Source organism: Archocentrus centrarchus, chromosome 7 (assembly GCF_007364275.1).
Source record: "Archocentrus centrarchus isolate MPI-CPG fArcCen1 chromosome 7, fArcCen1, whole genome shotgun sequence".
NCBI classification, from domain to species: Eukaryota; Metazoa; Chordata; class Actinopteri; order Cichliformes; family Cichlidae; genus Archocentrus; species Archocentrus centrarchus.
Genome location: NC_044352.1, coordinates 12,077,637 through 12,189,989, shown reverse-complemented (window position 1 = coordinate 12,189,989; position 112,353 = coordinate 12,077,637). Strand labels below are relative to the sequence as shown.

Below are 112,353 nucleotides of genomic sequence, written 5' to 3'. Positions count from 1 at the left end.
CCAAGGGAACAGTTTACCCTGCCTGGGATAGGGTTACCGGGGCCCCACCCTGGAGCCAGGCCTGGGGAGGGAGCTTGAGGGAGAGCATTTGGTGGCTGGCATTAGCCCATGTTGCCCGACCGGGTGCAGCCCGAAGAGATGACATGGGCCCGCCCTCCTGTGGGCCCACCACCCACAGGTGGTGTCGTAGGGGTCAGGTGCCTTGTGTGTCAGGAGGTGGCCAAGGGCGGAGGCCCTGGCGGACCAATCCCCGGCTATCGAGACTGATTACTGGGACATGGAATGTCACCTCTCTAGTGGGTAAGGAGCCTGAGCTAGTGCACGAGGTTGAAAGATAATGGCCAGATATAGTAGGGCTCACCTCAACACATGGCCTGGGCTCTGGAACCAGTCTCCTGGAGAGGGGCTGGACTCTGTTACAGTCTGGAGTTGCCGTCAGTGAGAGGCGGCAAGCTGGGGTGGGTATTCTTGTACTCCCTTGGCTTGCTGCCTGTACGTTGGAGTTTTCACTGGTAGACGAGAGGGTTACTTCCCTGCGCCTTTGGAATGGGGAACAGGTCCTGACTGTTGTTTGCATTTATGCGCCAAATGACAGTTCAGAGTACCCACCATTCTTGGAGTCACTGGGCGTGGTGCTCGAGGGTGTGCCATCCGGTGACTCCATCATCCTGCTGGCAGACTTCAATGCTCACGTGGGCAATGACAGTGAGACCTGAACCCAAACGGTGTTTTGTTATTGGACTTCTGTCCAAACCACAGTTTGTCCATAACAAACACCATGTTCGAACAAAGATGTCCATAAGGGCACGTGGCACCAGGACACCCTAAGTCACAGGTCGATGATCGATTTTGTAATCGTATTATCAGATCTGCGGCTGTATGTTCTGAACACTAGGGTGAAGAGAGGAGCTGAGCTGTCAAGTGATCACCACCTGGTGGTGATTTGGATCAGGTGGTGGGGGAGGATGCTGGACAGACCTGGCATACCAAAATGTATTGTGAGGGTGTGCTGGGAACACCTGGCAGGGGCCCCAGTCCGCAAGATCTTCAATTCCCACCTCCGGCAGAACTTCGACAGCATTGACCATGGACATGGACTGTGTTCCGCACCTCCATTGTTGAGGCTGCTGCTCAGAGAATAGAATAGAATAGAATAGAATAGAATAGAATAGAATAGAATAGAATGCCTTTATTGTCATTATACAGGATGTACAATGAGATTGGAGGGCCACTCCTGTTCAGTGCCATGCAATAGAAAGTCAAACTTTCTAAAATATAAAATATAAAATAAAAAATGATAAAAATATACAGAAAATAAAACAGTATGTATAAAATATACAGAAAATAAAATGTATAAAAAAAAATACAGGAAATAAGAGAATATAAAAATATATACATTGTAAAAAATAAAATAAGTATATACATATAATAATGAAGATGGTGAGTATTGCACTTGGTGAATGAATATTGCACTAGTGAATGAAGAGCTGTGGCTGCAAGGTGGTTGGTGCTGTTGGTGTGGGAGGAGTTTGGTGAGGCCATGGAAAAAGACTTTTGGATGGCCTTGAAGCGATTCTGGCAAACCGTCAGGCCACTCATGAGAATACAAACTTTATTCCAATCTAAATTCTAATTCTAATGAATGCACTCAGCTTGAACACTTATGTAGAACATGAGCAGAAAAAATAAAGAGAGTGCTTAAAAAGCTCAATTTGCTGTTACCTACATTGTAGAGGGTGACTCTGCCTCACCTGAACAGGAAAATGAGTACAGTCAGGGGTTACAGTGGGATTCAGCAGGTTGTAGTGGCTCAGCATGGAGTAAAGAATCACAGCTCTCAATAATTTCTATTGTGAGTTCCAGTAGATTTTCTGTTTTAGGTTGTGATCAGCTGACCTGCGTTGCTGCTGCTCTGTGTGGATTTACACAACTGAATTCAACAAAATGTAACCCAATATTTCATGAGCTATCTTGGCTGATTTCCATCCCCTACACTGACAGTATACTGTTTATACTGTCTTTATACTGACAGTTTGCAGCTGGTATAAAGGTTAAATTCAGTGAATGAATCTAAGCATCATCGACTTAAATTCAAATCTCTGCTACACTTGATATAACCTGTAACCATGAACAACACAGTCATGTGCATCAGTCCAGCGCAGAGCTTTACTGTAATTTTGTCACAGTATAGCAAACTAACCTGTTTATCCTGCAGTATACTGCAGTGTTTTGAATAACACAAAGCTAGTCTAACTCAGTTTGTTTTGCAGGAAGTTTTACAATATGAAAAAACATCAACTTCATGTCATATACAGATCCAAGATCTGATTTTAAAATGCAAGCTTTAAATTTCAGGTTTAGCAGATGTCACAGAGCAGTCCTTACCTTTAAACCTCTCTTCTTCCTCTCCTGTCCTCTTTCTTACATCTTTCTCCATCTCTGAGTGAACTTCTCTCTCTTTCTTTTCTCTCCCTGGAAATACAGCAGCTGTTATTTTAAATAGCAGACACACTGTGTGACAAACTGCAGACACTTTGTGTATTTGCTCATATTTGGTGAGTATTTAGAAACCATTTGAAATTACCTGCAACATGTTACTCCTTTTATTTTCGTACCTCTTCTGAAGTGCTAGCTAGACACTGAAGTACAACTTACGGACATCTGCACTCGGTCCACTTTAACCACAGCCCTATAAATGATACATAAATCATATGTTTTAACTCTCATCTCTTTGAATGTGATAAACCCCGGGGATCTACAGCACATGCAGCAGAGTATCCCCCAAAATTCAGTATCGCATCTATGTGCACCTAGCATATACCACAAATAGCTGTAAGCAGGTAAGCACAGAAACAGTGCTTACCTTTAGTCCTTGACTGAATGTAAACACAATACTTAAATTGTCACTTCACAGGACACTTCAACATCTCGATCTCAGTGAGCTTACCTGTTTAAATAAAGTATTTAATAATAATAAATAAAACTATGCACATTATTGTTAATAATTAATTACCTTTAAGTAGTATCTAATGAACACTGCATTTTCTTGGTGTGAAACTGATTTACAAAACACAACTTTTTAACTTTTAACTTAGTATAAGTTAAAACCCATAACCACGTGGCTGTTTCACCCACTGTCATTAGTACAAGTCCTTTTAGAAAGACTTTGGTACTAACTACTGCATACTTGTGTCAACCCTCAAAATCCTCAAGGTTTTGAGGATTTTTTAGGAAATGCTCTGAACGAGTCATCCAGCAATCTTAAGTTGTCCTTTTTTAGCACGCCGCAGATTCTTGCATTTGCTCATTTTACCTTTTTCCAGGATATTAATTCCAAGAGTTGAGTGCCCACTTGATGCCTAATACATGCTGCTCCATGACAGGTGCCACTGTAGAGAGATAATCAGTGTTATTCGTAGCACCTGTCAGTGGTTTTAACATTTTGGCTGATTGGTGAATACAATATGTAATAAATAATTAGCTTCTTAAACAGTAAGCCCATCTGGAACAACTGAAAGGTGTGTAATAATAAAACTGACAAAATGAGTTTTCATTCTGTGTTTTGGATGAGAAAGAAATACAGAATTAACCCATCTTTCTATCCATCTATCTATATCAGCTTTTTAAGAGTTGTAATAGATGTAATATAGAATCTACATGTATTATATTATAAACTGATCAGCTGCTACCTAAAATGGACACACAAGGTCATCATAAATTGTCAGTCTACGCAGTACAACACAGCCTAACTTCTCCCACAGAATGGCAGTTAAAAGAAAAAGTTGGAAACTTCCCACTAATTACTCAGAATCAAATGTCAGATCAAAAGAGCTATCAGATTCTCCGATCTTAGCAAAGATAAGATTACTCATCTCCCAAAGGAGAAAATAATTTGGAGTTAAGAAATTGCTGCATGAAAAACAGACAATATCAAACATTACCACACACTGCATAAATGTATTGCTAACCAACTGCCAGCAGTAAACATAGATATCAAAAATAAATAACAGGTGGAAAGAGACTTTCTCCATGTCATCTGCTGGGCAGTCAGGTGCAACTGAAAAAGTGAAGGTAGAGGGCAAATGCAGAACTGAAATTAAGTAAACACTGGACCTACATTTGCAAAATCCAAATGAATGATAATACTGTAAATAAGCACAGAACATTACTTCCTTGTTAAACAGAGACTGTTTGGTTACTTTGACCTTTTGCTTGGATAGGAGGCAGCACTGAATGTTTCCCCCCATGTGCAGTGATTCCTCATGTGTACTGACGTTCCTTTGAACTCTAAAAGGAGAAAAAGTTTAGGAGAAAAAAGGGGAAGGAACTGCATAATCAGTGACTATGAATCTTTGAAGTTAAAGGAACAAAGTGATTTGAATCTGCAAAGATATTCATGATTTCCACTTTTATAATATCAACTTAGAAGGCGATGGTTAATGCCATCTAAGTTATTGCATTTTTAAACAGGGCAGACTCTTGCATCTCAGATGACTTTGCTCACCTTCAGCAATTTAAAGTCAAATTCAAAGAAAATAATTTCAGCAAGGGGCACCCAAAGGAGAAAACAGACATTTCCACGGGTTCATTCTTTACGCAGACAATCCCGGCACCTGGATTAAAGTCATATTACTCCTCATATGAATAAAAAAAAAGATGTCTGCAGTTCTTTTGTTTGACTGCAGACTGAGAGAGAAAAGAGCCTGTTATTCCTGTAGGGGCTAAGGCTATAGTGTGATACATTATAGAAATATAGACTTAAAGATTTAGAAAGATTTATGAGTGTAGAAATAAAACAAAGCAAGAAAGTTAGTCAGTGTCAGTGGTATTTGGATCTAAAAAAAAAGACCACACAAAACAATATAATAATGGGAAAAACATTATACAAATACTCCCACAATTTAATATCGTAATTCCATAAAGTTGGTGTTCTCCAAAGATGCAAAATAATAATAATAAAAAGAAATGGTGAAAATTGAGCATCACCTGTCAAAATATTCCTCCAAGTGCTCTAAATGCACTCGATCCTGCACATTCAGTAATGAAACTTGATTGCATCTGTTATTAGATCCTCTTTGGCAAATTTTAGAGGTGTTGAGGGGTACAGTGCATGTCCAAAGAGACTCTCCTCAAAACAGAATCATTATGAACTGAACAGAAAAGAAAAATAATGATATTTGCCACGTTTAGATTGGACCCATGAATAAGCAATGACATTTTGTCCTCAGCTGGATGCTGGCGTGAAAAATAGATCTGGCTGTGCAACAAGGCTGAATCAAGCTTTGTTAATATCACAAAATATTTATCACATGTCATGAAAGATGCATTACACTCCCTAAATACCTCAGCATGAAAAGAAAAAGTCCTCATCTCTGACATTAAAAGTCCTGCTACATTCACCACTGTGCCCTGGGGCAGTTCTTATCTCAAATGCCACATAAACAGTTATATGTGATGCAGAAATGTGAACTGGATGTGCAGCTCAAGCAAAGGCCGCATTTTTATAGACATGTGACTGCATGACGTCTCTCTTACGTACAGTCATATGTGGAAAGCAGCTGTATGATTTATTCACGGACTGTAGTTTTACTTAAGTACTGAATAAGAACTGTAAGTATTTCACTTTAAGTGCAATTTTTTTTAATCAAATATATTTAATTGTAAGCTTTACTTTAGTGACTTAAGTGACTTTTAACATGAAATTTTACTCAGTGGATAACAAAACATGCAACACATTGAAGGATGGAACAACTGAACCAGTGGTTTACAAACTTCTTGGATTTTGACGCATGAGTATAAAAACATCCCAAAAAATGAAAAGAGATTTGTCTGAACTTTGTCTCCTCTTCTGTAAATTATCTGACAGGCCCTCATCTGGATCTGACAGGGGTGTCAAACATACGGCACAGGGGCCAGGAAAGGCCCTTCAAAGGTTCCAATTTGGCCCACTGGACGGCTTTCAAAAATGTGGTAACTGGAAAAGAGAGAAGGATAAATTTTGGACTTCTAACTGTCTAACTAAACTAACTAAAGATGGTGGAGACATACCCTAAAAGACTCGCAGCTGTAATTACAGAAAAAGGTGGTTCCACAAAGTGCTGACTCAGGGGGGCTGAATACCTTTGCACACCACACTTTTCAGGTTTTTATTTGTAAAAATGTTTTGAATCATGTATAATTTTCATTCCACTTCACAATTGTATACCGCTTTGTGTTGGTCTTTCACATTAAATTCCAGTGAAATATATTTATGTTTGTGGTTGTAATGTGACAAAATATGGAAAAGTTCAAATGGTATGAATACTTTTGTTGTATGTCTGATTTTCTTTTTAGAAGGGAGGGGAACTAATAGTTCATTGTGACTCTTCTTGCTTTGTTGAGGCTATAAGATTTTATGTCTGACTTTTTTTTTTTGGAAAGAGCTGGTTCATTACTATCCAGTTTTTGCCACACTGGAACATCTAAATCCATCACATCATATCCACAGCATCCTCCTCTATTCAATTTCAATTCAATTCAATTTTATTTATATAGCGCCAAATCACAACAAACTGTCGCCTCAAGGCGCTTTGTATTGTGGGTAAAGACCCTACAATAATACAGAGAAAACCCAACAGTCAAAACGACCCCCTATGAGCAAGCACTTGGCGACAGTGGAAAGGAAAAACTCCCTTTTAACAGGAAGAAACCTCCAGCAGAACCAGGCTCAGGGAGGGGCAGTCATCTGCCATGACCTATCACACCAACCATTTGCATGTCCTCCTTCAATGCATCCATGAACCTTTTCTGTGATCTCCTGCTTGTCCTGCTGCTTGGCATCTCCATCTTCAACATCCTTTTGCCCAACATATCACTATCCCTTCTCTACACATGCCCAGACCATTTCAACCTTAGCTCTCTAACTTTGTCTCCAAACTACTCAACCTGAGCTGTGCCTCTGATGTACTCATTTCTAATCCTTTCTCTCCTGGTCCCCCTCAAATGAAAATCTTAGCATCTTCAACTCTGCCACCTGCAGCTCAGCCTCTTGTCTTTGTCATTGCTACTGTTTCCCAACCATACATCATAGCAGGTCTCATTACCATCTGGTAAACCTTCCCTTTCTCTCTTGCTGCTATCCTTCTGTCACAGATCATCACTCACTCCACCCTGCCTTTACATTTCTTGTGTATAGTCCCTATGTCCATCTGTGTACTATATTGTATGTACTGTTTGTATATATTTCACCTTGTACTAGCTTGACATTGAAGCCTTCCATCCATCCATCCATCCATCCATCCATCCATCCATCCATCCATCCATCCATCCATCCATCCATCCATCCATCTATTTTCTTCTGCTTAACTTGAAATTCTTACTCACAAAAATTAAGAGAATCCCATTTTCATTCAACTTTCATGCTGTATTCATCAAATATAACAAGTTATGCCACAAAAACAAACAAAAAAAAATAGTCTAATCTAATCAGTAAATAGTCAATATAATTCTGGAGTTTCCATATGTACTCTAATTATACTGTAACAGAAAATAATTTTGTTAGATCTGTCATTCCATCTCAAATCATCGAGTCTTTAGAATATTTTCTGCTGAATCATCTGCAGTTTGCATAAATATTTTTATGGTCCCAAATGTGGACATATATAATGACTGCTGTGAAATTTTAGTTTCATATATCAAATACTTTGAAAAATAGTCTGTTGACCCACTTCAGACTTTCTTTGCACATAGAAATCTGAGGCAATCTTTGAACATGAATATCTCAAGAACTATTAAAGATAAAAGCCACTGTGCTGTCCTTTCTTACTATCTAAGTGAATCAGATCTGTGATCTGTAATTTGGGACAGATACATCAAAAATGTCTGCGTACTGGCTATTAAAATATGAAGAAAAAAATTCAAGCTGTCCTGTAAAGTACAATGACAAAAACTGCACATGGCAAAAGACAATTACTGACAATTTTTGAATGGTATATAGTTATATTGCGAAATAAAACATGTAGAATACTTTGTAACAGAAAATGTATTGTCACAAAAAATGAAGCAAATGCAGTTTTTATTCAACTTTCATGCTGGATTGAACAAATATAACAAGTTGTACTCCAAAAATAGACAGTAGATCTGAATCTGAATAGAACAATATTCTGGAGTTTCCAGATGGTACTCTAATTATTGTATAACTGAGAAAACAATTTAGTTGGTCTCAAACTGGTTGGTAGAGTAGAATGACAAATACGCACATATTTAACAAAATTATGTTCTCAGTTATAATTATCTTACCATCTGGAAACTCCAAAATTTTGTTCAGATAAGACTATATACTGATATTTTTGTTTTTGTAGCATAACTTGTGATATTTGCTCATTCCAGTAAGAAAGCTGAATGAAAATAGAATTTTCATCATGCTTTATTTTACAGCATTACGGAATATAACTAAAAACCATTGAGACATTGCCATTAATTGTCTTGCAATGTAAAGTTTTGTTATTAGTGTGTGCTCAAATATGAAACTTTACAGTTTTTTTTCATATTTTAATGGCCCATATGCAGACTTTTTAAAAATTTGTATCTGTCCCAAATTACAGATCCTGATTCATTTTGATAGTAAGAAAGGCCAGTGACATTTTTGGGCTTTTATCTTGAATAGTTTTTGAGATATTCATGTTTAAACATTGCCTCAGATTTCAATGTGCCAAATAAATAAATAAAAAGGGCCTGAAAATGGGTGGATGGTCCACTTTTCAAAAATATATATCGAAAAATATTTGATATATGAAACTAAAATTTCACTGCAATCATTATATATGTCCAAGCTTTGGACCATAAAATTTACATGCAAATCGGAGACTGTGGAGCAGTTGATTTTAGATGGAATGACACGACTTGAATTATTCCAGGCCAAGACTGAATGTTTCTCAGAGCTGCTTCCTTCTGTCAGATTCTTGCGAATCACCACATTTTGTCTTATCACACTTATATTATTTATTATGTAGTATGAGTAAGGATAAATGACGAACAGTGATAACAGGCTGGCTGCTGTCCATGGTACTGATCAGTGTTTTGGCCCCCTGCAGGTGTGTGTCGGTGCTCCTCTCCACGCCTGCAGGGGGCGGCAGAGCGCGCCGCTGCTACATTTTATGAACAAAAGGAACGAAAACATGTGAGCAGCACCAGCAGCGAAAACATGGCGATTCCCGTTAGTGCGGCTCGTCTCTGTCGCCTGGCGGGACGGACCGCCTACTCCCTGACAGTCCGACCCAGGCGGGCTGTCAGCCTGCCAGCGAGGACCTGCTTCATCTCCACATCCACGGCTAGCAGTGAGTTAATATTTTGTAGCGGTTAAAGAAAGGTTAGCTTGTGAGTCCGCCCCTCAGAGGTCAGTGTCCCAACAGGCGTAACCTGACAGCTAACGACTTATGTTTATTATTGTAGTGTGTTTTCTCGTCACGGCATGCCCTTCCTGCCACAACAAGCGTTGTAAGTGGGCACAAGAAAACGAATAAACAGAACAAACCAAAGGAAAATAAGAAGAAAGCTGTGGGGATACGCTTGACTGATGTTTTCACACAGAGCCGCAGCTGGCTTTGTCTGAAATTCACGTCTATTTGGATTAAAACCGAAATAAAAGACAGGTCGTGGTATATATGCGCTATATTGGTTTAAAGAGAATTTAAACGTTGAAATGAAAGGTGCTGAAACAAGTACTGTCCGAAAATGGGTGCATCGCCTTCCTGCCTTCAAAAGTCTGTACAGAGGTCATGCGCTGCAGCTGTTGCTTTTCTGAATGAATGCCAACTTAAATAAGCAGCTTTAATGCTACTCTAACATGCAGACTTCATTCTGGAAGAAAAAGACATGAGCACTTATCACATGCTAAGGCTTACTGTTGTCATTTAGTAATCGTAATGTAATGTACTGACTAATAGAGCACAAACTTAAAGGCTTTGGCATTCACTTTGGAGAAATATCAGGTAACATTATTTGAATAGCTAAGTAATGCAGTGATAATTGTTAGTGCAACCCCAGTTCTCAAAAGTTGAGAAGCTGTGTGTAAAATATAAATTAAAAGAGAATGCAATGATTTACATAAATCCATATTTTATTCACTGTGTGTGTGTGTGTGTGTGTGTGTGTGTGTGTGTGTGTGTGTGTGTGTGTATGTGTGTGTGTGTGTGTGGGGGGGGGGGCTGTCTCAGCTACACATCTCAAAAAACTTGGGATGGTTGCAAGAAAAGGCTGGAAAAGTAAGTGGTAATAAAAGGAAACAAATGGAGGAACATTTTATGACAAATCAGGTTAACTGGCAACAGGTCAGTAACATGATTGGGTTTAAAAAGAGCATCTTAGAGAGGCAGAGTTTCTCAGAAGTGAAGAAGTGCAGAGGTTCAACAGTGTAAAAAATTACAAATTGTGGAAAAATTTCAAAATAATGTTCCTCAATGTAAAATTGCAAAGACTTTGAATATCTCATCATGTATATAGTGCATAATATCATCAAAAAAATTGAAAGAATCTGAAGAAATCTCTGTGTGTACGGGACAAGGCTGAAAATCAATACTGTATGCCTGTTGTTTTAAGGTCCTCATACAGCACTGCATTAAAAAACTATTAAAAACAGGCACAATTCTGTCATGGAAATCACTGCATGGGCTCAAGAACACTTCCAGAAATCACTACCTGTGAACACAGTTTGCTGTGCCGTCCACAAATGTAGGTTAAAACTATCATGCAAAAAAGAAGCCATACGTGAACATGAGCCAGAAACACTGCCATCTTCTCTGGGCCAAAGCTCATTTAAAATGAATTGAGGCAAAGTGGGAAACTATTTTGTGGTCAAACAAATCTACGTTTGAAATTCCCAAATGAATTTCAAACGTAGATTTGTTTGACCACAAACGTAGATTTGTGGTCAAACAAATCTACGTTTGAAATTCATTTGGGAAAACATGGACACCACCACCTCTGGACTGAAGAGGAGAGGGAACATCTGGCTTGTTATCAGCGCTCAGTTCAAAAGCCTGCATCTCTGATTATCATAGGGGCCTTAGTGCCTATGAAATTGGTAGCTTTCACACCTGGAAAGGAACCATCAATGCAGAAAGGTATATGCAGGTTTTAGTGCTACATATGCTCCCATCCAGACAATGTCTTTTTCAATGAAGGCCTTGTATATTCCAGCAAGATAATGCTAAACCTCATACTGCATCTGTTACAACAGCATGGCTTCGTAGTAGAAGAGTCCAGGTGCCAAACTGGCCTGCCTGCAGTCCAGACCTTCCACCAGCTGAAAACATTTGGCACATCATGAAAAGAATATGCAGGACTGCTGCGCAGTTAGAATCCTCTGTTATACAAAAATGGGACAATATTCCTCTCACAAAAGTCCAGCACCTGCTCTTTTCAGTTCCCAGAGGTTTACAGACTGTTGTTAAAAAAGAGCGGATACTACACAGTGGTAAACATGGCCCTGTCCCGGTTGATGAAATTTGCAAATCATTGCATTCCGTTTTTATTTACTACTATGAAGCCATGTCCCAAGTTTTTTGGAATTGGAGTTGTACAAAAGGAAAACTTTTAAAGTAAGTAAATACACCTAAAGGCTGGAAAGGCTAGAAAACAGGGTTGCAGCCACTTCCTGTGTCTTGTAAAATTCCAGAAAACTAGTGCTCTGTTATTCAAGCTCATTTTATTGCACAGGTGCCCTGTATAGGACAGGCTATGTAAATATATCACCATAATGCCTCTGATTTATCACAGTTTTTACCTAAACCACCCTAAACTGTTTTCTTATAATATTTCTTATTATAATAGTGGTAAGTCATGATTATTAGATAAGGTATCTATTTTTTTTTCTTCTGTGCAATTCTGTCCTAACAAGTTTATTACCAGCAAACTAAACTTCCCAGTGATACATGTGTATTTACAAAAGAGACTTAGAGTAACTAGTAATTGAGGCCATGTATTTTTATAGCATCAAGTTACTCCTCCATTACTCCTAATTACTCCACGTTGAAATGATAAATAATAGCCTAAATCACACTATCTTCTGAGAATTTAATCCAGCAGTTTTTGATAAACTGGTAAGCAAAGGGGTCAGGTTTATTTTTTATTGATATAAAATGATGGAGAATGTCTGGTAAAAGTCAAACTTGAACTTTGCCTAAATAGAAAGGAAACAAGGCACTCCTGCTTGCTGTGAAGCTCATGGTATTTTACTTCCTGAATAAACATCACTAAACTATACTTTGATGACCTTGCGTCACCCAGACTCACCCATGTGTGTCTAACTTTACACTGCACTTTTTTTTTTCCTGACATAGCAGACAAATCACAGACGGACGTGATAGTTTTTCTTCCACCATACTGGTAAACACAGAGTGGATGTGCTCTCAGTATGGATCATAAATAATGAAGGCACTAAAAGTCTGCAGTAAGGCTTTTTTTTATGATTAAATATCAAACAGAAATTAATCATGGAACAGTAAATTCCTGTTGTTTTTCTCTGTAGGCCTGCAGTTCAGGCTTGATGAGCAAACAGCCCACAGCAGTCTGGACCTCTTCAAGAAAGACACAGGTGTCATCTACCGCATGCTGGGCCTGGACCCCAGCCAAGTGCAAGACAACCCTGAGCGCTTCCGAGACTGGGCTGTTGTGTTTGGTGATCAGAAGATCAGCAGCGGACGACACTACTGGGAGGTGACGGTGAAAAAATCTCAAGAATTTCGTCTAGGTGTGGCTGAGGCGGCGATGTCCAGAGATGACTGTGTGGGCACCAACAGCTCCTCCTGGGTCTTTGGTTACGCTCAGCGGAAGTGGTTTGCCATGACCAGCAATAAGATAGTTCCTGTTACACTAGTGGGCAAGCCAGACCGCGTGGGGGTCCTTCTTGACTATGAAGGGGGCCTTCTGGGGCTGGTTGACGTGGAGGAGCCCAGGATCATTTACACCCTCAAGGCTCAGTTCCAGGCTCCTCTCTGCCCTGCGTTTGGACTTTGGGACGGGGAGCTGCTCACACACTCTGGTCTGGAGGAGCCTGAAGGCCTGAAGTGAAGCCAGATAAACTATGATCCGATCATTGTAATGGCTGTGAAAAGTAGTGGGCTAGGTTTGTTACCATGGCAACACTTATCACAACAATATCTTTAATAACAGTGCAGGAAAGAAAGCAATATCTTTCTTATGTATCATTTATATCTTAAGTAAAGGTGATTTTTTTTTTTTTTCCTTTTCTTTTGTGGTCCAGTTATGTGTTAACAATGCAATACTCTGTGTATGTCATCAAGCCTCAGGCAATTTATAAGTGTACCTCATGCATTACCTCTCAGACTAATTTGAAATTTGAATGTGTGTTGGTTTTGAGAGGAACATCAGCTGCCAAGTTTTTTGTATTTTTTTTTTTTTTTTACACTGTATGTGATGGCATTACCCACCTTTACAAACTTAAGTCCACACAAAACTGTTTTCAAACTCATGTCCATAGTCAAATAAATTTAACAGAATGACTTCACTGATGATGCCTCTTCATTCTTTTATTTACAGCAGTTTGACATTTACAGTGACCTAAATCCTTGAAAATACAATTCACAATACTACTTTTTTTTTATTGCAGGTAAAGCTGTTTTCACACATGAACTTTTTTGTGAGAATACGATATCCCACGCAGTCATACTGGTTATTATATATCTGCCAGCAGCACACTCTGTGCAGGTTGCACGCTCACTTAAACCAGAGTATTTCTAGAAGTGAGGACTGTCATGAACTGTCTCTCATTACATGCTGCATTTTAGAAAGGAAAACATCTGACTTTATCCCAATATTAATTCTCCCAACATTTTCCAGAGTTAGTGTGTGAAAACAGCTCAAATTGCACATTGCACATGAAGCACGGTACAATTATCAAAGGTCTGCGTACTGACAAGTACACGTTTTCATTCATATTATACCTGTTTCACTTATGTGCAGACCTTGCATTTAATGACATATCTTGCGTCAGCTGAACCTCTGCATTGTTCCCAGCATGTGACATAGAAATATTTGATACACAAACAAAAAGTGTTTTTTTGAGCTTGAAAAAAAAAAAAATCCACATCACAGTGTATCAGCAGAGTAAACTGAAGACAAAGAACAGTGTGTTTCTCATGGGCACTAATATCCTGTTCATGTGTTGCACATTTAAACAGCTTACCCTGGTTTTGAGAAACAGGACAATCCACCTAAAGTATTTCAGCAAAAACTTGAGCAGTGTGACATGTCAAATCCTTATCACTGTTTCTGAGCACCTCAGTGGCTGAGAAAGTGATAAATCAAGACACAGCTGCACATAGATGATCAGAAATCTGAATATTACCAGGATAATGATATGAGGTGGAATGACTGTACAACATACATCGTTAATGACTTTAAAACAAGAATTGGGTGCACAAGTTTGAAGTTATTTTGGATTTTCTCTAATCGACATAGGGTCAAAAGTATACCCACAGGTTCCAATATATACATACACTCACTTAAAATTTTCAATAAGTGGTGCTGAAGGTTCTGCAAGGCCAAGACCTATTAGATTCTCATTAATGATCATGATTGGCAGAGAAACTAGTAGTTTCTCTTTGCCAGCATATAAAGGGTTTATTTGACACCAATACTCAGAACAACAGAGAAGTCCCAGAAACTCAGGGAAGACCTAAGCAGGAGAACTGTAGATTTACACAAGTTGGAAAGGTTTAAACAACTGCAGATTTCAGGACCATCAGTTCAAACAACTGAACCTAAGTACAAGTTATTCAGATGTGTCAGCACTCAGCCAAGGTCTGGGAGAAGACCCATTCTGTTGTAGATTTGTTGTGCTTGGGATCATTGTCCTGTTTAATGAGTCAGTTTCAGCCAAGCTTTAGCTGTCAGACAGATGGCTTCACATTTGACTCTAGAATACTTTGGTATTCAATGATAGCAAGGCGCACAGAGCTCCTCCGCCAACACCTCCACTTTGGTCTCATATGCCCAAAGGACATTTGTGGGTGGTTTGTTTGATGAAATGTTACAAACCTAAGCTGTGCTGCCGTGTCCTGTTTTAGACAGAAAAGGCTTTCACCTGGCAAACCTTCCAAACAAGCCATACATGTTCAGTCTTTATTTAATTGTGCTGTCATGAACTTTAACATTAAACATGCCTGTTTATTCTGAGATGTAGATCTTGGATTTTAGCAATTTCTCTGAGCATTGCATGGTTTGACAGGAAGACTGGCCACTGTACAGTGATAGACTTGAAATTGTTTGGAGATGACCTTATAAGCCTTCACAGATTGATGGGCACTAACAGTTGCATTTCTAAGATCATTGCTGATGTCTTTCCTCCTTGGCAGCGTGTAAACACACACCTGAATGCTCCAGACCAGCAAACTGCCCAAAATGTCTGCTTTTATATAGGTGCTCACGCTTGCTGATTAGTTAATCAAGTGCACCAAGTTGCTACTTACCCTCTTATTTCTTATGGAAGCAGTAAGGTTGTATGTAGTTTTTCACACACAGCTTCTGGATTTGTGTTTTCTTTTTGTTACTAGGTTATTTTTATTATGTCCTGCTATGTAAAACCTCAGAATTTAAATAAGGTGTACCTTCTTTTAACCATGACTATAAATCACATCCTGTCATGGTAAAATAATTATTAAAGCATTTCTAGGAGTATTTACAGTTATTCCACTGGAAGCAAAACTCCCTAATAAATTACAAACTAATAACGCAGATAATACAATATTTTGCCGTTAAAAATAAATACGCACTTTAGATATTTACATCTCATTAAGTTTCAACACAGTCTAAATCACAATATAAATTAATGTAATTTCTCTCCATACAAGTGTGACATTGCTTGTTTGTATAGTGCTTTTCTGATACAAACCTTCAGTCTGCAAAAAGATACAGGCTTTCATGAGTCTATAAGGCGATGCTCACGTAGCATTTCTGTCACATTTCAGCTAAACAAATTCATTCATCACAGCTCTGTCTCACTTCTCTTTCATTCCTGTCAGGCACATAATTTAAAAAAAAAAAGACAAATTTTCCATTGCAAGCTCTCGTGATTCCTAGTAGTTTTAGACAATGCTCTTCAGTGTATCCAGTGCGGCATTCTGCTCATCCGTGCTCAGTGATTCGCTGTCGCCATATGCACGCTGATACTCTTGCAGGAGCGAAACAACAACATCATGGCCAAACTGCATGGCGTCATCTAGGGGTGTATTCCCCCATCTGACAGGTAACAGTGCGATATGGACATGAGTGGATTTTTTAAGTTAGTATCACCACTTTCAAAATAAGGCGATGTCATTTAAATTCCTACCTGTCTTTCATGTAGGGATTCACTTTACATATTTCAGTTAGAAAGATTACAGCTTCCACTTGACCTGAAGGAAAAAAATGGAGCAAACCTAATGTCAAAGCACAAACAACAGAAAACCAAAAACGGCGTATTAAATTTAGCCTTTTCTGAATGTTGAAGCCAAGATTTTCTAAGAACAAATGAACTAACCTTCTGCAGCAGCGATGTGGAGCACTGTGCGAGAGTCATAGTCCCTCTGCTCCATGTTCACAGCTGAAAGGGCAAACCTGGTGGGATAATGCAGACACAGGATGGGAGATAAAACACACATGAAAAGGTTTCTGTAACTCGAGCAAGGGGCAACTGTCAAAAAACCAGAGAAACAGTTACATGATGAAATCACTTTTATATGTGACGCTCTTCAATGCTTTTTCCGCTTTCTTTCAGAGAATTGGAAAAGAATATTGACACCACCTCATAAAGGTCTGTTAAAGCCAGGAGACAGGCTAACTGAACATAAAAACTTGTAAGCCACATTGTGTCGACCAGCACCACTTTACAGTATGTTAAAAAACATTTATTTATATATGGGTATGCATGTATTATGCAAACAAGACATGGTAATAAGTGAGCTTTGTATGTGCAGGTAGGGGTACTTTGTTCTCTTTTGCTGAAGCAAAGCTCCATCTTTCCCCCATAGCTCTTTATGCTGAGCTACCATCTGTGTAATTAGCATACAGGCTCTTCCTATCTGACTCTTAACAAGAAAAAAAAAAAAGGTTTTGTAACAAGACTGTGTTAGATAACCATTTTCTATGTGTCTGCTGATAAAAAGTTATAAAAACCAAAAATGATCAAATCCAGTTTTTACTCACCTCCTCAGAGCAGAGATGTTGCCACTGTATGCTGCGAACATCAGGTTTACCACTGACTTGTTCTAATGGACCAAACAACAAATATTATGAGAGTGATCATGTCTGCTTTATTATGGATGCTGGCCATGCTTGGCCAAAGTTTCAAGTCATGAGTTTCAGATGTATTATGTCTCCTTTAGACTCCGGTGCGGGCGGCGCGGGTTCGAGTCCTGGCCTGTGGCCAGTTTGCCTGCATGTCTTCCCCTGTATCTTTCCCCCATTTCCTGTCTCCCTCTACTGTTGGTAAAAGCTGCTGTGGCCAAAAAAATGCAAAAAAAGAAGAGTGGGAATCCTTAATTCTCCTTTATCATCTCAGATACACAAAGATCTGTATACAGACCACAGATCCTGCTGCTGTTCAAACCTTCTGTTTGTGAGGGCAGCCAATCAGAAAAAGCTGGTTTAAAGGGAGTGAGAAGGGAGATGCAACTGCTTGTGGATGAAGTGAACGGTCAAACAAAAGCGAAGAATAAGACAAATAAGGACTATTTATATTATGCATTTGTGTATCTTTGGACTCTAGTAGAGTTCAAGGTTACAAATATGAACCTGGACATTGACTATAATAGAGCCCTGGTATATTGTTAGCCAAATAAATGACACCCCATTGGTGTCATTTATTTGTTCAGATGCTAACACGGTGAATACCAAAACAACCCAGACACTTTGAAGAAGATGGTCTCGGTCCGGTTCCAAATCAGAGCCTCAGAGCAGTTTGCTTATAGTGAGAATCATAAACAAAACAACCTCAATCCAACCTTGATCTGACCCAACTATCAGGTGTACACTCCAAGGGTGAGATAAATACCTTCCTATAGTCAGGTATGCATTGCATTCTGGGTTGATTAAAAATTGTAGCAACTAGCTGTAAAATGAAGGTTCACTTGGATGAGCAACGAGGTGCGATGCATTATTGATATTTGGTCAGATGACTACATTTCTCAGCTCCTTCCTGAATTTACATTCGTTGCTCCCTCCCGAGACACGTCTGGCCAGTAAGCAAACTGAATGTTCAGATTTGGTTTGTTTGCTTCGAGTTTTCTCCGTGTAAAAACAAACCAAATGGGAAAAAAGCTACAAGTTTACAAACTCAAATGGACTTGAACCAGAGTAAACAAACTATAGGTGTGAAAACACCCTTAGTCAGTCAGTCAGTTGCCTGAAAAGGTAGCACCAGCTACACTTGTTGCACTAAACTTACCGGATCCTCATAATCATCTGATCGCCTTCTCGGGTCATGTTTCTTAGTGAAGTGCCTCAGGTTGTCGTAATTGTGGAAGTTAAAGTAAGACACCAGTTCCTGGTGAATCAATGGTTGAAAAACAAATAAAAGGCATTTATTAATATAACATGTATAACATATGGTATATTTGATCTTTAACAATTTAGAAGAGATGACAATTTAGCTTCTATTATAGAATGCAAATATTTAAATAGAAAATCTGCATTATGTTAATAAGAAGCGTACCTGACAGAAGTGAATGCCACGAACACTGTTTCCAAGCCGATCTAACGGTGGGGACCAACACATCATACCCATGACATTGGGGACCACCAGTAGTACAGCACCTGAAACACCGGATTTAGCTGGCAGGCCCACCTAAACAAGGAGAACCAAACATCTAACATCTCATGACTCATTATTGCTGCTCTATGCTTTCAAAGGGATCTTTTAAGAATACAGGGACTCACATGGAAGGCAAACTGTCCAGAAAAGTCGTACATGCCGCATGAATGCATGAGACTCAGGGTGTTGCGAACTGCCTCAGCGCTCAGCACATGGTTGCCTGTGATTGGACAAATACCCCCATTGGCCAGTGTGGCAGCCATGACACTTCCTGACTCACATGTTACCTCTATGGAGCACAGCTGGAGTGAAAAAAACAAAAACAAAAACAAAAAAACATGACAAATACAGAACAGTTTGAGTAAAACTCATGAAGGAAATATTTTTTTCTATAAATCAAATCAAAAGAATTTATTGTCATTATATGTCAAGACATACAATGAGATTACGTTCCAGAACACCCATCCAAGAGGACAGGCAAATCAAAACAAACAGGGGAGATAAATGTCTGTGGCCACAGCCATCAAAGGCACCGCCGTTTTAAAAGAATATGGAAACATAGCGAATACAAACAAAAAAGCATCTCATACTTTGCCCCGTACCAGGTAATGTATGAGGTTAAAAAAAAAAACCTTGCATAGCATAGTGTGCACACAAAACTGCATGGAAGCACTAGGCGGGGAGGGAAGGGGTGTGCTGATGGAGGCAAGTGAGTAGGGTACTGTGGAGGCAGCCAGCTCCCCCCTCAGCTAACAGATCATGATAATGTTCATGATAAGGTGGAATAGTCAGCCTTGGTCGCCAGGATACCAGTTCACACAGGTCACAAAGAGATGGGATGGTGCGCTGGGGGATAAAGCATCTGTTTACACACATCCTGGAGAAGATGAGATACCAGCTGAATCAAGGCCGGATAGGGAGCCAAAAGTCCAGATAATACAAGTTGTTTTGGTACAGGCTGTCACTGTTTAATTTCCGACAGCCTTCAGTCTCTGGGACTCTCAATGGCGTCTCCAATCATCCGAATTCTCATTGCTCCTTCCCTTGTCACGCTGAAGGTATACTTCACCAAGATTTAACCCATTTTCGCCTTTGAGCATGGCCAAAACTGGCCTGCGAGCCTCCAGGTTCGTGTCCACCTTGCGGTTCAGTTCTACCAGGTACTGAGTCTGTGTGTGTACCGCTCTGCACAACACTTCGTACTGAGCAGCCAGGTTACCTAAGCCACCAACAACTGCCCAGATTTTCCGAATTTCACAATAAAACAGGTATCCCCCAAGGCCAATCCGAAGAGATCCTGTTATCCATATATGTACATGTCTTCTACGTCCTTGATGGACAGGGCCATCAAGCACATCATCTTCCAGTCACTCCAGGAATCCACGATGTAGCCAGCCGGAGATGTCCCAGCGGGACAGGAGGGTTCTCCTTCCCTTGGTCTCCTCATATAGAAAATCTGATCAATAGCATTGTGAGACCAGCTGACCAAATCCATAGTTTTAATTTCCAGTTCGGACGATGTGTAGAGAGAGGCTCTTAAGCACAGCAAAGCAGCAAAGCAGGGCAGATAAGGTATGGGTTGGGAGAGAAAGAAAAGGTGTCTACCTCCGCCGAGGGCGAGAAGAGAGCTGTTAAAGTGACAAATACTGTTTTTTAATTAAGTAAAATTTTAAAAAGTGACAAATCCTTCACTTCCTTTATCAGCAGGTAACTACAGTAGCTACATCTGCTGTTTAGTGAAGGAAAGACAGTATAAAGACTGGTGAGAGACGAGAGAATAAACCATAAAAGAAAAAGATCAAATAGCTACAACATGAAAACTTCAGGGTCAAGTGATAGTTCTGGTCACCATAATTGACTTAGTTTCCATGTTACACATAAAAATTTGATCTCATCTTAACCAGTCTACAGACACAATAAGATTTGGCTAAATGTTAATGTTTAACTGATGCTTAGCAGGTGCAGTTAGGGCCATTACTTGCTGGGTAAAGAAAAGATTTCTGTAGTTTTGCCTCTATACATATTGTATTTGTATAGATTTTTTTCCCTATAATTTTAAATATGAGGCCCAAATTGATATCAGTGAGGAAGGCCACCATTAGGCTAAAAAAAAAAAAAAACTCAGGGAAATAGCAAGAACTTTAAGGAATGGCCAAATGAAACATTTCATACAGTCTTAGAGACTTTATTGAAGCACACCACATTATCTGTCAAATATGGTGGAAGCAATGTTATGGCATGGGCATGTATGGCTGCCAGTGGAATCAGGTCACAAGTGTACAGCACTATACTCTCTGCTCAGATTCAGCCAAATGCTGCAAAACAGCAAGACAGCATTACACAGAGAAAATGGATATGACCCAAAAAAATACTGCAAAAGGAACCCAAGAGTTTCTGAAGGTAAAGAAATGGGATATTCTTCAATGGCCGAGTCAGTCACCTAATCTAAGCTCAACAGAGCATGCTTTATAGAAAAATGTGTATAAAATGGCTGTAATACCTGAACAGTTAAAGCAATATTGTTGTAAAACCCCTTGACATAAAGCTGGAAACTATAAAAAGATTATAGATTTGCCCCTGAAAAAAAAGTTTCACTGCTCAACAAACTGTACAACGGTTATTGGGTTTCTAATTACACTGGTTAAGGTTGGTGGAAGTGATACTTTGCAAGTATTTAATAAGCATCATAAATTGTTGGACAACTTGAAACTTGAAGAAAAATGAAGGCGTATCAGAGTCAAAAAGATTGATCATGTGGACATCATGAATGTCGGTGTAATCTATCCAGTAGTTCTTCAGACAAATTTTGTTTATTTTTTGTAACTAATTATTAAGAATCTTGAGAAATTTTTAATCTGGATCAAACTGTTGGATGAACTGACAGGGAGCCTCTCTGCTAGCATATGCATACTAAAAATACTGATTACAGCCACTTTAAAGGACAGACTCACCTGAAAGTAAAAGTCAAGAGCTGCAATCATATCTGCATTTTCAGGAAAGCACTGCAAGGAATAAGATCAGAGTCAGCATATACTAATTCAATTTAAAACCAAACTCCTGGAGTAACTGTAATTATATGCAAAACACCAAAAATATTACACAAACCTTTTTCTCTTTGAGGTAGTACCCAATTGCATAATTCCTGTCACCGGTCTCCCTCTCTGACTGAAAACTGAAAGAACACAAGCAATATGAAAAGCATCATTCAGTGTGAGAAATCACATGACAATAGTTCTACATTTCTTGCAGCAGGCCACTCACGTTGCATTGCTGAAGCCCACATACTCTGTACCAGCCATACTTTTCAAGAACTCCATCACCTGCAGTAACATCATTTTTAGAGACCAATTAGCAGGAAGACCAAATGATAAAAGCAAAATTTCACAAGGGACTGAAAACGAAAATATAATTTACTTACGTAGTCAAACCTCTCAGCCTTATTTGAATGAGGCTGTCAAAAGAGAGGGAAAAAAAAATCACTTTGTGATGCCAATTTAATAACGTCACTAAGTCCCTACAGATGGCAGTGTTTGAGTGCTTTGACACTGAAGGATACTTTTGGTCTTGGTTGTGTGTCAATATCTGACGTACGCATGGTGTGTTTGAGCATGTGAGTCCACGTGGCAATTTGCTTTCTGTGGCCTGGGGGCTGCTTATGGTTGTGCTTGAATTTCATGGACAAGTAGAAGATCGTTGTCATGTTGTAAACATACCAAAAGGGGATGGGGCCACATTCATATTTAATGGCTTTACTTAGAAAGGTTACAGATGATAGCAGACATCACTGAGTTGAAGAGAAAACCTGAGGTTAAACCTCATGGCCAATAAAAGAGTTTTTCTTTGGCGCGCTACCTAATATGAAAACTGATTTTTTTTAACAAAACATACAAATATTTGACATTTAAACCTTTGACATGTAAACCTTTGCAATATTTATGCACTCCCAAGAGTGCATGAATACTGCATCTTCTATATATTTTGTACTTTTAGCATTTAATTTTACTTTTCTGTGCAGAAAAATATACTTTTTAACTACACAGCATCCTCAGTGTTTATATAACTTAAATACAAATACACTAAATATGCTATGTTCACACAAGTATTGCCCCCTCTAAACACACACAGTTGTGAGGGTTGGCTAACACACCTTCATTTCTGTGGGTTGTAATTGGCCAAAAGCACCCACACGCCCAAACTGAATCCCTCCCTTGCAGTTGCGCTTGGCCCACATTTGATAAGAGGCCCCAGTATCATCAGTCAGCTGTGAGACTTCAAAACCAACACAGATGAAGACTTCGCAACCATATATGGCCATGTGTTTATACAAAAACAGATCTGTGATCTTTGCCTGTTGCCTTTGCAGAAGAAGAGAAGTCCATCAGGTGGTAATGACCTTAGTCGAGTCACTATGGGGGGATGTAATCTCTAGCCAACAGACAGTTGACTAAATATGTCATGGCTGTTGTTGACGTCATCCATCAGGAGGGAGTTTGTTCAGTGAAATTCAACCTAGATAGTACAAATATGTTGTTTTTTGGAAATTTGTATAACCATTGATATATAACCATTGATATATATAATTTGTAAATAAGATAACATCACCAACTAGAAGCACTCAGAGAGCGCAAACCTCCGCCAAGGCCAGCCCCCTATCCCGCAATAGTGAAGAATTCTTTAAAAAAATTCCTGGATCCAGATCGTGATCCGGATCACCGCCAAAATTTAATCACTTCTCCTCTTGTCATTTCCAACCACTCCACAAAATTTCATTGAAATCTGTTCATAACTTTTGGAGTAATCCTGTTGACAAACAAACAGACAGACATACAAACCAACACGACCGAAAACATAACCTCCTTGGTGGAGGTAATAATTTGACCTTTAACAAAGCAGCAATCGGTGGCCTTCAGTGGTGTACTGTAGTTGTTTAGCCCTTCTTAAGAAAGAAATTTACTGTACAATTCTCAAAACAAGCTCACAGCATTTTCACACTTGTCTTTATATTGAATATTCTACTGAACAAAGCAGCATAAAAGAGATTTGCTTGCTCAGCTCATACAGATTGTGAAACTGTGGCAACGTCAGGTTTCACGATGAATGCAAATTTCCGATAAGCTTGTAAATCATACAGGGCTTGGCCATACTCCTGCATGGGCACAACAGTTTTGATGAGAGAATTTGCACATTTAAAAGAAAAAAAAAGTATTTTTTTTTTACATAACTTCTGGCTCATGCTGAGGCTCCAGCTAAAAGCAAATTAACCCATACATGACAGAAAGCATGTTTTGTAGAACTAATTTTACTCCTGGTTTATATAGACATTTGAAGAAGTGATTACCCCTTTGAACTGTATGCAAATCTCTGGAGAGGCTGCAGAACACTATGCTGCACTGTAATAATTCAAGGGAAAACATTTAATAAGGACTCGGTTTAAAAATGGAAAGCCTATTTTTGACCATGACCAGCTGCTTCCTGAGAGGCTACTCTGTACTGCCCTAACCAACCAACCAACCTCATTAACGATAGCCAACTGCAAAGTTATTTTGTGTGTATATTCTTAAATGGCAATGTGCAGCCTGTAAGCATTCATTATCATGTATCATATCAGATTTTTACCTTAACTAAAGAACTGATGACAATAGCTCCAGCATTCACCATAGGGTTGTGTGGTTTATCTGCAGAAGAAATGAGAGCATGTTATCACAGACTTGCTCCTAACCACACGCATAACAAACTGCTGAGATTGGAGAATATATTTCATCTGGGGATCTTAGGATGTAGCAACAGCTAATGAACTGAACACATGCAGTAAAATCCAGTTTGTTCAGAGATGAGCAGGTACTGTAATTGTAACCCAGCTGGCAGGGAAATTTCCTGGTAAACATTATACCTACAAGCTCTAATGATGTTATTATCGGAATGTTCAAAGAACATATCTATAAGGTTAGAGCTTTAACTAAGAAATGCCATTTGTGCAGCAACATTCGGAGGATGTTTTGAAAATTTCGTTGAGGTTCAGGTTATAAAATGTTCTTTTATAAAATGTTCCTACAATGTTACATTATACACAGAAAAAAAAAAAATCATTCCCAGTCCTACATTCTGAACATGTTTTCAGGATGTTTTTGAGACCTGAGATGAAAAAGATTTTTAACAAAACATTCCTCTCAAGTGATCCTTTTATAAAAGCAAAGCACTTGCAAGTGCATTGCTGCACCTGCAGCCTCACAGCAAGAAAGTCTATAATAGACTGGCGTACCAAACTCTACCCTGCCTCTAGTCCAGAGTTAATTGGGATACCCCCCCAGGAACCGTGTATTGGGCTATTTTAAAATTATTTTGATAAACCTTAACCCTTTATTGAGCAAAGGTCAGTGTGTTTTCCACTATCAAATTGTGTAGTAATGTTTTTCCCTGCGATGTAACCTTCTCACAGAGACCCATGCATGTTTTGATAACTGGGTAGGACAGAACAAAATGTTCAGCAGTGTTTGGACATTTGAAAAACTGCAGTAAAGATGTTTTGTGAACTATGAATCATATGTTACCACCACACAGAGGATAACTGGTGTTTAATCACATGCCTTCTTCATTTAGTGACAGTTTGTTGAACTTGAGTCCACTGGGCTCTTTGCCCACAAACTGGTGAACATGGTCACTGCCAAGCTCGTGCACAGCGATGGCATACTCCAGAGGCTTCACACATGACTGCAGACAGAAGGGAACCTTGGTGTCACCCACTGAGTGTCTGCATGACATGAGGATGTAATGGAGAAACACAGAAACATGACCAAAAAAAAAAATTCAAAAATGGATTAGTGTTAGTGAGGCAGTACACGTGATGGAGGTTTTAAGGATGGAAAGATGTATTACAAGTGGAGCTGATACTGCACCTCTGTCCGTCGATTGTGCACAGAGATACACCCCAGAGATCAGGGCTGAACTTAGCCAGCTGTGGAATGTAATCAGCGACCTGCATGAAGACATGAAACCCATGTGAGTGAGCTAACAATGATGGCACAGACACCAAATCAATATGCGTGTTAGTCTTCTTACTCACTTGTCCTCCTTCCTGCCGATGTGCATTGTCATACATCTTATCGATCTGGTGGACAAACTTTTCAAAGTCAGGGATGATAAATTTTTTTCTGAAAGCTTTAGTCAGCAGCATGATGTTGTTGCCGACACACCTACAAGAGGACATCAATAAAATTAGATAAACACTTGACATGCTGCAGTTAGTACACAGTTTATATGCCTGTCATTGAAGTTACTTTGTAGTAAAAACACTCAATAAAACCACCCATCAATATGATGATAATTTTGTGTAGCATATATATTCTATTATTAGAAATATGTCTATTATTGTTATTGAGGTTTTTATCAATAAGGAAGCTATATAAATATTAACTTATAAGTAAAGAGATATGGTGGGATTAAATAAGTGGGCACTTCTTCCTGCTCCTTTTTGATATGTAAGCTGAATGGGAATAGGGGAGTGATACTGGAGTGTATTTTGCTTTATTTGGTATAGTATTTCTTGTCTCTTTTAATTTTCCTAAATGACTTTCTGTATATTGTTTACATGATCGAAATAAATTGGAAACATTTAATTAAATTACATTGCAGTAAGTGTGCCAGGAAGCCATTTCAATATGACAGAAATGCAGCATGCACAATTCCCAGAACTGAACCATACAAATGGATTTAATAAATTTTATTATTCACACCTATGTGATAAAAAGGGGCCTTTTATCCAGTGTAATAGAGTGTAATAGAGATAGAGATGTTTTTGTAAACAATAAAATGATCCATTTACCTCTACTGTGTTAGGTTAGAAGCAGAAATAGGGAGAAATACTGGCTCATTACTCTCAGAGGTTAAGTGTTCTTTGTCATGTCAGATAGGCAAGCCACCACACCTAAACTTCAAGCACTAGATAACAGTAAAACCTGAGTAGCAAACTCCAAATCTGTCATACAGTAAGCTATTCACAATCATAGTGTCTCTTGGGTGCCTGGATTCCTTGACCAAGCCAAGAATCATGACTGAGATACGTGATTAAACTACTAAGTTAAATTTAATGAAATTTGGTGGAGAGGTGGAGCATTTCAGTGAGGCTTTTGACGACTTGCTTTAATATTGTGAAATAGGGCAACGGCCTTGGTCGCGGATATTCTCTCAGAGTGCCCTTCTAGACCATTAATTAAACACAGAGTGCTGCACAGCTAGCAGGCTCACTAACAGAGACATATATCGTACTGTGCAAAAGTCTTGAGCCTCCACTCATTTCTTTATATTTTGCTTAAAAAATGGGAATTATTTACAGCATTTTACTGAAATATGCAAACATAAATGGAAATACTGTATATAAGGCAAAAACAGAGTCTATGCAATTCTAACGAGCTTGAAAGTCAACATTTGGTATCACCACCTTTATTCCTAAACACAGCCTGATCTCTCTGAGGCAAGCTTTCGTGTAATTTCTTCAGGAGTAGTTCTCCAGGCTTCTTGAAGGACATTCAAAACTCTTCTTTGGTTGTTGGCTGCCTTTTGTCACATTCTTTTTCAAGATGATCCCACACTGCTTCAATTATGTTGAGGTCTGGGCTCTGAGGAAGCCAATCCATGACTGATAGTGTTCCATTTCCTGTTTTTTTTATCCAGGTATGCTTTTACTGCACTGGCTGTGTTTTTGGGATCATTGTCGTGAAGCTGTTGCCAGATGCTTTGTAGATGGTACTGCATGGAGGACCAAAGTCTGACAGCACTTTATTGCATTCATAATTCCATCACTTTTGATAAGATCTCCACCACTGGCTGAAATGAAGCCCCAAATATTGACAGATGCACCACTGTGTTTACAGATGGCTGTAGACACTGTTGTACTTCTATCCTGACCTCTGTAAATACAGATTATCATTTAAACTAAAAATTTCAAACTTGGATTCATCACTCCATGAGACCTGTTGCCACAGATTTCCAGTCCAGTTCGTGTGTAATTTGCCAGACCTTTCTCCCTGTTTCAATTCATTAAGAATGGCTTCAGTGAAGAGTACAGTATATGGATCAGTAAAGATCAGATGCATGTCTCAGGTCCTGCATCAGGTCTTTGTTGGATTTCTTTCCCATTTTTAAGGACATGAATTTCAGATGCTGTTCAACTGCTGTAGGCAGTTTTTTGAAGCTACTTCTTCTTTTGTCCTCCATTTGTTCAGTTTCCTCAAATTTTTTTAAGGATGCACTGCAGACCATGCTGAGATATGCCACGCTTTCAGCTAATAGCTCTTTGGGCCGTACAAAAATACTATTTTTAGGCCAGTCAAACTGTGTTATCTTTGGCATTTTTCAAAGAACAAACAATTTGCTTTTGCTGCTATTAACAAAGTGCCTAAAGATACAGTTTAAAATTGATTGTTTCCTAAACTGTCTTGTTATGTGTATACAACACATCCTTTGAGTTAGGTGCCTTTTCATGCTTGAAGGAATGTTTGTAAATGGTCATGGAAAAAGAATGGGACTGACTCAAAACTTCCACATAGTACTGTATAGGCTGGTATGGCAAATTTTGTTGATAATCTAAAAGTAATGTTAACTGGTTTCCTCTGAGATATATGTAGCTCTAGCTGTATTACTAGATAACAGTTCTTAAGAAGTAGAGAAAACATAAGCCTCTGTGATATGAACCTCCTGTCTTTACCTTTGGCTTTTTTCTAAGAAGTGAAGTTTTTTAAATAGAGGATTAGCTTCTTTGATTCAAGTGGCAAGTCCTGAGTTAGTGAGATGCATGAAAAAATGTTTATATAATTAAAACACCAATCAATAATTGAAATCTTCAACACACAGGCTTCAAAGTGACCTGCTTCAGGGCCAATTGACACTCACCTAAAAGCGTAAACAAACCTACCCATAACAACTCATCTAGCAGTTATTATAAACTTCCATTGCTATGTGGTGCTAACTGCTCAGCAATGCAGCATGCTTTCAAGGAAAGGAATGCACATTCTGTGACAGCTCAGAACTAAAATATCTGGCTCGGAGGTCTCACTCATCCAGGGCGCTAGCGTGAGGTTTGGGACACCAGGAAAAGAGAGTGGAGAGAGCCTGAATTATTCATATGGGTCACTTCCTTAAAAAAAAAGAAGATAGCTTTCTCTATTTCTACTAGCATATTTATAGTGGGCTCTTGAGTGTTCATCAGGAATAGATGACCTCACAAATTTCAGAAGACAAGCAAAAAAAGTCAGAAATGGCCAATTAATTTCAACAGAGGAAAGCCAGACTGTTTAACCCTGTGCTGTTCCAGGCCAAAGTTAGAGTCTGAGTGAATTACACTAGTCTGTTATGAAATGATACCGTCTGGTCAGCAGCCTGCATAGCACTTACCGATCTGTTGAGCCTACTAATGTAATTGCCACAGTCTGGAGCCAAACCAGAATGATGCCCTTTCATTAACAGCCCCAGAGACCCCCTGTCTTCCTGCTCCCTCCACTGCTTTGGCTGGCATGCATGCATGTGAATTTGGTTAGCTGCAGCTGTTGGTCATAAAACGCCTGTCTCTGTCTGTCCCTGGGACTCAAATAGCACTGATCACAGATCACTTCTGTTATTTAACAAAAACTCTCAAAAGGACTTAACCTAACAGTTTCACCTGTTTCCTCTCTTTTGCCCAATCTTTATTTGAAAGAGCATTTCACTGTTTATGCAGCAGTCATAGATAGCCAGTGTTCTTTTTAAACACACCCAGAAAATGTTCTGACTACTTTACACGTATTAAGCAACTGTGTTTCCAAATGGTGTCACAATAAATAATGCTTTTTCCACCTTCTGAAAAGTTTTTTGTCCATCATGACTGGCCCGATGGAGTCATGGGTGGATTGTCGCATCTGATAGACACAGTCACGGAGCCGAGGATCAGATGTTAACAAGCCTGTTTTTCTCAAAGCCTGCAGAGATGGGAAATAAGAAACACAAGGGAGGAAGGCAGGGAGTAACAAATGAGATACTTTTTCAGACACTGAAAAAGTTATTTATGTAAGAAGACTAAGCATGTGTTGATGACACGGACAATGAAGAAGCTGCAAAGCTTCAGGTGTTGCCCCATGGGAGAGAGTGCAAAATACAGGCATAGACCAGATCACTGGAATCCCTCTCATAAGTCACAGTGGCAGTCACTGTCTCTACCATGTGGGTCTATTTTGGGGACACCATGTGCATGACCCTCCTGACCAGTGAGACTTCTTTTGACTGATACTGTAAGTGACTCAATAAGTAAGCACATGGCTGCAAGCATGCTCTTACACTTATGAATATCTTCAGAGCAGGAAATGCTGATGTTAGACTGCTGCATGTGTGGCGTTCCTCAGTTTATTTTAGAGTTTTGTCCTTCAGTTGACTGCGTGAGGTTTGGGTTTGTGAGCAGTTTTAAGTTCATAGATAAAGTCAAATGCAAACCAAATAGAGATGAAGAGTGAAGATGGAAGTTGGCCTGCAAAATGTATTGATTTAGATTACCTGAGAAATAATGTACTCCACATTTCTGAATCTCCATAAAATGTAATCTGTCAAATAAGCACTGTGATACAGAGCTTGATTTTCATGATGGAAAACTAATTGACTTTTTTAATAATAAAGGTTTGGCATTTAGCACAAGGACAAATATATGAGGATTAAAGGAAGCTAAAGTTTGTTCTCACAGTCTTCTCATACTCATGCATTACTTTTTTCTATCCCAAACCTATTAAATGTTATTTCAGCTACTGTTCCCTTTGGTAATCAGGGATGGATCAATATATCATCACATCTCTTAAATCTTAAAGGTGGGCAATACAACAACAGACATAACTGCTACAAACTGAAGTACAGCAAACCCTAAATGCATTTTGATATACATAGATAGTTCACAAGTTTTATTTACAAAGCTTATATAAATATATTTTCTTAGTGAAAGGCAACACCTTGAGAAAAACTAGACTTTCTTACAACAGCATGATGCTCAGAGTTCAGCTGTGCATTTAATAGCCTATTGTTGAAAAATCAAAACATATCATGGAAATGGAAAAAAACACTTATAATTAAAATATATAAGATCTGTGCCACAGTTTTGTTGATTGTTTTCATGAATTGTCAGATGGTGTGTCACTAGGCCTAATGGGATGTGATTATCCCCTTTACTTTCACAAATGATGGCCCAGTGTATGCTCTGCTAAAGGAAGAACTTAACCAACCTTTACTTAAGTATTTATAGAATTCAATCAGCTCTAATTATGGCTACCACGCAGATACTTCCAAGTCACTTCACTCAGTTATGAACCTTCCTAAGCAATTTTGTCTATTTGACCGCACCCATAGTCTTGACTCTGCCCTTTTTTTAGCTCATTTGCTTTTGGGTCCTCCCTCCAGAGTTTTATGACACTCTGAGCCTATTAGGGCGAATGTGTTTTGCAGTTGTTATTTCCATTGCAGAGACACAGAGTAGCACTTACCGCGCTCCAGTAACCTCTACAAACACATCAAGTCATCTGTGCTGGAACAACACATCACCTGTGTTGACACACATCTCTTCTCCTTAATGCACACTTTCTTTTAAAACGACTGAGTTGCCATAGACACCGCAGCCACCAGCTGTTAGCTGTTAGCCCATCATAGTCATCATCATAGAAATGAAAAGGATTATCTGTTTATGTCTATTGATTTCTATGTTCACCTTCTCAGTATGCTGAGCTCTTGCAAGACTTTTAAAACATGAACTGTGGCACATGTTCACAGAAGCATGACTTTTTATTGAATGTGTGTGTTCATGTGGGACCTCGTGTATAGGATGACAGTCATAAGAGTAAGTAAGGAAATGGAAGGTTCAGTCTTCTAAATTAAATTCCTTTAATCTAGTGATATTATTAAATCTACCAGTACAACATCTGAACTGTAAGGTATTGTTGTAATTAAAGCCAAAATAATAATTAAGCATTAATGAGAAAAATGAACACTGCTCGCTTATTCTAATTACTTTGGTCCTTAGCGCCACAACTACATGTACTATATTTAGTCCTATTGCATAAGAAAGTCCCTAGACACCTTTTAAACTGGACTCCACCGTCAGGTGGAGATGCTCTGGATTCCTACTGTGGGATATCATGACAGTCACCAAGGTTGATTTGATTAAAGTCAAACGTGTAGTCAAGTGTGTTTGTGTACATTCGCATGTGTCACGGAAAGCCAAAACAGTGCTTTGCCTGACAGAGGAAGTGTTAATGTGCTGCTGACTTACAGAGATGAACTGGGAGAGAGGGATCATCTCTTTGCCATCAGTGATGGTGTAGAAAAGCAGGTCCTCCATGCTGGACATCAACCTACTTCTATAAAAAGCAAACAACACACACGCAATATGTTGTGATCTTTAAATCTGGACAAGCGTCAATGCCAGACCATGAGCAGTGAGTCAAAGTTTATGTCAACATAAAGCTAGTAGTGTAAATATTGCCATATTTCCTACTATTTACTTTGAGCCTCACATAAACTTTGTTTTAGATAAGGCTTAACAACACATACATACATACAATTTACAGTGTAGCTTTTGGGGTGTACCATACAATTAATATGTGGACATATATTTTAAAATATAATTTATCTTATGAATTTTAATGACAGAGGGAATTTCTTTGTATAAGAAGAGCTGGAAAGGAATTAAATACTGTCACCAGCCAACTTCCTGCAATTTGACTCAAACCAAATGTTGTTAATCGGGTAATCTGTCAATAATAAGAATTTAAACATTTTAATATTGTCAGGCATGCATACATGCCTGACAATATTGTTTGGCCCCACATACAAGCATGTGGGGCCAAACTACTGAGTATCATTTTGAGTTGCTGCAATAAAATTTTGACAGTGTTGGGACTGTCAAATGAACTAGACTGCTGCATTATTTTTTCACTTTGATTTTCAGGGTGTCTTTGAATTCAGCCCTCTGTATGTTGACGATTTTCATTTCCATCCAATGATGTGGCATCCTTTTAGTTCTAACACATTACACAGCTCTTATCAGTATAGCTATCCAGCATGATTTTTTTCCCCATTGAGATCTGATGCATTAATTTTTTTGAGCAGCATTTTCAATACTGTTAAAAACTGCATTGTGTTCAAATTTGTGTGTGTTTAAGTAGTTAACAGAACAGAGAAGTAAATTAACTTCCTCAAGTTTGGCAAGTAATTTTATGCCACTTAAATGAATAATAATGTGAAATGTAATAATGTGAATTCACCATTTCAATTATGCCATATTTCTCGCTTGAGTAAAACTTTATGAGCAACTTTTAACACTAGCAAATAATTATAATTATTGTTATTTAATCTACCAATTACTTTTTTATTAATTCTGATTTTTAAAAAGTAAACTTTTTTTATTTAATGTAACAAACACTCTCTTGTTCAGCAGCCCAAATTACAACGACGTTTAGTTACTGACTACACTTTAGTTACGTTAGTGATTGAGTCTCAGTTTAAAAATGTTTAAAAATGTGTAATTTTAGTTTGGAGCCAGTTTTAATGTTGTTTTCTTCTTATTATTATATTGTCAGGGTGTTTGTCAGGGTCAAAATATAAGAAGTTCAGAAACTTTACAATACAGACACAACACTCTATGTCATATAGTCATCCTGTCTCAGTTAAGCCTCTTTGTTTATTGGCTAGACAAATTTAAACATACTGACAAAGAATAAGGACATTTTCTGTTTATTTTTGTAACCTCACAACATTGTTTTAGCTAGTTTTTCTAAAGTCTTAGTGCGGTTTTATTGGCAGCAAATGTAACTGTTTCTTGACCTGCCACACTGCTGTATTGTTAGTATTACAACTATTTTTTTTTTAAAATTAGTTTGTCATGTATGTATTTATAAAGCTTTTATTATTATTTTTAACCTCTGGACAGAGCCAAACCAGATTTTTTTTTTTTTCGCCATTAGCAAACATTAGCTGTCTGCTAGCTGCAGCTTTAAATACAACGATGCTGAGTGGTGTACTTTGCATTTCTAGATGAAAGATAAGATTGTTTACTACAAAATCTGAAAATTTTCTGACAATTTTAACTTTATTTAGTGCTTTAAAAATAGCAATTTTACGCCATGTGTGCCTACTACTAGAAGTTTGAATAATGAGGGAATAAGCGTATTGTAGGAAAAAAATTAAAGAACTGAATGACGTTTTGGCTAATTAATAGAGACAGTCTTCTGTGACCTACTTGGAGTGTCCTTGGTCCACATCAGGGCCCTGCTGCTGATGATAGGCTCTGTGGGTGTGGGGTGATGCTGCGACCCAGCAGGGGAGAGGAACAGGTTGCTGAGTTCTGGACAAAACCATGCTGTCAGCTCCAACTCTGGCAGAGATCCCTGCATTTTTAAATAGCTGCAGGATTCCCGGGTTAGCTGTCCTCAGACTTTTCAGGCAATGCATTGTGATAAGTAGGGCTCAGTGTTTAATAATTCAAAGTAGTTTTTTTTTTTTCCTCCCTCCAGTTGCTGATCTTGAGAGATATCTGTGACCAGAGCTCCTTGGTCCTCGGAGCTTTAATAGCAGCAACTGTCTTACAGACTGACAAGTACGGGCTGTAGCTGCGGGGCGGAGCTGTGACACAGATAGCGCGTTGGGGTCAACAACCAGCACTTACTGACATGACACTGCTGAGTGATTTAATTTCTGCTGCAGCTAAATCACTACCATACTTTAATGAGATTTTCTAGTCTTTTATTATGAAGTATTTATCTATTTTTCTCCTCATCCAGTGACTGTCCAAAAATATTTCATCAGCGTGAACTTATCCCCGAGTTGACATGAGATGAACTGAGATTAAACGGAGTTAAATCCTGGGATGAGCTCATAAATAAGCTTTAAATTTCATTTTCACACACACATCACTTAAAAACTTATAAACTATCTAAACTAGTTCATTTATCCCTTACTGTAGAAATTAGACATTTTTAAAATTGTATTTTTTTCTAATATTTAATTAATATTTTCCTACTATATTATTATTGTTATTTTGATTATTACTGTTAATAATGATGAAGGTAGCGATCTTTAACAATAACAATAATAATGTTTTTACAGTGTTTTGTACATTTTAAATGATGAATATAGGCAGTATTTCATTATAAATGTGTCAGTAGTTTAATTTACTCCTATATTGGTCATTAAATGTAATTATGGATCGGGGTAAATGACCAATTGTGTGTTGTCTGTTAAATACTTCCTGTAAGGTTGCAGTCAGGTTGTTGCTACATTTCTACTGCTGTGAGATAGTGACACCCCCTGGTGAGCTTCCCACACTGGTTGACGGAATTACTATCCTGTCCTCTAGGTGGCGTGCTCACTCCAGGACCCTCTACTCAGGTCAGTCTCTGTTCTCTAACGCTGTTGTTTTACTGAGTACACATCACAGTGAGATCCTTCCTCTCCAGAGGGTTTCTCAGCATGTTTTCTGGTGCTTCAAAGATCCTTTGTTGTATTTTCTTTCTTCTTTTTTTTTTTGACTTTTGAATCTGGCTTCCTGTCTTTGATGTCAGCGGACATATGAGATGTCCACTGAAGAGTATCACAAAACTTTTACCCCTTGGTAAAATAATTTCCCATCTTCGAAATTTTAGAAAATCAGATGAAATTTTTAATAATTTTCTATTTTTATTTATTCACATTTATCTATTTTAAATCTGTATATTATCAAGGCAATCAAATCATATGCACCATACACAAACTTTCTCACTCTTTCAGACTATGCAGGGACACTTTATCAGCAGACTTAGGGGCATGGTATTATCTCCATTGCCAAATAAACAAGGCCTCGCTAGTAATGGCCTTCTCCTTTGCATTTCCAGGTATGCCAGTTCTTTCAAGAGGTACATGCTAACTCATGGCCTCTCTGCGCTGCTTCTGCCGGTTGTAGCTTCTCTGTTTTCAGCAGAAAATGTTTTCCATTCCTGGGCCAATGAATGCCACCTTTGTCCCTTCATCCGCCGTCTTGTGTGAGAAAGCCCCCCTCACTGCACTCACCAAGTCTGCACAAACTTAACCTCTTTCCCCCTCCACCTCACACAGGAAAAGAAACATACCCACTCTGGAGCTTTGATTCCATCTTAGTAATCTGGAGGTCTGGCTAAAGCCTTGAAATAGAGGCCACCTCGGACAGCCAGTTTTAAGTACCTTAAGGAGAAAAAAGGATGAAATCTGATTGGAGCAGTTGTTAGGATACTTTGAAATCATAGCAAGAAATATAGGCTATAGCCAGGTATATAAGAAAAAGGTGCAAAAAGAGGTAGGTTATACGTGCTTCCTCAAAGTTAATTCAGATGAGCTAGTTCATACAAGAAAAAGTGTGGTAATTAACAGGGTAAGGGATATCTATTCGTTCAAGTCTAATTCAGAGCCCTGGGAACCATTACTTATCTCCATTATCAGCCTGCCTTCACCACATTACCAATTACACTACCATTTTTATTGGATTGATTCATGCTCATTTTCCAAAATCACTCAAAGCTTTCCGGGCCCCCGAAACACATTTTATTCAAGCTACCACACACCACTCGTGTTCGGATATTACTTCAGAAACAAAGTACGTAAAACACCTTAATTTAATCCATTTCCAGTTTCTGTTAAACCCAAAGCCGCAGCCTGCATGGTAATAATATGATATTAAGAAGAGGTATTAAATAGGTACAGCACATTGTGAAATAAAGCTCCTTATTAGAAACTGTTGAAAGCTTGTAGAGATTTAATGCATCGTTTAATGCATCTCTCAAATGAAAGGATAAGGGCCATTATGCCTGTGCCACCCAGGGTGAAAGGAATTCCATCTCTTCTACAAATTGAGTCTTAACCACATAGCCACACACACACACACACACACACACTCAGAGGATATAACACTGAAATAAATTACATTAATTTCCTGGAGACTTGTCATAACCATCCAACCATACCATGTCAAATCTGTTGTTTCTCCCTATTAAAATATATCTAAGTTGAAACTGTTTTTTTCTTTTAATGCAATATTCCTTCTTTCTGTGGTGGCCAAAAACAAACAAACAACAACAACAACAAAAAAAAAAACCATAGTCTTTGATCTGTGCAAAAACTGCTAGCTTATGTTTAACTGAGGCTTGATCAGATTTATCTGGTGGCCATAATCAGAACTGACTGTCCTTTTAGTGTGAAAGCCTTTTTTTGTGTTTCTCTGGAGTGTGTGGTCTTATTAAGCTACGCTGTTGTTATTAAGCTACGCAATACAAATAGGGGATTTTATTGACTAATTCAGCCTCATATTAGCTTTTTGTCCCCATCAGATCAGTGTAATCACATTAAAAAGAGATTACTAAAAGGTCAGTATGGGTAGGATGCTTTATTACAGCACTATTTAAAGAGAGTTGAAAAAATCAGAGCCTGTCTTTTTTTTTTTTTTTTTAGACTTTCATGGCTTTATTTAATAGATGCAGTAGAGAAAGACAGGAAATCAGGAGGAGAGCTACGGGGGAGACGTGGGAAATGGTGACAGGCTGGGACTCAAGCCTTTTAATACCCACATATTTGATTATATTAGATTAGATTAAATATGATTAGCTCTTATCTATTACTTATATGTTATTTGTGTTTAACTTGTTTAACAAGTGTATCTTATCTTATCTTACCTTAATAGAATTTAAGTATGAATTAACCCATCAACATTATTAATAAATAATATTGTTTACCACATATGGCTACTCTGCAGTGGGTCATTTAAAATTCTTTAGTTTTTTTAATAAAATAGTACCATGTTTTTGTTGCATTTATTAAATTATTACTATCAGTATTTTGATTACTAAAAAATCAGAGCACGATTCCTGCTCTGAAACAGAGTGGTTATAAAGCTGTGCAGGCCACTTTGAATCCTACTGATAAATTTGTGCATGCACTGTTAAATTATTACTTTTCCTCCATGACTTCTCTTTATTTAGATTTGGAATGCATGCCCAGGGGGCTAAAGATGAGCCATTTATATCTTTACTTGCATACTACTATTGAGATTCAATAAAATTAAGAGGACAATTTTCATATTCACCTATTTTTTTGTTAAAATCAAAGGGAACCACTGTAGATGGGCAAAAGAGATGTAGGTTCAATGCCCTTGGGCTAGAAGTTAGGCTTGCTGCTAATAATCATTGAGGACTTAGCAATATTACCCATCTTATTGCTGTTTCTGTAGAAATTGGTGCATATTTCAGTCTCTGAGGCTGTTCATGTCCCAGAAAATCCTCGTACCTCTAAAAGTGCTGACTGAATTTCTGATTCCAGTTCTCTTCACTAACCCATGGCAAAGGGTGAAGCCTTTGTTCAAAATGTGCACAGGCTACAGCCCAGTCTGTAAGTCTAAGATGTACTTGAAAACATGATAAACATTAGTGTAGTAGCTGTAAGTCATATGTAAACCTAAATGCTACACACCCAGTGAGGCCTTTATGAAGTACACCAATAAATTATAATGCACATTTGACACATGCACATCTCAGTATCCAAGAGCTGGTGCGTAAGCACAATGATGTGCATCTACAAAAAAGAACTTGAACTGTTAAAAACCGAGTCAAGTCTGAGGGTGACAATTTGGCTCTCATTGTCTCAAAGTGGCCACTGCACAGCAAATCTTTGTTAGTAGAAATTTTCTGGCACCGCCCTCAGGTAAAGCTACACATTCCACCCCAAAAAGATTAACAGAGTTGTTTCAGTTTCAGGTACATAATGAGCATTATAGCCCCATGAGACCACTGGCATGACTGTTGCTGCAGATTTCTTTTTCTCATTGACATTTGGCTTCCTTCAGGCTCAGCAATGGAAGAAGCAATGCAGTTTGAGTTTCTTGTAGCAACTGCTATCTTATATGTTCTTCATAACCAAATGAGGGGCAAGATTTATTGTGAACAAGGCCTGTTGATACTATCCTCTCCTGCAGGTGGGTGCTGACTATTACCACTTTATGTGTACACAGGAATACATCCATCCCCTCTGTTATGGTCACTGTGCAGAAACCTAGACACCCTCTAGACCCCAGGAGCCTCACTGCACCCATACAGTAGTGAAAGATCAGCCCCCCCATCACCACCCTCCTTCCGTCCTCTTTCCCATCTCTTCCCCTTCCCCTTCCCCTACCCCTACCCCTACCCCTACCCCAAAACCAAACCCTCCCAGTTTTCATCCTCTGAGCTTCCACACCCTTCCTCATCCACCAACCCCCATCCTCATGTAGCTATCCCACTGCCCTGCCATCTCACAGCATTCCGCGGACCGTGCACACAGAGGCCTATTGTGTGTGTGCTGGGAGACGGCAGGAGGCTGTACACAGTCAGAGCACCAGAGAAAAGGCCTGTGTAGTGCTGAACTGGTCTCAGTATTCCTGCTGTACCTTGACACAGATCTGTAACTGAAGTTGCACTGGCAATCTGTGACAGTCCTATAACATCAGTTTAAAGAGAGCTGTAGCAATGCAGCACTGATGAATGTCAAATGATTGCTCCACAGCTCTCTTCTGCATCTACATACTCAGCACTTATTGGGTGCTATAAATGGGTGCAGTAATTTCTCTAAGCTACCAGTGTTGCTTCTTCTGGCATGGCATAAACACTTGATATTTATAGTCTTATCGTTTGACTATTTTGCCCATATTTATAATTTCAGGGTCGATTAGAAGTTGTGATATAATAGATTGGGAGTTATTTTCCAAGTAACCAATAAAAATCCACCAACATCTTTCTCATTGTAACACAGCAACATTGACTCGACCTGACACCATAGTGGACAGAGTGTTAGTGCAGAATGGTACTGTGTACTCCTTGTGTTTAAGACCACTCATTATTGATTCAGCTGGCCTGTTAAATTCCTGAAATGTTTTTGTTGTCAGACTCATTTGCTTTATTGCTGCTTTTTCAGTCCTCTTAAACCTGGTGACAAAAAAAAAAAAAAAAAAAAAATCATACTAAACACGGATCTATTTTTCTAGGCAGAAGCTGCGCTAACCTTAACTATAAATCAAACTTCATATTGACAGGAAATTATGACAACTGGATTTGGAGTGCAAAAAAGAGTAGATGCATCTGTGATTTGATTTGGATTGATGTTGGATCGGTTTTCTGCTATCATCTTCCTTAAATGCAATTTCAATATACCAAACCACTCAGCTCACACAGGTCCAGGTAAGATGTCAGTTTCAAATCTTTCTTTCCTGTGTGTGGAACAAGAGAGGCTCTCTAGAAGGTCATGACCCTGGAATTACTGTGCCTCTCCTCATGGCAGACTCCTTTTCAAGCTGACTCACCTGGGCCTATCTACCAGAGAGATATAATAAAGATCATGCAGATCTTTCATCTCCCTTCTTCTTCAGCTTCACAGTAGATGTTATATATATTGATTTTTGTCTGGAATTCTTCTTTAAGGTCAGCTAACATCTGATTGCAGAACATTTAGCTATAACTCAAAGGCCAGAAGAATAGCTCATTTAACTGATTAGCCACTTGTTAATTGTCTTTGTCCAAACAGACAAGCCTCTCAGAAAGTTTGACTATAATGAGAACGTGACATAGCTGCTGATTGGTTAGCTCAACACTTAAAGGCTGTCTAAACTCTGCAGTTTAATCCATAATCCGAGAGACTAAACCGAAACAAACAACCCCGCTGACCCATTTGTTGAGTTCCCATAAACTGTTTAAATGCAAGTAGCGGTTCATTACTCAGGAAACAAAAACATTTATTCTGTCCTCTTACAAAGGTTTAGATTCATTTATATGTTTTTTTTTTTAATGCATCTAGCTGTCAGGTGAAACTTTACTATCAAAGTCCTTACTAATGCACAACAAAATGATTGGATGAAATTAAATCTGGTATGCTTTATGGTTTTATGGGACTGCACCTTGCATGCTGCCAGATATTCTGTGAAAAGAATCAGATCTGTATTTATCTCCTAATACTTTAATCTCCAAAAATCTTGTGGTCCAATTAAAAGCATCAGTCGCTGCCTTATGCACATGCAGAGGTCCTTTATTAAAAAAAAATATTTTTTTGCATGAATTAAAAATCAGTGTTTGATGTGCACATGGATGTTTATCATGGCTATATATAAGGCAACCTCATTAACTATCAAAATAAGGAAAGTGTTTTTCATCTATGTAATTCAGTTAAATAAGGAAATCACACAATACCAGAGGAAAAAAATAAATGAGGTACAGTTAGTCTTTTTGAACTTATGGTTTTTAATTAAAATATTCCTTAAACTTTGGTTTATATAGTCTTTAGTATCTCTAGTTCAATTCTGTAGAAAAGTGACCCAGGATCAGAAAGACCTGCATTTGGCCAAGACCAAAATTCATCTTGACTTTTTTATTTTACAGCATAAATTTGCTCATTTGCAGAAAATGCCTTAGTTTTTGTCTAATCAGTTCCCCACTGACCAATATTATCAGATACGTGCCCATTAAAAGATATTCGGTGTATATCGTGATAGTAATTCATAATTCCTTTTAGGCTTGTTCACAAGAAAACAATGTGAGTCACTGTAACACAGGGATTTCCAAAGCCCCCAACACAGTGGCATGTGATTGACCTGTGCTCTGCTTCTTGCAGCTGCCCTTTTAATGTGAAAGTGTAGGTGCATCTCATAGCCAGGCCAGGCCAAGCAGGCCAAGGCAAGAAGGAGGGTTTGGGTTAAAAAAAATCCCTGGGAGTGTAGATTGAGGGGAGGGAGATGAGGTTCAGGTTTCAGCCTGACAGGGGGTCTGGGGGAAGGACTGGTATTTTGGAATATACGAAGATCCATACAAGGCACAGTGGACATAAAACCGCGGTGCCTGCACTGACGCAGTGGGTGCAGAGTGCCAGCCGGGGCCCCGTAGTGGATTCCACTTAGATTTTGGAGGGTTTGACTGCATGGTGCCATAAGTCTCTGGGAACACGAATTTAACATACCACTGACTGAAAGCCTGGTCTCCTCCTTCCCTTCACTTCTCACCCAAACTCCTGCATGTCTAATTTTTAGACATGTTCAGCTTTGTGGACTCAAGGACTGTTCTGCTACTTGTAGCATCCCAAGTTGTTTTACTATCCATGGTCAGATGTCAGGAGGAGGATGACCGTAAGTTGCAGTATTTTCCTTTTGCACTTCCTTATTGAATTGTAAATCTGATTACATTACAGTTGTTTCTGTTTCCATTTCAAAATTATCTTTGTAGATCTAGTAAATCCAGTGGGAATAGTGTGTTGTCAGAAGAAAAACTTTTTCAAAGCAGTAGTTAAATATTTTTGATGCTGTCTGCTTGTCAAAGGTCTTGCCAAGGGAGCAAATGGATTTCTTTCAGTAGGATAGGTAAGGTTGTCAAGGTGCATCTGTGTGGGATGGAGGACCAGGTGAACAAGTGCTCGTTTGTCCTCACCTGGGTCCTACAACTCAGCCTTTCATGCTTTGTCTGGTTACATTTTAGTGCAAGTTTTAAAAAAAGAAGAAAAAAAAAAGACTTATAATAGATACCCTTTTTTCTGCCACTATTAAGCAGAAACGCTTGGCTACTTTGGACAAAGGAAGTGCAAGTTTCATTTTTTTTTTTTTTAAAGACTTGTAAAAATAAACCTTCCCCACAGGGTTTGACTGGAGCAGCCTTAGGGTTTTCATGATGTTACGTGATGGTGTCAGACAGTGCTTGACAAACTAGGAGGCTCAAAGGGTAGCAGGACAGAGGACTGTGTGTACAGCATGATGGACATATAGGTGTATTTATAGCAAGAAGCTATACACTGTCACTGTTTCAGTTCCACATCTTCTTCCTCAATTAGAGTACAAAAGCGCTATATAACAACCAGTCCATTTACCTTTAATAACTTTTGCTTTAATTCCAAAGTTTCACTGAAAAACACAATGGTTTAATTCAGAAGGTTTCATTTGCAATTAGCCCGGCTAATTTCTGATCATGAGTTAAACAGTCATGTAACATGTATATGTTAAGTATCACTTTCACAAATATAACTAAAACACAAATGACAGCAGTTAACAGGCACAATCCTAAGCTGTATAAGATGTATAATCTAAACAAATCACCCATTCTTAATTCTCCAACGTTTTTGCACTGGTTCTTAACACAGCTATGGGATCCAGATGGAGAAGGACCCTCTGTTTACATAAAGCAGCAGCTTGTCAATTGGGCACAGTATCCCTATGAGAGAGGTTCATTCATTCGAGCAGCAGAGCAGGCCTGCAGGTTAAATATACTCAGCCAGTGACGTGAAATACCTCAATCAAGGCTTCAGACAGTACCGTTAACTGTGGCTTGTGTTTACGTTGCACTTTATGCTGCTATTAAACTCTCTTTACGATAACTTAGCAGCATTTCCTTGCATACATTGTGTGTTAAATTTAAAACTCATAAATCACTGTTGCACTCCACAGCTACTGATTCGCAGCAGTGTATTTTTGGGTCAGATTAGCACCTGTTCATCAGCAATAAAGGAAGTCTTCTCACTCCCACCCTCATAGGGTTTTTAAAAATACTATTTTAACACTTTTTTATGCATAACCACCCAAGTTTATACTGTTCAAAGTTTTTATTTGGAACCAAATAACTCTGTTTCTTCCATCTATGCCCCTCCCCTATCCCGATAATCCCTCCTCTTCTGCTATTACTCCTCCTACTTCCTCGCCTTGCCCTTTGACCCCTTGTATCTTCTTCTCATTTTCTTAAACCAACTACTTTTTAAACATATTATATACCAACTCACAACATTGCTCAAATGTCATTGCATACCCCTTGTCTAATTCTCTCTTGAACCCTCTTATTGCTCCTATTCCTCCTCTGCCATGCAACCCCTGCTGGCCACCACAGAGGAGATAGGGGGCTGCATCCAGGATAGCCAGCTGTATAATGATAAGGATGTGTGGAAGCCAGAGCCGTGTCGTATCTGTGTGTGTGACAGCGGAGCGGTTCTGTGTGATGAGATAATCTGCGAGGAGATCAAAGAGTGTGCCAACCCTATCATCCCATCTGGAGAGTGCTGTCCCATCTGCCCTGCTGATGCCAGTTCCCCCATTGGTTGTAATTTATTTATTCACGTACCCATAAATAAATTACTCTTTTAGCATACTTTCATCTCCTTCCTGGCTAACACTTTTCAATAGGAAACTGTCACTGGATCCAGATATTCTACCTGATTAGGACTAGAGTGGTCATTATTTAGTGCCTGAGTGCAATCTTCATATTTTTGACTGCTTTAAAATATGATAATTTTATAAATTTGATATTTAGATATTTAAAAAACCAGCTGATGTTCCCTATTCAAGAGTGACTCTTTATATGGTTTTATGGAGACTAGATAAGCAACATTATCAGGATTTTCACAGTCCCAATGAAAGTCTTTTCATGTGAGATTCGGATCCTGTCATCTGCTTTCTGATCCATACATAAAACAGTAGAGACATTTCTGCTCAGTTTAACACAAGGCTAAGATGAAGTCATCATATTGTGCAACACCTCAATGATTCATTTGACCCATTTTTTAGGCCTTCTACAAATTTAAATAGTCTCTCGAAGGTCTTTCCAACCTTTTATGTCAAGATAACTGTAAATAGATATTACCTCAGGTTTCAGGTTCCTGTGAGCAGCTGCTATATTCCTGCACTGTCTTTAGAAACCACTTGTTAAATACATATAACAGTAATTATCTAATCAAGATATCGAAAGAGAGTGCAGTGTAAATTAAATACTTGCTATGATTGATGCAAAATGCTAAATTGTAGCATTCCTTGTTCTTCTTGTCTTGCTAGTTCTAATGTTTAAGGTACTTTCCTGATTGGTTACAAATTTGCTATAAAATACTTAATTTGACTAAATGATGCACAATGTACATCTTAAAACACACTTGCAGCAGTTGTCCTTTATTAAATAAGCTCATCTTTGGCACTTGACTTTTTTTTATTTACCTTTGCATGATTGAATCTAAACATTCATCTATTAGTACATGCTTGTTTCTGCTTCAACTCTTGCATCAATAATATAATCTGGATGGGTTTTATGCCTTCGGGTTTGGTGAAGGTTATTTGATCACTTCAGCATTCTTGAATTTTCTTGCAGGTCTCCTTTGTAAGAATCACAGAGTAGATTTCAAATCAATCCTGTGTTTGAACTATCACTTCAACGTATAACTTATAACTGTATTCTTTCTTTCCTCTCTGTCCTCTTTCTGCAACATCAGAGACAATTGGGGCTAAGGTGAGTCAGTGGCTGTTATGCATTCCCAGCAACTTGTGCTATCACACAGAACTTATTTTTCCTTGTGGTTATGATGCAATAAACTGTCAGGCAACTCATACAATTTGAATCTTTTCTTATCATTCAGGGTCAGAAAGGAGAACCAGGAGAGATTGCAGATGTAAGTATAGACCCTCATAAATTTTTATTTACAGTTATTTACAATTTTTCCTCAGAGAACTACCACTTAACCAAACAACCCTTTTTGCTATATTGTTCACTTTCATTTGAATTGAATTACAGGATTCAAATGTCTGAACATCTGCCCATTTATTTCTGTAATGCTCACCAACACAAATTGAATGCCTTTTGTGACATTTCTCACAGTTTCTATGTTTTATAAGTGACTTTATCTTGAACTTTCAACATTTCTTCCCTTAAGAAACATGGCAGTTTCTAACTCATGAGAAACTGACTGTGAATGTCTCTGACTTCCTATTAAATGAGGAAAAACCCTGCATTCCTGGGACATAATGAACCCAATCAAATCCTCTTAGATCTTCTCAGCAACTTTGCTCCAAGTGCACATGTCACATGAAAAAAAAGTGGGTCCAATCAGAGGTTAAAGGAGGTGATGGTTCTAGAAAAACTTGCCCTGTCAAATGAAATCCTTTTGTTTGCAGCTTGATGTCCACCCCCTACAATGTTGGAATGTTCTCTAATTTTAGGGAGTTCAAAACTGGTGGAAACAGACCGAATATGAAAGATGCTAATGAAGATTCATTTATGAAAATAGCCACAGAACCAAACTATTTCTTTTTTTAATCTTTCTGTAGGTCATAGGACCAAGAGGACCACAAGGGCCTATGGTAAACATCAGAATTTCTATTCATTTTACTGAAATGAAAATTTTCTATATGTACTCCATACTTATGTGCTTCCCAACAACATGACCTTTGCTCTGAATATGACTTTTAGCCATATTATGAATGTTTCTGAGGCTTATATGCTTGTTTTTGTAGGGCCCCCCAGGTGAGCAGGGACCACGAGGAGAAGCTGGCGCTAAAGGTGATAAGGTAAGAGACAACACAACGTGTCTGAAAAAAAATCTTCAGCCAGTCTTCAGCACTTGGCCCTCAGATACTGGATCAAGCAGCATTACCAGAGCTGGGAGATTGGCCAGTAGCGTTTGCATTTGTGTTATTAGCACTCATTCAGGGGAATAATCACCATCATGCAAAAGATATGAGACCAATTGTAGAAGGGACTGAAAACGGCAACAACAAACAACATCAGAATCAGGCAGTATATTGTAGAAAGGGAAAAGAAAGTATTCAGTGTATTCTGTTTATTTGTTTGCATGTGGCAGATGATGAAGTCACACAGATGGTGTTTTTTGTAAAATCTGCTTTATTGCTTCTTTCAGTGACTCAGAGACCCCCCCCCTCTCTTTTTTCTAGGGAAATCCTGGACCTCGAGGAAGAGATGGCGAGCCTGGCACCCCCGGAAACCCTGGCCCGCCCGGCCCACCTGGACCACCAGGACTTGGAGGGGTGAATATAAGGACTATAAAGATATGGCATATGCAAAATTTTACCAGGACTTTATCACTGATGTGTAAATGTTTTCTTAAATTTGAATTTGGCTGCACTTGACCTCTTGCAGGACCACAAAATCAGAGCACAAAATTCAAAAATTATGAAAGCAGAACAAGGAAAAAAAGAGAAAAAGTCACAAAGAGTGGAACAGACAAACAAATGAATGAGCACACTGACACCTGTTTTAGAAACATGATGGGTGAAAAATAATGTGAAGGGAACAGGTGTAATCTCGCTTTCCTTCACGGCACTGAGGTGGCATTCACATTTCTATTTCTATTGCTGTGTTTACAGAACTTTGCTGCTCAGATGGCTCAGGGTTTTGATGAGAAGGCTGGAGGCGCTCAGATGGGTGTGATGCAGGGACCAATGGTAAGTAGTGTTGTGTACGCTGGGTACATCTAACAGGATAATTCCACTGTATGTGTACACTTTCATTGTAAGAAAACTGCCACAAACACAAAACAGTATTGCTGTTATTCAGTTGGTCTCCAAGTTGCTGCTGAAAATAAGCACTAAAAAAAAATAAAAAATAACAAGCACTTCACTCAGATTACTGCAGTGCTGCCACCTTGTGGTTCAATAATTTCACCCCAACACAAAGATTTGATCGGACTTTTTATATTCATGCTGTCTGAACTAAACACAGAGTTGACACTTAAATGGAAATAGATCATAAAAGTATGTTTGACTAAGAATCACAATGCAATGTGCCTCCATAGCCATATTACATAAATAATGAAATCTTTCAATGAAAAGCTTTGAACTGGATATCAATGCTTAAACCCAAAGATTTTTCTCAGCTGGCACAAGGTTTAAATTTTACTTTACTCTTAGTAGCTCTGAATGATCAACATGTCATTTGTGAAAACTTTATTTATTTGGGATACCCATATTCAATTGGCTAATTTGTCACACTACTTGTTAAAATAAATGATATCAGATTGACATTATCTCTGTGTTGTGGTTCTTTTACAGGGTCCTATGGGTCCTCGAGGTCCTCCTGGGCCCTCTGGAGCTCCTGTAAGTACTTTGATCATGGCCCAGATCATTATGTGATTGGGTTTTATAATCAAACAGCTTAGTTTAATAAATTTCTAATGCTTTGCATTTGTCATTTGGTCTCATAGGGGCCACAAGGTTTCCAAGGATCCCCTGGAGAGACTGGAGAACCCGGATCAGCTGTAAGTATTAATATCAATCCCAGAATGCATTTGTGTGTCTAGCAAACTGACTTCACACTATACAACACCTACACTCATATTAACAAATACTGATTATTAGTATAATATATTGATTATTGGTACATTGTAAGAAAAAATGGCCTCTGTCATCAGCTCATTGAAAATAATTTCAAATTTTAACAATTCAATGACAAATTAAGGCAGAGCTACATTTTGCATCACATAGGCCTTTTTGTCTTTATGTATAGAATTGTCAGTAGTGACTGCTCTTGCTTTGCTTTGTGACAGGGACCAATGGGACCTCATGGACCACCTGGACCTTCGGGGAAACCAGGAAGTGATGTAAGCGTGGGCTTCATCCACATAGGAAAGCTCAGAACACTTAAAATAAATGAAGAAATAAATAAAAATTAAGCAAGGTCAAATCACATTTTTTAGGGAAAAAAAAACTTGTTAAAATCAACATTTTTACCTTTATTTACTTTTGTTCAACTATTTTCACAACCTATCCCTAGCGGATAGGTTATATAAATTCTATATGTAATTATATACGTATAGAATTATAAATTCTATTATAAATTCTATATGCCACCAGGGGGCACTGTCCATCTCCTAAAATTACAGATGAACATGGTGACTTCACAATACACAGGCTGCATGTGCACAGCCTTCCAGCACAGTGAAGTGCAGTGCAGCTAAATCTTATCTTGCAGCTGCACTGCTTCAACATGTAATCCTGAGATTTGCTGTTGGTTTCTAGGGTGAATCTGGCAAACCTGGCAAACCCGGTGAGCGTGGACCTGCAGGGCCTCAGGTGAGCAGATTATAATAATCATTCAAATATTTTCATAATACTTCATGATACTTAAACAAAGAAAAACTGTACTGTTAACTCTAAGATTATGTAGTATGTTAAAATCAACAGATGTGAAAATTATTTAAAACATTAAAATATATATATATATATTTTTCTTTATTCAGGGAGCTCGTGGATTCCCTGGAACTCCTGGACTTCCTGGCATTAAAGGACACAGAGTGAGTGTTTCAGTTCAGTCAGCTGCGTCACAGAACTATAGCTACTCACTGAGTGGTAACTGGGTGATGTGTGAGTCCTTATGATGAGCTGTGTTTCTTTCTAGGGTCATCCAGGTCTGGATGGAGCTAAGGGAGAGAATGGTGCTGCAGGAGCTAAGGTAAAATAATCTTTTATGACAATATGGATTTTTCCAAAATTTACATTTTCATAGTTTAATTGTGGTATTCACTGTTTTATGCTTACTTATTGTAATTTTGTTCCTATCAGGGTGAGGCTGGTTCTCCTGGAGAGAATGGTGCCCCTGGACCCATGGTGAGTTGCTTCCACTAATTTTTCGACTCTGCCACGTTTTTCTGAACTTTCTGACAAAACCATGTAAGAGTATTATAAATTTGCATAGTATTATACTGCAAAGTTAGGATAAATAATGAAGATATTTATATAAATCATTCTTTCATAGGGTCCACGTGGTCTACCTGGTGAGAGAGGGCGTCCTGGAGCTGCTGGAGCTGCAGTGAGTCACATTTTCATGTCTGCTTAAGGCTATTCAACTGGAATCTATTTCTCATTTGCTATTTATTATGGCTTTGAATCTTTTAGTAGATCATAACACTGTGAGGTACTCACTGTGATGAACAAAACTAAATTGACCTGTCTTTGCACTCCTCAGGGAGCCCGTGGAAATGATGGCTTGCCTGGTCCTGCCGGTCCACCTGTATGTATCATAGTGTCCACTTGGTGTTCATTTCATCCAGCTGATTTTTCTTTACTTTGTTGCCTTTGATCTGAAGATTGTTTTATTTTTCTCTACAGGGACCAGTAGGTCCTGCTGGAGCCCCCGGCTTCCCAGGATCCCCAGGATCAAAGGTTTTAACAGAATACATCATCCTTAAGAAACATTTGCTCTTGAAGAGCTTGAAATAAACCAGAAAAAGCTTTGCTAGAGCCACTTTATCAGTCTTTGTTCACTCTTGTTATATGAGACTAGAGTCCAGTTTTTTATAATACTGCATGTCTAGTTATTGTTATTTTTTTCAGACAAATATACAACTTAATTAGTATATTCAACAAACTTCTCTTTTTGCCAAAGAAGAAAAAGAGGTTTTCAAATTCTTTTTAAATTTAGTTGACTTCTTTTGAGTGAGTCAAACAGTTAATTTCCCTCTTGTGCACACTGAGACAACAGTGTTATATTCAGCTCTATGATAGGGAGGCACCAATATTGCATTCTCAGCTCAATGAAATGCACAAACAATATCTTTTTTCAGTGCTAATGATAAATTTATTGTGTCCTTTTTTAGGGAGAAGCTGGTCCTACTGGTGCCCGTGGACCTGAAGGAGCCCAGGGGCAACGCGGAGAGGCTGGTACCCCAGGTTCTCCCGGACCTGCTGGAGCATCGGTTTGTTTGCCATCACTGCTCCAAAACATCCAGACTTTGATTTCCTCAAACAGTGGCAAAATTCCTGCACTTTTCATTGATCAGTTGGTTGTTAATATAATGTTTCTTGGTCTGTACAGGGTAACCCCGGTACTGATGGTATTCCTGGAGCTAAAGGATCTGCTGTAAGTTCACACTCTTTATTACTGGTTTTACAAGATTTTTTTTCACTAATTTATGTTGTTTTAAATTTCATTCACTAAACATTTTTCTTCAGCCTGATATTTGATTGTTCATTTCCTCAATGAAGGGTGCTCCTGGTATTGCTGGTGCTCCTGGATTCCCCGGCCCCCGTGGCCCACCTGGACCTCAGGGAGCAACAGGACCTCTGGGGCCCAAAGGACAGTCTGTAAGTCAGCTGGGATAATCTGAAATTATCCAAAATGTAAATACTTGGTACTGTTGTGATTATTTGTTATTGTGGCTGCCTTCTTTTTTGTCTTGTTTAGGGAGACCCTGGTCTTCCTGGATTCAAAGGTGAAGCTGGACCGAAGGGAGAGCTTGTGAGTTTTTACTTGATTTCAGTTATTTGTTACCATAAATATCCATAACCGCATGGAGACTGTTTTTTGGAATTAGACTGTAGAGCAGATTTGCTGAGATATCTTTATTTTTTTTTAGGGCCCTGTTGGTCCTCAAGGTCCCCCTGGCCTGCCAGGAGAAGAAGGAAAGAGAGGTGCCAGGGGAGAGCCTGGAGCTGCTGGACCAAATGGACCTCCAGGAGAGAGAGTAAGTGATCAGGCCATGCATCACATGTTACTGCTCACGTTTGACCAATAACAAGGGTAAACTAGGCTACTGTATGCACAGTCTGATCAAATATATCTTTCTTTCTGTGATTCCACCCAGGGAGCTCCCGGTAACCGTGGTTTCCCTGGTCAGGATGGTCTTGCTGGTGCTAAGGTTTGCAAAATTATATTTCTTTAAAAAATCATAATATTTTTAGCTTACTGATACTGTTAACTTAATGACATTTTTTTTTCTGTAGCCAAAACAGTGTTGTATGACAAAGATGCGATTTCCACCTTTGGTCTCTTCTTATTCAGGGTGTCCCTGGAGACCGTGGTCTTCCTGGTGCTACTGGACCTAAAGGTGCTACTGGGGAACCTGGACGCACGGGAGAGTCTGGTCTCCCTGGAGCCAGAGTGAGTCTCGCATCTATGCACAGTGTCGCTCACTTCTAGTCTTCTTAAGGGACGTTTACTGTGACTTCATTTTAGTTAGTGGATAGTCAACGATTCGCTCTGAATGAAGCTGACAATCTCTATTGTTTGTGCCCTTTATAGGGTCTTACTGGTCGTCCTGGAGATGCTGGTCCTCAAGGCAAAGTTGGACCTGCTGTGAGTACAAAATTAATTACATTTATTGTGAGATGTTGGTCCAATAATTTGCATACTTTTTTGAAGAGCAAAATTCACAGATGGGGAAGTGAATGTGATGTACAGATTTACTTCCATAAAATTACTTTGAAATTAAAGTAATAAAGCAGCTGATCCTTTCATCACTTTAAGATGTGAGAAAATACTATACATGTCTGTACAAATACATTAAATGTCATCTGAACTAAAAAATTACAACATTTAAAAGACCAGAGGTTCTAAAAACACATGCATTGTATTAAGTAGGTCAAACACCATGATCTACAGTTTCATTGTTGTTTTATGGAAATCATAGAGATTAAAACAGAATTTTTTTTTAAAATGTTTACAACCTACAGGCACCTATTTAGACTTAAGAAGAATTTTGCATGATTGGCACAATAATCCATACAATATACAATATGATCATGATGAGAACATATAGGTTTTTGCTTCCATACCTGCTGATTTACAATGTATATTTGTAACTCTGACAGGGTGCCCCTGGTGATGATGGACGCCCTGGCCCACCTGGTCCTCAGGGAGCCCGTGGACAGCCAGGAGTGATGGGATTCCCTGGACCAAAGGGAGCCAATGTAAGTGTCTGAAGGTTTCTATAACAGTATGCTGCTGTTGTTATCCTTTTGAGAACCGAATGCTAAAGATACTTCCTACAGATCAGTGTGTATGATTTCTCTTTGACAGGGTGAGCCTGGAAAGCCAGGAGAGAAGGGACTTCTGGGTCGTCCTGGTGTGAGAGTAAGTACAGCAGTTTTTCCATAAATGTCTAAACTTCATGATTTTCTGTCTCCACATCATTTTTCCTAACTGAAGTGCTCTCTGAACAGGGCCTGCCTGGAAAAGATGGAGAGACTGGTCCTTCTGGACCTCCTGGTTCTGCTGTGAGTATTTCAGTTTAATAATGTGCTGTGAGATATGTATTACTGCCGGCTAACAGAGTTTTATGTTTGATTGATCATATGTGTTCTATCTGTGATCTATCATCTTAGGGACCTGCTGGAGAAAGGGGAGAACAAGGACCACCTGGACCCCCTGGCTTCCAGGTGAGATCATTTTCTCATCCATCCCATCATACACTTCTTGGTAAAACCAAAACACACATACAGTGTTCGCACCTTAAACATTTGATAGATGCATGAGTATTCAAGCTAAAGCAGGTTCATACTTTATAGAATCTGACATCACAGTGTTCACAGTCACCTCAGAATCATGTATTCAGGCAAACAGCAGACTTACAGATAAGGTCCTAGTCCACACATTTCACTAACTCCTTTGCTATTATGGACAGGGTCTACCTGGACCATCTGGTGCCCCAGGAGAGTCTGGAAAATCTGGAGAGGCGGTGAGCTTTTATTCTATCCAAATAATTTCTTGCACCTGCAGTTCTCTGTTTTCTGACAAACATTTCAATCACAAAGTATCCTACAATGCATGTGACATCACCTACATGCAAAATGTGTTTAATGAGAAGCTTCTGCTAAAATAATATTATGTGGCATACGTCGCTAAGATAAGACCAATGTTAGAGCGGGTAAAGGACAGCCAAAAACAGCCTCTGGTTTAAGATAGTAAATAAAACTTCCTCAGCTTATTCAGTGCCATCCCAGTATAACTTTTCTTGTCATAAGCAGTCAGTGCTGCTGTCTGTAGAAACAAGAATAAGGCAATGTTGATGTTGATGTTAAATTCAGAAGGCTATATTTTTTTCAACTTTCACATCACAAAATGGCTTATGAGCACCTAGAATCAGATATTGTCTTTCTGTCTAGGTATTTTTAATGTAACTTTTTATTTATTTATTTTTTTATTGGATATAACTCAGCTTTTTAATTAAGTGACCCCTGAAACAACTTTTTGATGAGTAAAATTTGTTACTACAGATTGGTCTTCATGAGTGTCTTTAATTACATAATATTTTTGGATTTAACGTGAATATTCCCTTTCTGTTGCCAGTTTTTAAATATTGATTAAAAAAAAAAAATCTTATAAAGTTTGTTCTTTATGCAGGGTGTTCCTGGAGAGGCTGGAGCTCCTGGTGCTGTTGGACCCAGAGTGAGTTTTTACATTGTCTACATTTCCAAAGATTTCAATGCAAAGTGAACTACACACCATTAATTATGGATATCATATACACGTAGAGCTCATATGTGTTCATCAACTAAATTACACAAAATTTTGCTGTTGGCTTCATAAATTGAAATTTATTTTGCTGAGCTCTTGTTGCTGTTTCTCCTATTCATCTAATATCTCTTTGTCTTCTCACAGGGCGAACGTGGTTTCCCTGGCGAGAGAGGTGGTGCAGGACCCCAGGGTCTTCAGGGACCTCGTGGACTTGCTGGAACACCAGGCAGTGATGGACCTAAGGTCAGTGGAGGACTCTCAAACTAACTTTTGGTTGCAGGTTCAAGATTCTCAGTTACATTTCTTAAATGCAGATGAATATCCACAATACCATTTAATTCCACAGCAGTTCCTCTCCTGATGTTTTCATTATTCATGTCCATGTTTCATGTGAAGCTGTGCTGACTACATTTAAAGTTGTGACTCCAGAACAAACCTAATGTCATTACTGACACCATAAAATGTAAAGAAAATATGCTTCATTATTTTGGACTTGTTAAGCTAAAAGGCTAAACTTTAGGTAGAGTCATTTCTGAAATCGCAACAAATTTCTGGAGATTGCTTTCACCTGGTAATCATTTGATGTAATTATTTTTTGCTGAGGCAGAAACTTCTAGTCTCCGTGATTTGCCCGGCAACCTCACAGCACCAACTAGAATGACAAGGGCTTTGTCATAACCCACATCAAGCCACAACGTGCCAGATTTACATAACAATTTCTAAGTTAAACAAAAGAGATATGATCTCCTGATTAGCAAGATGTAAATGTGCTGATGGGCAGATTTTCTTACCTTTGAACAGGCTAAGAGTGTTCCTCCATATTTTCTAGTCTTTGTGTGATGGTATCATATTAATCTTTTTTTTTTTTTAATCTAATTCTCGGCGAGTAACTTAGTGAGCACTTCTCTCAAAATATCAACTTTTCCCAACATGAAATAAGAAGAAATTAGAAAATAAAAAGCAAAGGACCATTTTGGTCCATTTATTTTCAGGAGGATATGTTTAACATGAGTCACATGAACCTGCAGCCTTGGTCAACTAATTTTCTGTAACGCAATATAATTTAAATTACTAATGAGACTTTCCTAGAGGTTTTATATGTTTTTTTCAAATAGACAGGAAAGATGAAAAAATTTGACAAGTTAAATTGACAAGTTCTGTCCTAATCCTAGTCTATCTTGCTTTTATCAGGGAGCCATTGGACCAGCTGGTCCTTCTGGAGCCCAGGGACCCCCAGGCCTGCAAGGTATGCCAGGAGAGAGAGGAACTGCTGGTATCCCAGGATCCAAGGGAGACAGAGTGAGTGACAGGCTTTATTTTCTCTTTGTTTCATGAGTCAAGCTGGGCATTGTAGTTGTATGCATGTATAAAGTAGTGTAGAAAATACTACACTACAAATACTACATTTGGTTTTGTATGATTAAAGCAGAACTCTTCTTTTTGTCAAACAGGGCGACAATGGTGCAAAAGGACCCGAGGGTGCTCCTGGAAAGGATGGTGCTAGAGTGAGTTCAAAACATTCCTATGTTTAGTACACCTTTACAGACTAAATACTGTAAAGCATTCCTTAAAAAAAAAATGTAATATTCAGTCACAACTACTCTGTGTTCTAATGTGTTTCCTCCTCTCTCTTCTTTCTTAGGGTTTGGGTGGTCCTATTGGTCCTCCTGGCCCAGCCGGACCCAACGGTGCCAAGGTAAGAATAATCCTTTGCTTTGTTATGCGATAAAAAGAGATTTCAATTAGAATTCATATTGTAATATTAGTTGTTTTGGTTGTTTGACTGACAGTTTCTCTTGTGTGCAGGGTGAGACGGGACCTACTGGCCCTACTGGTGTTTCTGGTGCTCGTGGTGCTCCTGTAAGTACCTTTTCTTGTGTTTAAATGCCAGTAGCACAGCACAGCTACACACCAGTGTTGATCAGCTGGCCTGAAACATAAGCCAACGTTTATAATAATGGAGCTCCTTCTCGATAAAAATTCTACTGATTCAGAGAAAAGCACCAGTAATTTTGCAGGTTTAATCCAGTTTTTGCTGTGCTGTAACTGAGACAGAACACTGGTTTGGGACCAGGGGAAGACCTGTCTTTGGTCCCACTTAACCAGACCTCATATGGAACAGCAGTCTCCTGTTGTTCACACATTAATATCATTACAGTAACACAATGGGTGGATCAGTTAGCAGGACTGCACATTAAATTAACTGCTTATAGAATAAGCACCAACCACAGTTTCTCTTACGCTTTCACAGGGAGACCGTGGTGAGGTTGGTCCTCCTGGGCCTGCTGGGTTTGCTGGACCTCCTGTAAGTAAAGGACCCATTTTTTCTTCTTTTAACATGAAATAAAAAAACAAACAAAAAAACATTTTTAGACATTCAGCCTATATTGTTATCTGATAAATATATTTAGGGTGCAGATGGTCAGCCTGGTGCCAAGGGAGAGGTTGGTGAGCGTGGACTAAAAGGAGAGGCTGGTTCTCTTGGACCTCAGGGACCATCTGGAGCTCCTGGACCTGTGGTGGGTATTTGAACCAAAAATAAAGTAATTGAACTGGATACTATATATCTTTAGGATCACTAGTACACTAGTACACTAGTGATAGAAACACATTGTACAGCATTACAAAAAAAAAAAAAAAAACTTTACTTTGTTTTGGGGCAGGGGTAGGTTTTGCTGGCTGAGTGCCAGTTTAGGGAACCTGCATGTGACCGGGCAAAACAATCTTTAGCCAGTTGGCCATTATACATCTTGACACTAGCTGTTTCAGCTGAGTTGGGAAGTTTGATCACTTACTCTTTTTGAATTAATCGCACAGTGGTGCATCCTTTCCTTGTTATGCTCACTGGCCTGCTACCTCAGTTTACAAAATCTGTAATTAAACTTATTTTACTGTAATATAAACATGACCATTCCTCTTTTTCAGGGACCTACTGGTGTATCTGGACCTAAAGGAGCACGTGGTGCGCAAGGAGCTCCTGTAAGTAATTCCTATATGTTAGATAAGCATGTACAACATGCATATACAACATTTAGTTCTGACCCATGAGTCGTTAATTAATTCATTAATAAAGTAATAGTAGTTATGAGATTGAGTTTTATAGAACACCTTCAGTAACACTTCATGAAAGCAAGGTGAGAGGCAACAGGATGTGGAAACACCAAAAAGTTATCAGAAACAATAATAAAACTCTAAAAAATATTAAACTACTAAAGTTCCCAAGGTTGTAACTTTGATGTTTTCTTGTTTGGTATTTTGTGTGTGTCAGCTGGTAATAAATTGATCATTCAAAAGTTTTTTTGGATTATTAACCTGATAAAATCAAGTTTCTGTAAATATCTTGGACAAAAAAAAAATAGTAATTTTTGACATGTTTTATATCAACTCAATTCAGTCTTTATTAAGATCATACAAAGACAGGCACATATAACAATAAGACAAACATAAAACAGAGGAAATGAAAAAAATCTAATTCTTTTGAAACTTCCAAAGATGAAAAATTCAAAACTTTAAAAGGCTCCTAAGCATCGACTGTTTAACAATCTGATTTTGCAGGGAACATATGAATATTTATAGCGATTACTCCTTATCTTTGTGCAGTCTAAAGCTTGAGCCTGAGGGGTAGAGAGGGAATGCTGTCTGAGAGCACAGTTTGATTTTAAACATTTCTGTCAAACAGATCAAGTAGGCTTCTTTCTTTGTTTCCTATAATCTTGGCTCTGCTGAGACAGTTGCTGCTGCTTGCTGCTGTGAATAAACATCAGATCAACTGAAGATTATAAAACAAAAACTACAGTCTTAAATTAAAAGGGTTTCAAAACTCTATTTTGGTATAATGAGAAAATTTGAAAAATCAATCAGTTTGCCATACCAGTTTAGAATGAAAACATTTTCTAACTTGTTACCAACAGAAATGTGCACTGCAGAGATGCCTGTGATACCAACATAATTCCTACTTCGTGTAAAAAGACGGTAGACTCTATTAAGCAAATGTCCAGCATGTGTAAGACCTAAATCAAGTTAAATGAACAGTATTTGTAAAAAAAACATTTTCTGAACCTCTGGAGCCTATCCCAGCTGTCACTGGGCAAAAGACAGGCTATCTCTTGCACAAGTCATCAGTCTATCGCAACCCCAAGACAGAGAGGCAGACATCCATTGATGCTCACAATCATACTTACAGTCAATTTAGAATCACCAGCTAATCAGTTAAGCAAGTCTTTAGACTGTGGGAGGACGTCGAAGCACCTAGAGAGAACCTACACAGGTATAGGTGGAAGATACAAGGACCCAGGCAGCCCGTGGGTTCAACCAATAACCCTTTTCCTGTGAGGCTACAGTGGTAACCACTGCTCCACTGTGCTGCCTGCCTCTGAAAATAAAGCACCTAAATGCAATTCAGCTCTTACTCATTTTACTATTAATTTTGCAAAACAACAAAACAAAACTTGAATTTTCTACTAAGACACTTTATCTATTTTATGTTAACTTGTCACCTACCTGTACAATATATGGACAAAAGCACTGGGCCACCTATACACACAGAAGCTGCTCGGCCATGGAAACCAAACTGTGCACCTCAAAGCTCCCGGTGCGCAGTTTTTGTGCTAAAGTTACAGGTGCACCTCTGCCAATTGGATTGAAAACACCTGAATTGACCCAATACTTTTGTTAACATAGTGAATCTTTTTTCCTACAGTAACATATCAAAGTGGCTCAAATGTCAAGCTCATTTGAACTACCCTGTAGAAATGTTGGTAGTTTACCCTACAGCAACACATCATCTTCTGTAAGAGCATCATATTTTTGATAAAACACATCACACATTCCTAAAAGTTCAGAAAAACAGCCCCATTTTCAGCTTTGTAAGCCTTTCCAGCTCCTGTTAAATGTTTGTTATGAAAGACTTAAGAAACAAGATAATGTTCTCAACCCATAAATGAATAATACACTTTTGCATTAAAGAAAAAAATCAAATCGAGGATTACCAAATTGGAACATAGAGGCTTTTCAGTAAACAGGAACCATTGGAAAAACATCTTAAAAGTAATTACTACCTAATGCTGTCAGACAAACATGGTGACCAAAAGGTACAATATTTGCCTCTGAGGTGTAGTGGAGTGTAAGTGCGAAGTTGCACAAAAGGAAAATGTACTTATGACAAATCAGTGTATGAGTTCACTCACTGGTAGTTTAATTTTATGCAGTTAGGAAGTTCTAATTTTTTTTTTGAGTCACTATTCACATTTGTGGAACTGTGATGCTTTAATTGCACTGATGTGCTAATTCTAATACACATTCTAATAAACCATAATGACACAGGTCAGTGGGTCAGGATATATTCATGTTTACTAAGATCTGTTTCTCCTTGACAGGGTTCCACAGGTTTCCCCGGTGCCGCTGGCAGAGTTGGACCTCCTGGTCCTAATGTGAGTATTTTGTCAATAACAAACTATAAAGAGATGAGTCTCTTTTTGTATGTAGATTATCTGCATTTCTGCACTTACCCAGTGAAATTCTGTCTTTCCATCAAAGGGTAACCCCGGCCCTGTTGGTCCCGCCGGCCCCGCTGGTAAAGATGGTCCAAAGGGTGTCCGTGGTGATGCTGGCCTCCCAGGACGACCAGGAGATGCGGGACTTCGTGGACTGCCAGGCCCACAGGGAGAGAAAGGAGAGCCTGGAGAAGAGGGGCAACCTGTGAGTTTAATTTTGTATTTCACAATAACCCATAAGTACCTGACACTGGAGCAGTGCTCTGAGACAACATCCAGTCTGAATCACCTGCTATTTTAGCCAAATATTCACAGAAGATTGTGCATTTTCACTTCATTTCATGACTCAGTCATCTCTGTCTTGACTCCATAGGGTGCTGAAGGGCCTTCAGGCCCTCAAGGTTTGGCTGGATCCCGTGGTATTGTCGGTTTGCCTGGTCAGCGTGGAGAGAGAGGGTTCCCTGGTCTTCTTGGACCTGCTGTGAGTGCTTTTGGTGTGAAAAACTGAAACTGGTCTAATTTTGAAAATTTGGATGTACCATAACATTTTTCTAAATTTTATGTTATGTTATGTTCGACACACTTTTATTTTACTCAAGACTTGTCTTAGATTTATCATAGATCATTAGTTGGAGTGTCACATAAAGCTTTCTGATTATATTGTTCAAAATTCATAGGATTATTTTGGCCTTTCATGTCAAAGGATCTACCGGAACATAACAATATTTCCTCTGTGTGTAGGGAGAGCCTGGTAAACAGGGAGGTCCTGGTTCTGCTGGTGACCGTGGACCGCCTGGACCAGTTGGGCCTCCTGGACTTACTGGACCTGCTGGAGAGCCTGGCAGAGAGGTCAGGACTGAACATCAACAATGACAAAATAGATGCATTTACAGCACAGGATATAATACAGTCACCTTAATCTATCAAATCAATACATGCCAAATAATGAAAAAAAAACATGTTTCTATATCTCAGGGTACCCCTGGATCAGATGGACCCCCTGGTAGGGATGGAGCTTCTGGAGTCAAGGTAATCATCATCAACGAAATACATGAAACCAATTTCAACAAATGATTGTTTGAAAAACAATTAATCAAAAGTGTTGCTTAACATAGACTGTTGTTAACCTGCACTTCTGTTCACTTGCAGGGAGAGCGAGGTAACACTGGTCCTGCTGGTGCTCCCGGTGCTCCCGGTCCCCCTGGTCCCCATGGCCCTGTAGGACCCCTGGGCAAGCAGGGAGACAGAGGAGAGGCTGTAAGTAACACAAAACAGTGTAGGAACCCTAAACACAGTGTTGGGGACTAACCTTTTTTATTTTAGAAGGCACCTACACTTATTATTTCATTTTTAGGGCACTCAAGGACCTGCTGGACCCCCAGGACCAGCTGGGGCTAGAGGAATGGCTGTAAGTATCATTATGTCAAGCTGTAATTTATCATTATGTGTTTTTTTGTTGTTTGTTTCATATTTGACTTGATTAAAACTGCCACACCACACCCATGAATGTTAAAACCTGAATCTTTACTTCAGGGGCCCCAAGGACCACGTGGAGACAAAGGAGAGGCTGGCGAGGCTGGAGAGAGGGGACAGAAGGGTCACCGTGGCTTTACTGGTCTGCAGGGTCTTCCTGGACCCCCTGTAAGTACTGTAATGCACGTCTAATAGTTCATCCATTCAGTGCTGTTTTCCGCCTGTCTCCTGATCTGTTATCATCTTTGTCCTGACAGGGTTCCCCTGGAGATTCTGGAGCTGCTGGACCTGCAGGCCCAAGTGGTGCTAAGGTGAGAAAACTAAGCAAAAGGGAAGAAAAACTCTTGTTACATTTCCATTCTGTACCTTTAACACTGAAGATATGTGATGGTAATGAAGGGCACAGGTTAGCGTTTTTGGAATTCTCTAATCACCTAAAGAAGATGGGGGGACAGGAAAGGCCGTGTGCTTTAATTACCCACCGCTGAGATAAGATGGGCAGCTGAGGCATTTTGTAATTACTCTCTGTGAGGAAAAGTGGCAGACAGACAGGGGGGACTGTGATTTGTGAAACCACTCCTGCTGGGATCGGAAATGGGCTTCAATCTCTGTTCTTGATTAGCTAAGCACTGAGCATGATAAGAAAAATGAAGGGAAATGTCACCATACAAATATTCTTCATGCATAATAAGGCAAAGGAGCTGAGGGTAATAGAGAGAAACTGCTGGTGCATTTGATTTCCTTTATCAGATTTTCTTATCCACACTACATGGTGGATCTGAAGAAATAACAAAGTTTTACACTCTGAACAAAAAACCCAAGTTCACTTAGCTTTTCATGTTTTCATCCTCTGTTTCTATAGGGACCCCCTGGACCAGCCGGACCTGCTGGCAAAGATGGAAATAATGGACAGCCTGGCCCCATTGGACCTCCTGGACCTCGTGGACGCTCTGGAGAATCTGGTCCTGTTGTATGTAACATGTCATGAGGAAAATAGCCTACAACCCTATGAGTCTGTATGCTATTCTATTTCAGTGAGGTCTCATTTCTTGCTTTTGCCTCTTTCCAGGGTCCTCCTGGTAACCCCGGACCTCCTGGTCCTCCCGGTCCACCTGGCCCTGGCATCGACATGTCTGCATTTGCTGGCCTGGGTCAGGTTGAGAAGGGCCCTGATCCTCTCAGGTACATGAGGGCTGATGAGGCCTCCAGCTCTCTGAGGCAGCACGACATAGAGGTTGATTCAACACTGAAGTCCATCACCAACCAGATTGAGAACCTGCGCAGCCCTGATGGCTCCCAGAAGAATCCTGCTCGCACCTGCAGAGACCTCAAACTGTGCCATCCTGAGTGGAAAAGCGGTAAGCAAACCAAAAACCAAGCTCTGACCATCAGCCACTTTGAATGAAACTTTGAATGATTCACAGTTTAAAATAACCCTTATTTATTTTATAATGAGGTTTGGTGTAGCCTTTCAATCCATCCACTATTTAAAACAAGCTACTTTAGCTACCCCCCCCCCCCCCCCCCCCCCCCCCCTTCCTCTAACCCAGTATTCTGCCGATTGGCTGCCCCTCGCAGATAGGTGGGTGGGGCTTCTGGGCTTAGAGCCTGAAAATATCATATTAGGGATATGTGCTTTCACTGAGATCATACAGAGCTGAAAAAAAACATTGAAAAGCAAGTGTTCAGAACAGCGAATACATACACTGAGCATCCACCACTGTAACAGTGACAGCAAATAAGAAAAAGTAGAATTGGTGCCCTTTAAGTAAACACCCAGTTTGGATGCACAGGACATATGTTGTTCATGTAAACCCATTCAATCCTTGTAAGAGCTCAGTTCTCAGCTTTCTTTTGCCTTCAGTATACCCCCCACTGCACCTGCCCAAATCATTAGTGGCACTAATGACTTAAGTGTGTCAGAGCAACTTGTTCTTCCTGAATAAGGACAAGAAGCAAAAGACCTTGAAAAATCCTGTTGACCAAGAACATGGTTACCACTGTAAAGTAGATCTGCTTTGACTTTTAAAAAATAATTATATATCAGATATTTTCAAGAACACTCTTTGATGGACCTTTAAGATCAGAACATTTTAAAATCCTGCTGCATTATTCTTCTTTTTAATAATCAACTTTTTGTCTTTGGATGTGGGCTTCAGATACAAGGAGTTCAACAGGTTAAGTATTACATTTAGTCATTAAGACTTTGTCCTCATTAACTCAATTGTCTCATTTTGCCAGGTGAGTACTGGGTTGATCCAAACATTGGCAGCACAGCTGATGCCATTAAGGTCTTCTGTAACATGGACACTGGAGAGACCTGTGTCTACCCAATCATCGCCAAGGTACCAAAGAAGAACTGGTGGACAAGCAATAGCAAGAGCCGCAAACACATCTGGTTTGGAGAGACCATGAGAGGAGGATTGCATGTGAGTGCACAGATACATCATTAGTGATCATAAAACTCATCCTGAAGAGTCTAATGTAGGAGCTGCTAACTCTCCCACCCTTTGTCTGGTTCCACAGTTCAGTTATGCTCAGGACGGCCCTGCTGCCAACATCCAGCTGACCTTCTTGAGGCTTCTGTCCACTGAAGCATCGCAGAACCTCACTTACCACTGCAAGAACAGCATTGCCTACATGGACCAGGCCACCGGGAACCTGAAGAAGGCTCTGCTGCTACAGGGCCACAACGAGGTGGAGATCCGTGCAGAGGGCAACAGTCGCTTCACTTACGCAGTACTGGAGGATGGCTGCAAGGTGAGTGTGAGAAAAGGATCAGGAAAACAACTGTTACTTAAAATTATGTTAGAAATATTACTGCGTAACAAGGCTGTACTGTAACACATTTCTCTGCTCTCACCCAACAGAGTCATACGGGCCAGTGGGGCAAGACTGTCTTTGAGTACAAAACACAGAAAACCTCCCGTCTGCCAATCACAGACATTGCTCCTTTGGACATCGGAGGAGCGGACCAGGAGTTCGGAGTGGATGTAGGCGCAGTCTGCTTCTCGTAAAGTGGAGTTTCACAACGGCCCCCCAAAACACAGGAAATAAACTCAACCATGAAACATTAAACACGTCCACAATAAAGAAGACTGGAAATTATAAAATAAAATTGATCTCTTTTTTTTCTTTCTCACAACGAAGTGCTCTCCAAGTTGTACTCCCTGGATGTTAGCACTGAAGGGCACAGGCAATATCTGTACACCACACCAGCACTCTCTGTCAACCCGCTTCCTGAGATCCAGTCATGTTTCCCATGGCCCGCCGTTGACAGAAATGAGTCCGAGCCAGGAGGTAGAGGAACCAAATGAACAAGTTATGAACAGAAACATGGCTTGATGTCACTTATTTATTGTTTAATCTGAATAGGAAGAGTTGAGGTAGGACTGGACTGGTTCACTTTGTAAGTAAGTCAAGCCCCCTTTTCCACTACAACCTCTGTCGCAGTCCTACTCCACCTCCCTTCCTGTTTCTCTCCTGATACACAAATATGGCATTTGAATCAGTGTAGACCAAAAACTAATAATCTCAGTAGGTGAAAGTGTGAGCTCCAGGTCCATCCATCGCGAGCAGGAGCAGAAGCTTTTACTCTGTATTATAAATCCTTGGTTCTATTGTTGTAAAAGTCTGTGTTTATAAACAACCAGATGGTTTTATATATATTTCCACATTATGTGTGTACATGTGTCTAGATGCACACCAACACTTTTTTGGAAAGTGAGGTTACATTTGGGATGTATGCTTCCAGTGTCCTGTACCCCTTGACTGCCCATCAGACGAAGGCCCAGTTTGTATCCCCACCAAAAAAAGAAATTTGTTTTGAAGAAGAAGAATTTGTTTTGCTTTTTTTTCTTATTGTAGTCATCCAGATTGTTCAAAGCTACCTCACACTGAGAAACAAAGTGAAAATGTTGAATTTAAATCTGAGCTGACCAAACTATTAGCTTTCAGATGGATCTGGAGCTTCAATAACCATCTTTGCTTTAGGTTGCTCTGTATTCAGAAGGTGCTATGACTTCTGCAAATCACCAGTCATGTCCCTGACCCCCCACCCACTTATCCCCACTAGCCTCACACCACACACTCACACTCCACCCTGGAGGAAGGGGTGCAGTCAGGTTAAGGCAGGAGAGCTCGGAGGCCTCCTGTGACGTGGAGCTGCGACAACAGTCCCTCAAAATCAAACAGGGTGTGTTGTCTCTGTGTGTGTGAGGGTGTGTACATTTTTTAAATTAATTTTATAATGATCATGATCATTCTTGTTTTTATTTTGGTACACTTCTAATTGATGTAAATTGAAAAATAAAAGGAAAACCGAACTGAGGATGATGTTTATTTTTAATTGAGTTTTGAATAAAAACACCAATGGCGCGGGCGATGTCTTCTTTCAACAGAACCATTCACGTGTGCTTAAATGTCATTTTCCTTTTGTTAACCTTTTTGTCTGTGTGTATGTGTGACGTGTGTGAGACTGTGATGCAAGTGTGCGTTTTCATATGAGCGAATCTCATAACATGAAGGAACAAAAGTACTGTATTTGTTTCAGGGTGGGGGTGGGCATAGGCGGCTCCTGTTTGTCTGGACTCATAGGCATAAATCAAGAAAATATTGTTGACTGGAATTAAATATATTGTGAAGTAGTAATGCACCAACAGCTGCACCACTGCTCACCTGTACTGTGGCCTGCTTCCTCTCCGGTCTGTCCTGAGTAATAAAAGCTTGACTTAAGCCTTCATGTGACATATTCTTGTTTAAAATAAGTTCAAACACAATAAAATCATTTGCAGGTACATTACTCATTAAAAGTCTCAACCTGTGGGAGCCATGGCATATTTTGAAGAAATGACAAGATGTCTACAGGTATAAAGAGATTCATTTCAGGACTTTTTAAAGATCATCTTGTTACTGCTAAACATGAGATGGGTACACATCAAGGGTGAAAATATGCTAGTTCACATCATAGTGAGTTGTAGGGCAAATTAAAAGTATGTGGCTGAGTTTAAGAACATTCTCCAAATGCACTTAATAATATGTCCCAAATTTGAAAGACACACAGAACAGCTTGCTTCATTAGCATATTCAGAAACTGGATTTAACCACCAAGAGTAATTAGCTTTCTCAGGCAATCTGTCCTTAAATGTACAACCATTCCAGTCTGGGTCAGAGTCTGGCCTGTTCCAACAACAGTATGGTTTTCGGAGCATGAGCTAATTGTGTAGGAGGGACTGGAAATAATAGCAATGTGTGCTGGAAATTAAAAACAAAAAACAAAAAAAAAAAGAAAACATGTAAGACCCAGCCATTGTCTGGATTTCAGATAATATCTTATGTTTTAAAGGATTTTGTGAGTAAAAGTGTATTTAACACATTTTAAGACTTTTTAAGGAAGGGTGTGCTTTCACAGTGAGGCTGTCTGCCTGAACTGAATTCAGGTAAAGATTAAACAGGAAGTGTCACTCTGGCTTGTAGATGGTAATTTAAACTGTATATTTTACATTTTGGATAAATTGAGGTAATTAATCACTTACAATTTCCTTTTGCTATATACCTTCAGATGTAAGCTAGTGACAGCTGTCTTCTTCTTCATCTGGCTGGTCCCTTTAGGGTTCACCACAGCAAATCCTAATGGGACCGCAGGTACTTAAACTCATCCACCCCCAATATCTCTACTCCTTGCAGCTTTACTGTTCCACCGGTCTCCCGCTCATTTGCACGCATGTATTTTGTCTTTCCTCTCCAGGCTCTCTTCCACCTGCTCACTACAGATCACGTCATCTGCAAAAATCATAGTCCAAAACTGTGACTTAATGAATTTAAGACAGAAGAAATCTTAAAAACCTGTCACGCTGAACATTAGCAAAAAGATAATGCCTCTTAAGGTCATTTGTAGCTTTGTGGGTAATTTAGTGGCCAGGTTCTGACAAAGAAGAAAATTTGAAATGGAAGAAAATATAAATTCCACTCCCCAATTACACAAAATCATCTTAGCGTACTACTTTAGAAATTATTATGACAAATATTGTACTTTATAGCCAGTAGCAGAAGATTATTTAATGGGGGGTTGTCAATAAAGTGTGAGGCAAAAATGATACATTTAAAGAAGTAAATGCTTCCTGTCAGAAAAATCCCAGGTGTTAACTACAAAAACAAAAATGGACAAAGATGCTCACAAATGTGTCTTTTTTTTTTTTTTTGTCTCATGAATCTTAAATTCATAAATAGTGAATGTAAATTAGCTTTATTCAGCTGGTTGGTTTCTGGATATTACAAAATAAAAGAAACTGACATGCACGCTGTGGATTAATAAGGGTCCAGCGACTACTTTTGCTGCTCCAAAGATTTATTTAATAAGTAGTTCTTTTCAATTTCAATGATGGTCTATTAATTCCAACATCACCCAGGTTATTATTTGCTGCTTGCCTATTGCTACTCCATTTGTTTTGTGTCTAGTACTGTGGAAATATACAGATCATTACAAGTGTATTCATAACTAAAGTGTGTCTTTTCTAGCTATGCTTACAATCGGCAGGGTACATGGACCCTTTTTGCCTGTCTATTAGAGGAGTTCAACATTATATGGATGTGTTAGACTATTCTCATCTCAAGTTCATCATTGTGCTCATTTCCAGCTTCATCTTCCTGTATTATACTAGAGCAGCTTTGCATGATTCACAGTTCAAAATAATGGTAACTCTTCTTTGGTGCAGCCCCTCAGTTTAACCTCTGCCGGACCTTTTGACTCATAGGGATTACTTGCACAAGCACTGACCTCATTAGTTGAAACTATGGCCATGTTTAAAATTAGCATCCACCATTGTAACAGCATATACATGATAGGAAAAAAGGAACAGCATCATAGATCACCTTTTACCTCAAAAATTGTAACAAATGTTTGAAAAATAAGGCAGCAAACAGGTGTTTGTTTAGCAAGAACTTTCTACACATTTATTAACAATCCACAACAAACAATGATGGGTGACTGCGTGAAGGTGTGTGCAGGGTGGTCAGGAGATGAGCTCTGTAAATAGAGACTGATTGGCAAACTCAACAGGCCTTTCCTGGACGTGAGGCAGCGTCGGACTGCCGCTGAGGCCCAAACGGGGGACGCTAGCACTCAGGAAAAAGAAAGGCACATGGGTAATTCTTCCACTGGACCAGCACTGAGAACAAGCAGAGAAAACATCGAATTAAAGATACTTTAATAATATAATTAATATTAAGATAATTTGACAGACCCTAACATGACAGACCCCCCCCCCCAAAAAAAACAAACAAACAAAAAAAAACCAAAAACAAAAACATAACTCTACTCTCTACAGTGGCTAAGAAAGAAAATGTAAGACATTTGCAGATTAACTTTAAGACACTTTAAAACCTGTTTGAGACTTTTTGTTTTAAAGAAATGAACTTTGGTGCTCTGACTTTCAGGGACTTGCAAATTCCCAATGGCTGATACAATTGACTATAGTGAGACTGACCACTGTGAGCAGAGCTCCGTGCCGGAAATTTGGGTGGAACTGCATCAGTCTCGGTTCTGCTCCTGGCTCCCCTTGAACAAACCCACTAAACAAGAAAAACATATTCAGCACATGCAGACAAAACATGTAGTAATATCTCAGAGAAACATTACTATTGAGCACTACTAAAGCTGCACAAGTGGATAAATGTACAAACCATGGCAGAAGCTCAAAGATGGGGCTGGCTCTTGTCTTGAACACAGCGATGATTGCAGGCCGGTCAAGTGCCTGCGGATCACCTGAAATAATAAAAAAAATAAGGCTGAGATGAGTTATTCAAAGGCATGCCAGGACTCCTGAGGGTGAACAGAAGAGAAGTGATACCTTTAAGAAGCACTGCAAGCCTTTCTCCTCTTGGATCCCAAGCTAAGGACTGGATCTCTCCACCAACACTGGCAAACAAACTAGATATTAGGTGACTAATATAAAGACTGCACAACACATTACAGAGGCAACACACTGTACTTAAAGCGCCCCTTGCCATTACTGTATCTAATAATTTTTAACTGATGCATTAACATGTAATAAATGTAGTGTAACTCATTTTGACTCCGTGGTATACGGCTGTGCAGCGTAATTTATAAAAATGGATCATGTTTTATAAACTGATCACACTGTTTTGTATGTAAATGGTAACTACTAACTACCACATTGACTTTGAAATACTGCAGAATTTAATTGTAGCAGAATTAGTAGAAATACCATCTCATGGAGGTACAGCACAAGTACATAAAATCTGTACTTGAGTGCAGAGATAAATTTATGGTAAGAACCTTGTTAGTAACACGTCACTAAACGAGCATTATTTGTAATTTAAAATAAAAATGGAAGTGTTACATTAAGATTTTCCTGTTGGATACTTCCTGCCTGCTAATTTGCACTGATCCAAAGGCTAGAATACAAAGTTAAGCACATCCAAAATGTCATTCTTTTTGGGCCTTTTTGAATAATGAATGTACTTGTTTTCATGTGATTAGGCTTAAAGATGGCCAATTAGCCACATATTTAAGAATTCTTACATGATGTCTCCATCTGGTGTGTTAAACGTCGTCTCTGATAGGTCAGCCACCACAGCTGCTGCATGCGGCCCTTTTGATGTGCTTGAAGGTACGCCTGCTGAATAACAATAACATCAGAGTCTTTTTTATTTTAAAACTCTTTAACAAATAAAATTAGCTGTAAAGTTTCAATAGTTATCAAAAACCTTTCATCACTGCCATTAGCTTTAACTCATCTTTCAAAGAAAACAATTTAACCTGTGAAATCAATTATCTACTGCACATATATTGTTTGTAGAGACTGGGACAGGTAACCTGGTGTGTTAGTGAAGGTTAGAGAGTAGATGACCATCTCGCCCTGCACTGTGAAGAGAAGTCGACTCCCATCTGGACTCCAACAGCCAGACTAACCAAAACAAACAGTAATTATTATAAAATAAAATAAATAAATCTGTTACCTATTTAAACATCAAACATGATGACAAGTTTTCACCTGGCAGCGCCCTTTTATACAGGGCCAGCGCTCACAGGTCCACATCCTGGTCTCCCAAACCCTGAAGAAAAACATTTTTTTTAAGCTTTAGTCCACTTATAATCTTGTATTAACACCTGCTAAACTCCAGCCTATGTTACTAATCCACCACACGTTCATAAATATTCATTAAAAATGAGCAGGCCTCTATTATAACACTGCAGGTCCACACTAATCTGACAGAGATTTGTTACTTAAAATGTGCTACAGCAACTCTGAATCAATGGAAGAAAGGATGATGTGTGAAACTTCTGATCTCTGAAGTTTTGTTTCACACCTGAATAGGGCTGAAGGTGTAGAAGCCAGGACATGGCTGCCATCAGGAGACCAGGACAGGAAGGTGACCCCACCTCCACCAACACGTAGAAGTGGCACGCAGCTTTCTGCAGCCACATCCCACACCTGAAAGATGCATTTCAGGTGAATTTCACTCACTTTGTGAATCACATGCTGCAACACAAAAATCAGGTTTGAAGATGAAGTGGCTGCCTCGTTACCATCATTGCCGTGTCCATGGGTGAGGCAGATGCAAGGAGAGATCCGCTGGGAGACCAGGTGATGGAAGTGACAGGAGAGTGACCAGGATGAGACAAAACTTGAGCACAACCAGCTGAAGGCCTGAACAAGTTTACAAGAAGAACAATGAGAACATGATATATATTTTTACAACAACAATGCAACTGAATAATCTCTGATTAAAGTTTTTACTAAAAATTTATTAGCACATGATGAAGAGCTTGCTTGCTATTGCAGCTAGCAGTATTGGCAGCACTTTCTACTAATCTGAAATTTCAAAAAAGGACGGAACAACTTTCTGCACTGTCACAACAATGCCACTTTTGGTTTTATAAGTGCTTTCCAACAACTGCAATACAAACAAGCAAATAACTACAAAAACAAAAATTCAACACTTTTCTTATGAAAATGTAGAACCTTTAATTACTTTTCTGGCCATTTCTGAGAGAGCTGAATTCAATCTTTCATAAGTTTTTAAGACCTGAGTTTGCATACCTGGTTGACAATGAGCAAGGGTCTACATGCCAAACCAATAAACAGTTTTGACACCCGACTGCGAGGGCAGACGCACACAGCGGCTTCCACTGTACTACTGCAACATTCCTCTGCAGACGGTGCTTCAGTGTGGGAGTTGTGGCACTGAGAGAGAAGGAAACAAAGCAATGAGAATACCCTCACAGAATGACTCAGAAATCAAATGGAACACAGCTCAATGAGACTGACAGTGAGATTTTCCCTGTAGAGCTTTGATTGACAAATGTTATAACTTCTTTGAGCTGTTCCCAACACACTAATGCAACACTCCTCTGTAGACAGTGTACGGGTCACCAAAGTGGACGGATAAACATGTCTGATTTGGCACAGATTTGATCTTGGACCCTCTTTCTGAAACAACCCACCTTTCCGGTCTTGAACTGGGGATCTTTTGTGAAGGTATTAACCTCTGTACTATGATGCTGAAATTATAAGTTAATAATTAACTTTACTTAAATAGCACTTTTCTTAACAAGGTTACAAAGTGCTTTACAGAAATAAATGTACAGAATATTAAAATTCCAAGAAAGCGTTAAAAGCATTTACCGTATTTTCCGGAGTATAAGTCGCACTTTTTTTCATAGTTAGGCTGGGGGTGCGACCTATACTCCGGAGCGACGTATATGTGACATTTATAACACATGAACCAAAATACTCCAGCCACTTGACATCTCCGTGAACTGCAGCTTTAAGGCAGTCTTGCGTAACCTGTGGGCGCAGTGGATGATGGATGGAGAGCACAGCTTAACGGCAACTGGGGGAATGCGCCACCCAACTTTCCTGGAAGTCATTGGATGGATCAAGAAAACATGGGCTTCAGTGACAAACCATCCTGTTGGGATTCAGAAAGGCTGGAATAATTGGAACTGCAGCTGACGACGAGTCTGACTAACGCGACACAGAAGAGGAAGCGGCGCTTCGTCTATGGAGTGTACGGAATTGTTTAGAAGTGACACCGAGGATGAAGAAATCAATGGATTGATGGTTTGGTTAACTTGTTAGTATGTTCTTTATGCTATGGTTATCTGAATAACTTAATGTTACGTTAACATACCGAACACGTGTTCGTTGTGCGTCATGTAGCTGAATGTGCTACATTAGCATAACGTAGGCGTAACCGTGTTCGTCCTGTTCTTTAATCCATTATTATTTTAAATTGCCGTTCAAGATGGAATTTCTGCTCTGGGTCTCGGATTCTATCAACCCCCCCCCCCCCCCCCCCCTATACTCCGGAGCGACGTATAGTCCGAAAAATACGGTATACCTTTGTTAACTACCCGAGACTTTGGCTAGACATTAAGCCTGACATTAGATGCATTAATGCATTAGAAAATTGTGTTACTCTTTTTTCCAATAAAATAATGTAAAGCTTGTAAAGAAAGCAGAAGCATTTTGGTACCAGCATGCCTTCCTCAGATCTTAGTTTTGGTACCTTTTGGGGTTGTAGATCTTGATGGAGTCATCAAGTAGGGCTACAGCAAATTTATCTGTATGTGGATGCCAGGCGAAGGCTCGCACCACACAGTCCGACCTGGCAACACAGAAAGGATTAAAGCAAAGGCGAAAATCAGAATTTAAATGAAGATTTTTAAAGAAAAAGTATTGCAAACATTTATAAAGATTACATCATTGCAGAATGCAGAGTTACACATTTACCATCATTTTCACTAACCACCAATCTAATAATGGATTGACAAATTTGTCATTAAATATCTTATTTAATTTTCTGTTCATCAAAAACATGGTCAATTAGCTCCTGTGCATTTGTTCTATTAATATTTGTTCTATTAATATTAAAACAACACTTTAACAGTCTTTCCTCTCAATGCTTTTTTCTATTATTCACACTTTGAGAGAAAAATTAACCCACAGTTCACCAAAATAGCACTTACCAGTTCAGCACTTGTGAAAATTCAGCGATCATGTCCTCACTGCTCAACTGTTTAAAAAAAAAAAAAAACAAACCCATAAATAAACCTGAACCCAACATCGGATAATCAAGCGGAACACAATTAAGCAGCGGAGACAACTTACTGTGAGATGAGGAAATAGGGAGCCATGAAAAGAAGAGACCCATCTGAGCAATGCCAGAATACAACCAGAACTCACAGACAACCATTTAGGCACTGCAAGATCGCAAACAACAGGAGAGTCACTGTGTTTACACATTACTGTATGCACAGAATCAGGACTACATGTGCTAAAGCAAAACATGAGATTTTGGTGCTTCACATACCCTCTGCATGTGAGTTGGTAATTTCATTGAGTAATCCTGTCAAACCGCCATCCCGCCTGGAAGAGACAGAGAAGATCAATACATTTACTCAGCACAATGTGATAAAATTTCTTGTAAATCATTACGGAAACACTTTTACCAACTGCTGTGTGCTGTGAAAGTATAAAGTAATAAATATGGTCCAACTTGAGACGATTTGCATGACTGAGGTGCAGCTGCAGCCTTCTGTTTTAGCTGTAGAGATGTCCTGTTTACTAATTCGTGGCTGTTTTGCAACTGACTGACAGCACATTCACATATTTCTGTGGTTGCTAAAGGTTAAACACAACTGATTACTCTGAAAACATACAGAGATTAAATGCTACTGAATTAATTTGGTTGGCACTTTTGTCCAGAGCGACTTAATTGAACAGCTGCGAACAGAAATCCTTCCTCTGCCCTTGAAGCTGGAAGACTTAAAAACATCCAGAAGGATGACAGGCTGCGTGATTATGTGGAGCTACACTTTCTTTATTATTGCCCATGAAGATTATCTTTATTTAATTATTTAAGAAATAATTAAATATATCGTGTATTACATGTGTTGTTTTTAAGGAAGCCCCTTTTGTTTCCAAAGCCTGGAAAAAACATCAGGTTGGATTGTTTGTTTAGTTAGGATGCTGCTCTGGCTCTAGTTTCTTGCACTAACAGTTTCAGAACTATTTGGGGTTTAATGTCTTGCATGTCCAACAAGACTGCTTCATGTATCCTGATGAGAAGAGTGATCACACCACAAACCCTTTTGATTGAAAGTTGTGCCATGTGTTAAATGAAAAGACTTAGTCATTTATGTCTCACAGAAAGTTTCGTACTATAAAGCGTGGCAATTTAGCGGCTGTGGTGATTCAACTACTAGTTATATTTGGAGGCTAAAGTTTTCATCGTGGTGTCTCTATTATTTACCCATCCCACTGATATCCATGAGTGTAGGCTAAAATCAAAACAAAACACAAACAAATTTCTGTGCACTTCCACAAGGCTACAATGGCAACACCTTTGTGAAAACACTTTCAACAAAATCTGAAACGTACCACCTTCATGAAGTCTGCTGTGAGGGCTGTTATGGTTTAAGATTATATTAGGTTAACACAGGTGTACTTAAACAAGTGACAACTGAGTGTATATATTGTGTCACTGTATGCCTTAATTCTGTGTTGTTTATGATACATACCATGCTGCTGCACTCCTCATCCACAGTGTTTCGGAGTGGTCCAGAAAAGCTGCCTTGCTACTGTTTTCTGTGCGACTGTGAAGCTTCAGAGACTCTCGGGGGAAAGACAGACTAGGAGGACTAAAGTCCTGCAGAAAATACATGCAACATTATGGACCTTTATTAAGCACTGGGCAGATGCATTTACTTAAGATTACATTTAGGGATATTTTCCAAAAAGACTACCAAAAATTACAAGTGACACAGTTGGCCTTCTTGACTTATTAGAGCAAATGAGAGGACATCTACCAATGACAGTGGCCACTTTGTATTGGTTGTATCGCATCTGTTTTTTTTTTTTAACTTGGCCACATCACTATGATAAATTACACTATATGAAAATCAGTTTCGCCACACAGCTTAATCTTTGAATTCAGGTATTTTCAGTCCCATAGACAGATATATAATTTCAAGCACCCAGCCACTGCAATCTGCCTTTACAAACCTTTGTTGAAGTGAAAGCTTTTAAATCAAAGCCGAAGACTATGTGAAGGTACAGAGCAGGGGCCACATAGTGCCTAAAAGTCTCAAATGCTTTGCTGTCTCAATATCTGCAGTGTTCCAAACATCCTCTGGCATTAACATCAGCAGAAAAATTGTGCACCAGGAGCTTCATGGCATGGGTTTCCATAGCTGAGCAGTTCCTACATGTGTAATGTGTAGGTGTTCCAGTAATTTGTACATACAGTATTTACTGAACACTGTATGGACTGGAGCAGACCATGTTCAGAGTTTCCATTTAAAATTGTCTGGAAGTGCCACATGTTCCACGTGACATGCTATGCTGAAGCAATTTGTTTTATACATGCAACTTGTTGACAGACAGCAGCCCAAACTGTATGCGCTGCAGTGCATGTATTCAATTGGTGAGCAAGAAAAAATTGCTAAATTAATTAATGTATTTGCAGGCTAGTTATTTCCAAGAAACCAAAATCAGTAAGATTAATTTAACTTTAATCTGTCCAAAAGCTAAAGTGTTTTATACATCTCCTTTATTAGACTATAGGACTGTGTCAGACGTGAACACGTTGAGAAGCCTATAATTTAATTAAAATACGGCAAAGCTCTTTATTTGTACAGCAGCACTGAGAGCTAAGGTAATGTATTAAGTTACAAATTCACAAGATTAATATTTAATATTTATTGCCAGCATTGCTCTCTTGCCTTACTTGTAGCACCTGTGTTTGCTTTTGCTGTTATTTTTGTTTTTACAGATCTAATGTCTCTTTTTTACAGATCTCTAATGCCTCTGACTGAAGTAGGCAGCAATCAGATTATCCAAATGAAGCATCAAATGCTCCTTTTTCTGTAAGCATGCACAGAGCCTTAAGTAGAAAATTGATAACCATTGCCTTTACAGTGTTTACAGTCTTTACAGTGTTTTCTAATGTAAAGCAAACCTGGATAATAGTACACTGCTGGGGCACAAAGGGAGAATAAATAGCAACACACAAACACCTAAAAGCATGAACTAAATTACTGTTAAACAAGGGGTACCAGCCCTGAATTTCAGGGGGCAATAATTCTTTTTTCCGTTCTTCTTCTAGCTGCTCCCTTTAGGGGTCACCATAGTGCATCATCTGCCTCCATCTCACCCTATCCCTAGCATCCTCCTCTGTCACACCAACCTTCTGCATGTCCTCCTTCACTACCTCTACCTCTGTGGTCTTCCTCTTTTCCTCCTGCCTGGTTAGGCCAGGATATTCAACATCCTTTGTCCAAAATATCCACTATCCCTCCTCTGCACCTGTCCAAACCAGCTCAACCTCGCTTCTCTAGCTTTGTATCCAAACTGCTCAATCAGTACTGTCCCTCTGATACACTCATTTCAACCCTCTCCATCCTGGTCACTCCCAATGAAAATCTTCAACTGCCACCTGCAGCTCAGCCTGTCTTATTGTCAGTGCCACTGTCTCCAAAGAATATATAATAGCAGGTCTCAAGGCCATCTTGTAAACCTTCCCTTTCACTCTTGCTGCTATCCTTCTGACACAACTCACCTCTGACACTCACTCCATCCTGTCTGCACTCTCTTCTTCACCTCTTTTCTGCACTGTCCATTGCTTTGGATGGTTGATCCCAGGTATTTAAACTTGTCCACTTCACTACATCTACTTCCTTGCAGCTTTAGGGGCCAATAATGCCAAGGTTTATCATAATTAACTAAACTAAATCTACTTGGCAAAAAAACAAACAAGAAAAAGATTTGGTGTATAAAGGACTGTGATATTAACACTAAAACTCACAAGGAGTCAGTTGTCTTGAACTTAAATCTTGTCCCTGATAGAGCCCCTCATGAACTGAATACAAATCTAATACTGTTTGATTAACAGTAATACTGAAACTAACAAAAAGATTACTCTTTTAAACATTTACCATTAACTAATAGGAGCGAATACAATCTTAAAACTCACTCTGAACTGAAAACAAAAATACAATATATAAATAATAATTAAAACTAATGAAACATATGAAACTATTCTTAACAAGTGATCCCACTGGAAACATGACTGTCTGTGTTAGCGGAGACTGATGGTCTGTAGGTTTGACTCGGACCTGCCTTAGCTGGTTTTCAGTGCTGCTCCCTGACAGCAGTTCGTTGTTGGACTCGCACACAGTGGTCTGTCCGGATGGCAGCGGAGGGGGGAACAGAGCCAGAGAGCACATCTTCTACACAGAGAAACCTTTTCACCAGACCCTGCAAACACAACATTGGCCCATCAGATAAAGGCAAAGACAAAAATAATGGATGTTATAGCTTGTGGAGCGTGGGAGCTAGCTAACCCTACCGGATAAAGTAAGTTAACTATTTTGTTGTCTTTTACTACTTTGCCAAGAGCCTCTCTTATATTTGGTGATCCTTACCTTGTAATATATAGTGTACAGTGCAGTCAATGTTCATTCGTTAATTAAAAAAACAAAGTCAAAGCGCGTGCTAGTCTGTTATGACACCCTACTTCAAGTCAGTCCCGCCGTGCGAGCTACGGGAACACAAAGGGACAAACAGTGCAGGTCTTTCCTGCAGCGCAAAAACTGGAAAAAAAATATATCGTGCTGCCCTCATCAGGACAGAGGGCAACATTGCACTTCGGCACAGGCAAACACGTACAGTTTGTTTAGATAAGGCATGTCAAACTCACTTTCGTCAAGCTTAATTTGAACTAAAGTCAAACAATCCTTCAATTTTTTAAAATGTAAAGAAGTACGTTTGCAAGGTGTTCACCTGAACCATGGAGCCTGACAAAATAACAAAAAACAAAACTTGAAGCCATATACCCAAGTGACAGACACCCCCCACTCTCCACTTACCAGAGAACAGAGGGTATTATTTCTTGCTAAATTATTTTTCTATTTTAATGTGTAATTCAATTACAAAACATAAACAACCCAAGGTGTAAAGTACATTTAAAAATATATTTTTTTCCACATTTATTGAGACTACTGCAAATGCATGTGCATTGCAGTTTATAGATCACAATAAAAAGGCACACATGCAGTTTGTGAAGTCTTTTTTTAAGTCAAACAACTTGTCTTGAGCTTGAAAAACTTTACATCTTCCAGTCATTTTCACTCCTGTGCAAAGTTGGCGTCATCACAAAATGAATTGTAATGTATTTAATAAAACACTAGAGTAATGAATTAATGTTTATTTAATGTTAACAGTTTGTGGAGCCATCCAGTGAGCCGAATTACACCCTTTGGCAGGCAGGTTCTGGCCCTCGGGCCACATGTTTAAGACATCTAGAGATAGTTGAAATACAAGCGTAATTTTATTTGTCAGAGCCGTTTTCTCCATCTAGGTGTTCACTTTATTAAATAAAGAAACTATTAATGAATCAGGGAGGGCAGAGCGCACGGTCAGGGGCACCCCAGCATTCCTGAAGCCGGTGGGGATTCAGTGTCTTGCTCAAAGACACAGTAGCAGCCTGGCTGCCATCCAAGCCCTTCTGGCTCAAACTCAAGCACAGAACTCCGTGAATGGCATGCGTGTATAATTACACATTTCGGAAATGATAGATAAAAACTGCGCCTAGTTCCGTTGGTGTCTATGTGTTTGCAGAGAGAGGAGGTGGCAGCGCCCCCTTGCGCTGTAACTTGCATTTCCGTGACGTCAATTCAGCACTGGGAAGGAGACAGCTCCCTCCCCCCCAAAAAATCCAGCGCGCCTCACGTTGCATGGGTCCCCGGTTATTGATAACACAATTTACCCGCTGGGATACATCCCAGTAACGTGAAACTCGTGGATATCGGCGCTGGAAATACTAAAGACACCACGGACCGAATGAAAAACAACGATCTGCTCATTATCGCCGGCAAATAGAAAGCCGAGCCCACCCCTTCACTTGACAACGCGACATCAACCAGGCAGAAAGGTATGGGAATGTCATACTATCCGGTTAAATGCTGATTAAATGAGAAATCAGGTACGTTTTGGTAGGAATCCGTTGCTTGGTGGGGTAGCGTTCATGCCGCTCACACTGCACCACTGAAGTGATGCTGCCAACAAGCGAAGCATCGTCGATGAATGCTACAAAATCATATTTGTGCAAAGAGAAAGCTCACATTACTCTCGTTCGTACCAGCGCCGAGTAAATGTACATGTACTGCGGCAGTTTCACTTGGCATGGAGCATAGTAGGCATCGGGCTTGCTATTCATGCACGTCGGCTATGATGCTGCTGAGTGTCATCATCACATCCTTGGTTATTTAAAGATTGATCTTCCTGCGTGCGTGTGTGTGTGTGTGGTTTTGTGTGTGTGTGTGAGTGTGTGTGTGTGTGTGTGTGTGTGTGTCTGTGTGTGCGTCTGTGTGCTCACTACTCCTTCGCACAGGCCTGGTGGTTGTTTATTGCCCGTTTTTTACGCTCTCATTTGCCCAGCCGCCGTGGGTCTTCTTGTGCAATGGTGCAGTACAAGACACGGAGCTGGTGTAGGATATATGAATTGGGTACATGTGCTTCCTCTCTCGCTCCCTCTATCGCTCTCTAACACACACATGCATGCACGCACAGTCGTACATACACATGCACACGCGGAGGTGGTTATGCAATTCGTCATATTCTTCATCGCACACGATAATCTTCTTCACTTGGCACATGATGGGCAGCATATACCAGCTGCTTTGCTTGCATCCTGTCAGACACTTGTGCTGCTCAGAGGGACAGTTAAAGCACAGGTGACAGTCATGGCTGTGGACTATAGCTGCCTGTGGTCGATTCATTCATAAAGCCAGTTTTCACTCTGGGTGATGGCTCCACTGGGCCGGCTGGTTTTCCCATTCACAGACACACAGACGAGGCTGTACTTCATGATTCAGACAGAATTTGGTTATGGAACTGGAGTGGCTGTAGATAGACTGGGAGACTGGCTCACTGCCCAACTCACAACACGACTCCCTCTGTTTTGGTGTTTTGCATTGCTTTAATGGAAGCAGAGTGCCAAGGTAGCCATTATTTCAGAAGTGGACAGCTCCATAATGCCAATTTATGTTTTAAGTGTGGAGCTGTCCGGCGCTGAAATGAACCTAAATGTTAATAATCATTCTAATTCACTTCTTATCATGAATCTTCTCCTCCAGGCTTTCTTCTCATCTGTCCACCCTCCATCCACCCTGACCTGCTGTGTTGGGGAAACCCCTGATGAGTGGGACCTGTATCCATGAGCCCCGCGCCCCTTCCCCCTCCCTGTCAGGCTTCAGTACCCCCATCTCAGAACCCCCCTATCGAAGACTCGATGGAGACACCCCTGCCTGCACCCCCGAAACTGACCTGACCCCCACACAGTGTGTCCTTCGTAACGTATTGTCCATTGACACCAGTGGACAGGGGGTACCCGGCGGCAGCAGCCCAACTCCCAGTGATGGACCCTCAGCCCACTTTGACAACAGCGTGCTAAAACTACATGAACATGAGGCCTGCCAGTGTGGCGGCGGGGCTGAGGCGGGCCACAGTCCGGAGGCTGGCGCTGTACGGAGCCAGTCAGAGAACATTCGCCTACAATCAGGAAGTGGAGGTTTTTTGGAGGGACTGTTTGGCTGCCTGAAACCAGTCTGGACCATGATTGGAAAGGCCTACTCTACTGAACACAAACACAATCAAGAAGGTATGTGTAGATAATGCTCCACCTCTATGTTCTCTGCTGTGTATGGAAAACATGGAGATTCACCACAGAAAGTGAATAGCTTAAGCTTCAGCCTGACTCTAGTGAAAGAAACAAAAGCCCTGATTTTAAACTCCCAGCAGAGCTGTTATTATTATTGATTTAGCTTCTTTTTTTTAAATTTGTTTTCTTGTGAAATATTGGATAATTTGTGCTGGGGCTCAGTTATTTAAATGGAATATGATGAGGGAACCAACTTCAGCCAAACAGGTTTCTAATTGCTGTCATACACTTAAACAATGCACTATATTTTATAGCCTTTTCATATGTTTTTATGTAAGTCCTAAAAAGTAACTGTGACTGTTTTTAGTTAAATGTAGTGAAGGAAAAAGTAAGATATTTAGCCCAGAAATGTAGTGGAGCGAAAGGGTAAAGTGGCAGAAAATAGAAATACTCAAGCATGAGTACCTCAAGCTGTACTTAAGAACAGCACTTGAGTAAATGTACTTTGGTGTTTTGCAAAACCAGAGCTCCATTATTTCCGTGGCTCCCCGACTGCCACTTTGTCCTGCTGGCAGCACGACTGTGTGTTCAGGTCTGTCAGCCAGGTTCACCCACAGCTAAACTGAGATCTCACAGCTGGTCAGGTGGGAGCATCATGTGCATCTGGCTCCACTGCTGCTGCTGCTGCAGCTCTCGAGAGATCTCAACACTTCAGTGGACCTCATGAAGAATTGATCTGGCTGTCTCTTTTATTCTGCCAGGCTCGTCCATCTTTAGTGACCGTGCTTTCACAGTCGTTTAAGTAAAGTCAGCGTGACAGATGACAGGCAGATTAGACTACAAGTGGATCATTGTTTTCCCCCATTTTTCCTCCTTATCTCTGGATACAGATGCAATGGTCTAGTGGATATGTTGTCAATATCCCACTTGTTTGACCACACCAGGCACTTTGTATGATGTAACAGTGTCCTGGCAGCTCATTGTAATGTGTAGCATGGATCTACCATTTGCTTTACAATGCCCCTAACTCCTCTCTGTTCAAGCCAACAAGAGTGCATATTGACAGTGGGTTGCTTTGCAATGTGTGATGGGTGTAAATTAAGTAATTACTATGGTGGTACAACTGAAAACATCTGCTGCAATGTCCCTGTTATTGTGTATAAATTTATATAGTTTTGTGTTTGCTCATCGATGTTCATTTTGTTGACTTGTTGGTCTGAGTTTAGAGTCTTGGGAGGTTCCTTTTGAGGAAATCTCTGACCTGCAGTGGGTGGGCAGTGGCGCACAGGGGGCCGTCTTCCTTGGCAAGTTCCACGGAGAAGAAGTGGCTGTGAAGAAAGTGCGGGACATCAAAGAGACTGAGATCAAACATCTCCGCAAACTCAAGCACCCCAACATTATTACTTTCAAGTGAGGAAACCACATCAGATTTTTTTTTTTTACTAGGATGTGCGTCACCCAGTCATTTAACTCTGATTGCACTTCCCTTTCAGGGGTGTGTGTACCCAGGCTCCTTGTTACTGTATCTTGATGGAATATTGTGCCCAAGGGCAGCTGTATGAGGTGCTGAGGGCAGGCCGTAAAATCACACCTTCTCTCCTGGTTGACTGGTCCATGGGCATTGCAGGCGGCATGAACTACCTACACCTCCACAAAATCATCCACAGAGACCTCAAGTCCCCCAAGTAAGACTCAGCAGCACAGCCAGCGTAATGACAGTTTCATTCAACACTAGAGATGAAATAGTTTATTACGTAATCTCATCTTTCCAGCATGTTGATCACACATGATGACATGGTGAAGATCTCTGACTTTGGCACCTCAAAGGAGCTAAGTGACAAGAGCACCAAGATGTCATTTGCTGGCACTGTAGCCTGGATGGCACCTGAAGTTATTCGGAATGAGCCAGTGTCAGAAAAGGTGGACATTTGGTAAGTCTGGTTAACATTCACATTTTTTCCTAGGCTATGAAAGTTTTTTTTTCTTGATTCATTTTTTAATATACTGCACTACTGAAAATGTGCAGGAAGCTTGATATTCTAAATTAATAGTTGAGAGATGTCTGAATCTCTTTTGAACTGCTTTGTTGTGATTTCTATGCATGAATGTTCCTCTCCAATCTCTTTTTTATAAAGATATTTTGACCTCAATGAGATTTCCTGAACAAATAAAGCTTAACATCTCTTATAGGTCTTTTGGAGTGGTGCTCTGGGAGATGCTTACAGGAGAGATCCCTTATAAAGATGTCGACTCATCTGCAATCATCTGGGGTGTGGGAAACAACAGCCTTCAGCTGCCCATACCGGAGAGTTGCCCAGATGGCTTCAAGATTCTCCTCAGACAGTGCTGGTGAGCAGCGTCTGGAAATGGGCAGTTGGAATGAGAAAAAAATAATGAGCACAGCAGGGAGGAGAGGACAGATGAGCAGTAAAGAGTAGTACAGGCAAGGGTTGAAAGTAGTTGCACTGGGAGCTGTAAGTCTGTGGTTTAAGGATTTTATTGATTTTACAGTGCATTGTAAATGTGCACAGCTGTGTTTTCCCATCTTGGATTTGCAGGAACTGTAAGCCCAGAAATAGACCTTCTTTCCGCCAAATCCTCCTTCATCTGGATATAGCGTCAGCTGATGTACTGTCAACTCCTCAAGAAACGTACTTCAAGTCTCAGGTATTGTTCAATTGAATGGAAGGACTTTAAAAAACCTGTTAATTACATTTCAGAATACACATACAGTGCTGTGAAAAAGTATTTGCCCCCTTGCTGATTTCTTAGCTTTTTATACATTTGTCACATTTACATGTTTCAGATCAAATTTTAATATTAATCAAAGATAATACCATTTTTAAATGATAATTTCATTTATTAAGGGAAAAAAATTCTCCGAACCTACTCAACCTACCCTGTGTGAAAATCTAATTGCCTCCTAAACCTATAAACTGGTCCTGTTATCTTTGGCAGCAAGAACTGCAATCAAGCATTTGCAATAACTAGCAATGAGTCTTTGAGACTGTAGGACTTTTGTCCCACTCTTCTTTGCAGCATTGTTTTAATTTACCTACATTGGTAGGATTTCCAGCATGAAAACCTCCGGTCTGTTTAAGGTCATGACAAAGCGTCCCAATCAGTCCGGACTTTGATTAGGCCACTCCAACGCCCGACATTCTCCTTTAGGACTTTCTGGTAGAGAGCGGAATTCATGGTTCCATCGATTACGGTAAGTCGTCCAGGTCCTGAAGCAGCAAAGCAGCCCCAGAATCATACTGCCACCACCACTTTATGTTCTTTAAATGAAATGCTGTGTTAGTTTTATACCAAATGTGACAGGAAACAAACCTTCCAAGAAGCTGAGTTTTTGTCTCATCAGTCCACAGAATATTTTCCCAAAAGTCTTGGGAATCATCAGGATGTTTTTGGCAAATGTGAGACAAGCCTTGTACTTTTTGGTCAACAGTGATGTTTGCCTTGGAACTCTCCCATGGATGCCAAGTCTTTTTCTTATTGTTGAATAATGAACTCTGATCTTAATTGAGGCAAGTGAAACCTGCAGTTCTTTAGATGTTGTTCTGGGTTCTTTTGTGACCTTCTGGATGAGTCATTGATGTGCTCTTGGAGTAACTTTGGTAGGCCAGCCCTGCTGGGAAGTCCCAAAACCTTAGAAATGGCTTTGTAACCCTTTCCAGACTGATAGCTGTCAATGTTTCTCATGTGTTCTTGAGTTTCTTTAGATTGTGGCATGATTTGCTGTTTTTTTTCAGATATTTTAGCTTCCTTCACTTTGTCAGGCAGGTTCTATTTAAGTGATTTCTTGATTCAACAGCTCTGGTAGTAATCAGGCCTGTGTGTGGCTAGTGAAATTGAAATTGGGGCAAATACTTTTTCACACAGGGCCAGGTAGTTTTAGATAGCATTAAAATTTATCTGATGATCTGAAACATGTAAGTGTGAGAAATGTGCAAAAAACTAAGAAACCAGGAAGTGGGCAAATATATTTTCATGGTATTGTATCATAGAGGTATATATATATATATATATATATATATATATATATATATATATATATATATATATATATATATATATACACACAACAACAACAATCTCCTCAAAGCACTTTATATTATAAGTTAAAGTTCCTACAATATTAGAGAGAAAACTCAAGAACAACACAATCCCCTATGAGCAAGCACTTAGTGACGACAGGAAGAGACTTCAGACACAGGGAGGGGCAGCCATCTACCATGGCAGGTTTGTTGGGTGAAGAGAAAGAGATCAGAAAAAAGGAGAGCACAGAGAGACCAAAGATGAAACACAAACTATGGGAGAAAGTAGACAAAGGTTGATAACATGCAGTAATAGACTATAAACACATCATGAATGAAAGAAAGAGAAAGAAATGAGAAGAAATGCTCAGTGCATCAAGTCCCCAGCAGCCTGGCAGTGTTATGGGAAAGGTTCAGGGTCACCTGATCCAGTCTTAACTATAAGCACTGTCTAAAAGGAAAGTTTTAATCCTTGGAAAAGCCGAGTGTCTCTCCAAGTCATTTGAACTGTATTAGGCTGATAGAACACCATTCTTCCAAAGATATTTCTTTATTTGGTGTTTTGGTGGTGGTGGTGGAGAGGACAGTCTTCCACATTGATTTGATGTAACATTTTTATACTCATCAAACCATTTAGTCACCCTTCATTCCCTGTGATGAGGGGTATTGTTATGCTGGAAGAGACCATTTCTGTCAGGATATAAATGTTGCACTATACCACCAAACTGTCTTCCTATAGCATAACACAGCCACCAGATTCCTTCACTGTAGGCATCAAAGGTTCAGATTTTTCCTTTAATTTGTCACCTCTCTGTACAGATGTACACAAATGAACACAAATACACGTGCTTGGAAAGTAATCAGACGTTAACTGTACAAAAGAGAGCTGATTTTTGAAGTCACCTCTGACTAGACAGAGCTGGTTAACAGAACTGTGCTCTCATCAGGCTGAATGGAGGGAAGAGGTGAAGCAGCACTTTGAGAAGATTAAATCTGATGGCACTTGTCTCCACCGACTCGATGAGGAACTGATCAACCGACGCAGAGAGGAGCTCAGGTTTGCTTTTTATTGGTAATATTGTTTCATGCAAACTCAAGGTTTTACATTATTAGCAACAGAGACTGGTAATCTTACTATGTTAGCTGACATGGCATGAAGCCACTTTTCTTCTGTCCTATTTCTTGCTGTCACTCCTTAGCATGCCCTTGTGGATGAAATAAGTACCTTGCGTGCACGTCCATTGTAGAGGATTTAGATTCTCTCATGCGGATGCACAATGACATCAGCAGCTTCTTTTCTTCTCAGGCATGCTTTGGACATTCGTGAGCATTATGAAAGAAAACTGGAGAGGGCTAACAACCTTTACATGGAGCTCAGCGCTGTCATGCTGCAGCTGGAGCTGAAAGAGAAAGAGTTGCAGAGGTACAAATAAATCCATGTTCATGAGATGCAAGCACTCTTTACAAATTAATAAGCCTTGGTGCATTTACACTTCGGTGGCATTTTCTTTCCAGGAGAGAACAGTCTTTGGATAAGAAGTATCCAGGTTTGTTCAAGCACCATAGCTCCAGACAGAGCAGCTCCTCAAACTCCATGGATAAGCTCATCAAGAAGAGAAATGTCCCACAAAAACTTCCCTCGGGAAAGAGGTGTGAGAATTCATTTCATTGGCTGAAACTGGAATGAATGAGTGAATATTCATGAGGCTTGTGCACTGTAGTTGTTGACTAATCCTTCCCACTCTTTCAGGCCAGACATTCTTAAGTCTGAGGTAATCATTCCCAAAATGGACTCTTCCGTAATGCAAGTCACTATTCCAGCCTGCCCTAACAGGAGCTCCACTTCTCCCAGCCGGTCTCGGAGGGTAAAGACCCGCCATCGTAAGGCCGGTAAGGGCAGCAGTGGGGACCTGGCTGGACTTAAAGCCAATCAATCCTCCCCTAACAGGGACACAACTGCCCAAGTTAACAGTTCTACCACTAACACCTCCAAGCAGCTCCTGGAGCCTTCTGCAGCCCTGCGGGGTCTCAGTCACGAGCAGCAGCAGAGGCAGCTATCCTCCTCCAGTCCTGACCTCATCTGCACCACGCTAGAGGCAGACAGCCAGGGAAAAGGGGACCCCTCTGTGGGTGGGCTGGAGAGAGGGGGGAGCCTTAGTGCCTCTGCTGGTTTAGGGGGGTCAGAGGGAGGGGCAGCCGGTCTGGATGATCTCACAGAAACCCCCCCACGCAGTGACACTCCCAGCGAGGATGCTGCATCGTTCCCGTTCTCCAGCAGCCCAGACTCACCGTGTGGGAGGGGTGCGGCAGCAGGACGAGGATCTCTGGGATCTCCACGCCTTCCTCATGATGGGGAAGATAAAGAGGAGGGTGCAGGTGCTGTGAGGCTGCCCCGGGGAGCATCAGGTGGAATTGGGAGTCAGCACCTCACACCTTCAGCCATTCTGTACAGGGCAGCTATCACACGCAAACAGGTACAGTGCAGGATACCTCTTCATATTCCTCACTATCCCTCTGATAATTATTTTCACATTTTTCATGTTTCTGCCTACAGAGGCGTGGAGTGTCATCAGAAGAGGAGGAGGGTGAAGTTGACAGTGAGGTTGAGTTACCACGGAGACGGTGAGTAACTGTCCTTCATTACTTGAAAATTCCCTCAAGCCATCTTCCCTCTTTGACAAGTTGCCGATTTATTCAGAGAACAAATTTACATCATTCTTTACCATAATCAGATTCAGCGATTCTTATATCTAGTTTTGTTCTTTCTTATTAATCTGTCCAGACGCCCGACCAGCATTACCAAGTGCCAGTCAGTGTCAACATTCAGTTCAGAAAATCTGTCTGTATCGGATGGTGAGGAGGGCCACACAACAGACCACTCTCATAGCGGTACTCCCGATGTCGTCAGCACTAACACCGATGACAGGTTGGATGACCGCAGCGACGACCTCCTCTCTCAGGGGTCGGAGATCCCCGCGGACAACACCGATCCTGCCCAGGCTTCCGATGGCCTGTCTGAGAGAGACGGCGCTCTGGGCCAGGGCAAAGCTCAGCTGGATGCCGGGCAGAATCCTAATGAGGTAAAGAAAGTATGCAGAGGATTGCATGTGTCAGCTTGTGTCATCCCCTCAGAACAATATAGCTAGTGGTCAAAACGTACTTAAGTATAATTTTGAGTTACGTGACTATATTCATTTTATTATATTTCATGTTATACTTCCCTAATATATTTCACAGGGTTATATTTGACTTTTAGCAAGATTTTTTGCAAGATACAGACTGTCAAAAAAAAAAAGTCTGACTGAAGGTGAGGGATTGTCTGAACTGTGAGTCATGTAAAGCTACTCTAGTAGAGACAAGAGCCATTAATGAGCATTATAGATTCCCTTTAATTATTTTATGAACCTTTAGTTTAATCTGGTGACCCTTAGGATGGAGCCTGACCCCCATGTTGAACGCAAATGGAAAAAACTGTCAAATTGTATCCTCTTTAACCTACTACAATATTTTGCTGCAGAATTACTACTTGATACCTGAAGTAGATTAGATTAGATTAGATTCAACTCATTGTCATTGTGTCCACAAGGCACACAATGAAATGATCGTTCCAGATCACTCATCCAGAGACAAGCATCTGCGGTCATGCAGCCAGAAACTGGCGCTACCGTTAGACAATGTGGTTTAAGTGTCTTGCCCAAGGACACAACGCAGCACCACAAAGATAACACTGAATCTGCACTTGTAATGTAGTTATTTGTACTTTTGACCACTGATGATTTTATTTAAAGTTGCAATAAAAAAAAAATCCCAGCCTTTCTCACTGATACAACAGTTGAATGTATTTTAAAACACCTGCTTTTTTTTTTTTTTTTTTTTTTTAAGTATGATTTATTTCTGATTTTACACAATAGTGAACATCAGAACAGACAAAAATTCCAGTTATAACATAAGACATTAATTGGAATGATAAACATGAACCAGTAAATGACACAAATACAAAACAAAACAAACAAACAAAAAAAAATTACACACACACACACACACACACACATATATATATATATATATATATATATATATATATATATATAAAACACCTGCTTGCATTAGTGGCAATAACTAGATCTCACTATGAACCCTTTAAAGTCTCCGCGCTGTTGATCAAGTGAATGTGAAAGATTTTTTCTTGTTTTACTTTCAGTTCATTCTTCTTGGCTCCGTTTGCCTCGTTTTGTTTATCTGGTAGATATTTTTGTGCTTGTGCAGGTTGTTCCAACATTTCAAATACTGGGATAAAATTGCAATCTTCTTTTTCCTTTTACTCTTCAACCAAGCCTTCATTTTCCAGGGAAATTTCCTACCCACAGGCAGGCAAAAAGCGAGGCAGCCAATCTTGTCACTGATGGCATCATTATTCTATTGCCGTGAAACGTGCAACTGACATTTTCTTCGCAATGATAAAGCTAAATAAAAAAAAAACTGTCTAACTACAGGGTCTCCCACCACTGCTAAAATTACACTGCATAATCCCAATTCCCACTCTTTATTTCACACCTCTCTTTTGGAGGGTAGAGGCTGGAATTGGGTTTAGGTCCATGTCTGCTGCCGGTCATGTATGACATCATTTTCCTCTTCCTTCTCTCTTTTTAGAGTCGAGCCTTGTGTGATGATTCTGACTGCGACAGCGCTGAGCTGGATCAGTCAGGTAGTGGCGAGCTCAGCCGTCCTCCCAGTGCTGGAGCATGGGCGCCGCCATCTCAACCCTATCAGGGGTCTCCACAGGCTCCCCATACGGGACCTCCATAGATCACTGGACACTAGGAAAGATCCAGCTACTCTACAGTGAGCAACCATCACAGGCGTACACCGGTCTGTCAGTGCAGTACATTACTGTTGTCATGAGGGATCACACCTACTACACCACTCAGACTATGACAAGTTGACTTATGGTGTCTCATAAGTTTGTTGGCTGGCAAACCTGCACCAGATGACATAGGACATTTGTCATAACCTGACATCAGATATTTTGGCAGCTTGTGACATCAGATAAATGTCATTTCCGTTCAGTAGGGTTTGTTTGGTTTTTTTTTTAGGCAGGATAATTCCAGTTTGCAAAAACCCTTCCACAGATGCACACGCACGCACAAGAAGATACCACACTCTTAGTCCTTTAAACACTCTAACCTTCACTCTGGGAGCATCCTCCATGATACTCCACACACTAATGCATCAAATACTAATGATTAATAAATGTAAATATTCATGGCATACCACATGAGAAATATCTAACTTTATTTTATTTGTAAGATAAAAGTGTAAGACTTAACAGTATGCAGCCCTGTGAACAAATGCATGACTACATGTTTATAATTTATGGTTCGAATGTGTCCGTTTTATATTTTGTGAAAGTTTACACTTTTTTAATCCTGAAAGTATTAATTGAGTTTTTTTTTTCTTTTTGTTAATAAATGTCATCACTAAAGAAAAAAAAAAGAGACAAAAATGGAATGAAAATCTCACATTGATCATGATGCATAATTTGGGTTCTCAGTAGCTAAAATTTTATTTTTTTTAAGCCCTCCTACTACTGAGTTTCACATACACATATGACACACTTGAGGTTTTTATAGAGTTTATAAAAAATTTTTGATAGGATGGGAGGTCTTTTGGTTCACTCGAAATGCACCTCTGCTATTGTGTGTGTACACTCATTTAACCAGCTTATTGAGTACATCAAGCTAAAAATACTTTGTGTCTTTTTTGTTGAAACTGTTTTAAAAAGTTGTGGATTCAAGTGGAATATCATTGTGGAGAATGTAATTCGTTTGTGGTGACGGGAAACTTTATTTCATTAGGCAGAGAGGTGTTCCTATTATTTAGACAACTCTTGTTGATATATCCAGGGTGCATAAAATTATACAGAAGCATTTTGGAGGTACTGTCACCACAAACTGACACAAACAGTTGAAACAGAACCTCTCTAAAACAGTTTTAACACAAACTCAACATTCTAACCTCTGGTAAAGTAGCATTTATTGCAGGACTGTTGCATGTGTTTTAGCTAGATGGTTCTAATAAACTGGCAACCCATTATTGCTTTCCCAGTTTATGGAATTACTGACTGTGGCTTTTAAAATGTTGTTGCTTTTAATAATTTCAGCCACAAAGTGCAGAAGAAATCCACTGTTTTAACACCAAACAGTTGCACAATGAACAGAGCCAGACCAGATTTAAAATGTAATTAGAACAGACGCAGAAGCAGGGATATCTCATTTTCTATTTCTACTTCTCAGTTGTTAAAGACTGGCACTTATATTCCACCCTTGGCAACGTGACAGTTGCTCAGAGAGCTGGGTGTTCTTGTTAGCTGTATTAGCAGCTAATACCTTGGAATGAATTCCTGGCCTTCTGCAGCGATTTAGGAGCATGAGCCCCCTACTCCATCCACCTACCACTCCAACCACAACATGACGTGCCCAGTTGATCGAGAGCTAGAACGACTACAAGTAGTTTGCTTCAACCTTGTAACACCTAATACTGACTAAAAGCATCCTTTTTAAGTGCAGGATTCTGAGTTCAGGTTATATTGAATGAATCTTAACTATGTGCAGGCAAGCGTGGAAAAACCTCCCAACCTTTGACCTAATGTTGAGTCATAACGAGTTTGATTTAAGCCTACTGGTGTGTCCACATGGTTAAGCAATAGGGATGGGAATGGCAGAGTAAATCACGATATGATACTATCATGATAACAGTTGTATTGTGATACATGGATTCTGCAATACTTTATACATTGCAAGACAATCATCTGTAATACATGACCATATCTGTGGAAATCAGAAAGGACTAAAGAAAAAATATCCTTACAAACAGGAATCATTTATTCACTTGGTTTTAGCCTTTACATAAACATTATTACTTTAATAATAAGTACTTTAAGTCTTATTTTCTCCTCCTAAATTCCATCACATACAATTTTGTTGGTGCATATACGTAGTAACATCTTCCAAATCAATTCATGTTTGTTTTGTATTCTTTCATTAGGCATAGTTTGCACAACATTGCACTGCACTCCATGGGGGTTTGGTGCACAAGAGATTATATTATGCATAGATATAAAGGAAAATACATAAATAATACTTATTACATCAAAAATGCAATATTTGTGTTTAAAATAATGATTGTTTATATTAGTGACCCTTACATATACAGTACCAGCCAAAAGTTTGGACACACTGGCACTGTATGTGATTTTACTTCCTTAAAAGGGAGCCCCCCCCCCCACCTAACTCAAACCCAGGATATAGTGCATCTCTAACTTGTTGCAAGAAAAAGCAATATGATTTTCCCATTTTATATGAATGCAGTAGAAAACTGAAAAGTGGCAACGCTCATCCACTAAACCTAAATGGACACTGATTTGTAAAATCAGTGGAGTACCATCCAGTAATGAACCAAAAGGCCTCTGGTTGTTCGGGATGTTGGCAGGCTTCATAAAAACCTCATCTGTTCCTTTTACCCTTTAAGATTACTGCAGAAGTACCTAGATAAAGATAGAGCACTTCTCTGTGATGGTTACTAGTAGAACAGTAAGTATCCTTTGGGTTTGAATAGAAATGTTTTGTTTTTATACAGCATTGCACATTGTACCTGTAACATAGGAATTATATTGAAAGCAAAATATTATGAGCAACAATAAATAATGTATTGGTTACAAAAAAAAAAAAAGGGTGTGATGTTTGTTTTAAAAAGACAGGGCATGTGGCTGCATCACAGCTCAACAAGAAATGATCACTTTCAATCACCTTGAACATGTCCAAACTGAGCCAGTGTTAATTCCTTATACAGGGGTTGGACAATGAAACTGAAACACCTGTCATTTTAGTGTGGGAGGTTTCATGGCTAAATTGGACCAGCCTGGTGGCCAATCTTCATTACTTGCACATTGCACCAGTAAGAGCAGAGTGTGAAGGTCCAATTAGCAGGGGAAGAGCACAGTTTTGCTCAAAATATTGCAATGCACACAATATTATGGGTGACATACCAGAGTTCAAAAGAAGACAAATTGTTGGTGCATGTCTTGCTGGTGCATCTGTGACCAAGACAGCAAGTCTTCGTGATGTATCAAGAGCCACGGTATCCAGGGTAACGTCAGCATATCACCAAGAAGGACGAACCACATCCAACAGGATTAACTGTGGACGCAAGAGGAAGCTGTCTGAAAGGGATGTTCGGGTGCTAACCCGGATTGTATCCAAAAAACAAAACCACAGCTGCCCAAATCACAGCAGAATTAAATGTGCACCTCAACTCTCCTGTTTCCACCAAAACTGTCTGTCTGGAGCTCCACAGGGTCAATATACAGGGCTGGGTTGCTATAGCCAAACCTTTGGTCACTCGTGCCAATGCCAAACGTTGGTTTCAATGGTGCAAGGAGTGCAAATCTTGGGCTGTGGACAATGTGAAACATGTATTGTTCTCTGATGAGTCCACCATTACTGTTTTCCCCACATCCGGGAGAGTTACGGTGTGGAGAAGCCCCAAAGAAGCGTACCACCCAGACTGTTGCATGCCCAGAGTGAAGCATGGGGGTGGATCAGTGATGGTTTGGGCTGCCATATCATGGCATTCCCTTGGCCCAATACTTGTGCTAGATGGGCGCGTCACTGCCAAGGACTACCGAACCATTCTGGAGGACCATGTGCATCCAATGGTTCAAACATTGTATCCTGAAGGCGGTGCCGTGTATCAGGATGACAATGCACCAATACACACAGCAAGACTGGTGAAAGATTGGTTTGATGAACATGAAAGTGAAGTTAAACATCTCCCATGGCCTGCACAGTCACCAGATCTAAATATTATTGATCCACTTTGGGGTGTTTTGGAGGAGCGAGTCAGGAAACGTTTTCCTCCACCAGCATCACGTCGTGACCTGGCCACTATCCTGCAAGAAGAATGGCTTAAAATCCCTCTGACCACTGTGCAGGACTTGTATATGTCGTTCCCAAAATGAACTGACGCTGTATTGGCCGCAAAAGGAGGCCCTACACCAGGGGTGGGCAACTCCAGGCCTCGAGGGCCGGTGTCCTGCAGGTTTTAGATGTGTTCCTGAGCCAACACACCTGAATCACATATAGAAGTCATTAGCAGGACTCTGGAGAACTTGACTGCATACTGAGGAGGTAATTCAGCCATTTGATTCAGGTGTGTTGGATCAGGGACACATCTAAAACATGCAGGACACCGGCCCTCGAGGCCTGGAGTTGCCCACCCCTGCCCTACACCATACTAATAAATTATTGTGGTCTAAAATCAGGTGTTTCAGTTTCATTGTCCAACCCCTGTATATTTGCTCATTAACATCTACACTTAGGTCCATAACTTTTGGAACAATGTAGTTTTGCCTCTGCACACCACAGTAATGGATTTTAAAATCAAACTATCAAGATGTGATTGAAGTGCAGACTCAATGGGTTTAACAAAAATATTGCATTAACTGCTTAGGAATTATCTGCATAGCCATTTTCATTCAGTCTTCCATTTTCAGAGGCTCAAAGGTAACCGGCCAATTGAGTTACATGGTCAGGTGAGACTTCTTTAGAATTATATCATGGCAAATTAAACTGATAAAAATCTGGTGTGGGTTAAAAGGGGTAATTTGGTATTTTTCATTGGAATTCTTAATGAGGTTCAAAGAGACGTCAGCGCAAGTGACGATGACCATCTATAGGTTCATTTTGGTTTTTCAGCCTATCAGACAACAAAACTTTAGGAGTTGTCAAATCAAAAATTTACTCTACTCTTAAAAATGGAGGAATGCAATGGCCAGCACAGCAAAACCATAAGGCCTGAAGGACTACATGAGACAGCTAAAATAGATTCAGTTCTATTTATTTAGCGCTAAATCACAGTCGCCTCAAGGCACTTTATATTATAAGCTAAAGACCCTACAATAATACAGAGAAAAAAAAAAAAAAAACAAAAAAAAAAACAAAAAAAAACAAAAAAAAAAAAAAACTTGGCAGTTTTGTTGGTAAGTTATTGTCCAAAAACTTTTCAACCCAACTACAGAAGTCCCCCAACTGATGAGACAGTACCAGAAAGAATTAAATAAGAACGACCCAGCACTGTTTAAGCATTTCACATCTTTTATTTCTGCATTTCATTTCTTCAACAATTTAATTGCACCCAGATCTACAATAGTTTGAAAACGTGCACAAAAAACGTGAGTTTCTTCATCCTGCAAAGAATAATAAAAAATAAAATCTGACCCAGGCAAAAAAGATAGCAGGAAACTAGTGTTAATTCTATAATTCTCCTAATTAATCATAATTTAATACCTCAGCATAATATACTTAAAGACCAATATGTCTTGTAGTTTTGCCCCTTGCAGCATTCCCCCTCCCTGCAGTTAAAAAAAATATTTCTCTATTTAAAACAAACATTTTAATGTTATCATCATTGCCACCATGGTCTTAGTAATTTAAGAGAAAAGAATATTTTCCTCTCATTTAAGCCCACACCTCATAACCAAAGCCCACCCACCCTTATTAGAATCCAATACACAACAATGCTCAAAATCCTGGGGCCTGCACTACGAAGCAGGGTCAACATACCAAGCATATCTTCTTATTGTCTGGATTCAACCAAAATCATGCCAAGTGGTGAATATGGTTAACTCAGTATGTCAACCAAACTTTTTCTGAATATAGCAATGAGCCACAAAAGTTCATGCAACAATAATCCCAAACAACTACGAAGAATTTACAAATTCAACTGCGTTTCTGCAGCCAAAGCCAGGGGGGAAAGCTGGAAAAAGCTTTTCACTAATGTGAATGAGTAGGATAGGCTCATCAATATCACTGCCCTATCATTAAGGCACGAGTAGATCCATCATTACAAATGGGTATTCCAATAAATTTATGTGTTCTTCAGAAGTAATCTTATGGCGAGTGAGACAAGTTTAGCATTTTTCTTTTAGCTGCAAACCCTGTGGTATTAAAAAGAGCCTTGGAAGAATGTAAAGCACAAATAGAAAACATATTTCAAACTGATAGATACACTGTACTCATCAGGGAAAGCTAACGAGGTCAGAACCTCTCCGAACACCCCTTTCCTTCCCAAGATGTGACAGTCTGCCCAACACGATCTTCTACAACCAGCAGATGACTCCAAACTGACTGGCCAGTCGATGTTTTTATACATGCTAATCTGTTATCTTAAGCATGTGTGCAGTCTAAGTTATCATTGCAATGTGCCCCAATAAGAACAGAACCACAATGTAACCTTCAAAACCCGAGATTACCTCACTAACCACATATCCTGCTTCGTAGCACAGGCCTCTGGTCAAGAAATAAAATGGATGGAAATACAGGAATGACACAAAAATAATTACTCAGCAAATTAGAGGTGAGCCATGATGTAGCTTAAAATTCTCCTCTGAACCTGCACCAGACAAGCGGTAAAATTACCTTCTGACAAAAAGGTTTTCCCTGCATTCACCTTCAGCTGGAGATCACTTACACCCAGTGAAACCCGTTAAACCCACAATGCCTCATTCAGGAAGTACAGCTTCAAACAGAAGATGGCAAATACCAATGAATTCTACTCATTTGAAGAGCTGTGTATTAAATAAAAATAAATAGATATTTAAAAAGGAAGGGAAAGAACAGTCCATCTATGATGTTATTGTCTTTTTTTTCTTCATTTTTACATTTTCTAAGAAAAATCTGACATAAGAAAAACATTTATGCCTTTTCAGATTTTTCTAAAATTTTACCTACAGTATATCAAGAAGATCATACAGATATACAGCAAAATAAGAGGAAAAAAAAATACAACAGAAGGAGTCTTTAAAAACTATATGCAAAGGGAATTTAAAAACATAATAAATAAATAAAATACCAATATAATGATAATGGTGTAATTACAACTGAGTAGGTGTCTAACCAAAGCAGAGGAGAAAACAGTGAGTCTATAGTACTTGGTTTTTGCATTAAGTTCAATAAGGGACCTCTTGGTAAAAAGTAGGGGGAGGGGTTACGTTAGGTGCTGATGAAGATCCTCCTTGTCAGTTGGCTGCGAGTCCAGTAGCTTCAGAAGACAGCCTGAGCAGAAAACAGGAAAACTTCAGCACTAATGTTTGTTTAAAAATACAATCAGTAATACACGAGTGGCTTCACAGGTCGCTGTATTTGAAATGGAAAACCAATAAAAGAGTCTCATTTGACAAGCGAACAATTGGGGTGTGAAGATGGAAAATTTCTGCTACTGATTTAAAACATGTTCAATGTGCAGTCTGGGTGCTGGGGGACTAGAGTTTTTTCTCTCCACAGAATACCCTCAACTAGCAAAGTGCCTCCTGCAACAAATGCAACAAATATTTAGACTGAATGGGACTGATGGGGCAAATGAACTGATAATTAACTGCATGACCCCACTTCCCAAAAAAAAAAAAAAAAAAAAAAATCACCCTGCATCTGTACAGCAGGCTTAGGGTTCAGTTACACTGCTGCTGGTGTGAAGAGAGACAGCAAGCAAAAAATGATTTAGTCTGCTGTTATTAGTAAGCCTAAGTGGATAGTTATGAGCTGAAAACCTAAAAAAGTAAACCGTGTTAAGTTGTAATTTTCCTTAAAGGTTGCCTATACCGATAGCTTTATTTACTCTCTCAGCTCATTGATGTGTGAAAATAGCTATTGTCAACAGTAGGCTACCGCTACTACTTCAACTTTATTAGTTAAAATCCTAAAAGTACAGTGTTACTCATGCTTGGGCCTGGCAGGGTTTTTAAATACACTGGCAGAAAAACCCTAAAAGCACAACAAACAGGAGCCACACTGGCTGCAAATAAAATGTTGGTCAGGCTGAAGTGAATCAATATTCAATGATAACTGTGTGGTAACGACGGCAGAGTCATCAACCCAACTCGGCTACAGATTGTGCCTTTTTAAAAAGATGCGTTTACGCTAAAATAAACGAACCTATGAACATAAGTACCTATGCCTTTCATATTTGTTTGTGCACATAATGCACGCAAACAGCTGTTGGACTGGTACAGACCTGTGTAGGTTTTAGGGCCAATTCTATCAGCCCTACAGTCTAGTGGGACAGAGTCACAGCTGGAAGAGGGGTGATGCAATTATTATGAGAGCACTGGTAATGAAGTGACTGTTAAAAACCGCCAATAGTCCAATTCTAATAAATCTTTGGTAACCTAATTAAATAAGAAGCACTCCTTGCATTTCCTCTTATGTGATCAATCCATTGCTTCTGATAGAAAGGAAAACTCAACCTTCATAAATTCAGATCAAAGCTGACCAACAGCATGTCAGAATTAAAATAAGTAAATAATATTCAGTAGACAGCAAGCGCTTGCCATCTTCTTGCTGCCATGCAATGGATGTGTGCTGCACTAGACTCTGACTTCTTTCTTACCGGGCATTGATCAGGTACTCAGCCAGGCTGATGCTGGCGTGGGAGCCAGTAATGGTGACCTGTCTGTCAGTTGAGCCCTCCACAGGATTGGCAATCTTGATCTGAGCCCCTGACATCTGACGGATCTCATTGATCTTTGCGCCCTGACGGCCGATGATGCACCCAATGAGCTGGGGAAGAAGAAGAATTACGCAAGACCATATCAATATCATTCAATGCCAAAGGGTTAAAAAAAAAAAAAAAAGATAAATTAAAAAAATAGAAATTAAACAGGCTACTTAATAAAGCCAGAAAGTTTCTCTGGTAAGAAAAAACAAACAAACAAAAAAAAAAAACATTAATTATGACTTACATCATTCGGAATGGTCAGCTCATGAGAGCCAGTTTGTGCAGAGGCATCCATCCCAGCTGAAGGAGTACGACAGAGTTAATTAGGCTGGTTAATAGAAATATACAGCTATCACATTCCATCTTGCAGCATGTCCACCTACCCTGGAAGCCCTGGTTGCCGTGTGCAAGGGGGAAGGGGCTCTGCTGCATGGCCAGCTGGTGAAGTTTGGTGAGCTGTTGAAACAAAATAAAGGAAGGACATGCAGAGCACAGAGACAGATGTGTTAGGGAAAAACTGAAAATAAACTTCAAGACTGAAATGTTGTTTTCCCTTGTGTAAGTGGTTTTTGTGATAATGAGTGGAAATCATGAAATGGAACACGGGACCTATGACTTTGCTTTAAGATATTTATGCTAAGATCTGAATCTACAATCTGTGGAATTGTTAAATGGATGTGTGTATCAAGCAGTGGTGGCTGGGGATGGGGTGGGGTGGGGGGGGGATGGGGTAGGAAAAAGAAAAGAAAAAAGTCAGAGGGATGAAATAAGAAGGTGGCATGGCTTCCCCAGACCGAAGTTGCAAATATATTGGATCACTTACAGAGGGCCCTTCACTTACATCAGGCTGTGGAATGGCGTGCTGCCCTTGGACAGCATAAGCCTGCAAAGAGAGAACGGCACTTAGGAGGGTGTGGCAGTGTGACACACAGTGTGATCTAATAGCCATCAGTCCTCTGTCCTTGCTGCAAGGAGCAATGCCTGGCAAGTTACAATCCAGAACAGGAGCATGTGTATAACTAAACATTGTTGAGGAAAAGGGAGGGGAAAAAAAAAAAAAAAAAAAAAAAAGTGATCAAAAGAAGTGCTTTTGCTACTTACCTGACCACCTGCAAAGATAACAGGAGAGCCTGAGGGTTTGGGTCTGTATGGGATGGTCACTCCTTTTGGTGGAGACTAGGAAAACAAATATTCACTTTTAACTATCAATAACAAAAATTAAACTAAGTGCTAAACTAAGTGGCTAAAGCACATTTTCCAAACAGTGAAAATCAGGATAACATTAAACAATGTTTGTACCTCAAGCATGACAATGCAGATCTGCTTGACACACTCAATAATGGACTGAGGGGTCCCTGCAACGGTGATGGCACGCTCTGTTGAGTTGGGTAACATGTCCCCTGCTACTTGTACCTGAGCTCCTGCGGACTACAGGGAAGACAAAAGTTACGAGACATCGGGATTAAAAAAAAAAAAAAAAAAAAAAAAAATCTGAAATTTGTACAAAAAGATTAAAACACAACAGACAAACCTCTCTGATTTCTTTGATCTTGCAGCCACCTTTGCCAATGAGTGAGCCGCACTGGCTGGCGGGTACAACGAGGCGCATGGTGACTGGTGGTTTGCTGGTGGCCGTACTGTTAGTCATCGAAGTGCTGATGTCCTGCAGGGGAAGAGGATACAACAAAATGATTTCCAAAGTGGCAGCTGCGTGTGTCACGTGAGATGCAGCGAGCAACTCTAACCTCCTCCAGTTTCTCTATGATCATGGAGAAGGCTTTAAAGATGGAGGTGGTGGGTCCTGCGAGGGTTATGATCCTCTCTGGGCAGTTCCCCTCTGAGATGTTGATTCGTGCACCACTCTGCGGAGACAAAGGAAAAAAAATAAAGTTGATTTGTTATCATATGACGCATGAGTCACAGAACACCACTGAAATGTTAACATGTTCCTTCTTGATTGTTTGGGAAAAAAAAAAAAAAAAAAAAGAATCTTACCTCCTCTCTCATCTTTTTAACCGACTCGCCCTTCTGTAGATAAAGAAAAAGACAATATTTACAAAACATACCAGGAGACTTGCTGCAGATAGTATCATTCTGGCAGTAAAACCAACTTACCTTGCCAATGATGCTCCCAACCTCCTACATAAGAGGAAAAAAAAGTGTTAAAAAATACTTTGTTTTATTTATTTATTTTTCACTACAGCCAGATTAATTTGATAAGTGAATGCAGACTTTAAGATCTTTATCCAATCTATCAGAATCAGATTCTTCTAACCTTTTATCAGAACTGGTATGTTGTGGCTTTTGCAAGCCACATGCAAGCCTTTTTTCTACTCTTGACACTCTGTGTAGAACAATTGCATTAATTTTGAAAATCTGTGCAAGCCTACTTTTTCCAACACTTAGAAAGTTGATCCACAGTCAATGAAGGAATCAATAAAGCTTTTTATATCTTATCAAAGTCCATCCACAGTTGCATGCAGGCACACTCACCTTCCCATGCATGAGTAGCCTGATGGTTAAGGTGACATTAAGTCCTCCTTCAACCAGACTGGAGTCCATTGCTGCAGATGAGTCCAACACACACGCACACACACACTCTACACTGGCCAGCAAAGTGAGTCTTTGGTCACTGGCTGAACGTCTGCAACGGAGTGGAAAATAAAACAGTCAGAGACAAGTGTAGTTAGTGGAAAGTGTGAGGCCATCTGCTGTCAATGCAAATCAGTGAAGTGATACTGGCAGTCCACATCTTGTGGACTTTAACGCCGTTTTCCAGCCACGTCGAAAGAAAGACGTTTCAGTTCGGTAATTGACATTAGACTGGCCCGAGTCCACTCATTCACACAGCACAATGACCCACTGTCTCTCTGCGGTCGATGTCTATTTCCTGACATTCTACAGCTGTGGCGACATCCCTTCAGTTTTTGGCCTAAACGGAAGCTCCCCCAATTCCCTGCTAAAAATTTCTGTAGCTTTATATCAACTTTCCATCCAAGCTAGCAAGAGAAAGCGAACAGCATGACGTTATGACATCAAATCCTGTTTGCAGGGAGCATCACAGCTAGTCACGCAAGCGAGATAAGGGGAAGTTAGCAGCACCAAAACATTTATTCCCACAAAATCCTCGCTTTTTGTTACATTTATAAAATGCCTGCAGAAAAGTCTAACCAGCCCATCTTTAAAATATTGCAACTCGAAACTAACTCCTGCTCCACCATCAAGCTAAATACAGATCGGTAATTTTCCATCCAGCACGCTAGCGTTAGCATTCAGGAACTAGTCGGATCCCGCGGCCTACGAATGGCACAGAGTTATCCCTGTCCTTCACTCTGAGGGGAAAAAAACACACACACATATACATAAAGCTGGACGACTTACCGGAACCGTCCCTGGAAGTGTGTTCAGGGGGTGGGTAGGGTGGCAAGGGTAGAAGGGGAGAGGTTCGGGAGGGAGTTTTAAAAGGATCTGGGGAAGAGGGAAGCGACGCCACTGTTCGATCGGACTCCACTCTCCTCTTCTGCTTCGCACAAAAGACAAAACGCGTTCAACTCTGACCTCTTTAAATGCCCGCCCTCCACCGGGTCAGCCCTGCCCACTGACGCGATATTTACCCCGAGAGTGTCAAAACAAACTATATATATATATATATATATATATATATATATATATATATATATATATATATATATATATATATATATATATGTATATATATATAATCAGTTTATGTGAAACACTCAGGCAATTCTCAAAAAAAAAAAAAAAAAAAAAAAAAGCAGCAATCACATTATCAAACACACAGTCCAGTCCTACAGTGAATGCTATTCTTAATAAATAATGTTCTTGAGGTCCATATTTTCTCTGAAGACTAAAAATAATTCTATAAAGTCTTAACCTAAAGCTAAAATAATATAGTGAAAAACAACAACAAAAAGTAACAGTAGTTGTAGAAGACACTGGGACCCCTCATCCCACTATTAAGATAAGAAATACTTTATTTATTCCATATTTAGGCAATTCCTTTGTCACAGCAGCTCAAATAATACTATTACTATTACAACTACTCTAACTTTTTCTCCAAACTGCTCGATCTGCTCTCTGATGTACTCATTTCTAATCCTGCCAATCCTGATCACTTTCAGTGACAATCTTAGTATCTTTAACTCTTCCAGCTCGGCCTCCTGTCTTTTTGTAATTGCCACATCTCCAAACCATACATTGTAGCAAATTTCATTACCACCTTGTAAATCTTCCCTTTTACTCTTGCTGCTTTCATTCTGTCACACATCACCACTGATGCTTGTCTCCACCCACTTCACCCACTCTCTTCTGCACTGTCCCTCACTTTGGATGGTTGACCCCAGGTATTTAAACCTCTCCTTCTTGCAGCTTCACTTTTCCACCTGTCTCCCTCTCATTCACACATTTATTCTGTCTTGTTTCGATTGACTTTCATTCATCGTCTCTCCAGTGCACATTTCCACCTCTCCAGACACTCTTCCCCCTGGTCCTTACTCTCACTACAGATCATAGTGTCATCTGTGAACATCATAGTCCATGGAGACTCCTGCCTGACCTCATCTGTTAACCTGTCCATCACCATTACAAACAAGAAGGGGCTCAGAGCTGATCCCTGATGTAATCCCACCCTCCCACCTTAAACCCATCTGTAACGCCTACTGCACACCTCACCACTGTCCTCATATATGTCCTGCACCACCCTCACATCCTTCTCTGCCACTCCTGACTTCCTCATGCAGTACCACAGTTCCTCCCTTGGCTCCCAAATTATAAGCTTTTCCAGACTTTCCTTCACATTTAATGTGACTTGATAATAATACACAAACACTACAGAGAGGCAACAGCCACTGTGCACTATTTAGACGGCTCAGGGCCTCCCCATGACAAAGGTAATAAATAATAGAATCCAGTTGTTATGGATCAGTTGATGCAGTTACATGTAAATGTGTTTCATTTGTTCCATTCAGTTAAGTTTTTACTATATATATATATATATATATATATATATATATATATATATATATATATATATATAAACCTCTTGTAGGCATCCCTACAAGAGGTTTTGAAGGATTGGTTGCAGTTGTCTGTGAAGCCAACAGATGGCACAATAACACTGTGAATGTAGCTCGTGGTCATTCTCTTCAAAGTCCTGCATCCATTCTGGCATTGCTCAAAAATACTCATTCATAGCTTGATGAGTTGACCGAGGTGTCGTGACTGTTCCACCTAAAAATGAGAAGCATTAAATTTAGCCATGTGAAAAAGGCATTTTGCCCAATTAGAGATGTAAAATGAGCAAAATGCCTTTGTCGAATGAGTCAGCGCTCTGATTTTGAAAGAGGAGCTAAAATCTGTGTTTTAGTTGATGAATTATAAACATATCGACTAATAATTTATATTACTGCAGTGAATCTCTCACTACAGACTCCAGCCACAGTATTCCTGTACATTCCTGATAATGAAGAGAAGACTGGTGATCAATATCTGGATCAGAAATGCACATGTATCATTTGCGTTTGGTCTGACAGATCATTTATTGCCTTTAATAATTTGGGAATATATACGTATTCTCTGGAGTATCAGTCTGGCGTTCATTACTCAATCATTTGAACTCTTATGATGTTTGAAAACCTGTCACAGTGAATTTGGCTGATGCACGGTGAATATTTTTTCTGTTGGTTTGCATACATAAGCAGAACAAATAAAAAACAAAATGTAATGAAATGTGAAGACCTGAGTGCCTGACCTCTTGACCTGAAAATAATGAACCTCACTCATTCATATATATTTTTTCCATACTGGGAATATGATTGATGACTTTCCGCTTCATGATGGATTGCCTTGTTTTCTGCAAGGCTGTTGTTTTGTTGACATGATTGATGGGATAAACAAGGATCTTAATTGTCTGCTAGTCTTTGTTTTGAATTAAAAGGAATACAATCAAAAGCACTGCTGTACAGTTAAATATTCACAGTTGTGATTTTTATTGAAGTAGAGTGCTATATATGGCCGGAAAGCAAAAGAGATAGATAAAATGGAACAGTATAGCCCTATAACCATGTGTTCATGGTCTGGTTGACAGAGTATTCTGCCTGAACTCATCCACCACATGTTCATTAATCTGGTGCACATCAGAGCACCCACAATACAATTAGTCAATGGCCGTAACCAACTTTTTATTCTTATATATATTTTTAAATTATTTTATATTATTCTTATATTATATATATCTATATCTAGCTCTATCTATTAATCATCAATCTTTAATAAATCAAATTTTCTGATGTCCTACACAGTGTGGTTTACACCTTCATGTTTACATGCATGACTCATGAATCATGTCTGGCTCAGTTTAGTGGGTTCAAAATTACTCTGCTTTCGATAGATTTCTCTGCTGCTCTAAAAAGCAGTTTTTCTCAGCATTTCCTGTTTTTCTCTTTTTCTTTCAAAAATGATTCCAGGCAGTAGATGTTTGCGCTCGCTTTAAGAAGCCATCTGTAGTGCTGTCTGAATGGTGCCAGGCTTGCAAGCCTGGTGGTGTTTTTAAATTAGAACCATGGCTGACCAGATTTGCCCCAACCAGAGTTTGCAACACTCTGGTTGCAGGTTAAGCATCTGATATAAGCAATAACTCTGCAGGACACATTAACTGGCTTTGACTTTTCCCAAAGGAAAGGTAAAGGGTAAGTCAAAAACCCATTAAGTGAAAGACATAAAACAACTGTTTTTATGTGATGACAAAAATGTGTTTAATTAGTGTAAAAATGCCTGTCTCTTTGATCTGAAGCACAATCACTGAGAGCCGGATTATACAGAATAGGTGCAAGCTCTTCAGCCTTTCCAATCAGCACATGGTTTCTCTGGCCTTTTATGTGTGCCCCCATCCTGTCGAACAATTGCTTACATAATCATCTGCTTACTTTAATCTCTGCATTTTTCTCACAATTTGGGATCTTTTACACTTCGCTCACTTTTCTCTGTGGTACCCCCATCAAATTCAATGCATCCTCCCCTCGTTCCCAGTGTGTCTCCTTCAGTGCTTTTATCTGACATGCCCACTGGCACTCTCACTCTCTTGTCCCTCTTCCCTCCACTGGTGAGTGTTCATTGATTATTGTACATGAATTGTATGATGAAATGCCACTCGCCCACCCAACATCCTCTCGTCAGTGGCCCCTGACATCCCACTGCCTGCCAGAAATACGGCCGGTCTTTGCCTGTGTGTTTAATGATCTGAATGTTAGATTATCGTTCTCTGATATTCACATCTGGATTCATATTTTTATTTATGTTAAAATGGGGCATGTTTCAATAGTGTGGCATTTATCAATGGTAAACATTCGACTTTAGCAACTGCACGTATGGGATGCAAGTGGAAAGCGATTGTTTGCAGTGATAAAAAGGGAGACTAAATCCAATTTATTCTCTTCAGCTGTAAATTGTCTGCACATATTAAAGCAAATTATCTGGATTACAGTGTGAAACCTGATGACACACTCAAAGCCAGAGAGGCGAGTATCCAATTAGTCACCTAATTAGCAAGTGAATGTTGTTATAAAAATTAAAGGTCTTGAAAAGAGATGGAAAACAAAAACACCGGCGACAAACCTGGCATCTTTTGAATATGATACCACCATTTAACCAATACAGCAGGGACACCTGTCTTTCCATTTGTGATTTGTGACATCTGACGCACACCGTGCGACTGTGTGATCAAGGCAGAAGCAAGGTTGGTTCGTGTTTGACAAAGCCGTAGGCATGTTGTACAGATCTGTTAACTCACTAAACTGGAGATGCAGGGATGCACAGTGGGGCTGAATTCTCACTGCAGGGGTGTGAACGGATCCAAAAGCTTGAGCTTGTATGGTGACTGCAACGTCACTACCTTTCCACAGCCGTAGTTAGATGGCCCCGCAGGGTCACAGCGAGAGGTGACATGTGACCATGTAAACTGTCCAGTCAGGAAACAGAAAGGATGTAGAGCAGCTGTGACTTCCCACTCTTATTTTAAGACGATCTTCCCCAAATAGGTTGTCCCTGCTGGGACAAATAATTGGCGTGATATCTTGGGGGCACGAGCATGAGGAGAAGTTTGCATTTTAATGCCAGTCCTCCACAGGAAGAACCCAGTTATGCATGCCACGGGGCATGATCTGTGGACTCTGTACATTCAGGGAAACACATGCTATTGAAACCGAAGTGAAGACAGAGTCAAAAAAAATACTGCAAACATGGATCTTTACTGGGTGAAATGTTTGTTGTTCTACTTTAAATGTGTGCAAATGTGTTTAAAATAAACTAAATAAAATGTATACTGTTACAGATCAGTCAGAGATATTGTATTTTACTTCTTTATGCCTTCTCCAGTTCATTTTGTATTTTTGAACATAAGTACAATTGACTGGTAGTAAGTGCCAGTTAATATAAAACTCTGATGGCTGCTGATGCATCTTTCTACATTTGTTTTATTAGTCATTGAGCTCAGCTCTGTGGATGGAAAAGTTGCTCTGATGTTCTGTTGGTTCATCATTTTGGGCAAGACAAAAATATATCTCAAAACATCCATGAATTTTTTGCAGATGTTGTTGGTGTCCAGAAGATAAAGCCAGCTGACTTTGATGATCCTCTTCTAGGCCTTTTATCCAGCTTGATAGTTAACATACTTGTACTTTAGTGAAAAATCTAAATAACTACTGCATGAGTACGCACACAATTTTCTACAGATGATGACTTCTGTGCTCCTCTTATTTTAAAGGGCCATATCATAATCATAACCAACTCCACATTTTTAATTCTTGGACTGTACTATAAAATATTTGCATGTTTGCAAGTAATCTTTTTTTTTTTTTTTTTTTTACACTTGGCATTGATGCAGCCTATCAGTTCATCCACTGTCTGAAACAAGGCAGTTTATCACTCTTCCCCCCTCTCTTTAAGCTACCTTTATTCTGATTCGCTGCCACTAGCAAACAGAAGTTTTGAAAAGCAGGTGGGTGGAGCTTCTGTGCTCACAGCCAGAGCTGTGTGCCTGAGATAGCCTTATTATGGAAATCCTCTTTCAGTGACACCATACATATCTAGAAGTAGAAAAAGCTTCCTGAAACTGAGCAGAGGGAAGTCTGAGCTCACAGGGATTACTTGTACATATATTTAGCTTATTATTTGAAACTCTGGCCATGTTTGCAAAAGTGTACACTGTATGTCAGGGAAAAAAAAGCAAACAAACAAACAAAAAAAAAGCAATAATAGTCCTCTTTAATGCCCAATCATTTATTCCCACTGTCTTTGAGCACATTAGAATGCCGATATGTCAAGCAGCTGTGAAAGACACAAACACACCTGGCAACAATGCTTGATGAAAAGCAGTTTGTTATTCCTAGAAGCAGCACTGTATGTAGAGATTGTTACATAAAACAGATTGTGAATGAGGGAGCGCACTGATCAGATCAAGCTCACTGCAGAGCTTGGCAGTTGATGGTGGAACAGCTTTCTGCCTCCTCCAAAACAGTCACTGTATACCGTACTCTACTCACTGGCTTGAGTACACACAAGGAGGCCAAGACGAAGCAAAAACAATCTCAAGTTTCCCTCGCTCTGCCAGCAGCGTGTCACGATTTTGTATGGGTTACAATTCTGAAAAGAGCTAGTTACAAACCTCATCTTGTTACATACTAAATATAAAAGGAGACTTAAAACTGCATGCTTTGATTTCCATTAAAATGTATCCACCAGCAAATGAATCACGTGATGTAAAGTACACTAACAATGGCAAATGGATTGTGAAAGCAACTCCTGTTTTCCTCTGTCTGGAACATAAAATGCCAAAAAAGAAAGAAAAGAAATTGAATGGTAATGGTATGCCAAACATCTTTTGTATTAAAGCAAAGTGTGTATTGAGATGGACTCTATAAATATCACAAACTGGTGTGGGTTGCATTTACCTGACTGTATCTAGACTAGATCCACCTTGGCCTACACAGGCTGTTGGTGCAAAGCTAATTAGACATGGTCTGCTTATCTCTTAAGCATTTCAGGAAAACCTTTATTGAATAAGACAACAAGGTGCAAAAATAAAGCTGGTGAACAGTGTTTAACTCATTTGCTATCTTTCTACCATCACAAAGAATCTTGTTTTTCATAACCGCTTCTTGTGACAGCATTTGGTTTCAGTATTTATCTAAAAAATATGAAAAGTATACAAAAGGATAAGTGTATATAATAGAGATAGGAGAACATTCTATAACATAAAAGAAGAGTAATATAATATAATAATGGTGGTGAAAGAGTTAAGTTGTGCCAGTGGGTAAAATGGATCTGGGTAACCAAAAACAAAAGTAATCCTGTGAACACAAAAAGGAAGACTGGTTCACAAAAATCAATCTGTCTCAGATTCAAGCGCACGGAGAGAGCGATAAGCAAATCAGAGCGAGAAAAATTATTTTGTCATCCAATGTGAATTTGCCATGATAGTAAAGTTTTCAGTTTTATATCTTAATTTAAAAAGAAAAGTTTTACCCCCATTATTACATGGTCATTTAAGCAAGTTTAAGCTACAAAACAAGGCCACAAACTTAACATAACTGTGGATCTGAGTCACTGTGTGAAAACAGTTTTTCAAAATGGACGATATGGGGTAAAATGTGCCAGTGATGCCGGGGCATGTTGAGGCTCGGTTTATCCCAGAAAGTTTATATTCTATGCACCACATTTCCAATATTCTCCAAATAAAAACAAGATGGAAAGGCAGTACAAAAGAAAGACAAATAGATGATCAGCTTTCTTAGATGATCTAAAGCGAACAGAAAGGCATGTGTCAGAGAGGAGGCCCATTCAGTCTGTAGCACAAAACAGACAGAATGACGTTAAAGAGGTATATATATATATATATATATATATATATATATATATATATGTGTAAAATATACATTATTTCTATAGCTAACACATACAAAGATCACAGTCTAATCTTTGCTGAAAATGTTTAGGTAACACAGCGAACAGCAGCATGCAAACATATGGTGTTACTTAGAAGGATGCATTTTTGCCTTTGTTTACTTGAAGACATTAATAAAGTTCAAAATTATGCCAAGACTGTTTCACTCCTAGAAGGATTCAATTTACCCCATCCTTGTGCTCATTACCTTTCTACATTATGGCATGTTGTGCTATAGGACTAACTTTTCTGACAGGTCACTGTTGTAAAACCATGATAACTAGAAAATTTGTTTTAAATTCCATGGATACACAATAACCTGGTGTTTATATACAACAATATTACTTGAAACAAACAAACTTTCATTTTGCAGCAGCTTTGTCAAATGTAAAACATGGCTCGTGTTACTCACTTCTCTATAGACATAATAAGGCAATGCAATGTTGTGGATGTGTCACTCTAGTGACTGCAGAGATGGTGGGGAGATTGGGATCGGGAGGGCCATTGTCTTCATGAAGTCATATACTCGCTCCTCCTGTTAAACCACACTGACACGACAAACACACAGATAATCGATCTGGTGGCCATTTAATTGGCTTTAGCCCTGTCAGACCTTGTAGGGTGTTCAAAGACAGATCAGATGTCTTCCACTAACAGTCCACTATGGCTAAACTGGGAAGATAAACTAACTAGCCACCTTGTTAAGAGACAATAAGAGAGGGATTACTGCCAGATAACTTGAAAAGGACAAACACAACAACAACAACAAAAAGTATTCAGTTTACAACACAACCACTGGCTGTCTCTGTGACCCCTTTGGATATCCACCCTTGGATCAGAAGCAGAGTTATTAGTCATGGTCTTATCCCATCAGCCATCCTTAATGCTTTTGCTACTGGGCATTTCTCTGGAGAGGAAAGATTGTCTTTTATTGTCAGTTTGATTTCAAACTGGATATTAGTCTTATTTGTTCAGTTGCTCATGGTGCAGACCTACGTGTATTTGTGTGTGTTTGTGCATGTCTAATAATGTTTGCATTTGAGCATCAAAACATCTGTGCCACAATTATTCACTCAAGGAAACTTTCATGACTTTTAATTTCACATTCTGTACGCATGAAGATTAATATCCTGCAGTCAGACTATAACAGTGGAGACAACTCAGAGGGAAAAATCTAGTAGCTACCCATTTTGTCTAGGATTTAGATTCAGCATATTGTTATAGTGATGTGTGTTTTTTTACAGGAAATATGAGGAATTATTTATTTTTAGATTTCATTTAATAATAAGTCACTTAATTTAGGGCTATACACAAACTGTTATTCACCATTTAAATCACCACTACAATATAAAATTTTTGTTATAAACAGCTGTAATTTAAATGTAACTTACTTGGGCACCTTGGATAGCTGGACAACATGCTGAGAACACAAAACTGACAGAAAAAGTTGCTGTTTGTATCAACATTAGAAAAAAGTCCAAATTTATTATAAGATGTGATTCTTAACTCTGTTTTTAGTTTCTAACTCCTGACAAAAACCTCCAGACCCAGTTTCATGTATTGACACTGGGGATGGTTATTTAACACGTTTGAATCAATGTACAGCTTTTCTGAGGGTGTCTCAAAAATCTCCAAGGACCTTCCTAACCATCTGGATTAAAAAATAATCCAGTCCACTGAATGACAAAAAGAGATTTCCCAAGCTAAGCCTGTGTTTGCAAATCAAAACAAAGAGGGCAACACCGTGGCTCAGATAGAAACAGAGTGGCAACAAGGTAGGTGGATTTTGCAGTCATACAGTTAGAGGTATTTTGCAATTATGTAAGCATTGACAGAATAGCCAGAGCAACTAAACTAGGTGAATTTATGCATTTCTTTGGTGAAATCATTTACTTTCTGCAGCTGGACACAATATGACAACAGTGAGATTGAATCAAAACAGTACAATTGAGCCAGCGGGTAGAAAGAATAGGCTGAAAGACACTAAAAAGGTGCAGCTCAGAGCTGCAAATTGGAGTAATAATTTAATAATTTACCAGAGTTCCCAAGAGAAATCAGTCTCCCAAGAAACAAGAGTAATTTGGTTTGATTCAAATACTGATTATAGCCCTGTGTGTGTGTGTGTGTATGTGTGTGTGTGTGTGTGTGTGTGTGTGTGTGCGCGCGCGCGCGTGCTATCAACCCCAGTGGGCTTACTCCTTTGAGAATCTTTGTATTTACTTATATGAAACAGTTTTATGCATATAGAAACAATGTCACTCTCTAAACTGAACAAAGGCCCCAGGATCAGCTGAAAGCTACAGAACAAATTCAGTGAACTGGCACTGATTTGGGCATTTTATGTTAAATTACAACTTCTGGACAGAATGAACATGGAGATCAAAATATCTTCATAAAATACAGAAATGCAGTTTAATGTTTTAAGCACAGTGTATAGTTTTTTTGTTTGTTTGTTTTTGAGTAATCACGGAATACAGTTACAACTGGATAAAATGATTTATTGAGACAGGTTTTTAAGTGTTGAAAATCTGTACCTGCATTGCCCTTTAAAATCTCCTTTACAATGAACAATCCTCTCAGTGTAAATGAAGAAGCCGTATCCTTCTGGGAGTGAGAAAGAAGAAAAAAGAGGAAGGGGAGGAAAAAAGCAAGACAGTGGTGAGGGGAGGAGATGATAATGATTAAATATAATACAAAACAACCAAATGTTGCAAGTCTAGCTTTATATGTGGGGGAAACTATCACATTATTTCTTTTGTTTACTTTAAAGTTAAACATTAGTAAACTTAGGTGGCAGAACAGCCTAGTGTGTCCAGCGCTGCTGTGACATGATGAGCCATAATATAACTGTGATGAGCGCTGAACGGTGATTTTTGCCTAGGGCCCCTACAAACTGTAGAATCGCCACTGCACCCATCTTTTTAACTTGGATAAAGCAGCTGTAATTCAGTTAGTCAATCTACTAAAAATAATTGATAATCAGTTTATTCTTTGAGTCTCTTTTGTAGAAAGAAATCAGTTTCCAGCTTCCCAAATATTAAGATTTATCCCTTGTGTTTTGTTTTTTAATCCTTGCAGTGTTAATAAATTGCCGCATGTGGATCTTTGCCCTTTGCTTTTGTCAAATCAGAACTGAAAATAATCGGCTGACTAATTAGTGACGATAGCGATTATTTCAACAGACCAACTTTATAAAGCGTCACCCGATAACATCATCAACCCGTTTTCAATCAAAGCTCTGGCCTGCGGTCTGCTTTTTGAATGAATTTTTCCTTTAAACTCCCTCTTCTCTCTCCTTGAATCATCAGAGAGCATCACTCCTCACAAACGGAAAGAATAGACAGCCAAACACACGCACGCACTCATGTTGCCT

The 112,353-nt window shown here is 39.6% G+C and overlaps 6 protein-coding genes across 11 annotated transcripts; 3 read left to right on the top strand and 3 right to left on the bottom strand.

Moving 5' to 3' along the window:
* Nucleotides 1-9,155: 9,155 nt before the first annotated feature.
* spryd4 (SPRY domain containing 4) lies at nt 9,156-13,485 on the top strand. Its single transcript, XM_030734115.1, has 2 exons — nt 9,156-9,314; nt 12,506-13,485. Exons 1-2 carry the CDS (start codon nt 9,182-9,184, stop codon nt 13,045-13,047), a joined length of 675 nt encoding a protein of 224 aa, XP_030589975.1. The 5' UTR covers nt 9,156-9,181; the 3' UTR covers nt 13,048-13,485.
* An 82-nt stretch (nt 13,486-13,567) lies between these two features.
* On the bottom strand, nt 13,568-34,329 carry gls2a (glutaminase 2a (liver, mitochondrial)). The gene is made up of 18 exons (XM_030733406.1): nt 34,023-34,329; nt 32,055-32,142; nt 29,612-29,733; nt 25,848-25,977; nt 25,681-25,760; nt 25,372-25,535; nt 24,404-24,462; nt 22,206-22,238; nt 22,049-22,107; nt 21,893-21,959; nt 21,739-21,789; nt 18,913-19,089; nt 18,689-18,820; nt 18,422-18,520; nt 17,182-17,243; nt 16,517-16,593; nt 16,328-16,391; nt 13,568-16,236 (listed from the first exon to the last, which is right to left on the bottom strand). Exons 1-18 carry the CDS (start codon nt 34,232-34,234, stop codon nt 16,083-16,085), a joined length of 1,830 nt encoding a protein of 609 aa, XP_030589266.1. The 5' UTR covers nt 34,235-34,329; the 3' UTR covers nt 13,568-16,082.
* A 7,303-nt stretch (nt 34,330-41,632) lies between these two features.
* Nucleotides 41,633-65,120, top strand: LOC115782764 (collagen alpha-1(II) chain-like). Of its 2 annotated transcripts, XM_030733169.1 has the most exons (54): nt 41,633-41,921; nt 43,660-43,866; nt 45,026-45,042; nt 45,170-45,202; nt 45,858-45,890; nt 46,044-46,097; nt 46,482-46,574; nt 46,914-46,991; nt 47,598-47,642; nt 47,750-47,803; nt 48,092-48,145; nt 48,564-48,617; nt 48,785-48,838; nt 48,943-48,996; nt 49,107-49,151; nt 49,300-49,353; nt 49,510-49,554; nt 49,653-49,706; nt 50,141-50,239; nt 50,359-50,403; nt 50,529-50,627; nt 50,728-50,781; nt 50,900-51,007; nt 51,128-51,181; nt 51,325-51,423; nt 51,565-51,618; nt 52,134-52,232; nt 52,342-52,395; nt 52,485-52,538; nt 52,647-52,700; nt 52,946-52,999; nt 53,665-53,709; nt 53,923-54,021; nt 54,970-55,077; nt 55,230-55,283; nt 55,421-55,474; nt 55,585-55,638; nt 56,030-56,083; nt 56,190-56,297; nt 56,704-56,757; nt 59,154-59,207; nt 59,314-59,475; nt 59,644-59,751; nt 60,012-60,119; nt 60,246-60,299; nt 60,420-60,527; nt 60,625-60,678; nt 60,804-60,911; nt 61,001-61,054; nt 61,606-61,713; nt 61,813-62,101; nt 62,985-63,172; nt 63,270-63,503; nt 63,614-65,120. In XM_030733169.1, the coding sequence occupies exons 1-54, from the start codon at nt 41,828-41,830 to the stop codon at nt 63,758-63,760; spliced, it is 4,455 nt and encodes a 1,484-aa protein (XP_030589029.1). In that variant the 5' UTR covers nt 41,633-41,827; the 3' UTR covers nt 63,761-65,120. The 2 variants fall into 2 exon arrangements, with proteins under 2 accessions (XP_030589029.1, XP_030589030.1); XM_030733170.1 differs by lacking the exon at nt 43,660-43,866.
* A 2,547-nt stretch (nt 65,121-67,667) lies between these two features.
* aaas (achalasia, adrenocortical insufficiency, alacrimia) lies at nt 67,668-77,328 on the bottom strand. Of its 3 annotated transcripts, none has more exons than XM_030733860.1 (17): nt 77,197-77,328; nt 76,888-77,029; nt 74,293-74,420; nt 73,083-73,138; nt 72,881-72,972; nt 72,739-72,785; nt 72,279-72,377; nt 70,808-70,951; nt 70,294-70,414; nt 70,074-70,198; nt 69,758-69,818; nt 69,580-69,670; nt 69,286-69,382; nt 68,591-68,658; nt 68,424-68,505; nt 68,228-68,312; nt 67,668-67,909 (listed from the first exon to the last, which is right to left on the bottom strand). In XM_030733860.1, the coding sequence occupies exons 2-17, from the start codon at nt 76,996-76,998 to the stop codon at nt 67,754-67,756; spliced, it is 1,563 nt and encodes a 520-aa protein (XP_030589720.1). In that variant the 5' UTR covers nt 76,999-77,029; nt 77,197-77,328; the 3' UTR covers nt 67,668-67,753. The 3 variants fall into 3 exon arrangements, with proteins under 3 accessions (XP_030589720.1, XP_030589721.1, XP_030589722.1); XM_030733861.1 differs by having other exon boundaries at nt 69,286-69,379; XM_030733862.1 differs by lacking the exon at nt 77,197-77,328 and having other exon boundaries at nt 76,892-77,016.
* Nucleotides 77,329-78,475: 1,147 nt separating this feature from the next.
* Nucleotides 78,476-92,191, top strand: map3k12 (mitogen-activated protein kinase kinase kinase 12). Its single transcript, XM_030734802.1, has 14 exons — nt 78,476-78,704; nt 79,909-80,432; nt 81,659-81,842; nt 81,926-82,117; nt 82,205-82,363; nt 82,623-82,781; nt 82,991-83,099; nt 85,420-85,529; nt 85,779-85,895; nt 85,988-86,122; nt 86,223-86,946; nt 87,027-87,094; nt 87,255-87,552; nt 89,123-92,191. The coding sequence occupies exons 2-14, from the start codon at nt 79,970-79,972 to the stop codon at nt 89,276-89,278; spliced, it is 2,874 nt and encodes a 957-aa protein (XP_030590662.1). The 5' UTR covers nt 78,476-78,704; nt 79,909-79,969; the 3' UTR covers nt 89,279-92,191.
* A 2,409-nt stretch (nt 92,192-94,600) lies between these two features.
* LOC115782572 (poly(rC)-binding protein 2-like) lies at nt 94,601-101,560 on the bottom strand. 3 transcript variants are annotated; one of them, XM_030732808.1, is made up of 13 exons: nt 101,402-101,560; nt 100,514-100,664; nt 100,136-100,159; nt 100,016-100,048; nt 99,766-99,882; nt 99,552-99,683; nt 99,320-99,448; nt 99,122-99,196; nt 98,844-98,903; nt 98,404-98,476; nt 98,265-98,320; nt 97,913-98,082; nt 94,601-96,582 (listed from the first exon to the last, which is right to left on the bottom strand). In XM_030732808.1, exons 2-13 carry the CDS (start codon nt 100,580-100,582, stop codon nt 96,546-96,548), a joined length of 975 nt encoding a protein of 324 aa, XP_030588668.1. In that variant the 5' UTR covers nt 100,583-100,664; nt 101,402-101,560; the 3' UTR covers nt 94,601-96,545. The 3 variants fall into 3 exon arrangements, with proteins under 3 accessions (XP_030588668.1, XP_030588669.1, XP_030588670.1); XM_030732809.1 differs by having other exon boundaries at nt 98,862-98,903; XM_030732810.1 differs by lacking the exon at nt 94,601-96,582 and having other exon boundaries at nt 97,909-98,082.
* Between the last annotated feature and the right edge of the window lie 10,793 nt (nt 101,561-112,353).

Bases quoted from the DNA above. Each gene is read 5' to 3' on its own strand.
- map3k12 (XM_030734802.1), top strand. From the start codon at position 79,970: ATGAGTGGGACCTGTATCCATGAGCCCCGCGCCCCTTCCCCCTCCCTG. The intron at 80,433-81,658 runs GTATGTGTAGAT...GTCTGAGTTTAG, and splicing joins ACACAAACACAATCAAGAAG to AGTCTTGGGAGGTTCCTTTT. The intron at 85,530-85,778 runs GTTTGCTTTTTA...TTTTCTTCTCAG, and splicing joins CGACGCAGAGAGGAGCTCAG to GCATGCTTTGGACATTCGTG.
- gls2a (XM_030733406.1), bottom strand. From the start codon at position 34,234: ATGCATTGCCTGAAAAGTCTGAGGACAGCTAACCCGGGAATCCTGCAG. The intron at 19,090-21,738 runs GTGAGTCTGTCC...TTTTCACTCCAG, and splicing joins CTCTTGACTTTTACTTTCAG to CTGTGCTCCATAGAGGTAAC. The intron at 16,237-16,327 runs GTAGGAATTTAA...GTTACCTGTCAG, and splicing joins AATCCCTACATGAAAGACAG to ATGGGGGAATACACCCCTAG.
- aaas (XM_030733860.1), bottom strand. From the start codon at position 76,998: ATGTGCTCTCTGGCTCTGTTCCCCCCTCCGCTGCCATCCGGACAGACC. The intron at 69,671-69,757 runs GTGAAAACTTGT...TGTTTTGGTTAG, and splicing joins GTATAAAAGGGCGCTGCCAG to TCTGGCTGTTGGAGTCCAGA. The intron at 68,659-69,285 runs GTAAGAATTCTT...TTTGTTTGCCAG, and splicing joins ACACCAGATGGAGACATCAT to TGTTGGTGGAGAGATCCAGT.
- LOC115782764 (XM_030733169.1), top strand. From the start codon at position 41,828: ATGTTCAGCTTTGTGGACTCAAGGACTGTTCTGCTACTTGTAGCATCC. The intron at 51,182-51,324 runs GTTTGCAAAATT...CTTCTTATTCAG, and splicing joins ATGGTCTTGCTGGTGCTAAG to GGTGTCCCTGGAGACCGTGG. The intron at 62,102-62,984 runs GTAAGCAAACCA...TCATTTTGCCAG, and splicing joins CCATCCTGAGTGGAAAAGCG to GTGAGTACTGGGTTGATCCA.
- LOC115782572 (XM_030732808.1), bottom strand. From the start codon at position 100,582: ATGGACTCCAGTCTGGTTGAAGGAGGACTTAATGTCACCTTAACCATC. The intron at 99,684-99,765 runs GTTAGAGTTGCT...CTTCCCCTGCAG, and splicing joins TCATAGAGAAACTGGAGGAG to GACATCAGCACTTCGATGAC. The intron at 96,583-97,912 runs GTAAGAAAGAAG...TTTTCTGCTCAG, and splicing joins GAGTACCTGATCAATGCCCG to GCTGTCTTCTGAAGCTACTG.
- spryd4 (XM_030734115.1), top strand. From the start codon at position 9,182: ATGGCGATTCCCGTTAGTGCGGCTCGTCTCTGTCGCCTGGCGGGACGG. The intron at 9,315-12,505 runs GTGAGTTAATAT...TTTTCTCTGTAG, and splicing joins CTCCACATCCACGGCTAGCA to GCCTGCAGTTCAGGCTTGAT.